The sequence below is a fragment of the Saccopteryx leptura genome, chromosome 9, assembly GCF_036850995.1.
Source record: "Saccopteryx leptura isolate mSacLep1 chromosome 9, mSacLep1_pri_phased_curated, whole genome shotgun sequence".
Classification (NCBI taxonomy): domain Eukaryota; kingdom Metazoa; phylum Chordata; class Mammalia; order Chiroptera; family Emballonuridae; genus Saccopteryx; species Saccopteryx leptura.
The window spans coordinates 8853232-8978427 of record NC_089511.1 but is presented as its reverse complement, the minus strand read 5'-3'; the positions used below and the strand labels follow the sequence as shown (position 1 = coordinate 8978427).

Genomic DNA, 125196 nt, shown 5'->3' with positions numbered 1-125196 from the left:
AATTGTTTTTCTCTTAAATTTCCCAGAGTTTTCCTAGGAGTTACAAAGCCACTGTTCAACACCAGCACCAGGATGACGACACTGACACAGCACGGCCGGTGCGTCCCAGCACTGCGAGGGTTGCTCACTCTGCTCCAGCCAGCCACCCCTCTTCTGTTCTCACGTCCCCACTTAACCTCTGACAGCCACTAATCTTTTCTCCACGCCTAGACTTGTTCATTTGGAGAGGGTTATACAAACGAATTCCTACTGTAGGTAGTTCTCGGTGGCTTGCTTACGTTCACTCTGCATCTTTTTCTGGACATTCACCCAGGTTGTTGACTGTATCAACAAAAAGAACAAGAATTTGTTCCTTTTTCTCCCCTGACGTGGACAGACCACAGTGTATCTCACCATTCACCCACGGATGCACGTCTGGGTTATTTTCATCCTTTTGTTATTATTATTATTATTATGACCAAAGTTGCTGTACGTACACATTATGACAAGCCTTTGCGTGAACATAAGCTTTCATTTCTCTGGGATTCATGCCCAGGGGTGCAACTGCTGGGTCACAGGGTGCTGCAGCTTTCTTTTCTAAGAAGCTCTCAAACTACTTCCCGCAGCAGCTGGACCATTTTACATTCACACCAGCAAGGTATGAGTGGTCTCGCTCCTCCACACCTTGCCAGCCAGAACTTAGTGCTGTCCCTACTTTTTTTTTTTAATTTTTTTTTAATTTATTCATTTTAGAGAGGAGAGGGAGAGACAGAGAGAGAGAGAGAGAGAAAGAAAGGAGAGACAGAGAGAGAGAAAGGGGGAGGAGCTGGAAGCATCAACTCCCATATGTGTCCTGACCAGGCAAGCCCAGGGTTTCGAACCGGCGACCTCAGCATTTCTAGGTCAACGCTTTATCCACTGCGCCACCACAGGTCAGGCTGCTGTCCCTATTTTTTATTCTAGCCTTTCTGATAGGTGCATAGTGCTAACTCATTGTGGCCTTTCTTTCTTTCTTTCTTTTTCTTTTTCCTCCTTCCCTCCCTCTCTTTCTTTCTTTCTTTCCTTCGAGTTTACTGGGGTGACACTGAGAGAGGGTCAAATGGAAGCACATTGTTGGAAAGTTCCTCTTATAAATGAAAACTACACTATTATTTGAAAGGAGATTATATGAAATGAGAGATGCATATCGGTAGCCCAGGAGCAACCACTAATCGCAAGTAAGTATGGCTAGCGAATGAGCCAAAAGGAAATCAAAATGGATAAAATAATAAAAAGTTGGTTAATCCAAAACAAGTCAGAAAAGGAGGAGAAAAGATGAAAGAAGAGATGCAACAAACAGCAAACAGAAAGCAAGACGGAGGACCCAAGCCCAGTCACATCAACAAAACTACAGGAACCGGAAGTGGACTCAACGCTCCAATTAAAAGGTGGAAATTGTCAGACACGCTACAGATGCAAGACCTACACAGACTGCAACATACTTATTGAAGGACTGAATAATGAAATATAAAGACACAGGCATGTTCAAGGAAAAAGGATGAAAAGATCAAGTGGGCAGGCACCAATCCTATGAAAGTTGGCGTGGTGAGAATGGCCATGTTAACAACAGGACAAGGAGTATTCCTGGAATTAAAAAGGAACCCTCATAAGGGTAAGAGGGTCAACTCAGCCAGAGGACCAAACAATAAAGAATGATCATGAACCGAATCTCAGAGCCTCAGACAGCCTGATAACTGATAAAGTCACCATCCTAGCTGGAGATTTCAACATCCCTCTTTCAATAACTAATAAAACGAGTACACAAAGAAATCAGTAGAGATCAAGGACACAGTGCTATCAATAACTAGATCTAGCTGATATTTATAGAACATCACATCCAGCGAATTGCAAAATACACGTTCTTTTTGAGTACACATGGGACTTGGACCATGCTGTACTGAAGGATGGACCATAAAAAAAGTCTTAAAACACTTCAAAGAATTGAAACTTTTAAAAATGACCACAGGAAGATTTTCTACCTTAACATAAAACCTGGGCCAAGACAGAAAAATTTCCTCATTGTTTTTCCTTGTCCAGAAGATGAGTTTTTCTAGTTCATTCTTTTCCTGAGTATAGTCCTTCAAATGTCTAATTTTTTTTTCTCCCCTGAGACCTTAGTTCCAAATCACCACTGCAGAGAAAAACACTGTCCTGCGTCTCTCATAACCACAACACACTAAGTCTCTCTGTTACAGAGACTGGCCGATGCCCACAGGTCAACCGCCACTGTCACGTCCTCACACAGTTGTGGTTTTCCGGTCCCCTTTCATTTTTTGGCCTTTAAGGATTTCCCTTCGTCGCTTAACGCACTCAGCTGTGCATTTCAAATATGCTGTGGCCCGCTGCTCAGCGTTCCGGGGGTTTTGTGGCCAGAGGGTTTCTCAGATCATCCAGTTTCCACGTTTCTAGAACCCAAAGCCTGTCATATAATTCTTAAGTTATTTTAGGGGGTTCAGGTTACCGTGGCTTGATCTAAAGTCCCCAAATTTAGAGCCAGACAGCTTTGGTTTTGCATTCCGGCCCTTGTACTCACCAGTTATGTAACTCTGAGCAAGGGAGGGGACCTCTCTGTACCGTAATTTCTAACTGGGTTTGAGGGATCATAATCTCGGGTTTTCAAGTGTGTTGTAAAGATAACCTCTATTCTAATACAAGGGGCCGGTCGGGGCGCATAAGGGAGTCTGTCTCTTTATCTCCCCTCCTCTCACTTAAAAAAAGATAAAGCAAAAAAAAAAAAAAAAAAAAAAAAAAAAAAAAAAAGATAAAGCAAATGTTCTTTAGGTTATTGCCCTATTTACCAAAGTTTTTGATGGTACAGTGGAAATATATCAAGAGCTGTTTGAGGGCCTTCCCCTCTAGGAAACCACGACATGGCCCTTATTTAACATGCTGCATAACAATTTCACACAAAAAAGTCAAAAGTTCATCCAAGTGAACAGAAAAGAAAAAAAAATGAGTATAAATCTGCCTGCTTTCCTGGAGAAGGGTTTCTCACCCATGTGCTTTTCTCCTCTGTAGTGATCACTGTCGGCAAGTGCATGGACCTCTGTGGTAAGGAGCTTCCCGGTTCCCTGCGTCAACGCCCCTCTCCTGGAACGCCCACCAGCGCTGGTCAAGCATCCTGCTTGTATGACAGTCCAGAGGGGGGCGTGCCTGCGTACGAGAACCAGGAGTGCGCGTTGCTGTGCCTCATGCAGAGAAGAGACCACATGCCTTCTAAGGGGGAGGCGGTCTCTTTAATTATCCACTGTGGGTTCCACGACCAGCGCTCACACTCAGCCTTCCGGAACTCTGACAGCAGCGGCAGAGAAGAAGGAACTCTATACATTACCTAACGTGTGCAACTCAGCCTGTAAGTGGTCAGGAAGTCATGACCCCTCAACAGAACACTTCTGATGGAAAGTTGCAGGGTTTACGGGTCTCAGGAGCTAGTATTTCTCATTTCAAGGAGTAACCTACTTTTTTTTCCAAATTATTATATAAAATCACAGTGCACTGAATTGCTTTTTTTCTCTTTGTCTCTTTTTGTGACAGGGACAGAGAGAGACAGAGAGAGAGAGAGAGACACAGATAGGAAGGGAGAAAGATGAGAAGCATTCATTCTTCGTTGCGGCTCCTTAGTTGTTCATTGATTGCTTTCTCATATGTGCCTTTACCAGGGGGCTACAGCAGAGCAAGTGACCCCTTGCTCAAGCCAGCGACCTTGGGCTCAAGCTGGTGAGCCTTGCTCAAACTAGATGAGCCCGCGCTTAAGCAGGCGACCTCAGGGTCTCGAACCTGGGTCCTCCGCATGCCAGTCCGATGCTCCATCCACTACGCCACTGCCTGGTCAGGCCTGAATTGCTTTAATGAAATGCAATTTCTTACTTTAGATCCAATGAGGAGAAGAGCCTCTTTGAAAGAAATCTTGGTTAAAAGGGCATAAAAGTAGAGGCATCACCTGCAGTAACACTGAGGGTTTGGCTTATGTTATCACGCACGCCCCCACCAGTCTGACGTCGACTTCTTTATAAATACAAAGTATTGCTGCTTTGGCTAAAACCTGAGTTTTTCATTAGAGCTAAGTCATGTCTGACATTTCCTAAAGCTTAAATGCAAACGGATATGATTAATCATGTTCATAAATATGCAAACAAATTCAAACCACGATATTAAAAAGGGATATTACCTTTGAGACAAAAATGGCAAAACCAGAATTTTTTAATTGCCAAGGTTTTATGTAGCAATTGTGTTTTTTCAATAACATAATAAAACAGGAACAGTACATCGGCAGGAGTGGATTTAAAGAGCATAAAATGTTATTTTTAAAATAGGATGGACAATGAAGTCACTTTCAAGAGCCTCATACTTCACAGAAAGTTTTTTAATTCTCAGTGCTACTTTTTCATGACTAATAGGATTAATATGTGGCTTTTCTATAACAAAAAATAATCATGGTACCTGAGTATTACATATGTTCAATTGCACGTGACGAATGCTACTGTAAACAAGTACTTCCCTAATCACTTAAGAAATTGTTTTCACCTCATTCGATGCTTCGTCTCAATAGCTTTAAGACATATAAAAAAAGCAAACAATTCTATATACCTGTGTCAAATTTTCAGTAAGCAAGTATCCAAATAGATGCTTACTTATTAAACACTGAGTGCTTAATAAGTAGAACTAGTTTGAAATCATGACTCTTTATTAAATACAAACTCCAGCACCTGTCTTGTGAGACTTTCAACTTCAAAAATAGCCTTAAAAAACTAGATTGGCCATTCTAGAATTACCATTCTCTTTAGAAACAGAGACAAAATTCAAAGACTAAATTCAGAATCTGGTCCAACTATTTTTGGACATTATATTAAAAAATTGGTTCTTTGTTCAAAATTTCAAATGCAAACAATATTGACAAGATACACACATGCATGACATCCAATAAAAAATGGCACTAGAAGGAAATTATGGATTAACTTAGAGGATAAAGGTCACTGTCAGATTCCTGCCCTGGGGGGTTAAATTGTGGGAATGCTAGGTTTCTGGATTTCTTAGCTTTTGGTGATACTTTGGAACCTCTTGTGTTTTCCTTGTAGATATTCCAGACAAGTTCTAAAATTTGAACAGACACATAACGAAATAAAACTCCCACTTGGATGGTAAAATATGTAAATTCTAATATTACATCAGTAGAACACATCCGATTCATTTACTGGGCAAGAGCGACATTCTGAGCTATCCAACCCAAATTAAACTAAATTCGGTGGTAAACAATTCATCTTCTCATTAGGCAATCAATGTTCCCTTCAATAAAGCAATTCCCACTTAGCCTTTGGCCATAGCTGTTGTCTGTAAAACAAAGTTCTAAATCGGCAGATCATGAAAGAGGGTATGATTTCCCTTAGCAGGCGGTTGAGAGAGTCTACACTAGGGTTACAACCTAAATCGAATAGGAGGTTTTAGAGTCTCATTTACCTAACGGAGCTCTCCTCTCCAATCTAACCAGTCCGTGAGCCAAGAAACGGACGCGGAAATGGGGAGAAATGAATCTGTAAGGTGAAAGGTACAAAATTTCTGCAACGTTCCTCAGACTCTTCATTCTTCTTTCCAGAATGGAAAGGGACTGGGGATAATAATAAAATAGTACTTCTGTTCCTTGACCAAGTTGGCTAATGCTCCCCAGGAAGTGAGAGCAATTCGTTTTCAATGGGATATGCAAATTAAACTGGAAAATCCATATCCAATCACCGGTAAACCAATCAGGACAGCACAATAGAACAGGAAAAAAAAGGACATTATTGGATCTACACATGTGAACAGAAGCATCTTAATAAAATCTATCATTTTTATAAAAAGGGCTTTCCATTTTTTACATCCTTATGACTCAATACATCATATTTACAACACTATCGATCAATGCCTCCTCAGTTTCAACTAAAAGCCACTCCGTGTTCCGTCCTGGGGGTACCTGCTCTCAGTCCTCTTTCTTGTCCGAGGGATTCTCATCACGCTCTTCGGGGCTGACTTTATTACTTGCGCCGGGCTGAGCGGCCTGCCCTTCCTCCGGCAGCGAAAACACATGGCACGTCTGGAGGTCTAGGTACGTTGTAAATATCTTCGCATACTCCGGGTGCTTCAGGGCAAAACGTTTAAATTCCTCTACAAGAGGGGATGAGACCAAAGCCAATGAATTGAGGCGAATCTCCTTTTGGCACTGATATGGATTAACATCTGACTTTAATAATATAATTATTGTGAAATCCTATTACCCAACCCTCCATAAATCTGTGCAACGACTTTGGAAGACAGTTTTGTCCACCCCCCCACCCCCCGGGGATCTAGTCAAGCTGAAGATAGGCATGTTCTGTGACCCACTGATTCTATCCCAAAGGGTAGAACGTAGAGAAATGCGGGCCTGTTGTGTCCTGGGAGGCATGCAGGAGAATGTCTGGGGCAGCATGATTCAGAACAGGTTAAAAAATTTAAAAAAAAAAGGAAACAGCTCACATTTGTCAACAGTGGAAATGGAGAAGTACATTTTGACTTATCTGTGGAACATCCTGTGACGTGGCAATAAGAATGAATGAACAGCTGTGTGGCCACAGTGACAGTGCGGATGAATCATACAGCCAACAATGTTGAGTAAGAAAAGCCGGGGACAAATGGACACCGACTGTAGCGTCTCCTCTGTACGCTCCAGAAAACTCGGGCAAAACCGCAATACAATATTTAGAGACGTGTCCTCTGGTGGCGCGATGTAAAGTGAAGCAGGGTGGAGACTCCCGGCTGAGTCAGGTCAGCGATACACTCTTCTAAGAGCAGAAGGGGGCTGCAGCCAGGAAGAGGCACCCTGGCTGTCTGGAGTCAGGTCAGCGATATACTCTTCTAAGAGCAGAAGGGGGCTGCAGCCAGGAAGAGGCACCCTGGCTGTCTGGAGTCAGGTCAGCGATACACTCTTCTAAGAGCAGAAGGGGGCTGCAGCCAGGAAGAGGCACCCTGGCTGTCTGGAGTCAGGTCAGCGATACACTCTTCTAAGAGCAGAAGGGGGCTGCAGCCAGGAAGAGGCACCCTGGCTGTCTGGAGTCAGGTCAGCGATACACTCTTCTAAGAGCAGAGGGGGCTGCAGCCAGGAAGAGGCACCCTGGCTGTCTGGAGTCAGGTCAGCGATACACTCTTCTAAGAGCAGAAGGGGGCTGCAGCCAGGAAGAGGCACCCTGGCTGTCTGGAGTCAGGTCAGCGATACACTCTTCTAAGAGCAGAAGGGGGCTGCAGCCAGGAAGAGGCACCCTGGCTGTCTGGAGTCAGGTCAGCGATACACTCTTCTAAGAGCAGAAGGGGCTGCAGCCAGGAAGAGGCACCCTGGCTGTCTGGAGTTTTGGGAAAGCTCGATTTCGTGACCTGGGCAGTGGTTATACAAGTGTTCACTTTACAAAACTGCATTATGCTCCATGTTCATGTTTTATTCAGTTTTTTGTATTTTTTTTAATAAAAATGTTTTAAAAATTCTATTACCCAGGATTTCTCATTACTGTCTTTTAAAACCATTTTATCCCTTCACTCTGGTATAGAACTATTACAGTCTAGGAAAGCTAAGCCCCGACGTATAACTCATAAAAAAACCAGAGTGTACAATACATAATAACCACATCACAAGCCCTCTGAGTAGCTGACCGCTTTTCATCTCAAGTGTCTCAGATTTAGGAACTGAGGCAGAGAGAGAGAAAGCTTGCCAAGTTAACCATCAGAGTTTGAACCGCAAGCCTCCCATAACCTGGAGTTGCTGAAATATGATGCCACCATCAGTTTTGAAATTTTTCTGTCCTCTTCTGTTTGGATGGAGAAAAGTTTATGGAGCTGATACAACAAAGGGAACCCGTTCTCTGAACCAGCTTGCCATGTGGATCTATCATAAAAGGATTTTAACCTATTGTCCTATTTCTGTCCATTGATTACTATTTTGTAAATCTTCTGATAACCGAGAGTCTACTTCCTAGCACATCTGATGACCTGACAGCTCTCGAAGATACAGTCTCAGTGTTGAAGAAGTCACCAGTCTGAGCCGGAATCATTCTTTGCGAGTGTAACATGATTTTACATCCCTAGACCACTTTGTTCCAAAGCAGGCAGGCTATGAATTGCTATTTCTCAAAATCCAAAATACAGGTTCGTCTGCGTGAGTCTGTTTCAGTGATGGAGACACAGAGGGCTCTGGTGACGTCTAAGACACACGAGCGTGACAGTTGATTTCCTAGAAACCAAGAGCTTTCACTTTAAGACTTATGTTCTGTTTGAAAGATCAAGGTCTCTGCCCTCTTCGAGGAGGTCAGTGGCATGAAAGAGTAACTCATTTCTAGAAGTTCTGTGAACCAACTAAGTGGAATTTGGGGATTAATGTGACCGATGGAAGATCAAGAATGAAAACAATTTAAACGATCACATTTAAACAACTTAAAAGATCACATGCATGATACATTTCAATACCTATTATTTCATAAGATAATATTTAAATGTCCCAAAATAATCCTGCAAGAAAGAAAATGTAGACTGGTATACTATTGGGAAAAGGGACGTAGTCTGTGTATTCTGGAAAGAAAAGATTGAACTCCCCCCAAAATGCAGATTTCCCTAAATTTTTTTTTTTAAATCAACAGACAAAATCATGACAACCTACAAATAATTTTTAGTTATTAGCTTCCATTGAAATAGTTATTCCAAATGGTTTTTCAAACTGTGGAGATCCAGAATAATAGTCTCACTTAGAAAGATGCTCAGAGGATGAGGACCCATGGGGTTTGTGACACACGTTTTATCTCATTCGATACTTTCCCATTTCCTTTCCTTTTTCCTTCCTTCCTGTCTTCCTTCCTTCCTGTCTTCCTTCCTTCCTACTTTCCTTTTTGCTTCCTCCTTCCTTCCTCCCTCCTCCTTTTTCTATCTTTTTTTTTTCTTAAATGAACTCAATAGAGTAAGTGCCCTAGGCACTTAATTCCCTAAAATAGAATAAAGGGTAGCCAAAAATGACAGTAATTAAAAACAGAGAGTAAGAGAAGTATATGATCTAATTTCCCCATCCTGTAAAAGTTAAGCTGAAACTCTTTGAACACCATAAGGAAAAAGACATTGAAGAGGACTCCTCTTCCAGCCTAAGGGGAAAGACTGAGGGCCATCAACCAACCTGCCGTCTGCGGCCACATCTGAGCGAAGGCTGGGCAGCAGTCGCCGGGTCTCTGGGCAGGGGCGGGGGGTGTTTCTCAGTGACTGTCCCGCGGGACATGTGGAAGGTCAGGCACTGTCTCTCGGCCCCACGGGACTCGACTCACTCTGACATGTGGTCTTGAGACACTGGGAGGAAGGTCAGTCACTGATGGATGAACCTGCCATTTGGCCATAAGGTCTTCCTCTCTGAAAGTCCCTCCCTCACAGTGGCCATCAATATGACAGGAGATAGCGAACGTGGACGCTTCCTCAAGCTGCTAACAAACAGCAAACATCCGTAACATCCATAGGCTGTTTAGCTGCTACTGTTATGTTGGCCCTCAGCCCACATCTCTCTGCTGTGGCTACAAGCTGCTCAGGGGAACTGGCTCAGTCCTGCGTGGCCACAGTGACCGCAGCAGGGAAAAGCCCCCCGAGGCCGGGCAGCCCTGAGACGGAAGAGGCGCTCAGGGGAACTGGCTCAGGCCTGCGTGGCCACAGTGACCGCAGCAGGGAAAAGCCCCCCAAGGCCGGGCAGCCCTGAGACGGAAGAGGCGCTCAGGGGAACTGGCTCAGGCCTGCGTGGCCACAGTGACCTCAGCAGGGAAAAGCCCCCCGAGGCCGGGCAGCCCTGAGACGGGAGAGGCGCTAAGGTGCGGAGGTCAAGGGTACGGGCTCTAAAGGCCGTGGTTTGTAAACCCTGGTTCTGATATCCTCTAGCTGGATGACCTTAGGTAACTATTTAATCCTCAGTAAAATGAGAGTAATAAAGAGTACTGATTACACAGGCTTGCGGTAAAGAATAGACAAGTTAATATACATAAAAGGTTTAGAAGAGTACTTAGCATTCGGTAACTCCTCAATAAATGGCTACTACCATTAAACCACTACAACTTTTATTACTGCCATCATCATCATTTTTATTAATTCTATTGTTAATATAATTAGTAGAGGGCAACCTGAGTCTTATATGAGAGTCAATCCAGCCCTGGCCAGTTGGCCCAGCAGTAGAGTGTTGGCCCAGTGTGTGGAAGTTCCGGGTTTGATTCCCGGTCAGGGCACACAGGAGAAGCGCCCATCTGCTTCTCCACCCCTCCCCCTCTCCCTTCTCTCTCTCTCTCTCTTTCTCTTTCTCTCTCTCCCTTTCCCTTTCCCTCCTGCAGCCAAGGCTCGATTGAAGAGAGTTAGCCCTGGGAGCTGAGCATGGCACTATGGCCTTGCTTCAGGCACTAAAATAGCTTGGTTGCTGAGCAGCAGAATGGTGACCTTAGATGGGCAGAGCATCGCCAGGTAGGGGTCAGGAGCCACAGTGCCTACTCACCATAGGACACAGAATCTCCCTGGGCTATTTCCTTGAAGAGACCAGAAACATCAAGGTCGGGCACCCCGAGGGAAGCCTGCAGAATGGTGGAAAACTCCTGCTCTGTTATGTAGCCGTCCTCATCAACATCAAAGAGCTGTAGGAAACAGAAAACCAAAGTGAGAAGTAGTTCTCTCAGAGCCATACTGCTATGGAAGAATCCTGGGAAATAAACACTTCCATAATTCAAACATTCATTGTGTCAGGGCCAAGGGATATGTTCATGAAGAAAGTGTGGTGTCGGCTGCCCTCACAACACTTCTAGATTAGAAAGAGATAGAGTTAAAGTTGGGGTTACCACAGTGAAGAGGACAAAAGGACACGGGAGTCTCGTGGAGGAGAAAAAAGTGCTTCCTACCCGGAGAGATCAGGGAAGGCTGGACTGAGGAGGGAACCTGTGAGTCAGGTCTGACAACCTACAGAGACGTTCCTGGGGTGTACAGGACGGGAAGGTGACTGCTTGGGGTTCAAGTCGGGAGACTGAAGGACAAGCAGGACTCAGACCATGATGGACGTCCAATGTCTCGCCCAGCCCCGCAGGGTCAGGATGGCTGGGAATGGGGCGTGGTCACATGTGAGCTGGCGGAGCTCTCTGCGGCAGAGTGGAGGAGGGCTGGGGAGCAGAAGGCGAGTAAAACTAGAGACCGGAAGACCAGGGAAGGCTGGGGTGGAGAGGCAGGAAGGGCACAGGAAGGGAAGAATTTATAAGGAAGCAAAGACAGGATGCATATCAATTAGAGGTCAGTAGCGATATGATGGAAGGATTTTTTTTTTTAAGTCAAGCAACAGAACAGAATAATTGATGGATAGTTAATACCTCATGTTCAAAATCCTCTCCTGGGCATTAAAAAATGTTAATGATGTAAGCACGTACCCTGTGTAGGCACTGAGCAAAATGCACCCAGATCACTTTATAGGTATTAAATCGTTTAACCCTTACAATCGTCTTAGGTGTGGTTGGTGGCCTTGTGAGCCCCCTTACAGATGAGAAAACCGAGGCACAAGGAAATCAGGTAACTTCCCCACGCTCACACCAATCGTAAGCAGTAGAGCTGCGATCCACATCCAGGCAGACAATACCTAGGGTTCCCGCTGTTAAGGTATCCACTTCTGACCAAATACATGATAAAAAACAGGGGAAAAAATCCAGACCTGAGGTAAGGTGCAATCATCATGAAATGAACAAGCAAATACAGAATCTGTTGCAATTGCCCATTGGGGTAGGAGAGAAAACAAGAATTCAAAGTTGTGGTTTGCTGCCTCCAGCGGAGAAGCACTGACTTCTAGTGAGTGCCCTTTCTGCCGCTCGGCCCCTACTGGGGGCTAAGGTCGTTGGAAAGTGAGAAACGAGTTTGCATCCGTTTCCCCACACTGTAGCTTGGGCCCCACCTGGGCCTGAGACCTCACCTCACACAGTCACACCAGGATCCAGTCCCCCTGCCCTCCTCCCCAGCTCTAAGCTTTCTTCAGAGCCCTTCCATCCTAAACAATTCTCACGCAACAGTCTAAGTCGCTGCCGCCTGGTGCTTTGACGGCTCTCCCTTCACATTAAGGTCCCCTCCTGCGTCCATACTGGGGACTTGTACTTCCTCTCCATCTGCCCTTTGTCACGCTTCCCCAGATCGCTCCCTTCATGAAAACACTCAATGTCCCTCAATTACTCATCACTCCCAACTGTCTCCCTGCTACAAAGTTCCAGATCTGACAAAATCCCGGGCTCTGGTAGAAAGTTTAACGTCCAAGTTCCCTCTGAGGGAGTGACATCTCCTGCATTGGAAAGAACACTGAGGAACGCTCATCAAGACGTCCTGTCTTTCCCAAGACATGGCCCCAGCCCATCTGCATCCACCCTGGGAGGGGCGTGGTGAATAACTAGGGTTGGACATGGCTCCTTCTCATGCCAGTGCCCAAGGCAGCGTGCTGAGACGTTCCTGGAGCCGCCCCCATCCTCACAACTGATTCCTCAGCCAGAGTCCACGGCTGCTGCTACTGCTGAAGAACCCTGAATATTCCACCTTGAAAGCTGACTGGGATGACAGAGTGAGGTCAAAGACGGGATGTTAACTGTGAAGTGCTGCCCATATAAAAGAATAAAAGGCCCTGGCCGGATAGCTCCGTTGGTTAGAGCATCAGCCCAGAGCGCTGAGGTTGCCGGTTCGAGCCCCAGTCAGGGCATATAGAGGAAGAGATTGATGTTCTTGTCTCTCTCTCTCCCTTCCTCTCTGGTTAAAATCAATAAAATAAATAAATAAGAAAGAAGAATGTGAATGGTCACACACACACACACACGCACATCAAACACACACATATTTATACATACACATACGTATATACATACCTACATATAAATATAGTATATGACAAAATATTCTCAAACATATCTGAGAAGGTTAAAAAATAACCAATATATAAGCCTGCCCCCTTGCCTTCCTGTAAAAAGAGCTAATTACAGCTTTAGGTCCTCCTTCCCTCACCCTGTCCCCAGACCAAGGTCCAGGCTAGAAAAAAATCTCCAGCCTTCTGTAAGGACAGTAATTACTGGGACCAAGGGCCACGTTTTCTGCCAGGCCTTTCATCGGCAAAGTCACGGTGCCCATTTGCCCGACGAAACTTGTAATTACACATACAATCCCAGAACAGGAACAGAAATATCTGGATCGGAATATGTTAGCTCCGGGCATAATTTTAGGTTGGATGATGAATACGTCTGTAAAAGCCAGAAGTTTTAAACTTGGAAGGCGTCCTGGATCTTGCCTTCTGACCATCTGCTAGGCATCAACCACGTCGGTTCCTTACGGGCCCCGCAGTGACCTCGGGCTAAGCCAGGCTGACAAGAGAAGTAAGCTCGGGACTCCTCGGGCGAGGACGGGAGACGTGAACATTCCCAAGGCTCTCCGGGACGTGAGAAAGGACTCTGGGAGGAACGGGCTTTCCAGATAATAGAGGGGGTAAAACCCGTGTGGGGACGCCAGGGGGACCGCCTTCTCAGAGGTAATCAGGGAGAAGTGAGAAGAGGCTATGGGAACAGAGAAGGTCCCGCCCCTGATTTCAAACAGAAGCAAGGAGACCCCGCCCCCACAGCTGAGTGATGGGATCAATATCCACAGCTTGGAGAGACGGTAGGGAAGCAGCGTTTCTGTTTGACTTGAGAGCAAACCACACAAGGTTAGGACTCTGAAGGAAGCCTCCTGGTTAAATAGTAATTAGATGAAGCACTCTGCAACTCAGAAGAACCAAAAACACACTTTGGGAACGTATTCTTCCCTCTCTTTTTTGCACATGTAAGTAATGCATGAAGGTGGGAGTCCTCGCAATTCAAACCTCCAACGAGTTCCGTCTTCTTCATCTGTCCCCTCTCGCCACCCCTTGCTACTGTGAACATATACGTGATACTACAGGAAAACAGAGAGGGTGGACACTGGGGTCATTTCTGATGGCGTTCGCTGGACGCCACCCCAACAATATACACTCCATCAGGAAAATACCTGGAAAGCAATCTTGGACTCACTGAGTGAGGCTGTGGGGAGAGACCTGAACTTCCCATGTGGTGGATTAGGAGGACCAGTGGCAGGCGATGTTTACTGGTAAACCTCACTTTGGGGCTTGGAAACAGGCAGGCAGAAAAGAGATAATTTTTTAAGCCGATTTGTGAAATCACCTGCCCTTCAATTTCAAGGCGGTGACCCGGGCGGCTTCCAAAGACCTTTTTCGCTCCAGCTGACACCTGTGTTTCCTTTCGTCTGAAGTAGCAATTGTCTTAATCACATTACCCTCGTGGGCCTGTCACAGCAGATCTATAAACTCATGTAACAGATCCACGGATTTTCAAATAAGACACTTAGAGTCAACACTTGTTTACGAGGCCGACCCGGATGCCTCCGGTGGGGCCGACAGTACCTTAAATGCCACCTGGATGATCTCCTCGGTGTTGGCAGGGTTGCACAGCACGGCCAGGCCGATCACGTACTCGCGGAAGTCGATGCTGCCATCGTGGTTCTGTGAAAGGGTAGGGAAGATCAGTGAGCAGGGCCACGAGCGGAACCGCTCCTGACCACAGCCCGCAAGGTGCAAGGCAGGCGTACCACGCAGCTCAACGTCGTCGTGAGCCCAGCCCACTTGGAATACATGTTTGCAAGGAGGCGGAACAGCAACCAGGTGGCCCACCCATTCCCAGTTCACGAGGAAGAAAGTGACAGCTCTGTTTAGTGGCAAATACAGACATTTCAGCACTGAACACGGTTCTTGAACTCCAACCTTGACGGGGGCCCCTCTGGGAAACAGGATCTAGTACTTTCGTCCTGGCAGGGAGGGCTGAAACGTTCCCTCCACTGCTGATGGTGGCCCTGCTGGGATGGCCAGCACCAACAGGTCGCTGAAGGGTCACTGAGCAGCTCTCGAGAAGACGGGAGGGAGAAGAGGAGGGAAAACTGAGGCAAGAACCACAGCGACGTTCCTCTGCCTTCCGTCTTCACCTGCAATGAGCCAGCAGCCAGGGAGCAAACCCCAGCAGCTGCGGTGGCCTTGGCGATGCCAGGGCCCGGAAGATCCCGCGGGTCTAAGCCCCTGGGAACGCAGCCTGACCAGTAGGACACTAGGAGCTGGGCACCCAGGTGACATTTCACGATGGCCGTGTAAGAGAAGGGGGTGGTGCAGGCATGGCCAACAGTTTTTGCCCCCGGGCCAGATTAGAAAGAAAACTTCTTTCACGGGCCGGACGAAATATTAAAATTAAAAAATGTTAAGTACAAAAATGATTTAAGTAAACAAAATTTTATTATGTAATTTGTTTATGAATAAATGTAAGTGAGTGAAAAAAATTAATATATTTTAATAACAATATATTTTAATAAAAATATAATTACATACCGTATAAATATCCAAACTATTGCAATCAATTGAAACAATATTTAATTAATAGAATGAGCTTGAAGGAGTTATATTGCAAATAAAACAATTATTTCATTTTACAAACAGCCTGGACACATTTTCAGTTATCAACTGCAGCTATTGTCTATGCTACAATGCCACTTGACTCAGCACACCTGACCACAAAAATAACGAATTGTTTGACCTTGGGTGCGCACTGGCAAACTCCGCCTAAACGAATGTGGGTTTCACATCGCCACTAAGCGTCAAATAGTTCATATCAAGTACAGACGAGTACAAAAGTTGTAAATCTTTATAACAAAATTTTTAAAAAAAATGAAGTATTGCGAATCCATTCAACTAATTATTGGAAGTTAACCCTAGATTAGTCACACGCGGAATTCTTTTCCGCATATCACTCTCTTCTTAAATATCTCGATTTCCAATAATCAAAGACACTTCCACTTCTGAGTAGCTGAGATTTTAAAGTAGCAGAGAATATTAAAAATTTAATCACGGGCCACATAAACTCATTACCATGGGCCAGATCCGGCCCGCGGGCCGTTTGTTGTCCGTGCCTGGGTTGGTGAGTCTAGCCCCGGCTGAACGAACGCAGCATCTCCTTACACATAAAAGACTTGCCCAGACAGGAAGTATGAGAGGAGGAAATGGACAGGAGGAAGAGAGAGCTGAAGGAAGGGGGGGGGGGGCGGGGAGGACAAGGTGAAGAGAGGTGAGCCAGAGAGGGAGAGGGGACGGAAGGAAGAGATAGGAGAGGGAACTACAAAGGAGGAAAGGCAGGAAGGAGAAAGAGAAAATGAGGCGGGGAGAGGAAGAGAGGGACGAAGAGGAGGAAGGAGAGGAGGAAAGAGGAGGAGGAAGGAGGACGCAAGAGAACGAAAAACAGCACTATGACTACAACCCCAGGTGTTGGGACCGTTTTGGCAACAAAGGCGTCAAGTTGATGGGTTTCCAGATAGACTGTGAACTAGCAGCAACAGAGCTGGGGTGGGACTTGATCGGTGAACAAATGTTTGGCGTCAAGAGGAGTATGATCTTCACATAAAACAGAATCGACTGTGTAGAAGCCAACAGGAAAAGTCTTTCTGAGGATGCTCTGCAGGCTCAAAGGAGTATCATTATTCAAATGCAATACATTCTTAGTTATCCAGAAGAGTCAGGGAAGAGGCATTCTGTTTACCTGAATAGTCCTTAAGAGTATATTTTTACCCACGTATGTACGTACGTAATTGTATTACTAATTTCCTAGGAATTAAACTGTTTTAATCCATTTAGTATTGCAAGCAAACACTTGAAATCAGTAACGTTAAGAGCATTTCAAGTTCAATAGGCACATCCAAAAATATTTTTAAGGCCTCACTATGAATTAGTATCTTGTGTGCAATGCTAATGATGAGATTTTGGACTGAGGTTGCTGTTTAAATCAACTTTTAAAAATATAAGCACTAGCCTGACCAGGCGGTGGCTCAATGGATAGTGCGTCAGACTGGGATGCGGAGGAACCAGGTTCGAGACCCCAAGGTCGCCAGGTTGAGCGCGGGCTCATCTGGTTTGAGCAAAGCTCACCAGCGTGGATCCAAAGTTGCTGGCCTGAGCAAGGGATTACTCGGTCAAGTGAAGGCCTGCGGTCAAGGCACATATGAGAAAGCAATCAATGAACAACTAAGGTGTCACAACAAAAAACTGATGATTGAGCTTCTCATCTCTCTCCATTCCTGTCTGTCTGTCCCTATCTGACTCTCTCTCTGTAAAAAAAAAAAAAAAAAAAGGATTAAAAAAATATATAAGCACTAGACCCGGGCTGGGTAGGTCATATGGTTTTAGATGTTGTCCCAATACACCAAGATTGTGAGTTCAATCCCCGGTCAGAACACATACAAGAATCAACCAAAGAATGCATAAATGGGTGGAACAACAAATCAATGTTTTTCTTGCTCTCTCTCTCTCTGTAAAATCAATTTAAAAATATGTGTACTGTTACTCAAAAAATATTTTAAAAGTGGCCTTTAAAATGATATACAAATGTTGACTATTTTTGCTGTTCTTGGAGACTGAGCACACAGTAATTTTCTCTGCTACAGGTTATAGAATTCAGTGGGTTATATCAAGCTAAAGGTGTTTTTCAAAATCATACGGGGTTTTTGGAAATTAAAAAATTGTAGAGGGTGCAATTTCATGTATTTTTAATCAATGAATATTATTTCCACCTTACTATATTGATTGCATCGCTTAATGTCAGAAATTTTGAAATAATGGGATGGTGTTACAAGAATCAAAACCTTCAACTTGGGCTACAGGTATTTCCCATGTCAAAATGGCGCAATTAAAAAAAAAAAAAGGTATCAGGTAAATACTTCCTCTTACATCGCAGATGTGCCTTTTAAGACATCAACTATTGGAATGCAATTACTCATTCTGCACCAGAGATTGGGTTTGTTGGAAAAACCCAGATTTAAATGGAATGCTCTAGCACTCCCCCTAGAGACTGGGGTTATCTGTACAAATTTTATTCAACATTTGTTTGTACAAAAATTTGTTTGTATCAATATACAAAATGTTCTGTTCTCCTGAGAAAGAAGAACGTTACGGTAACTTCAGGGTGCTTTGCCTGTGCGTGCAGAAAGAGGAAAACTGGAGAAATACTTCCTACCACTCGCACTGTGAGAGAGACTGTCTCAACTTTTATAAAACGTTTAAAATGAAGTGAGGGTGAGGGAAAGTGCGGCTACATTGTCCCTTCCACCACCATCACGTGGAAAGGTTAAAGTGTAACTTAATAATCTGAGACCTTAATAGACACATTGGCACCTGCCCCCTCTGCAGGCGATGCGGCTCCACCCATGCCTAACGCCTTGGTAAGCTCACTCTGAGACAGAGTCCCTGACACCAGCGTGTGGCTGCTGGCAGCCGCCTCCTGCTCACCCAGCCACACCTGGTCTGAGCAGCACACCAGACCAAGTGTCAATCACAAGTCTTTTGAGGAAAGTGGATGCGCCCCGGGTGCCTGTCTCAGAGCAGAAGGATATGCGTGTGGTTTCATAAATATTACACAACGGAGATGATGGTGAACCCAGAGGGCAAGCATCGCCCTCTCCTAATTTCACTGGGGATTTCTCCTGGGCAGCGGAGGGCTGTGAACGGGCCAGCTACCTCTTTCCCCCAGTTAGGACTTTCCTCTCCATGAGTCCAAAGAGGAAGGATACATTTATCTTCCAAGTCAGGGGGACGCTCCAAAGTATTGAATACTTGGGAGAGAGAGACAGGAATAGCACTGACAACCAGAGAAGCGGGGGGGGGGGGGGGGGGGGGGGGTTGGCAACTTGCGAAGGGGAAGCCAGCACCCGCAGAGGCGACCTCTCGGCCTGAGTCTCCGCGCACCGGATTCGGACTCTGCTGCCGCCCACCACCACTGGGTTCGGACTCCGCTGCCGCCCACCTGCCCACCACCACCGGGTTCGGACTCCGCTGCCGCCCACCTGCCCACCACCACCGGGTTCGGACTCCGCTGCCGCCCACCACCACCGGGTTCGGACTCCGCTGCCGCCCACCACCGCCGGCACCACAATGACAAAGCCGAACCAAGGGCCTGCGCGGGGAAGGCACGGCTACCCCCGCTTTGGGGTGCCAGTTTCCTGGCATGCCTCCTCCGGGTACTGGCAATCCTGACTCTCTTTCTGGGCCTCAGTTTTGCTGAGACATTTGACCAATACCGTGAGACAGTCTCACTTGAAAGTCTTGGTTGCTCGTTAGTAGAAATAGTCCTCTGGGTCCCACCTCTAGACAGTCCTCGTTCACCCACTTGGAGGGGGGCTCGGGGGTCCCTATTCCTCAGGAGCTGCCCCCGGGAGTCTAAGTCACAGCCAGGGCTGAGAAGCCCGCAGCAAAGGGCCAGCGACATTTATATCTCTTTCTGCACCTCTCTACATGGCCGTATGTACCATGGAACTGACTAGAACTTCTGTAAGTTTGTCTTCTTTTTTATTTCCCTCTCTTTCATCATTCCCTTTTTTCTTGTCTGGTTTTCAGAGAACAACAACAACAACAACATTCCTTGTTCCAGGGCAGGACGGAGCATGCCAGGAGCCGCTGAGCACTGGGCATGCCCGGTGCTGTGTGAAGTCCATGCCAGGCTGAGCGTTCGGAGCAGGAGGCGGCCAGAGACACTGCAGACTGCGGGTCCGCCCTTCCATCCCCCAGGGCCCTTGACCTTCTTGACAAACACATCGAAACAAAACAAAATCGCTACATGCTTTTTCTACGACTAAAGGATTCTAGAATTTTAGATAGTTGCTCTACCATTTAAAAAAAAATTACTACCTTTATAAAAAACTGCGTCATTCCACATTCCTGAACCTGTTTCTATTCGGTGAAACAGGTTTCCAGAGAAACACTTTCTTTTTAACATTATGGAAATCCCAGATGTAAAATTAAAAGGGAAAACAGATTTTTGAACTTCCCTCCTCCTCACCTTTTTAGAGGGAAAAACGTTATCTCCTGAGTGCATTCTCCACTGACCCCGATTTTTTCCAAATTTCATTCTTAACAGCAACACCTTTCCTGCTCCTTGGAATTCCTTCACCAAATGAGCACGACCTGTTCAAATCCACTGCAGCGGAGTCCCACCCTGTACCCCCATCTCATCCGTAAGCACCTAGACCCAGTATCCCAACAAGCTGATACACAAAGCACTCACAACATTTCTCATGGCAAAGCTGTTTTAATTAAGCAGTAAGAGACCGCACGGGTCCAGACGCCTGCAGGGTCCAGGAGGAGGTTGTCGGGAAATGACAGCTGTGGGACCCGGGGGTGGGGTGGGGGGGCACGGAAGCCACGCAGACAGCCTGGCTTGGCGTTCAGCAGCCCTGTCCTCCAGGGAGGGGTCCTGCCTTCTCGGGGTGTCCCCCTCAGGAATACATGGTCAGCTGCAGCCATTCCTGGATTGATACCTGGATCAGGCCATCTGCGTCTCTGTCCAGGGACTTGAAGGCACGGAACATGGCGTCCAGGCGCACCAGGCAGCTGATGAAGTTGTTAAAGTCCATAGCGCCGTCCTCGTCGGCGAAGCGGCGCACGATCATGTGGTACAGCTGCTCGTTCAGCTGGAAGCCGGCCGCCTGCACAGCCCCCCGCAGCTGCGCGCTGGTGAGAGCGCCGGAGCGGTCCCGGTCGTGCTGCTTGTACACACACTGCCACTTCTTCAGGTTGTTCCACAGGTACTTGAACTCCTCGAAGCCCAGCTTCCCGTTCGTGTCGTTGTCCATGACGGAGACGATGCTCCGGCAGGTGTCGAGGCTGAAGCCCTCGGTCTGCAGATCCTTGTGCTTAGAAAGAACTTTGTTGAGGATGTTCATGAGGTCAGTGGCGCCGATCTCCATGTTCGGCCCCGCCAGCTGTGCGAATTGATGCCGAAACCGCCTGACTTCCTCGCTTTCACTGGCCTCCACGTTGCTGAAATGCTGCCGGGTGGGAGGCGGTTCCGGGGTATACTGAGCAGCTGCGGCCTCACTGATAAAGTTCACAATTCCTCCAACGATCCCTCCGATGTTTCCTCCTCCTCCTCCTCCTCCTCCACCACCTCCTCTCCTCTGCCCACCTCCTCCAAGAAGGCCTCCAAGGGCCTCCCCAAGGCCTCGATCTGCTCCTTCTAAAAGAGCCTTTGCGAGAAACATGTTTTCAGTTCAACGAGCTGCCCAAGCCTTGGAGATGGATGGAGAGCGCTGGAGGGGAGTCTGCGGAGCTCCCAGGTGGAAGAACTGGCTTTTCTGTGCCTGCTCCCATCCCGCCACGCCCCACAGCCTGCGATGTCTCACCTCCCACTCCAGTTGCCTGAGCTCCATTAGGTCCTAGCACCTGCCACTTTCCTAAGGGGCCTCAATAAAATTTTGAGCTCCTCTAATAAATATTCCTGGTATAGTTAATAAATGTTCATATATTATATAGTATGTTGGACAACAGAGAAGCACTCATATGTGTAAGCGAATGTATTACACTACACATTTCTGCATGTCTCCGGTCTCAGCGCTCTCCCAGAATCATTTATTGAAAAGACTTTTCTTTACCCAAAGAAGGGTCTTGGAACCCTTGGCTGAACCCACTGGGTTTATTGCTGGGCACTCTGTTCTATTCCATTGGTTTATACGTCGGTCTCTGTGCCAGGACCACACTGTTTCAATTACTGTAGCTTTGTAGTAATTTTTGAGTTCAGGAAGTGTGAGACTTCCAACTTTGTTCTTCTTGCAAGATTGTTTTAGTTATTCAGAGTCTCTCAAAATTCTATATAAATTTTAGAAGGAAATTTTCTATTTCTGAAAAAGACTGAGGATTTTTATAGGGATTGTACTGAACTTGTATCAGATCATTTGGGCAGTACTGACATCTTAATAATATTGTCTTCTAACTCATGACACAGGATGGATTTCCATTTATTTGTGTCCTTAATTTTTTTCCGAAATGCTTTGCAGTTATCAGTATACAAGTTTCTCACTTCCTTGGTTAAGTTTATTCCCAAGTATTTTATTCTTTTTAGTGCTATTGTAAATTAAATTGCTTTCTTAATTTTCTTTTCAGATGGTTCCTTGTCAGTGTACAGAATCACAACTAAGTTTTGGTGTTGGTTTTGTATCCTGCAGTCTTTAGTTCTAAGAGTTGTGTGTGTGTGTGTGTGTGTGTATGCGCGTGTAATCTGCAGGTTTGGTTTTTGTCTTTTTTTTACATTTAAGATCATGCCATCTGTCAGCAGAGATAATTTTACTTCTTCCTTTCTAACTAACATGCTTTTTATTTATTTTCTTGCATAATTTCTTTGGCTGGGACTCTCCATACTCTATTAAATTGGAGTACTGAAACCAGGCATCCTTTTCATGTTCCTGACCTTAGAGAAAAGGTTTGCAGTCTTTCATCATTGAGTATGATATTGGCTGTGGGCTTTTCATTCATGACCTTTATTATGTTGAGATACTTTCCCTCTATTCATAGTTTGTTGAATGCTTTTATCCAAAAGGGTGTTGCGTGTTGCCAAATGCTTTTTCTGCATCAATTGAGATGATATGTTTTTTTCCCCTTCATTCTGTTAATCTGGTGTGTTACACTGATTCATTTTCGTACATTTAACCATCCTTGCATTCTAGGAATGAATCCCACATTGTCACGATGTAGAATCCTCTTACTGTGCTGTTAAATTCTGTTCACTAGTATTTTGTTCAAGATTTCTACTTCTATATCCATAAGAAATATTGGTCTATTGTTTCCTTTTTGTGTGACATCTTTTTCTAATTTTGGTATCAGGATAATGCTAGCCTCATAGAATGAGTTGGGAAGTATTCCATGCTCTTCAATTTTGGGGATGAGTGTGGGAAGGATTGCTGTTCATTTTTCTTTAAATGTTTGGTAGAATTCACTAGTGAGATCATCTGGTCCTGGGCTTTTCTTTGTTGGGAGGTATTTGTTTTAATTACTGATTCACTTCCTTCTAGTTATAGGCCCATTCAGATTGTCCATTTCTACATGATTCAGTCTTGGTAGGTGGCATGTTTCCAGAAATTTATCCATTTCGTCTAGGTAATCTAACTTGCTGACATACAGTTGCACATTGTACTACTCCCTTAGAATACTTCTTATTTCTATAAAATTGGTAGTACTGTCTTCTCTTTCATCTCTTTTAATGTTTCTGCCCCCCCCCAATTACATTTGTGAGATTTAGTTTCATATTTTTAATAAGTATCTTCGGAAGTCAGTCTATGCCAGGGGAGTCCCTGGTAACACCTCAAGAAATCCTACCTTTGAAACCAGGTAGTTGGGGTACAATCCTCCCCAGGTCTCTGACAGTTCTATGGTGAACTTAGGGAACAATGGCCAGAACGTAATAACTAAACCATCACAGCACTCAGCATTTGAAGCCTCAATTTAAAATCTGCAAAATGATGATAAGAGTATTTCCCCTGCCTATTTCATACTGATTTCATCTCCTTTATTATGCTTCAGGACTGGGGCTCGTGGTTTAGGATACAAAGATGAACCCATTAGGACTGCTTTGCTCAAGAATCAAGTACCCCCACCCCCACCCCCACCCCGAAAACAAGCTGTAATCACAATGTGAAGTCTATGGCCATGTTTCGACTGTTAATACTAAACTTTTAAATTTGTATATAATATTCTTTGGTATTTAGGTCTCATGCAAATTCCTCTGAAGACACAACAGTATTTGAGATGAGGAAAGAAAAACTCAGGAGAAGCTACTATTGCAAGGTCATACAGCTAATCATACATTATATTACACTATCCAATTATGCATACCCCAAAGGGGAGCAACAACTTCCGCTGAGGCAAAGGAAAGGGCAGTGTTTCCCTACAGAAGAGACCATGTGTAGGCACCGCTGCAGGCTGAGTCAGTTCTCCAAATAGACATGGGTATAAAGGGACAGGATAGTACAGAATTAGACTGGAAAGGGGTTTGAACGCCCATGTGACAGGGCAGCTCATAGGTTACTGTGGGAACCACTGACAGCTCAAGTGGGAAGTGAAAAAAAAAAAGACTATATAGGAAATGAGTTTGCAAACTGTACAATCCTAGAGTTGAATGGTGACCGTTCTATTATTAGGGAGGGAATAGCAGCTAACGAACATCGCTCTGCTTAGGACATGAAAGCAATGCCTCCATCTGCCACACCCAGCGGTTTGCGTAAAATGTCCCTACGACCGGCTTTATGGCCTAATGACTTCCATAACTGGTCTCATGGGCGCAATAAAATGGCCTCTGGGAACAACAAAGGGCCAAATGTCTTCCTTAACCACAAAGAAGCAACCATAAAAGGAGTGTCTCCCTTTCAGGGGACCACGTGGGGCCATCTGGCCTCACACAGATTTAAACCCATTCACACAAGCTTCTCTCAGAGGAAATTATCCAGGCTCTGTTTTCACAGTGTCGGAAATTAACATGACAGTAACCACTGCCATATAAAGCGTGCCTCCCCATGCCCGTCTGAGGTGTTTCCCACCAAGGTTTAAAACCAGTTCCTCTCATTTATTTTCTGTGAAGACAGAGGGCATTGGCTAACCATTTCTCATAAGCCATCGCAGAAGAAAAGACCATTATTACATTAACAAGCCTTTTCATCCCTGGATTCTTCACTCGCCTGAGGCTATTTATTATTAGAACATTCATAGCAACTTTGGTGGCTGTCTGGGGATCTCGATTCTCTAAATCTAGAGAAAGGGCACTAGGGGAAGAGGCCACATCTGACGGAAAACTTAAACTCTGTTGGAGGGGGAGGAGTTACCGAACTTAAAAAGTAAACAGTGACATGTGAATGCCATCAGCAACATTATTCGGATCACCCCAAAATGGAAACAACCTAAATGTCCACCCACTGGTGAATGCATAATCAAAATGTGATACATCCATATAGTGGAGCACTACTTGGCAATAAGAAAGAAGCAGTGACTTCCTTTACATAAAATGCTATGACATGGATCAACCTCAACACCATTATGCTGAGTGAAAGCCTCCAGACATGAGACCATGATTGTATGATTCCATTTGCATTAAATGTCTAAAAAAGGCAAATCGATAGACAGAAGGTCTCTATTTTAGAGACCTGGGCTAGAATAACACAGAAGGACAACTTTCTAGTCATTGCTGAGGATGAGGGGATACATAGGTGACAGAAATGAAAAATTAAAGGCATAGGCCCTGGCTGGTTGGCTCAGTGGTGGAGCATCAGCCCAGCATATGGATGTCCCAGGTTCGATTCCTGGCCAGGGCACACAGGAGAAGTGGCCATCTGCTTCATTACCCTTCTACCTCCCCCATCTCTCTCTCTGTTTTCTTCTCATTCTCTCTCTCCCCTATCCCATAGCTATGGCTCGACTGGTTTGAGTGAGTTGGCCCCAGGCACTGAGGATGGCTCTGAGGCCTCTACTTGGGTTGCTGGGCAATGGAGCAAAACCCCAGATGGGCAGAGCATTATTACCGCCTCGTGGGCTTGTGGGGTGGATCCTGGTTGGGGCACATGCGGGAGTCTGTCTCTCTGCCTCCCCTACTCTCACTTAACTAAAAAAAAAAGTTAAAGGCACAAACAACCATACTGGGGTGATGGCAATATTCTAAAACTGATTTACAGTGATGGCTGCACAACTTGGTACACTTACTAGAAAGAATCATCAAACTGTATGCTTAAAATGGGTAAATTATATGAGATATAAAACAATGCCTTGAGAAAATTATTTTTAAAAGGTCAGACTCTGGCCAGGTGGCTCAGTGGATAAAACGCCCACCCAGAGAGCCAGAGGTCGTGGTTTTGACCCCCCAGTCAGAGCACATACGAGAAGCAGTCAAGAGTACACAATTAGATGGGACAACTAAGAGAAACAATAAGTTGATGCTTTCCTCTCCCTCTCTCTTTCTCTTCCTCTGTCTTTCTCTCTCTCTTCTTCTCCAACTCCCTTCTCTCTCTAATCAATGGGGAAATGATGTTTTAAGTCAACAGGGCAGTTTGTAGTAAAAAGGACAGTTCACTAGGTAGGCGCTCTAGCCCTAGACCAGCAAGTAACTAGCTATGCAGTCTCGGGTATGTGACTTCCTCCTGGGGCTAGCAGCTTTCTGCAAAATGAGGAAGACAGTCAACTCGACATCACCATTCCTTTTAGCTCTAAAACTCTGTGGCTCTGGATTTTCATGTACCGGAAGCCATGACAACAGCACCAGTCTTACCCGGCCTTCAGTTTCCTTCTGGTGCCTGAGAGTTTCCACGCTATATACTAATGTAATTCCATCTTTCTTTATCTTGAGCCTGGGTGCACAGCATTGAAAGCATGATTACGTACCCTTATCTTACACTTGGACATATTGTCTGGCTTTCAAAAATATTCCTGACTGCAGCCTATCAAGTAGGCTGCTCCTCCGAACAGAACTCCAAGGTGGGGGGCACTGAACCAGGTCTGGAATAACACAGGACACGCAATGCCCACGTGGAGAGAAGCCTTTTTTTTCCCCTAACTGCAATGTGGTCTAGACCAGACCTTCCTGTTTATTGATGCCAACGTCATGTTGGATGAAATCCAAGAGCTTCCTGGAGTCCATCTAGATCATATCTAGTCCTCTTGCTTTACCATCTTGGGCTGTCCCTCTGTCACAAGAGGAAATGACATTGGTCTGCTATGATGTGCTCTTGACAAGATCCTGCATTTCCTTCCTTACGCTCTTGGAGGAGGCCAGTCATTGCTGACTCGCTCTCGTTAAAAAGCTAAGCTTTAATGGCTGACATCTCCTTTCTGTTTCCCTTAAGCATTTCCTAGGTATAGTCATTAAGAAGCCAGAAATAAAGCAGGTAAGCTTCACGTTTCTGTGGCTATCTCTAGTGTGACATCACCCGTTGAGAGAGAATACTGTGATGGCCTCAGTGGGGAGCTAAGTCCACCGGAGCATCGAAGAGGGAAACGCCCAGACATACGGGACCCCCAAACCTCAGCACAACCAGTACAACTGAATGAGAAAAGTTCATCTGTCCCACTCAGAAAACTATCGCCCCTTTCTGGTCATGATATCCTGTACGTCATAGAGCGGATCTCACAGAACACAGTCCCAACAAACTGACATCGGAATCAAGACGAGTTCTCACGGGAGCTATGAAATGTGACATGCCACCTCAAAGCTGAACTGGAAATGTAAACAGACAGAAGATGTCGCTGTTTGTTGCAATGGCTCATTTCTGCCCTGGCGGCCATAATGCAGCCACAGGCCATCCATAGATGGACAGGCATGCAGGTGTCCCAGTACAACGTTATTAATGAAACGGTGTCAGACTGGGTTTGGTCCATCGGCTGCAGATTGTGGACTCCCGTTAAGCTGATGAGAACAAAGTCTGCCGGTCAGGTTTACGGGACCGGATGGGCGGGCTCGGTCAGTGTTTATCATAACCATTATTAATTTGTAGGATAATCCACCTCTGATCAAAAAGGGGTCACTCTGAATCCTTATGCTTGACTAACCTGTCTCCATCTCGTTGCTATCTTTCTACAGTTCTAACCAGCGGAGTATCGTTCATCTCTGCAGACGAGGGAGGCTGACTTCTCATTCCTAGGCTATAGTCTGGTCTGAGCCAGACCACACAGTCAGACTCCCTTCCCGCCACTACCGGGATGCCCATCACAGACCACAGCTGAAGAACATTTAGATGGGTGCTTGTCCCATTCTGTGAAAAATTTGAAAACGGTCATGATTTTCCCCATTTCTGCCTTCTACCTGGCACTTGGTTCTCCCGGCTTTACCATCCCTGTGTTTGACTCTGAGACAGGAGAAGCGTGAGGACACTGACCCTTCGCCTGCCCAGCAGTCGTGGCTGTGGCGAACCTCTGTAGCTCTTTAACCACTGTTTCACATGATGTGGAAAGAACGTGTGTCTTTACCCCGAGTCCTTCCTGTCTGCCCTGTCCCGGTCTTCGTTCAGGTGTTAAATGACGATAACAAGCACCCTGGCTCGTCCCAGCCTGTCAGGGAAGGTGGGGTGCTGTCATATGCAGATTTTCTGCTCATGCTGGGAGTCAGGACAGGGCACTTCCAAGGCTTACATGACTGGAAATAAACAGAGAACGTTCTAAGTGGCAATAATGAACTTTGCTATTCAATTGGACAAGTTTGTTTTTTTTTCCCCTGTAAGTGTGAAACCATATGTCCTGCAAAGTCAAAAATATTTATTATCTGGATCTTTCACAGAAAAAGTCGGCTGGTCCCTGAAATAGAGCTTTGTCACCAGGGAGGATACATACTGCTATGGTGATATGCGTCCGATGGGACCCTAAGCTGGATGTATCATGAGGCGAAGTGTGGGAGAGATAGAGCCTGCATGTAAAGAGGTCAGAAAGAGGCAGACTGCAAGCTAGCAACGAAAATGACACGCGTACGGAACCACTCGAGGGCTCTGTCTCGCAGGTGGTAAGATACCGTCAGCAGGGCACCACGTGGCTTTCTCAATAACAGTGACAAAAGGGGACAAAATGAATGATGATGCTGTGATGGGCATTGCAAGGCACTGGCACAACTGTAAAAATGACCGTCTCAGAAGCTGAATTACGAATACAAAGCCTGTTTACGGAGACATTGCTTTAAACTACTGTCTCAGCCCCCAAACTCGAATCATCTGGACACGGAACTAATCCCGAATTATCCTCTGAGTCCAGAGAGTTCAGTCAACATTCATGAAAACAAAGAAGCTAAATTAAACCCAAGGATGAAAAAGGTCTTTTTTCTCAAAGAGGTGGGACCTCTCCAAAGGGAAGCATTCCCGAGGAGTGACAATACCATGCTCTGGACCACAAAAGTCACCTTTCTCTTGCAACTTACCTGCCATCAAATATCTGAGAAACTAAAAGAACAGGTCAGAATGTCAGAAAGAACTAAATAGACAGCTTATTTGTTTTAAGGGCAACAGCCCATTTGTTTTAAGGTCAAATTGAGACAAGTTATGATGATGTTTTTGACGACTAGCCAGAAATGTATGTGGGGGTAAAGATAAAAGGACTGTGGAGAGAGACTCAGGTCTGTCCTCTGTTCCTAGAACACCAACCACAAGGACATCAGACCTGGGGAAACTCCGAGCGAGGAAAAGAAGGGGACAAGCAGGATCAAGTGGGAAAGAGACACGGGAGGGGGTCATGGGAGCCGCGGCACAAATTTACAGCTGCCAGAAGAGCAACAGGAACACCCCGCCCTTTCTCTTTCCCGCCCTTCCTCCCTCCCCACCCCTCATTAAGCATTGAGTTTAGCAAGATAAGCCACTGGGAGAGAAACAAACTGAAGTTACTGGGCTTCCTTGTCTCTCCCATCCACCATTTCCAGGTGAAATCACTCACAGAGACGGAGAAAACAAGTCTAGCATTGGGCACGGGTATGCAGGTAGGGCGTGGTGGCCATTGCGTAATCGGCTGTCTCAAAACAAAGCGAATCTGCACAGGCACAAGCACGCAGGTGTGTTACAAACAAACAAGGAGAGAGAGAGAAGCAGACAGAGACAGACAGAGGAAAACAGAAAGGCACGAGGAAAGAAAGGATGGTCAAATGCATGAGTCATTCTCCGGACTGTTTTCTCTACCTTCTAGTATGTTAGAGATCACACAAGAAAAGCGCTATAAAGACCAGCTCGTGGTCTGTATCTAAAGCCAAGTCACACTATACAAAGAAGTGAAGAAAAGTCACAGCTGTGAATGTCAGCCAACTGATGCGGACCATGCAGAAATGTGACTGACCCCACTGGCTGCAAAGACTCCCCAGTCTCCAAACTCCTGGACCTGGCTGCATTCCCAAGTTCAGAGTGAGTCAATCTGGCTACCTACATGTTATTTCAGTCCCTGGTTTACACTCCCTTCCCCACGCCCAAATCTTCCTTACGTAATAGTGCCAGAAGGACACTGGCACTGTGGCAGTGCTACCAGCAATCCAGAGAGAGAACCGCTGTCACAGCAAGCCTGCCACGGCCAGTGAGGCCGGTTTGGCACCTGAAAGAGAGGGCTACCCCTGTAGCTAGCTATTTTCAATTCTGATAAAACATCCTGGTGAGCACAGAGTCTAAACTTCCCCTCGGTTCCTGCTTTCTGTCCCTCCCCACTTTCCCATCTCCTGTCCTTACGGTATATCCCTGCCATCCTCCTTCCTGTCGCCATTACAGAAGTCCATCGTTACAGAAACATTCTTTAAAATGACTTGCACCGTTTCTAGAGCGACAGTATTGAAATCTCTCAGAAAGACTAGTCACGGTATGAGTGAGAAGTCCCTAGATTCCCAACTTGCACCATTATAGTCAATAATTTTCTTTTCCTTCCCTCCTACACTGTCATTAGTTCCTAGCAGTACCCCGGTAGTACTATTATAAAGTACAATGAGGACAGGACATTTCATGGACCGGGAGAGACTATTTGTGTGATGCAAGCTTAGAAGAGAGGCCGGGCTCTTCCCGGAGAAGGAGGCCACTTAACCTCATGATATGACGGAACAGTCCAGCTATGAGATCACAGAGCAAGTGAACATTAGGATTCTCTGGGGAAAAGACAGAAAGCCCTGTCCTGATTTCTGTCATCAAACTGTAATTTTTTTGAAAAAAATATCTTTTTGCAGCAGTTACTAGAGAGCTGGGACTTCTGCTGCCAGACAAGATGGAATAAGCCCAGGGCAGCAGATCTCTCCTTCTGATTACAGCTAGAAACTCTGACCAAAATGCACAGAGCAGCCCACAGGCAGGAGGCTGGGTGAGCCCACAGGCAGGAGGCTGGGTGAGCCCACAGGCAGGAGGCTGGGTGAGGAAAGCAAAGCCCGAGGCGCTCCCAGGAAGGCAGGGAAGCCGTGGAGGACTGAGGATGGTAGGACCCCACCAGTGCATTGTGGGAAGAAAAGAACAACATTCTGTACACAACAAAAATATCCTTCAGGAGTGAATGCAAAATAAAGTCATTCTCAGATAAGGGCAAAGGGCATAAAAAGAGCTCATAATCCTTAGTATTTACGCAAATGAAATGAAAACCTACATTTGCACAGAAATTTCTGCACGAATACTTAGAGCAGTGTTATTCGTTACTGCCCAAATTGGAAAGAAACCAAATGCTGTTCAGCTGATAAATGGGTAACCAAGGAATACTGCTCAGCGATAAAAGGAAACAGATTACTGGTACTTGCAAAGACCTGGCTGACTCTCAAATGCACTGTGCTAAGTGAAAGAAACCCAGGATGCAGATTCTATTCTCAGGGGTTAAAGGTCAGGGAAGGCCTTGACTTACAAAAGCACAGCTACAAGGCAATTTTTTTTTTGCAACTTTTATGTATCTTAATGTGGCAGTGTTACATGCTTCTATGCATCTGTTAGAACTCGTACAACCTTAACCCAAAAAGTGAATTTTATATATTAAAAACAAAGAAAGAAAGAGAGAACTTGAAATCTCGATACACTTTTCCAAGGAAACTTTTTGACAATTCAGTTGTTTAAGTTCATGTACTTTCATATTCATAAGCAGAAAACTGGATCTCCACTGTTAGGGCAAGTGGCCAAAGCTTTAATTAAAACCTTGGTTATAAAATTTTATCTGAAAGTAAAATCGATTTGGTTTTCATACATTTTGGGGAAAGTCTGGAAACCTTCAGAATGGAACAGTACCACCCAAGTCATTGATGAGCGAGTTTTAACATAAATTTTTTAAAATTCTTGCCAGTTATATAAACCTTCCCAATTCTATATTTACAAACATGATTATATGGTCACAATATTTATTTCTGGCCTGGTGTTTAAAATAAATAGACATTATCAAAACTGTTACAACACACATACATCATCATCATCATCATTATTATTATTACTATTAATCTTGCAATTAATCCAGTCTCAGCCTTGCTTCTTCCAACACTGACCTGACCAGTTTTTCTTGCCTGACATACTGGTTTATGCTCAGCAGGGAGAATAAAAACGTTTGCAGGTTAGAGATGAAATTTTAACCTACCCGGTCGAAGAGGGCAAAAAGCTGTCTCAGCACACCAGAAACAGGCAACTTCAAATACTCCGCAAACTCTTCAATTCCAATTCTCCCTCCTTTTGAGGAACTCGCGATCGCTGCATATTCATCCAGATGCCTACGGACGCCGTCCCAATCTAACCTGCACAGAGTTACAAACGCAGGGTTAGCCCTCTCCAACCCACATGGCATTTTATTTTTTTTAATTTATTTTATATTTTATTTTATTTTTATTAAGTGAGAGGCGAGGAGGCAGAGACAGACTCCTGCATGCACCCCGACTGGGATCCACCTGGCAAGCCCCCTACCTCGCGATGTTCTGTCTGTCTGGGCTACTGCTCTGTTGCTCGGCAACTGAGCTATTCTAGCACCTGAGGTGAGGGTATGGAGCCATCTTCAGCAACTGGGGCCAACTTGCTCAATCCATTTGAGCCATGGCTATGGAGGAGGAGAGAGAAAGAGAGAGAGAGAGAGAGAGAGAGGGAGGGAGAAGAGGGGGAGAAGCAGATGGTCGCTTCTCCTGTGTGCTCTGACCTGGGAATCAAACCAGGGACTTCCACATGCTGGGCTGATGCACTACTGCTGAGCCAACCAGCCAGGGTCTCACAGGGCCTTTTTATAAGAATTGTTTTACTCACTTGTCTAAGGGAAACATTTTAAGCATACAGTTTGAAAAGGAGAATAAAACGTGCATTTTAAAGTACCATCAGAACATGTATCCAGGCTTCTAAACCTTTTTTTTTTTTTTTTTTTTGGTGACGGATAGACAGAGAGACAGACAGAGGAACAGATAGAGACAGACAGATAGGAAGGGAGAGAAGCCTCAATTCTTCGTTGCGGCACCTTGGTTGTTCATTGATTGCTTTCTCATATGTGCCTTAACTGGGGGTCTACAGCAGAGTGAGTGACCCCTTGCTCAAGCCAGCGACTTTGGGTTTATGTCTATGATCTCACGCTCAAGTCAGCGACCCCGCACTTAAGCTGGTGAGCCTGCGCTCAAGCCGCTGACCTCAGGGTTTCCTACCTAGGTCCTCTGTGTCCCAGTCCAACGCTCTATCCACTGTGCCACCGCCTGGTCAGGCCAGGCTTCTAAATTTTTTAAAGGATATTAATATCACTGTAATTTTTCAAATATCTGAGGGAAAGAAAGGTAGCTGAGAAGAGCAATGGGTCAAATAATAAATAACTAATTAGAAGAAAATAAACACATCTAAATCTAAGCATTATAAAGTCAACAGTACTAACTGAGTTGTTAAAAAAACACAATTTTTGCTTTCAAGGAGGTTTCAGGCTGATAAACTCACATTTCACAAAATGTTGGGATAGGGAGACTCATTAGACTAGACACACTTCTTCCAATATTAGTTATGAAATATCCGGGTGATAAACACTGAAAAACACACTGGTGTTTACAACATATTCTTTCCGTCTTTATTAAATATATTGAGGTGACACTGGTTAATCAGAGTATATAACTACCAAGTGTACTTTACTATAATACATCCTCTGCAGGTTGCATCATGTGTTTAGCACCCAAAGCTTAGTCTCTTTCCATCACCATATATTTGACCCATCTCGTCTCTTATCTCATAAATAGGTGACTTAACACATACTTCTTCTGAATCCAATTTCCATGACTATCTAAACTTTTCAAACTGTGAATATAATATCAGAACATTTTGTTATCCAAAAAAGATAGATAGTATTTGCTCTACCAGTTATCAGACTATGATTTTTTTAACTCTTGGGCTTTACTACAGGAACTGGCTCTGCTACTCTCCTCCTAAGGAGGATGCCGGGGTCTATTCAGTAAATAAATTTGGTGAATCCCAAGGAGGGATGAAAACAGAATGAACAGTAATAACAGAGGACTTGGGAGTTACCCCTTCCATACCAGATCATTTAAAAAGAATGTTCTGGCCCTGGCCAGTTGGCTTAGTGGTAGAGCTTCGGCCTGGCGTGCGGAAGTCCTGGGTTCGATTGCCGGCCAGGGCACACAGGAGAAGCGCCCATCTGCTTCTCCACCCCTCCCCCTCTACTTCCTCTCTGTCTCTCTCTTCCCCTCCCACAGCCAAGGCTCCATTGGAGCAAAAGTTGGCCTGGGCGCTGGGGATGGCTCCTTGGCCTCTGCCCCAGGCGCTAGAGTGGCTCTGGTCGTGGCAGAGCGATGCCCTGGATAGGCAGAGCATCGCTCCCTGGTGGGCGTGCCGGGTGGATCCCGGTCGGGTGCATACGGGAGTCTGTCTGCCTCCCGGTTTCCAGCTTCAGAAAAATACAAAAATAAAAATAAAAATAAAAAATAAATAAATAAAAAGAATGTTCTAAGTCATTCAAACTAGATCATAAAAGCACCAAGGAGTGTTTCTGCCTTTTTATAAAAAATTACATACCCAGAAGAAAAAAGTAGATCTTGGGTAAGTACAAACCTAAAATTTAGCGATGGTCAGAAGTGCTATTCTACAAGTCAATTCTTATTTCGAAAGAGGAGCTCTGACCACCACAGACCAGGACCACCTAACTCTGCTCTCCTTTTGGTATCAGGACGGACTAACCACCCAGCCATTTCTGAGTAGGGAGGCAGAGCTGTACTCATCCATGCTTACCATATCCTGGTCTTGGAAAGAACAAAGCTGGGTGAACTAAAGGAGAGGTAAACTCACAACCCGGGCTTCTCTAATGCACACCAGAGCTGAGCATTTGTGAAACCAGAGAATGTACACATACAGGAATTCAGATCTCTTTCAGACACCTTTATGAGAGTGTAGCCACTTTAAAACACACTCACTTCAATTTCCGGCTGATTTTGGTGAATTCCACCAGCCCAGCTTCCATGGGCAGGGTCAGCTGCCCCGCTGAGATCATCAGTCTGCAGTCTTCGTAGGTGTGATCTGTTACCGGGACCCCCAGAGCTCTGCAAGCATTCAAAGGTAAAGTGAAATTCAAGTGTTTGTGGGTTGTTGTTTTTTTAAGGTAATGACTTTTCATTGGCCCTGAACTGGCCAACAAACAGCAGTATGTGGGAAAGGATTGGCTTCTTTTTGCCAAAGAGACATATTTCTCTACTCGTTCAGACTTACTAAGGTTCGGGGAGGTAATCTTAGGTCTGTATGCTTCTGCCAGCTGGTCACTGTGCCTTTGTGTTTAAACTACAATAATAATAATAGCAATTAACTTCCACCTTATGGAAAGTGATGAAAAGTCTCAAGTTTAAGTCCTACCGGACTCTGTTACTTGCTGTGGACCTTCTGGGACTTAAGCTAAGCCTCACTTTTCTCATCTGTACATAGGGATTACTCTACTAATTCCACAGGTTTCTTGTGAGGAAATACACTAAATGCTGGGGGAAGACCCATAATAAAAAATATTTATTACACCATGTAAACAGATAGTTGGCATCTGTACAGATTACAAGTGAGCAGTCTGTCCAAACTGCTAGCCACCTGCAACTTTTCACCTTTTAAAACTGAAGACCACCTTTTTGCCACACAGCATGCATCTAAAACCACTGAAAGGAACTGATAATAAGCTCATATTTTCTTCTGAACCCGGATACCCTTCATCCTCAAAGGAGAGCATAACCTGCACCACCTTCTCCCTGCTCAGAGATCGAAGAACAGTGAACCAGATTTGGGAAAATATTTATATATATAAATAAGAACTTGAAAACTACCGAGCTTTAAGAAAGAAAGGGGTATGCAGCATATAAAATAATTTTCTGAAGATCCTTCTTTACTAAATTTTTATTAACAAAAATTCCGTAAACATTGCAACATGGTCTTCAACTGTATCTGATTTTGTTGAATCGTTGCTAAGAGCAGTACATGTTCAATGAATGCAATAAGGATTAAACATTTTTTTTTCTATCTAAAAACTAGGCTGTTTTTGGTTAATAAATATTTTGGTGTAAATATATATATATATATAAGAAAGAAAACTTTAAAACATTTCAGGAAATATAATAAGAACCAGTAGTGCAGACTAGTTAAGAGCTTGGGTTCTGGAAAAGGGAAATGTGAGTGTGAGTCCCGCCCGGGACCCTCACTACCTGCTGTGGTCTTGGGCACATCGTGAACCCTCTGAGCCCGTCTCCTCACCCGCTGCTCAGAGTCGCTGGGAAGGCAACGTGAGGCAGCACGTATAGACGGCGCATGTCGATGGCGTGTGTAGACCTGTGAACACTGTAAGAGCCGTGCCACCACTGCCCTCCAGGGACCTCGCTCTTTGTCATTTTCAAATGTCTTTACCGTGTAGTTTCCTACTCAACTCTCCACAATCAACACCACGAGAAAGACAGGGCAAGGGTTACAGTCCCCACTCGACACACAAGCAAAGACACCTTGGGGGTGCTGGTCCAAGACCGGGCAGCTGAGTGAAATCCTTTTACCTTTGTCCCTGGCCCTGTGACCTCCACGCCTCCAAATCCAGGAAGAAGGTGGCCTCAAACAAACCCTCCTCTGCCTTCAGGCATATTTTGGGAAATCAAAGTATTTGCTATAAATTCTCGCAGTGCCTAATACTTATCTTTGTGCCTAACTTTTGGACAAAAGCTGGTATAAAAACATAAGGGAGGAAACAATTTAAAACAAACTGTAGATGGCCTAGAAACCAGATAAAACAAGCACACCAAGAACACAGAGCAACAAAACTGTTTTTGCTAACTATTCTTTTTCTGAAAATCAAGTTATTCTGCTGTGGGACAGTACTAGGAATATATATGTATATAGATATGTAAATACCCATTCTTATTTATGCATATATATTATTATGATATGTGTACATATATACATGAATATATGTGTATATGCTTTCTATAAAGCCAAACGCCACTACGGAGCTAAATTCAGAGTTCCCCTTAAATTTTTCCTAAGAGAATAAATACTACTGGCCTATTATAATAGTTCCAAACCCACCACATACGGGGCTGGGCTGTGGGAGGTGGTACCCAGGAGAGAGGGTGCACACCTGGGGGGCTCAGGCGTGACCTGGGTGGCGGGACAGCATCACACACTCTCAGAATAGTGGCCCGATCAAACTCCCTTAAGTGCAGGAAAAATCCTCCTTGTGTTTAGCAGTTTCTAAATCTGAAATGTATAATCATCCCTTAGTGGGGTGACTTCTTCTCTTTTCTTTGCATCTATGGTATTTCCTGGCAAACGTTTTCCTTTCTAGTGCCTCTGATGCCGCTGTGGCATCTACAGGGAGGCTGAGGGGACAGAAGGTGGGCGGGGCTGCAGCAGGAACTGCTCAGACCATCACAAAGCTTGTCTGACAGTGTTGGCGGGCGTGGGGAAATCCACCGGGTGGAAGGCTCGGGCGGTGGAAGGCTCGGGCGGTGGAAGGCTCGGGCGGTGGAAGGCTCGGGCGGTGGAAGGCTCGGGCGGGCGGTGGAAGGCTCGGGCGGGCGGTGGAAGGCTCGGGTGGTGGAAGGCTCGGGCTGGTCTCGTCTGGTTCCTGAACCCTTGCCCGTCTTCTGGCCAAGACGCAATTCCATTAGTTTGGAGCTGCAGCTGTTTAGAGTATTTATTGACTGTCTTACTGGCCACATTCTTGGGTGCATTATTATACTTACCAAAATAAACTCGGAAATGAGGATCTTAGGAACAAAACACCCAAATCCTTAAAACTATGTTAAATGTCACTTACTAATCATGTTCAAACTATCTACTGATTCTAATCTCCTCGGGACACTTACTCTGCCATCAAACTCCGGACTCTCCCAGCGAAAAGGACGGGATCTCTTTTCTCTTCATCACTCGGTACTTGAACAGGCATGAACTGAAAGATAAACACACCCCTTGATAACCGTGGGCAGGACTCAGGCAAATGCTAAAGGCATTAATTTGTAAGTTACCTATCATTCTAGAAACCCTGCCCTTCTAGCGCCTCAGTAACATGACATAGTGGAGGGAAGACAGAGCTCAGACCCGGGAGACCAGTGTCCCAGCCCTGGGTCGTCCTGGGTGTTTGCTGGGTCGTCCTTTCCCTTTCCTGGTCTGATCCCTGGACTCTCCCAGGAGGCCTCTGATCACCTTCTGCTCCGGCAGAGGGGAGGAGCCAATGAGCCCGGGGGCTGGAAGTGGGGAAGTGGGGAAGCTGTCCCTACTCAGAGCATCTAGTCAGAGCCGCACTACCACACCCTCCCCTTTGTGTGAAAATCTTACCACGATGATGATTTTATCTCTTATGTTTATCTTCTCCACCCATTCCTCTATCAGCCACGTTTTAATCATCTCATCAAACTTTATGTTTTGTCATGTCATCTGCTTTTTTTTTGTTTAAACCCTCAGTATTGGCTTTCTAGCATTTTCTTAACACTATAGTTTGCTTTATTCTCATTTAAATTTTTTTTTTTTTTTTACAGGGACAGAGAGAGAGAGAGAGAGAGAGAGAGTCAGAGGGATAGATAGGGAGAGACAGACAGGAATGGAGAGAGATGAGAAGCATCAATCATCAGTTTTTCATTGTGACACCTTAGTTGCTCCTTGATTGCTTTCTCATGTGCCTTGACCGCGGGCCTTCAGCAGAGTGAGTAACCCCTTGCTCGAGCCAGCAACCTTGGGTCCAAGCTGGTGAGCTTTTTGCTCAAACCAGATGAACCCACGCTCAAGCTGGCGACCTCGGGGTCTGGAACCTCTGCATCCCAGTCCAACGCTCCATCCACTGCGCCACCACCTGGTCAGGCTATCCTCATTTAAATTTGACAATTTTCTCCTTTTTTTTTTTTTTTTTTTTGTATTTTTCTGAAGCTGGAAACGGGGAGAGACAGTCAGACAGACTCCCGCATGCGCCCGACCGGGATCCACCCGGCACACCCACCAGAGGCAATGCTCTGCTCACCAGGGGCGATGCTCTGCCCCTCCGGGGCATCGCTCTGTAGCGACCAGAGCCACTCTAGCGCCCGGGGCAGAGGCCAAGGAGGCATCCCCAGCTCCCGGGCCATCTTTGCTCCAATGGAGCCTCGGCTGCGGGAGGGGAAGAGAGAGACAGAGAGGAAGGAGAGGGGGAGGGGTGGAGAAGCAGATGGGCATCTCTCCTGTGTGCCCCGGCCGGGAATCGAACCCGGGACTTCTGCACGCCAGGCCGACGCTCTACCACTGAGCCAACTGGCCAGGGCCAAATTTGACAATTTTCTCTAGGTGATATTCTGTGATGCCTCATTTGCGCCATCCTTGGTTTTGTTAATAGTTTTCTAACATCGACAAGGTTTTGGTGCCATATTTAAGCCATGCCATGTTTTTTCTTTTCTTTTCTTTTCTTTTGGAGCACCTACTATATACCAGGTAAGATCAATGACATCCTATTTACTTTCTCAAGAAGAAAGATATTTTTATAGGCTAGATCAACACAGCATGTGTGTGCTAAGTATCACTACCCTGATGGCCCCCAATGACAGACAGGGCTAAAAAGCATCATTAACTTATTTAAAGTCCTACAGGTCACATGACCAGGACTCCATCCAAGGTCTGCTAGATTCTAAAACTCTTGTTCTCCCCCCCCCCCCCCCCGAACCACCGTTCCTAGCGCAAGAGAGTGAGAGATAGGAAAGGACTAACGTGGCCAGGAGTGGTCAAGGAAAAGAAAACAGCCAAAGAGGCTTTGCACAGAGCTAATGGCTGACCTTGGCTTTTTAAGGATAAACACGATTTTGCCAGCAGCTACTGTTTTCTTAAATGATACCCATGAACCAGGTACGGTGCTAAATGCTTTACATGCATTACAGCATTTCATTGGCCTTCCCAAAATTTTTCATAAGGAATTGGGTTTCACAAGGATCACATGACTGACCCAAGACTCCATAGCTCACTTCTATTCAACAAAAACCGCTCAGGCACCTGCTAAGCAGCAGACCCTGCACTAAGCCCTAAAACCATGACAGTGACGTCCCTCCAAGAACTTTCCATGTTCCGGGGTAGATATTTATGGCAATAAGCTAAATCCATCCATTAAGCAACTACTGTGTGCTGAGGACTTTCTCTTAGGGTCTTAACAATTCCTTGAGGCTTGTTCTACCATTTCCATTGGATAAAGGAATGTGCTCGAAGGGGTTAAACAATACAGCTAAAGCCACACATAGGTGCTGGGCCACAGTTTGAAAGAAAATAGAAAGATTTGTAGAAATAACACCTCTTTCAGGACTCACCTGGGCCCACTTTCAAATCTTGTTAGTGTCATGTTAAAAAGCCAAGGGGCAACAGTGACTCAGAGATGAAGTCTGAGTAAGGGAGCGACATGAGCAGGTCCCAGTTTGGGGGCAGTACCTTTGGTGGTGGGGAGAGGGTAAGAGCAAAGAGGAAGAGGCTGCGAGCAGCAAAACCCGGCAATTAACCCACAAGAGACGGTGAGACCACGAACAGAGGGGGGAGCAGGGGGTGGCGTGGGCGCACGTGGAATTTCAAAGAGAGAACGCTGGGAATGATAAGACCATCTGCTCTATGCCATTGTACTTTTCACATTTATTTTGTCAACATCCTCCCCAAGGGGACAGGGCGTGCTGCAGAAACAACACCTGCTGCCTGGGCTGGGCTGCCGGATCCTGGGAAAGTTACTCCACCCGATGGGCCTGCGTCCCCTCTCCTGGCGTCCCCTCTCCTGGCCAGTGTAGAGAGTGACTAGAGGGCTTGAGACCCTTCCCAACGGGAATTCTGCGTCTAGCTTTCTGATCAGTATCCGGCAACTCTTTCAGATGGAAAAATAAACTGAGCCACCAGAGGTCCCCACATCACTTTCTATCCAGAGCGTCAACCTCTGCAAGTAACTATTCAAATTTCCTCCATCCTATTCCAGTAAAATCTTAGATTTGCTCAGTATGAAATCCAAGGAAGAAAACAGTATGTTAAAACTAATGTTCATAAAATCCCTACCAGAATAGTATAATAAAGTTTTAAATCGCCCTATAATTCTTTATTAAAAAAAAAAAGGCCAAACGATCATTTATACATAATACACGTGATTTGTAGCACAGACAGACACCCCCAAAAAATATGTTGCGGGTCTACTGTTAATTATTACAATGAATGAGGGGTTTGGGTCTTTGAATACAGACAGTATTTTCCATAAGATGATTTTTAATAACACTCAGATTGGCATGCCATTTTATTCTTGAGGGTAAAAACATCCACTGAGTTAAAAATAATTAAAAGTCCAGATGTGACGCTCAGGGCCCAGGCCTCCAGAGCAGTCGATGGGAATTCTAATAAGACAGTAGCCTCCCCTTGGGTGAGACCTAGCCCTCTAGCACATTTCCATTTTATGCAAAGCCTTACATTGCTTCCGCTTGCAGCATTGGGGAAGGAAGACCCTCCACAAAGAGGGAGCTTGACGGCCATTATCAAACCCTGTCCTCTAGGAGGCGTCTAAATACCCCAGGAACGGCAGGACCCCCGTTTTCCTTTCGACCCTCACTCTCCCATCATCCCCAGGGGCCACACTGCTGGCCCCTTGATTTCACAGCCCCTCACCTGGTCACTGACATCCTGCTCCATTCTAGCACAGCCAGGGAGACAAACACACAACCCCCGCCTCTCCTCTGACATCTGCAGCCAGACCTTTTCTGTGTTACTGACGCGTTTCTTCTCCTCTAACCTGGTCCTGCCCAGATGACAAGAACCTGATGGTTGTCCTTCCTTCTCTGCCCTTCCTGCGACATCTGTCTGCCTCTCGACACTGGTCTTAGGGAGTCCAACACTTTCTCCTGGCCTTTCTGTCACCTAGACTCTCACTGTAGCCACACCCGTGGTGCCTGTCACCAACGCTCGCTCACCTCTCCTGTCCCCACCGTCTCACCCCTGTAGAGACCACTGAGGGATGTTAAAGGAAACCTTGATGGGTTGAGGCCACTACAAACTCTTGTTAACGCCCACAGTGTCCTCACAGCTGCTTAAAAGCCACATCAGTTTCCCGGGGGGAGGGGGGTGTGCACACTGCCTCAAAATATAATTTAATAGCTTTCTGTCTGTTCTCTTTGGGCCGAAGGTCTTCCTTCATCTCGGCAGCTGTGCTGAGATACGTTTCCCAAGTCCTGAGTCTGTTTCCTCAGCGTCTCAGTGAAGGGCGAGGATCGAGTGATGGAGCCGGGACTGCGTCTCACTGCTGCCTGCCTGGCTGCTTCTCCTCCGGCCCCTCCCCATCTGCCACCATCATGTTTACCTGTGTCAACACAGGCCTCGCTTCTCAGCTTGCAGGTCCCCTTCCACCTCCACGGAGATGACGGTCAAGAAGGTCGGGACATGCCACCCTCAAACTATGCTACCTGCGTGTGTGGCTATTTTGAGCTGAAGTCACTTGCAAAGTAGCAAATAGGGAGAGGCTTTCTCTGAGCCTCATCTGTCTCCAGGCAGATTGTCCGAAAGGAGCTCAATTGTCCTAATCCCTTCTTGCACAGATTCATCCGACAGGGAGACTGACTCATATCCGAGGGGAGGAGACCAGAGGTTGCCATCCCACTCGGACCCACTGGATCGCCCCTCTTACACCTCTTATCTGCTCTTCTAAGGGCCCAGCTGTCTCTCCTAAAAGTCACTAACTCTCCCTGAAGTGGTCTACATTCTCCCTGCCCTACGTTTAGCAAGAAGGTATATGACCTCTCAAAAATCCCACCCATCTTTTTTTTTAAGTATTCAGTTTTTACTCCCTGTGATGCCCTTGTGCACATATTAAAAATTAATAAATTTGTATTCCTTTTCCCCTCTTGGTCTACCTGTTGCCAGTTGACTCCCTAGACCCAGTGCCAGAGCCCGGGTGGGGAGAGGGAAGCCTCCCCACCCTCACAACAGCTCTCCGGAACTGCAAGTCCCTTTCCGCGCACCTGGGGCTGACTCCACCCCCTCCGTAAGTACTTGCAGTCCTCCTGGGGCCTCGGCCCTGCTGGCTCCGCCCCTTCTCCTCCCAGGGGAGGAGGAGGCTGACGAGGGATGTGCTTCCCACACCAACACCCCTTGTCTGCACCTTTTAGTCCCAGCGCCTCCTACTTCCTCCTGGGCCTCAGACTGCACACGAGATAAAGTCAAATTCCTCAGTGTAAAGCCAGTATCCACCGCCACCATCACAGCCGCCTGGCCAGTGCAGGTTTGCATTTGATTCGAACAGACAGTAGTGAAATAACAGAGCCAAGAACTGGTGGGCCATTAGCTTTAATCCCAGCTTGCACCTGGCGGGCAAGAAATACACACAGTGGGAAAACACTTCCCTTTCCATTCAGGGCTCCCAAAGCCACTGACTTATCTGAGTTTCCTAGAATCAAAGGTCTGTACCTCACCAGCCTTATTCACCTCTGTTCCCCATCTCCTCTCTGCACTAACTCTGCACAAACTGGCTTCTCCTTTAGCACTCCACCATCTTGGCTGCCTCTCCTCTCCTCCACGTGGCCTTTCTCTGATCTCTCCTCTAATGCTAATGTCAGGAACCGAGAGAGAGCAAGCTCCCGGTCTGCCCCATTTTATAGCGTAGAAATCAAAACCTTTAATTCAATCAATATACAAACAAGGAAGTCTCTGATACAAAGTCACTTAGGGTGGGAAAGGCTTAGTCTTAAAACTAAGCCTTAGGGTATAAAGACCCTGCCTGCTTACAGCCTGTCCCCCACATCCAATGCAAACTATAAGCGAGCAAACCTATATATCATATTTACAAACTTATTTGACCAACACTCAGCCTGTTACTCAAGGGCCCCTGTCCTCCGGAGCCAGTCCTTTCTACGACTCCTCGGTGCCAGCAGAACTGGTTTGTTCCTTGTGTCCTGACCACACAGGCACCTTCCTTTCTCCTAAATCTGTGAGGACTTGGAGAGATTGATGAGTGACTGGCACTGCCCCACTGTCTTTGTCTCAGTAAGAGGAGACCGTAACAGGTCAGCCTAACAAATGCACAGTGCTAGTTCTTCCACCATTCTACTTTGAAATTTTCTAAGAGAAAATGCAAAACAAGGAAGGTACTTATGCACAGCACTTGCAGCTTCCTCTTTGAAAGAACAGAAAAATCTACATGATAAGGGAAATAAAAGTGAATGCTTACAGAACCAAGTCATATGACAGTACTTAAGTCATCTTATTAAATCCCAATGACCCTGTAAAATATGTGTGACCTCCACCCCCCAACCCCCCCAGTACACAGGCTTAGAGAGAGTTAAGTAACTGGCCTCAGGCACCTTCTGCTGGGTCGTAGCTAACACTCTTTTTATAACTCATTTCTATACTACTACTCACCAACTCCAGAATTCTACCAAGGTCCAGGAGAAATGAGCCTTGCTAGAACAGGTACCTCTGTGATGTCTCTGTGTGCGATTGTGCAATGGAGTTTCTCTATAAGGCCCACTTCTGATTCCAGATTAGGAATCATTTTAGTGTATTCAGATATTTAAATAAACTACTTAAGTGTAGTTGACCCTTCCATAAGTAATGAGCTCTTCCCTGATTAATATTAAAGAAGAAGTTCTAAAAGCCTATATTAAAAACACCATGTAGGCCCTGGCCGGTTGGCTCAGTGGTAGAGCGTTGGCCTGGCGTGCAGGAGTCCTGGGTTTGATTCCTGGCCAAGGCACACGGTAGAAGCGCCCATCTGCTTCTCCACCCCTCCCCCTCTCCTTCCTCTCTGTCTCTCTCTTCCCCTCCCACAGCCAAGGCTCCATTGGAGCAAATTTGGCCTGGGCGCTGAGGATGGCTCTGTGGCCTCTGACTCAGGCGCTAGAATGGCTCTGGTTGCAACAGAGCGACGCCCCAGATGTGCAGAGCATCGCCCCCTGGTGGGCATGCCGGGTGGATCCAGGTTGGGCGTATGCGGGAGTCTGTCTGACTGCCTCCCTGTTTCCAACTTCAGAAAAATACAAAAAGAAACAAACAAAACAAACAAACAAAAACACTATGTAGGGTTTCCATCAATTTTGAAGGAATGGGAGAGAGAGGAGGTGTCTCAGAACAACCCAGACAACTGAAGCTGGTGTACTGAAAGAGCTCGCCCTTCTAACCAAGCTGCGTGTGGGGCGGTGCAGACTGGCACCTCCGAGCCAGGGCCCGACCTCGACGGGCCCGACCAGGGGGTGGACAGGCTTAGTGTCCAGAGGGCAGCTGGGGTCCAGTTTTCAGTTACATCCAAACAGTGGAGAATAAAAATAGTCAAAAGTCATAAAGTCGTTAGGCGGCCCTAACGACTGTGCCAGGTGAGAGGTGGCACCCTAATCTAAAATACATATAATTAAAATAAGAGTACTACATCTGAAGTCCACAAATCCCATCTTCGTGCCCTGCAGTACCATTCAAGTATGTCAACTCCCTACCAAGCCAGGTGTCTGTAACTGGTGGAAAGCCCTTTGGCTTGTGAAGTTATTGAAACAAAGGATACATTCTTATCTTTGCTAGAAAATATTATCCAAACACGTCTGAGATCTGGCTAGGGAATGCAAATACTATAACTGGGAGATAGGGTGAGAGAGAGAAGGAAGGAGGGAGAGGAGATAAGGGAGGGAGGGGGAAGGGAGAGAGAAAGAGAGAAATAGAAAAAGAAAGAGAGAAAGAAAAAGAAAGGAAGGAAGAAAAGAAGGAAGAAAGGAAGAAAGGGTGCCGGCAGGCAGCCGGTCACAACACAGAAAGGAAATGTGGTAACAGTGGTCAGGACATGAAAGAGAAATCTGCATCCCTCTGTTGTGACACAGTCTGATCACTGACACATGTGCTCTACAAAAGAGTACAACTTTATGTGCATTTCCACCTCTGTTGCTAGATCTTGCAGTGGCGGGAGACGGGGTGAATTTAGAGGAAACTCAGAAGTACGGGTACATATCTGACCCTCTCTTCTCAGGCTCCCTGTAAGTATCAGTAAAGCCAACTAGATTTTGAATTCAGGGGTCCGTTCCATTACCATTCCTGGAGACTAAGAACAGCTCTGGAAACAACTCTGAGTCTTGGAAATGTGGTCCGTACTTTCAGAGTGATCTAATTCCTCCTGCACTCCCCAGCTGCCGCTGCCGCTCAAGCCAAGACTCGCGTGAATGACACGAGCCGCCTGCCACACAGGATTGCGGGCTCTGTGCCCCTCCCACGACCCAAGCACAGCTCTTAGCCCTCCCAGAGCCTACCATACTCTTTAGGGTCCTGTGAGGCTCTCAGCTTCTGGGGTTCCCTTTGGTCGGGCTGTGAAGGCATAACATTAAACTTGGCAGAGGTCAGCAGTGAAAGGAATGAACACCTAGTAACAGGTGATGCAAATCTGGCCAGCCGGACCGGTTCCATGTCAGAGGTTACCAGAAGCTAGACATGTTTACTGATATAACTCTAAGGGCCAGACCTGATCACGTGGGTTTCGATATACACCTGGGGGGCATTCTCTTCCAGCCTTTGCACATCCGGTCTCTGCAAGACGAGGAATTCAAAAGAAAAGGCAAGGCCGAATCTCCAGCTCCCCGGCCACGTCTGGAATGACTTACCTCGACTTCCACCTTCGTGAAGGGCTGGCACCAGGTGAGCACACAGAGCTGAACGCTGATGAGGAAAAAGAGAAGGTCCCCTTCATATGGTAAGACAAGGGTCATCTTACTGTGACTCAGCAACCCCTTTGTCTATACACAGCACCCTCAGTCACCCTTCACACATACATCTTTGGGGCTTAGAGACGCCACGTGGCAGCTAAACACTCCTTGGGCTCAGACAACTATTCTTGATGTTCCAAAGCTCAGTCTCCCATGTAATCCCACGGATGTATGTGTGAGTCACAGCCACAGCTCAGCCGGCTAACCCCCAAGTGTGACGTCCCCAGGATGACTTGGGACTCCCAGGCCCGTGTCCCTCGACAAACTACCCATGGCCACATTGTAAGGTACATTCACGGGTTCATGGGCTAACTCGCCAGTAGAACATTGCATTACTAAACTCTTTTCTGATATTAAAAAGAACAAAAACAAAATCAGTTGGCCTTTTTGAAAAGCAGAAACTTGATCATAATTGTCTCAGTTACTAAGAAGTGTCCCCACTGTGAGGAAATATCCTGCAAAGTCTCAAATTTCCCTGTAAAGCCAGACACAGGCTCTCACAAAGGTGGTCATGATCAACCCTCTCTAAGACCATTTTTGAAATAGTTTTTCCAATGTGAAGCTTTCTCGTATATATTTAGACTCTCTGAATAAGATTTCTATGGGATTTTAATTTCGCCTCATTTGGGCAGTTGACCCAGATATCTGGCAGAATGGATTAGATAACATGTTTATGAAAATACTAATTTTTTTTTTTTTTACTATTAGGAAACTAAAATATAATTTACCTTTAAAAAATCACTTGAAGGGACTTAAGACAAAGATTTTAGAAATGTAAACAAGGAATGTAGTTAAAGAGGAGATTCAGAACATAGATGTACAAATTCCATAATTAATTATAAATTGTTCATATAAGTATTAGTTCTCAAACTTTGCCTCGGCAAGGGAAAAAAAAAACTTTCACTATCAACCCCAGGCAAACAAAGTCAATTTCATATTTCCTGCCATAAAGTAAATTATTCTCTAATTATTTAAATTGTTCAAATGATTGTGCTTTGGAAGTTAGTGATATGAATAGGTCATACTATTCTGAAAGTTTTGAATGGTAAAAAAAAAAAAAGGTAAACAAAGCCAGACCTAAGATCTCAGTACACCTGTGTTGCCCACGGGACACACAAACCAAAGGGCACTTCTTTGCCTGACACAGAACAGCTTTGCCATAGCTGCCTCTTCTCTGAGTTCATTTCCCAGATTTATTAGTCCTGGGGTAAAATTTCTGGCTCGGATCTGAGTCCAGGGTAGCACTCGGAGCAAGGGCCACTGAGGAAACGGATTCAGCAGTGACGGACACACTGCTCCCTCTACTGTGTGGCGGATCAGAAGACTGGGGGGGGGGGGGCAAGAGCCCCACGGGAAGTGCGATGTGGCGTCCGATCAGAACAACGTTGTACCTTTTCAAGAATTTGTGGTGGTTTCTGAGTCCTAAGAAATCTTCACCTCCAACAATACATTTTTCTCTTCTTTTCTGAATCCTCTCCTCTTTCCTTTTCCCCCTATCACACACTTCCCAGGTTAGAAGGCTAGATTAAGTACAGTCCTCTGTGTCTAACTCTATCCCCCTTCCAGAAAAGCTTTCTCTTATTTGACCTTCATATCTACCTGGACAAAAAAAAAATGTCATGTTGACTGAACGGTGAAGCCAAAGTCATTATCTCCTTAAGGAATTTCAATCTGAGAAGACCCCAAGGATGACATGCCTTAAGAAATATAAATACACTATGCACCCAAATTTTAAGTACTTTTTTTTTCTAAAATGCTCTCATACTACTTGTTTCTCCTAATTTCCCCTTGTATAAAGTGTTGCAAACCAGCCATTCAAAACCAGCAGTGCCATGAAAAATGCATTCTAGCCAAATGAACAAATTGATTTCCTGAAGAGTTAACGGTAACATAATGTCTAGATATCCCTTACGATGTATGTGCTTCTTCTTGGGGGTCGTTCACTTAACCTCGAGGATGGAGGCATCAGAGCCACACAAGCATGTCACGTGTTAATCAGCATTAGCAGATGCAACGAGTTCATCAGTTACCTATTCTGACTTGAATTTATTATTTAAAAGCCATTCATACACATGACATGGAGAAAGGAAGCATAAAAGAAATGTGACTTTCAGAAGTTGTTCAGATTGTCTGAAAGGTTAGTCTAAGGGAGCCCACAGCATACTCAAGGGCAAATGATTTCCTTTAAATGTTCCCAAGGGCTTGTCACCTGTCCATCAACAATGCTACCTGAATTCTATACATAACAGTATCAAAACAGGCATCGCTGAGAAAGCCCTTCGGCCAAGGCCTCACATCCAGATGTTTTATGTGGCTCTTCACCGAAACATAAACAGGCCGCTGAACAGAAGGTCAGACAATGTGCTCTGTTCTATTTACGGACCTATTTCATTGCAGCTTGCTTCATAGTGAAACTGCATTCCTCTCCTCTCCAGAGGGATTTTTAGAAACTGCTGAGCCCTGTGCTTTTAAGAGCCCAGGACGGAACTGAAAGCTTGGTTAGTTGCTTTCTCAACCCTCATTTCAGGCCACATGACGGGACTGCTCTGGACTGCTTAAACCAATATACCTATGAAAATGAAACTACAAAATTAAAGCTAGGCATGATGCAGACTAGGTCACTGGCATGTTTCTTAAGAGCGGGTACACACACATTTAAGACCCCCTAGAACATGACATGGCTAGAATTCTGCCCATGGGAGACACTGCGGGTTGATGGGAAAGATAGTTATTATGCTCTCTATAGAGACTTATCAGATACAAGATTTAAGGATCTGACTGGAAATCTTTACTTACACAAAAACAAGTCTTTTTTTTCCAAACCTTTTTCTTCACTAGAATAAAATGTACATAAATAACAGATAGGAGCAACTTACAATGTATAGCCTTGCCACGTCCAAGTCACCGTATCCTACAATAACAAGAGGATGGAAACTGTTAGTTCAGAGAGTTCCAAATGAAACAGAAACCTGGTTTTAATACTGGTGTTCATGTGCTTTCCGAATTAAAAGCAGTACGTTGAAAAACGAAACAGGTGTACTATTACTGTTACACTACAGTGGCCACTCTGCGTCCTTGACTTGCACGCCTGCAGAGCAAAGGTGCGCTCCCTACGTCACCGCCTATTTATGGCGCTACGTTGCTCTGGATTGTTTTAAAAAAACCTACTGTGCATGCTTAGCTATTTTTCTCTGAATATGAATGTATCTGGATAATGAGTTTGCTTACAAAACCCAAAATATGTCAGTTTTCCAAAAAAAGAGAAAGAGTAATCTGGGAGAAAGATTTAACGTAACGCCAAGGGAAGGAATTTGAATAAATGACAAATGCAAACTCCCCGCCAGAAATACAAGGAGGAAAATTTGGAGAGATTTTAATTTTAAGTACAGACGTCCAAGGTTGAGACACCAGCCACTGAATGGAAAGTTGACGTGATCAAGAGCTCTGAATCTTAAATAATTATATCTTGCCTTTTGTGCAAATTCCCAGGTAAATCAAGTCCTTCTCAGAACCAAAACATCCTCCACTAATCTGTGTTTAGGGAAACAGTGACACAGTCAATGTTCAGAAGACAGTCACGTCCCTCGCTGGAGCAGAGGACACTATTTCCTGAGACCACTCGGGACTTGCGAGAGGATTTTAGGTCCTTCTCACGTATTGTCTTTCACTACTTGCCAAGAGCCACACAGCTAGTAAGTACTGAGCCAGTAATGAAACACCAGGCCTGTCCCACTTCATCCTGCCTCTTCCCCCCTCGTCCGTCAGCAAGGACAGTGAATCCGGAAAAGTTTCCTTAGAGGCTTCATGAACATTACAAACGCATGCAAGTTCTCCAACGACACTCTGAATCTGAGATGCCATCATATCATCGTAGTGACAATACAACAGATGGTCAAGAAGTGTCCTTCTGTAGTTTAGTGATGGCCAAAACAGAATGCAATACTGGCATCAACAAGTAATGGGCCGTTCCTGCCAACATTTAAAAACGGAATGTGGCAAAGGGGAGGAGTCTCGCCATCGGCTTCCGCCGTTTATCTGGTCAGACCTGGATTCAAACATCAGAACGGGCGGCAGGGAGTCTGTGCTGTTGGGAAGGTGTGAAGGTCTCCCCGTAGTGACACAGGACGCTTACCAGCTTGTTCGGGTACCTGAGGAGCACGGGCTGCACGGGGACCCCGGGGATGAAGGCTCCTGTAACCACGACAAAATTTTATAACGTGTTAAAAAAAAATTTGTAACGTGTTGTTCCTATGAGTACAAGTCTTACAACAGAAACAAATGACACACATATGCTGAAATGTTTAAGAGTACACATAAATAAATATTTGCTCAATGTCAGTAAACCCCTAGTGTTTACCAAAATGAGAGATTATGACAACTCAGAATTATGGAAGCAAAATATCAAACAGTGTGCCCGTCACTTAAAACACAATTTCTTTACATCTCCATTTGTTTTCATTTTCCAAATACTGATTATTCAACAGAATTTTTTTTTAAGCAACAACCAAAATAGTAAGACAAAGAGAAAATCAGAAAAATCTAGACCAAACCAAATGCTTGAATCAGCGAGAACTACTACCGTTGCCAGAAGTGAGTTCTACCTCTGGCTGGGAGCGTCCTGGCAGTCCGTACAGAAACATTTTAAAGTGTTACCAGTCACTATAAAATCACATCTAAAATTACACATGACTGTGAAACTCATGACCATAATATTAAAAAATGAAGGGAACCACATAAAGCATTATAACAGCTGTCAGAGGGGAGGGGTCTGGGGGGCTGGGTGAAAAAGGTGAAGGAATTAAGCAAAAACAACCCAAAAAAACAATTCATGAACAGAGAGCAGGTGCAGATTACATGAGGGACGCGTGGGGGGGGGGGAGGTAGAAGAGGGAACGGGGATAAGTGTGATGGGAGGAGACCTGACCTGGGGTGATGAACACACAATACCACATACAGATGACGTGTTATAGAATTGGACAAGGAAACCTATATAATTGTATTAACCAATATGCCACCCCAATAAATTCAATAGATTACTTTAAAAGTAATACCAATTACTGTAAAATTACATATACAGTTGCACATTACTATGAAACTCGTGACTTGATAATATTAAAAAATGAAGTGACCCTTAGAAGACATTATAATGATCAATGAAATAGGTTTTCTACTTGATGACACACAGGACCCCAGAGGAACAGAAAAATCTGCTAGTGGTTCTGCACAAACTCACACATGCACACAAACACACACACACACATACACACACACACACACACGCACACACTCCAAGGAAGAAGGGGTTATTATACCACAAGGAAAGGAAAGAAGTGAGCTTTGTGGCTTCATAACATTAATGTTTTATCAGAAAAGAAGAAGTGCTCAGAGCAAACCCACAAGTTACTTTGTGTATTACTATCAAATCATTCGACAACTCTCCCATACTGCTTTGTCACAATACATAATTTAATTTATCTCACCTGGTTTAAAAGTAATCAAACAGGAGCGATTAGTACAAGTACCTTCTGGGAAAACTAGTATCTTGGGAGAAAAGGAATAGATTTAATATTTCAGTCTAATGAATAGATTAGCTCATTATTCACTTGCTTATCACTTCACAGATAGCTGCCGATTCTTATCAATCAAAGACGAAATCAAAGGCTGCCCTTGATTCTAATGGGAGCCAGCATCAGATGATTGGGACTTGTTTTTCCTCTACAAGAAGTGGAGTCTGACCGTTAAAATACTCAGAAAATAGATGAAGGCTTTGAGTCAAGCACACACTTAGCAAATGCTTCTTGAAGATCCTTAGGCTCTGAATAGATGGAGAAGATGGAGACCCGAGTCATGGCCAAGTGTACACTGAGGCCATCACATCCTTTCTGCCGCTGCACACCCTTGCCCAAGTCGTCTCCAACTTCTCCGTTTCAGCTCGCCCGTTAAATGGGACCACTCTCGACAACGTGCATGAGGGAACAGGAGAAGCGGGCTGCTTACGATATGCTTTATGCTTCCGTGAAGTAGTTGACGTGAGAAACACAAGTTAATTTCTTTTTGAGGAAGTGCTTTCAGCTTTTAACGCACTCCCATACGTTTTCCACGTGGAAGACGTGCATCATGGTCAGTTTCCCATTCTCCGAATAAAATAGCTGCTTGATTTTCTGAAGCAGTTATGACATAACAACACGTCAGTTGCCAACTACATAAAACAAAATAGAACACCCGTGCTTCTCCAGAAGTTCCTGATGTGCTTTTTATCATAATTAGAGAGAGAAACATCTTTAGGCTAAATTGCTACCATAAGAAGTTATTTGTAAAACTGTAATTATGAATAGGTGCCATTCCATCCTCCCATTAAAAAAAAAAAATCTGATTCCTATGACAGTGGGATCCAATGTCAACTATGATTTATTCAGTGGACATTCTACAGTTACACTATTAACCATGAATCATCCAGTCTCAGAGCTGGAAGGGGCACTGAATGGCACCTAGCATTTCCAATGCTCGAATTCTTTCTACAATACCCATCCCCACCCACCCACCCTTGAAGTGGTGGTTTAGACAATCCCAGAAAAGGGTTTCAAGTTGGACAATGCTACCTACCTCTGGACGGAAAGTTCCTTGGAATGAGCAAAATGAGCTGAAATCGACCTGCGTGTTAACTCTCACCTCCCCGTCCTAGCTATGTTTCTTGGATCCAAAGGGAAAAATGGAACCCTTAGGATTTCAAATACCATCTCTCCCCAGTCATTTTTTAAACCATTCCTCACATGCCTCAGTTTCTACAGCCTCCGGGTTGGTCATACGCCCCTGGGTGCTGTAACACCCGTAAGTCACCATGGACGGCAAGATCTCTGCAGGACCACCAGCTCTGCCGGGGTCGCTTGCTTTCCCCTGGGCGAAGGTAGAGGAATACTCATCAGTATCACCCAGGCGGCGTTCTTTATCCAGTAAATGTTGCCTCTCCCTCCCCTTCCAAAGGCATTCACTCCAGGGGCTGGAGGTGGTCAGAGGGTCAAGTCTGAAAAGTTTCTACAGGTGTCCTGATACGCCCCCATGAGCTGAAAAGCACCATCTAAATAGACTCCAGATAAGAAAGAGTCAAGATCTTCACTACATTTTAACAAACCCGTCATACTGCTAAGGACCCCTGAGTATTACTATCTCACCTTTTAAAAGGTGAATAAATTTAGAGGTAGGAAGTATTTTTTATAACACAAGGTAAAAACCAGTTCTAAGAGTTTGGAGAATAAAAAATAGAAAATAGAAAAGAAAGATACACTTAATCCCAAGGAGTATCTCACGGGGAAAGGGACTTCTTAAGGCTCACTCATTGATTCTGCTCCTCGTACGCGGAAGACACCAGCGTGGGTGTCCCCACGAGACTGCTCTCTGTGGATCCAAATGAACACGTTTGCAAAAATACAGTTACAGCAACAAGGACTGCATTTTACCTGGGGCCACTCCCCTCCCGAGGTTGCTCGCCTGATTATTTCATTGATTGTGTTTTTGCGGGAATCCGGGTCTATGCGGGATACCAACACTGGCTGCAGAGCCCGTAACAGTCCTTTAAAACAAACAGACAAAAGCATTCACAACCAAACCATTTCTTTTTTTGGCTAAAGTAGTAACACTGAGTAAATTATTAAACAAATTTTATGAGAGCAAATAAAAAAGAACAACTTTGAAAAAGACAAACCTTTAATTCAAAGTGTATGAGAACTCCAGTTTCAAAAGGAGAGATGGATATTTATACCTGCAAATAGTTCACTGATTTCACAGAAGTTAGCAGCAGGAATATGAAAAGCTAGTACAATTTGCTCCCTAAAGGTCTTTTTCCTCAACTGACATTAAGCCTTTCAAATGTACTACAAGATTATATAATTTTATTTTAGGGACACCCCGAAAATTGAGTATGTGAATTCATAGAACCCAGGAGTCAAAAAGCAATTATTATTATTCACTGTATTAAAATTTTCAGCACAGCAGTCTCCTAAATGCATAACTTCCTAGCACGTGCTAAATAAACCTCAATTTACCAAAACTCTATTGCCCACAAATTTTTCAGGCAAATGCCTTACTACACAAAGCAGGGAGTTTCAGCGGAAAAGAGGGTCTTTCTTAGCTGAAGGACACAGCTGCAAGAACTACTATTGTTTCTGCCTAGTACCAAGGCAACACCAGACAACGTTCACACTCTCTCCTCATCATCTGATGCTTGCAAGGACCTTGGGACAATAGGGAGCAGTTACTTGGAGACCACGACCCTAGGGAGAGAGCCAAGCATCTGCTGGGGAAAACATTTCACTAGCTTTACTATTTTTTATGGCAGGAAGCACTTATTGTTCCACATCGTAATTTTCAAAGAGTTAACGCACTGGTCCCTCATGGAGATTTGGGGGAAATGAAGAAAACAGAGTTAGGAGACAAAAAACGTGTTCATCAGCTTCATACCCTGCAGAGACATTCATGAAATAGCATGCAACGGGTGTTTTCACAAATTCTTTTGCTTGAATTCTTTCTCAAAAAAAAGAAGCTTGTTAGGTATTTGAAAAACTGGTCTTTTATACAGAGAAACAGAAAAAGCTGACAGTACAGTGATAAAAATAAAATTTTAAAAGAATCACATAAATAGAAAAGTGTTTTTTCCCCAGAAAGTCATTCTTTCAACATAGTACCTCATTAAAAGAAAACGTGTTCGAAATAGGTCATTATTGTAAAGTTCTTAAAAGTCTACCAATAAACTCAATAGGATTTTTTAATTTGAAGGCATGACCATGACACTATTTTATCTATGTTACCTTATGAATACTTACTGCCAATCAGAGGGACATGCACATTCTCATTTCGAGACACCATCGAAGGCAGCCCAGCCACGACACAGGCGATCCCATCAAAGAATGATGAGTGAGGAGCAACAACAAAAATGGGTGCTTCCACGGGACTCGCGATCTTTCCTTTCACCGTAACTATAAACCCCATCGTGAAGAACAAGGCACGACCCAGAAACTTCAAAACTGGTTGGGAAACGTCCCTTTGAACAGACATATAGAAAAGACAGAATTGGCTTTCTCGCTGGCGTCTGCACTAAAGCACAAGGTGAATACCCAAACATATCAGAGCACTTCACTTTAAAATCTAATCTCAGAAGAATAGCTGACACTTCATGGAGCGCTTTCTGCCAGGCACTATTCTAAATACAGTATATTAATTTCTTGAATCCTCAGCCCAATTTTATGAAGTAGGTATTATTTATTATTATCCCCGTTTCACAGATGTGAAAACTGAGGCACAGAGAAGTAGTTTTCCCAAGAATGCATGGCTAGTATGTGGCTTCGCTCTTCAGTGACTCTAATGTGGAAAGAATGAATTTTCAACACACATCCCTCTGAGAAACTGAAATTAGGACAGCCCTTCCAAGTGACCTCCTCGGAAATCTACATTTGTGTCACAAAGATGCTGCTGTCTCCCCAAATACTTTTAGAATTCTCTGCTAAAACTCTTCTCAGAGTTATTTTAGGAATTATTTTTAAAAGTCAGCCTTCAAAGACATCATCAAGGATCTTAAGAAAATTCACCACCTCACGTCCTTGAACCAGAGGTGTGCATAAACAATTCCAGAAATCTAATGCCTTACTTTTTTCAAAAAGAAATCTGTCATTAAAGATTAATATTGAATAGATTCATTACACTGTGCCAGGAACTGTGCCGGACACACGAGACAGGTCAGGTCCAGACTCTGTCCTTGATGAGCTCAGATGAGTGGGGGAAACATAAAACACTCCTAGAAATCTCAGTATGCAAATAAGCACACAGCCTTTCATGAAAATGAAACACTATGTAGTATCTCACCTCCCATAAGACAGCTAATGAGAGCTTTTAAACAAATGGGCTTCGCATCTAATTTTCTCAACAATCTTGTAACATTATAGCGAGGAACTATTAAGCCACGAGCTACTGAGAAAGCCGTCTGACTCCTATTTCACAGTAGGAAGTGAGGCCCAGAAAGCCCAAGGATTTTCCCAGGGGCACAGAGAAGTGACTGCAGCCCTCCTTGCACTTTCGTTTTGAGTTAAGCTCTCTATTTACCATAAGGATAGAAAGCTCACCCTCTCACGGCTTCCTACGCCTCCTATTTCTGATTTAGAGAGAGGTAGCTTCTAACAATTACATTCCCAAGTATCCCACATTCCTCATTGTCAAATGCTTCTACTTAAAATGTTTTTTGGATTTTTTTTTTAAAGAGCTGAATGTCTCCGGCTGCCTACCTAATAACTCCAGTGTTCCCTGTTTGAGAGGAGGTGGAGACACTGGTCTAACTGGCAAAAATAGGATTTCCTTTTCCAACATTTATTTTGTTTTCTGGATTTTTAGACTATTCCTTCCATCATCACGGGTTTCCATAAACCAGTAACAATAGCAACCATGGAAATAATTGAAAGGAATCAGTGCGTGATGCCTTGAGTTATAAAACACAGGAGTGTGATTTGTAAGGACTGAAGTGGCATTATTTCTCCCCGGGGCATTGCCAGACACTGATTCAGTTCCAGCTCAAACCAGCCTGTGTTTCATGCTGATGTCTGTTCACCGGAACTTGAATTGAACAGCACAATGCGTATGTCTTTACAAGTTCCTAAAACAGTGTTTCTCAAAATATTTGGAGGATATAGTCTCATTTGAGGTTCAGATGAAAGAAATAGTCGCTTGTGTACAAAAAAATTGTGCACAATTTCAGAGAGTTTAACAGGGCCCTAAAACCCATCGGCAGGTTTCTGTGAAATCCCAGGCGAAGAGCCTCCACTCTCAGAACAGACGTAGAGTAACAAGGGGTTCCGCCCAATGGGAACAACTTTTACTAGAAACTGTAATTCATCATCTTGTCTCTTCTCTAATATCATGCTATATAATTACAGAATGCTTGAAAACCAGTTCCAGTGGGTCTCCATGTTGTTTAATAAAGTTAGGCTATACTGACTAATAATTAAATTGTTGTTCATAATAAGCACTAAGGCAATGAATAAATAGACTATAATCAGTCTACTTAGTTACATCACTTAATAAAGTGTGTAGTTACTACAGAGGGACAAAAGCAAATGTGAAAACTAAGGAAGAGCAGACAAAAAAACAAAACAGGTGTTTTTCAATGGCAGTGGTTTCAGGTACACTCACTGGGTCCTGAGAACCAGGGACTAACACCTCCTGGCAACTAATTCAGAAAACGAAACAATCTGAATATTAGGAAGTTACAACTTCAACAGATTATCTGTTCTTGGGCAGTAGTTTCTATTGACCATAAATGAAAAAGTTTCATCTGAGAAACAAACATAAATATTTATAATTAAAATTGAGTAGGTAACAGAAAAAGAACTATCAATCGCTAACTAAACTATGATCACTCTTCCTTATCTTGATTCACCTAATATTTAGACATAACTATTTCTTACCTCCTCCAACCAGTTACTGGGTGGGTCTGCTTTTCAGGACAACATGCTGTTGAAATTGCAGCAAATGGCCATGCCAGCAATAAAATCAATCCAAGTAACAAAGCACGAATTGGAAGCAGGAATATTCCAAGAAAGAAAATCTGAAAGTCAAAGTAGATCAAAAATAGTAATAGTAATTATAAGTGGCTGTATCCTTTTAAAACGTCACTGGCAACGCAGGACAATTTCAGCCACCTGGCCCACATCTGGTGTTGATAGTCTTTTTAAAATATCAATTTTACTGCAGTGCAATTTACATGAAAAACGTACCTATTTTAAGTGTATAGATGGAGTTTTTAAAGTGTATATTGCTATGCAACCACTACAGTCAAGATATAGAACAGTCCTGTCACTCAAAGGAAGGTCCCTTGTGCCTATTTGCAGTCAATACACCCTCCCAATCCTTGGCAACCCCTGAGACTTCCTTCCAACAGTTTTGGCTGTTCTGGGTTGCCATATCAATGAAATCACACAGTGGGTGCTCTCATGTCTGGCTTCTTCCACTTCATATTTTTTGAGGTTCAACTATGTTGTCAGATGTATTAGTAGCAAAGCTTTAAAATTGCAGAGTATGATTCCATTGTATGAATATGTTACATTTCATTTATCCATTCATCTGCTCATGGACAGTTGGTCTATTATAAGTTTTTAGCTATTATTTTTAATTTTCTTAATTTTTTTTAAGAGAGAGAGAGACATTGATTTGTTGCCCCAGTTATTTATGCATTCATTGGTTGATTCTTGTATGTGCCCTGACTGGGGATCGAACCCACAACCTTGCTATATCAAAATGACACTCTAACCAACTGAATTACCTGGCCAGGGTGATACTAGCTATTATGAATATAGCTCCTATGAACAGCAACAGCCATGTTTCTGTGTGAACATATGTTTTCATTTCATTGGGAGTAAAACTGTTGGGTCACGGTATGCTTAACTTTGTCAGAAACTGCCAAACTGTTTTCCAAAGTGGTTTACCATTTACTTCTCCACCAACAAAGTATGAAAGTTCCTGTTGCTCCACATCCTCACCGGTATTGGGTGTTGTCAGTCTTTGCAGCCATTCAAGTGGGTGAAATGCTACTGCATTGAGGTTTTAATTCACACTTCTTTGACAAACAGTGATAATGAGCACATTTTTCAGGTGTTTGTTGATCATTATTTTAACTTCTTATTTTAAGTGTCTGTTCAACTCTTTGGCCCTTTTTATTGGGTTGTTAGTCTTATTCATATCAATTTGTAGGAGTTCTTTATATGTTCTATATAAAAGTCCTTTGTCAATATATGTATTAAAAATATTTTTGCTTCTTCTATGGCTTGCCTTTCCATTTTTTTTTTTTTTTTTGTATATTTCTGAAGCTGGAAACAGGGAGAGACAGTCAGACAGACTCCCACATGCGCACGATCGGGATCCACCCCGCACGCCCACCAGGGGCGACGCTCTGCCCACCAGGGGGCGATGCTCTGCCCCTCCGGGGCGTCGCTCTGCCACGACCAGAGCCACTCTAGCGCCTGGGGGAGAGGCCAAGGAGCCATCCCCAGTGCCCAGGCCATCTTTGCTCCAATGGAGCCTTGGCTGCGGGAGGGGAAGAGAGAGACAGAGAGGAAGGAGGGGGTGGGGGTGGAGAAGCAAATGGGCGCTTCTCCTATGTGCCCTGGCCGGGAATCGAACCCGGGTCCCCCGCACGCCAGGCCGACGCTCTACCGCTGAGCCAACTGGCCAGGGCCGCCTTTCCAATTTCTTAATAGGACCTTTTGATAAGAAGAACTGCACTTCTGATGAAAATTAATTAAAAATTTTTTATTTTTATTTCTTTTCTGTGTCCTTTCTAAGGAATCTTGACCTACCTCACATTCATGAAGATATTTTCTATTTCCTTCTTCTCCTTGAAGCGGAATGGTTTTAGCTTTTGTTTCAGCCCATGTCCATCTAAAATGGCTTTTCTGTGTGTGGCGTGCGGGAGGGATCAAGGTTCATTTCTATCCATAGATTTATCTTGTTGTTCCAACACCATTTGTTGAAAAGACTTGACAGTCCCCAATGAATTTTCTTGGCAACTTTGCCAAAAATTAATCGAACCTGTAAGTGTGGGCTCTCGATTCTGTTCCATCAATCTACCTATTTATCTATCCTTGGTCCATTTCCCACTCTCTTGAATGCTGTCCCTTTGTAGTAAGTCTCAAAATCAGGTAGTGTGTGTCTCCAACATTTTCTTCTTCCAATTGTCTGTGGGCTAATCTAGATCCTTTGCATTTCCACATAAATTTCAGAATCCATTTGTCCGTTTCCATACAAACAAAAAATCCTATTTATTGGCATAGATAGGTGCCCTTTATAAGATTGAGATAGGTCCCTTTTATTCCTATTTTACTGAAAATTCTTTTGAACATCAGTGGATACTGAATTCTGTCAAATGATTTAACAAAATTTCTGCATCTACTGAAATAATCATAATGCTTTTCATGTTTTGCTAATATGATGAATTACATTGAAATATAAATTTTTACATGTTAAACCAACCTTTCGTTCCTTGGAATAAAGCAAACTCAGGAGGATATATTACCTTTTCCACATACGTATTTGACCTGCTTATATTTTATCAAGGGTTCTTGTATCTGTGATCATGAAGGAAACTGGTCAATAATTTCCCTTTCTTATAACATCTTTTTCAGACTTTGAAACAATGTTAGCTACCTGTTTTTATATATCCTGTCTTTATATGCATTTATCACAAAGTATTTACTAGCTTTTTTTATGATTTCTTCTTTGAACGACTGATTATTTAAAAATGTGTAATTTTTTATTTTATTATTATTTTTTTTTTTGTATTTTTCTGAAGCTGGAAACGGGGAGAGACAGACAGACTCCCGCATGCGCCCGACCGGGATCCACCCGGCACGCCCATCAGGGGCGATGCTCTGCCCACCAGGGGGCGATGCTCTGCCCCTCCGGGGCGTCGCTCTGCCGCGACCAGAGCCACTCTAGAGCCTGGGGCAGAGGCCAAGGAGCCATCCCCAGCGCCCAGGCCATCTTTGCTCCAATGGAGCCTTGGCTGCGGGAGGGGAAGAGAGAGACAGAGAGAAAGGAGGGAGTGGGGGTGGAGAAGCAAATGGGTGCTTCTCCTATGTGCCCTGGCCGGGAATCGAACCCGGGTCCCCCACACGCCAGGCCAACGCTCTACCGCTGAGCCAACTGGCCAGGGCTTAAAAATGTGTAATTTAATCTCCACACATTTGTGAATTCCTCAAATTTTCTTGTCATTGATTTCTGATTTCAACCCATTGTGGTTAGAGAACAATATATTATTGTGATCCTTTTATATTTACTGAGGCTTGTTTTATGGTCTATTATAATTATCTATATTGGACAATTCCATAGGCACTTAAGAAGGACAGAAGAATGTGTTTTCTGCTGTTGTTGGGTGGAGTGTGTCATTTATACACATGGGAGGTAGAGATGATTATAAGTTCTTCAGGTTGTCTGTTTCCTTGATGACACACTGTTTCACTGTTCTACCATTCTTGAAAAGTGGGAAATTGGACATTTCTTAACTGCTATTGAATTGTTCATTTTTCCCTTCAATCTACCCGTTTTGCTTTCTGTTGTTAGGTGCATATATGGTTATGATTGCTGTATCTTCTTAATGAATCAACCCTTTTGTCATAATATGTCCTCTTTTACCTCTAGTTTTCTGTCTTATAGTGTATTTTATGTAATATTAACATAGCCTCCCCCCCCCCCCCCCCCAGTTCTCTATTAATCACTGTCTTTTTCATTCTCTTTCAACCTATTTGAGTCATGGAATCAAAAGTATGTCTTTTAAACAGCATATAGTTACAAACTTTTTCTTGTAAGCTTTCTGGTTAGCTTATGTTTCCTCCAATCATTGCCTTAGGGAGCTGTGCTATTAAGCAATCGTCTCTGGTGGTTTTTGACAAACACCCCCAGAGAAAAGACTGCAGTGAGTTGGTTTCAAGGCAGGTCAAATAAAGACAGCCTGGCAAATAACCAATAATCTCAAATGTAAGAAAGGACCCTGAAAATGAAGTTGGAACAAGGTTACAGAATATTGATATAAGATTTTCTAACATTCAAAATGAGCCATCAACATGAATTTTAATTGAGTAAATTGTCAAATATTGGGCAACTTTTTTTTTGTACCACTTCCAGGTTTGCAACAAATAATTGTACTGGTACTGTACTTAACAGTATAGCAATTTTGAATAACTGCAAATTAGGAGGATTCTCCCTCATATTTTCATCTGGTAATATGTCATCCCAGCAGGGAGACATTCCTTCAATATTCTCTCAGGGTTATCCTCTTCTCTGGATTATCTTTATTGCACTTATTAAATATGAAATTATATGTTTTCATACTTGTTTAATTTTTTTTTCAGTGAAATATAAGCTTTAGCGAGGTAGGGTCCTTATTGCTCCTGTTCACTGATGTATCTCCAGAGAACTGCATTGTGCTTGGCACATAGTAGGCATTCAACAAATATTTTTATACAGTAAATGACCTCACACTTACTACTAAACACTCATTTCCGATACTCTACTGATGAAATGAAAGCTTCTTTCCATGCCACTGAGGAGCAGATCCTCAAACAGTCAAACAGGGAAGGAGAGGAGCAAAGCTAAGCTCTGTCTGAGATGCAAAAGTGGTAACAGTCCTTCGGCAAGGCTAGTCTGAATTAACCATATAAGTCATACTTAAACAAAAGTATGTCCATCTTTTAAACTGGATAATATAGCCAACATCATTCTTCAATTTTATCTATTCAGATTTTCCCTTTCTGGGTCATTCAAGTCATTGAAACCTATTTTGTATCTCTGATCTATATGGATTTTTAACTAAAAAAAAAAAAATACCCAGACTATATTCAATTCTATTCAACACAAATAGTGAATATTAAGTACTACATTAAAAATGTAGACAACAAATAGCATAAGATAACTATCAATTTTTTAAGAGAGAGAGAGAGAGAGAGAGAGAGAGAAAGGGCGAGAGAGGGGGAGGAGAGAGATGAGACATCAACATGTAGCTGCTTTGCTTCAGTTGTTCACTGATTGCTTCTTGTACATGCTTTTAGCAGGGGGCTCAAGCCAAGCCAGTGACTCCTTGCTCAAGCCAGCAACCTTGGACTTCAAGCCAGCGACCTTGGGATCAAGCCAGTGACCTTGGGCTTCAAGCCAGTGATCTGGGAATCATGTCAATGATCTCACACTCAAGCTGGCAAGCCGTGCTCAAGCTAACATGCCCATGATCTAGCCAGTGATCCTGGGTTTTCGAACCTGAGCCCTCAGCTTCCCGGCTGAGGCTCAATCCACTGCACCACCACTAGTCAGGCTAGATAACTATCAATATTAAGATCAGCAAACAACTCCAGCTTCTTTCACACATTACCTTACTTAATTTTAATACTCCTTTGATGTATTATTATCCCAATGTAATAAATGAGAAAAGTGAAGTTCAGAGCAGTTAAGCGACTTGGCCAAAGTCATATGCCTAATAGATGGCAGGGCCTGAGATATTTTCGACTAAAACTAGTGGTCTTTACATTGCAGTATATAGCTCTTGTAGAGTTATTTGGAAGTGTTCACTAAACAGTAAGAGGCCATTCTATTAAAAGAAAAAAAGAATAATTTACTTTAGAAGCAAAATAAATGCTTATAATGTGCCACTTCGATCCTCTTTCAAAAATAGGAAGCCAAATAGATAGATAAACTTCCACTGAAGTATGTCTGATTTAACTAAAATTAATCTTGAATGACAGTCACTATACTCGAAAGTGTTTAAAGTTTTAAGATACAAAGGGAACATCCATCCATTTACAGACATGAAGATCAAAGTTTTAAACATTTCATTTCTTTACAAAGAGGCGTTACTACATCATCTTCCTCCTCCTCCCTCACACCCTTCTTCAACCAGACACTCACCTGTCATCACTCTAACCACCACCCATGTTGCTTAGCCTGGCAGCCAACCTGCCTCCGTGGTAGAGGACAATGGTCTCAGTGCATACCAGTTAGCTGTGCAAAAATTACACTATTTGAAACCCAAAGTAAAGACACTGGTTCTTAACCTGTGGTGGCGTAGTGGATAAAGCGTCGACCTGGAACACTGAGGTTGCCGGTTCAAAACCTTGCACTTGCCTGGTCAAGGCACATATGGGAGTTGATGATTCCTGCTCTTCCCCACTTTCTCTCTCTCTCTCTCTCTCTCTCTCACTCTCTCTCCTCTCTAAAATGAATTTTAAAAAAGACATTGGTGATGTGGAGAAGAAAACATCAACCCCCCCCCCCCAACAGACCACACAGGACAAATGTACACATAGCCTATCTTGTTCTTTGATCAAGAACTTCAGCAAAGAGGAAGTCCAAAGAGTGTGCGCAACTGTTAATGGTAAAAGCAATGCTTTACAAGAAAAAGGAAAGGAAACTTCCCTTTTGTATGTAGCCATTTTTAATAGTGGACAAACGTCTGTGCTACCTCTCATCCTTGAATCGAAAAGTGGTAGGGTGAAGACTTTAGTCAAGACCAAATTCTCTTAAACACCTGCAGGTCGGAACCGGCATTATCCCTCATTCTTGATTGCAACTTCCTACCCTGATGCCCTGCTCAGCTAGATCATCCCCAGCTAGATCGCTCAGCTAGACTGGACTCTGCCTTCACATTCACTCTTCCCATCCCCTTCTTCCCTAACGCAAATGATAGATAGATAGATAGATAGATAGATAGATAGATAGATAGATAGATAGACAGACAGATAGATAAAATAAAAATAAAAGTAAAAAAAGACTTCCTCAAACCCACTCTTAGGTGGAAATCCGCCTCCCCCTACGTTCTCATCAACTCAAATTGAAGTTCTCATAGATCCATTCCCCCTTCTCAGCATGGAATGTTTCCTCTGCCTCCTCCTGGTTAGGACCTTGGTCTCAGACTCACACGTTCTCTGCACCTTCTCTTCTCACCCCCGCCCTCTCCGGACCATCCTTCGTGTGCCCTCCATCCTCGGACCCTCCCCTCTACCCCTGGCAGACTCGTGGCCCCTGCACAAGCCCTGCCTCTCAGATCTACACCTCTTTCTTCCCCAGATCTTTGCCTCCCAGATCCACGCCTCCCTCGTCACACCTACGGCACCCTCGGATCATCGCGCCTCCCAGATCCCCGCCGCTCCCCGGGACCTGCCTCCTCCCCCTGACCCGCGCCCCTCACCTGGATGCGCCTCGCCGCGCCCAACCGCGTCTGCTGCACGAACGGGTTGGGCACGGGCGGCGGGAAGAAGGACGCCTGGCGGGGCACCATCGGCGGCCGAAGCCCCGCGCTCCCGACGCCCGCGTCCGCGTCCGGCACCGTGGCCGCCACGGCCGCCGCCTCGGAGCAACGGCTCATGGCGCGCGGGGCCTCGGTCCCGGCAGAGGGGACTCGCGCGCAACGAAAGGCGAGATCGAGTCGGTGCCGCACGGGAGTCCCGGCCCGAAGTGCGCAGGCGCCGGAGTTACTTGAGGCTCTCCGGTCGCGCCCCGCCCTCTGGCTCGGAACGCTCCCAGGCACCGGCCCCGCCCCCTGAGCGCTAACCGCACCTTCTTAGGTATCTGGTTCACGCTCTCGGGTGATAGAGCTCTGCCCCCTCGGAAGCGTGTGCTTCTCTTTAAAAGCAACGCACCCCGGAGTGAGACAGTCTGGGCCGGGTCCCCGGCTTAGGGGTCAGGCAGACCTGGACTTCCAATCGCTCTCACCGGTTCTGTGATGTTGGCCAAATCACTATTTCCACGACCCTGTTGCTCCCTTCTGTAAAATGGGGATCCACAGAACTTAAATGGAACCTGAATCCAGCAGTCGGAGGGGGTAACTCTGGGCTTGTGCTATCGCGTTACTATATCCAGGGTGGGTTTTAGGTACGTATCTGATTTATGGTGCACATTTTGCTTTTGTTTAAACCTGTCTGCAACTGGGTGCTTGCTGAGCAGTTAGAACTGAAAGCCTTTTGGCTATGAAAAGAAATTGATACCAGTAATGGAATCTGTCCCACTGAAAACATGCTGACAGTGGGCAATACTGAGCTACTATTAGAAGGTAAAAACAACTACTGCCCTCCATACTGTGTGAGGAACCTGGTCCCAAAAAGGGAAATGACTTGGCCTGTGGTCCATTTCACTCTGAGGAAGTTCAAGGGCCTCTCTCAACCTAAATGGGTGGTCCAGGGGAGAGAAAGCTTTACCCAGAATCTGAGACCACCCTCAGTGGCTGAAAGCCAGATAAAGACGGTCAATAACTTATTCTTGCTGATCAACTGCTCACAACCTGAGTCTGGCCCCTGGGACAGCAGCTTCTGCAAACGTACCCCAGAATCTTTCAACCCTACCAGATAGACATGTGGCTGATGCTTAGGCTCTCTGAGCTTCTATTCTCACCTAGAAATGGAAAAAGATCAATTTCTACCCCATAGGATTGTAGCAACAATTGGAAATAATGCATGGTCCCGTTCAGGAAATGGCACCTTGTAGGCGAGATGTAGAGCCGCTGAATTTTCTCTGACAGAGAACCTTAGTAACAGCACACTACAGCCGTGACACAAGCTTCCCCAGCCTCATCAGGGGTCTTCATGCAGGCGCTGGAAGACCCCTGTGGCTCTCTAGCTGGATACCTGTGCAGAAAGCTGTCTCTCCAGGACCCTCAAGGACCTGAGCCAGTGGACAGGCCACAGCAGGAGAAAAGATTGCTCCAGGCCCACCGATGTCACTTCCAGAGTCCCATCCAGCCTTTATCCTCTTCTCCACCTGCCCCACCATGACCGTCTTGGAGCAATAGACTATCAGAGCCAGAGGGAGCCTCTGAAACACTCTCAGGCCTTAAATTGTTATTTTGCAGCAGCTGTGGAATTTCTATGAAGAGGATTTGGGGCTGGCATTCTGGTGAGAAGGGGGAGTAAGGAGCTTACCCATGCAGGGAAGCTGTGCTTAGAAAGCAAGCCAACATTTCTCCCCTTGCTGGGTTTGCTTAGGGTGGCTTTTCAGGAAGGAGGATGGGTAATAACTGCTGATGAAAGTTCTGGGCTCAGGGCTCAAGCTCTACCTCTAGGCTATCTCTGGCCTCGACTTGTGTTGCAAACTAATAGCTTTGGTACCCGGGGCAAATCACATTTCTCTGGGCCTCAGTTTCCTCAACAGTGGCTAATTACAACCATCCCCTTTCTCGGTGGTTGTAAAGGTTCCCTAAAAGGATGCACGCCCAGCACCTGGCACATTGTTAATGAAGAAACGGAGACTCGGAGAGGAAGGGAACCTTGCACAAGATCCTGAAATTACTGTCACAGACTCACTCACTGCCCCTTCAGGTCTCTTTCCACGGGACACAGGGACTCCAGCTCACACGCTCTAAGGATCTCTTGCCGTTTATTTTGGCTGCTCTGTCCTGGCCAGCAAATGTCACCTGTGCCCTCCAGGGAGCAGAGGTCCACACTGTGTAAGTTTCCTCTGCTGTCTGCGGCTGGGGCCCCTCTCTAGGCGCTGGAAAAACAGAGGCCAACACTGTCACTCAGTTGGTGTCTTTATTCATACCTGTTGACATTTCCCATGGGGAATTGTTGAAGGGCGAGGAAGGGAGGGCTGAGTGGGGAGCCACGGCTTGGTCTTCCTCCAGCCAGTGGAGGAAGCGACAGGGTACGTTTGTACTAAACAGAGTGAACAAGGGAACCATCACTAGGTGGGTGGGCTGAGATGCATCATGTAGTGACTTCAGACGGCCTGAGTCCTTGTCAGGAAATGCAGTTCCAAAGTGGGGGGGGGGGGGGGGGGAGAAAAGAAACAATCGAGAGAAAAAACCAAAGTGCGTACAAAGCAAACCACTAATGTAGGGAAGGTTCTAAGGCAGCCAGCAGTGAGAAGCCAGGTGTCTGGGTGGCCTCCTGGCCGTGCCGTGGGGCCTCCAGTGCCCTCTCGAGACAGTGTCTGTTGGCTCCGAGGGTGCTGCAAGCCACAGAAGGTTGTGGAGGGAGAAGAGCCCGAAGCGTGGCAGCACCAGGGCGGCCCATGGCCGGGCCGCAATGAGGATATCAAAGCATCTCTTTGGGGTGGCTCCGGAGAGCCGGTGGGGATGGAGGGGCAAGGGGTGCCTGGGAGGGGTAGAGTCAGCACCTTTCCTTGAGCACGGGGCACAGCCACTCTCCGGAACCTTAAATTACCAGGTGGCGGTGAGAAGGCTGCTTGACCAACCACAGGGCCGGAGGCTGGCAGCCCCCCACCCCCGGGTCCGTCCCTGGGGCTCGGGGCCGGGCGTGCGCACAGCGATGGAGACTCGGGCCTGTGGGAGCGGCGGCCGGCTCAGCAGCCCAGCCAGTCGGATTTGATGCTTCCAAACTTCACGTTCTTCAGGCTCTGGTTCTCCAGCTTCAGGTAATACATGCCCTTGAAGAAGTAGCTGTGACCTGGAGTGAGGAAGAAGAGAGGCTGTGTCACTCTCAGACATTCCGGCATGCAGAAGGTTCTGGGGACCTCTGAAAGCCTGCCCACTGCAGGGAAGAAGCTTCTAAACCCCAGAGAGGACCCCCCTCTGAGGCCGGAGACAGGAGAGCCTCTGAGGAAGTAGGCTCTGGAGTCCCTGTTTTCTTCATCTCTATGAGGGGGGTAAAGATACCATCCCCTTAGGGCTTGTGGTGAGGCTGGAGTTCGACAATACATGCGATTCTTAATATAAATAATAGAGAAAATAATAATAGGACTCTGCTGAGCACAGTCACCAAACTCAGCGCTTTCCTTATACCAGAGGCGGCAGACCAGGAAGCTGCTCCTCCTACCCGCCCACCCACGGGTTTAATTTGGCATCATACAAGTGTTTTGTTTTCTTTTCTTTTGAATTCTGAGTAAGTTGCCACCGTGTAAACATCTGGACGTCTCACAAGAAAATACAGACTTTTTTTGTTGTTGATTTTGCTTCCTTTTTAAAAAAAGAGTTAAGACTATCCAGCAACCTCGGACCCCGTTCTTGCAGGACAGCAATCTTCAGAAGCGGAGAAGCACCTGTCCCTGGAAATGAGCCATCCGCGCTGGTTCGCCACAGACCCTGCCACTCCCGACTGTCTGCCTTGCCTAGTTCACTCGTTTGTGCTACTGGCCTGGCCCCTCTGGGCTTCGGAATTCGGGACTGCTGACACACTGTCGTTTACTTTCTTTAAAATCCTGGCACACCGTAGGTGCTCAATAGTTGTTTATTCCTGAAGATCTCATTCAGCAAGGGACCGGGACAAAGTGAGTCCCATGGGGAGCTCTGCCACATTGGCAAGAAGGCATGACAAAGTTTGTCCTATCTCAAATGGAGCTGTCCTTCTGCTAATGAGAGGCGGTGACGAGGCCTCCTGTGGAACCCAGAAGGGCCTGGATCAAGCCCTCGAATGAATTCAGGGCACGGAGCCCATGTTCCCGGGTCCCCGCAGGCCTCCCGCCCACCCCCTCCCTGGCTCCAGGCCCTGCAGCTGTGAGGGGCCTTTCTGGGCCTTACTGCCTGGAGCCTGCTGAGTGAGCAGAGGTCAGGGGTCTGGACGCCTTCCCAGCAGCAGGCTGAAGGGGCTGGTTTGTTCTCCCCAGCATCACAAGCCTCCCTGCACAATGAGGGAATGTGTGTCGTGCAGGACCCAGGCCCTGCCTGCATGGGGGCGGGGAGTCCTAGGAAGCGGCCAGCGGCCTGGGCAGCTCACCACCACCCTGCAGGTCCACCACGGCGTCCAGGTTATCAGGGACAGCGTTCCAGGCGTCTTCGATGAGCTTGGGGAAGCCGGGGTCCATTTTCTTCTTCACCTCATTGTATCTGCAGAGAACCGGACACGGTGAACTACTGGGGGCCCCCTACAGGCCAGCCCTCCCTGGACCTGGGTGGGAGGGCCCAGCTGACGGCTCCTGGGTGGGCCCAAGACTAGCCCTCCAGGGAGGTCACCAGCTGGGAGGAAAGATGCGTGTTATCAGAACTGGGTCTGAATCCAAGCTCCACCCCTCACGAATTCTGTGACCATCGCAGCCCCGTAAGAACCACCTCGTGATGACTGCTAACGTGTAAGCAGGGTGCTAACCACTTTCCGTTTACTTTCCCGGTCAATCCTTACGACAATCCTATGACACAGTTCTTACCGTAATAGCTGTTCCACAGACCAGCGGCTTAGAAAAGGCACCCGCTTCTAACTGGCAGTCCAACCCAGGCCCCTCTGACTCTAGGGGTGAACATTATTCTCTGAGCCCCAGTTCTACCGGCGGGAAGAGGGGGTTATCTTAAATTTAATGCATTAATTAATGTATCCATGCAATAGAGTGACACATGCAGAGTGCCTGTCTTTATCTGGCCCTTGGCAGATTATTTGGGAAATATTAAGAGTTCCTTTACAAACTGATCCCCACCGCAACATGACCAGCACGGGACTAGGAGTCCAGGAACGGGTCCCACCCCCGCGGCTCGGACGAACTGCGTCTTTTTCACCTGTCAGGTGGAGAGGACAGGGAACATCCCGGGAGAGGACCTCTGCTGGGACAGCGAGGTTACAATGCAAGGTAGGACGTGAGTCCCAGCCCTGTTAGTCACAGGGTGCACCTCCTGTCACCTCAGTTGTTCTGGGCCTTGCCTTTAATCGGAGTAAATACCTTGAGGGTTTGGTTGCTATATCCTTCTTCCTGGCTAGCAACTCCTCTGCCTTTTTTCATTTTTGGAGAACTATTCAAACGCTGGGGTCATTTTGATTCCTTCACTTCTCTGCCTATGCTCAACCTATTCGCTCAACCTATTCGTTACTCTATAAATATTTAATGAGATCCCACTAGCTGCCTGTGGATAATGCAGTAAACAAGAGAGCATCTTGCCTTTGTGGTGCAAATTTTCTAGGCAGATCCCTGAAGGGATGGTGACAGCCACACATTCCTCTAAGGTGCCTCATAGCTAGTGAGTCTTCCCTCCCCCCTCCAACCAGCCTAACCACTGAACTACCTGCTCCACTGATGCCAACAACAGCTTCCCCACCGAGCTCCCTTCTGCAGGGGTCCTTCCTCCTCTCTGCCCAGCACTCTGAGAACTGCCAGAAAAGCCTTCCTTAATCTCACCCCCATCATAAAACTTCTTGCAAAACCTAAGAAGCTTCCTCACGACCTGGGGTGCCAAAGCCAAAGCTCAACGTCCCAGCGCTCCACCTGTGTCACCGCACCTCCATTCTCCAAAGTGATGATGGCTCAGAGCTAGGTGTCCTTGAACTTGCCCCTCACAGCTTTCTCACTCTCCCCACAGAGGTCAAGGTGGGCAGGAATCAACCCCATTTTACAGATGAAGAAACTGAGGCTCAGAGAAGTGACCCAATTTGCTTCCATGTTCTCTTCCTCCAGGAAGAACACAACATCATGGCATCAAAAGATGTTCTGAAGGGGGCCCACACCTCTTCACTTTCTTCTCTGTCCCCAAAGTCTCCTCCAAAGTGTCCCTGCTCACTGGTACAATGAAAGGAACCTTATGAAAGGTTCTCTGTGACACTCCGTACTTCCCCTCTGTGGCAGGACAGCAGGTGGCTGCGTTCAGCAGGTATTAGGTACATCGACATCTATGGCCTAGCTTTTCCATGGGTGTATCCTCGAGGCACACCAGCCTCAGTTTCCACACCTGGAAAATGGGGCGAATAATAGTACCTACCGCAAATGAGAACTATGGGTGAAATGCCCAGCCTCCGCCTGGCATGCAGTAGAGGGCCCATCGTAAGAACTAGTCTTTTATTCAAAGGCGTGTAGGACTCTTGCCGTCCTGTGAGCTCTACAAAGTGGGAGTGACTCTTCCGTGCCCGCTGCCTGCCAGCACCTAGCTAAGTGGCTGGCACATAGGAGATATTGAATAGATAGTTGAGGGCTCGGTGGAAGCTTCCAGAAGCAGAACCTGAGCACTCCCTGGCACGAAGGAGAGATACCCAGGCTGGAAGCAGCTACTCGCCCTCTGTCCCTCTGGGGCTCGCTCTCCTTCTCCAGTAAGGGGGTCTCTGGGGCCCCCACAGACTCTGCTCCAGGACCACCTCTCCTGGGAAAGAGAACTGTGTCTTCCAGAAACCCTGCCCGGAGCCTGAGACGCCCTTGAGCTCTGCCCCTTTTAAGGACCTTGACTTTGGAGGGTGGGCTTATCGCGGAAAAGGACCGGGAGGCAGACAACCACTGGAAACCTAGCAAAGTGCACTCACAGCCCAAGTGACAGCAGGCGTGTGCCGACGAGCATGCACACTCATGTTCACACATGGACACATCGGTTCCTCCGTGTTTACAGACACACGGTGCGTGGGAGAATGATCAGGAAAGCCCTTCCAACACCATGGTTCAAAGACACGAGGGTTCCATGATCCGAAGATCCACGTTTACGACTCCATGCCCCTCCCTGCCCTCATTCCACATTGGGAGGTTCAGAGCGGCCACCATGCCACGCTACCATTCACAGGACATGTGTGTGCCGGGGAGTGTTCAGAGCCCGTGGGCGGAAAGCCGCTCCGCTCCGTGGTTTTCTGGCTGACTGCGTTCTTTTTTGGAAGCCTGAGATATCAATCAGCTTCAGTTGCTAAGTGTCTTCGTAATAGGTCTGGAATTCCACCCTGACAGGGCAGCCCGGGACAGAAACAGCTGGGGGCGGGGTGGTGGGAGGGGAAAGTGGGAGAAGGCAGGATCGTTTCAGCGATGACAGACCCCGGGCCCGCGGCCACAGAGGAACGTGGGCGGCTGAAGACAGCCAGCCACCCCCGCGCCAACCACCTCTTCCCAGTGACCGAGTGTCCCTTAGGGTCCAATGGAGAAGCATGGGGTTAGAGGACAGGAAAGACAGGCATGACCCTGGCTCTCTGGCCAACAATGCACCTTGGACCACAGTTTCCTTATCTGGGAAATCGGAAAAGTTTTAACCAAACTGAAAGTGCTTCTCACTGACCGTGTTCTAGATATAGGGCCCCTGACCCTTAGCCCTGACCGTGGCCGCTCAGGATTAGATAACCTGCAGCAGAGGGCTACGGGCTTCCACGCTGGCCCCTGCCGGCCAGCGCCCACAGCCCCTGGGCCCGGGGCAGCCAGGCCAGAGCGTGAACAACACCACGTCTTCTGGGAGCCAGAATCCCGGGGTCCGAATCCAAAAATGCCACTACCTGGCTGTGTGACTTTCAGCTACATACTTAACCTCTCTGAACCCAAGTGTCCTCATCCACAAAAGGGGAATAATACTCATAAGACCCATCTCGTAAAGCCCTTGGAATAGGGTCTGCACATAATGTCAGCAGGAGAAGAGCTATGATCTTTATTTTTTTTACCCTCTTCTCCAGTGAGTCACCCCACATTGTGGAGCTCCAGACCAGACCAGACCAGACCAGACGGGGGCCCAATCAAGACTTCCGAGAAGGGGAAGGAGATCCTAACCAGAATTGTAGCAATAGTGTGCACAGGGGTGGGTCATCCTTTGATGACTTCTCCAAGGGGCCGCAGCCCTGGCAGGGTAGAGAGACCAGAGAGGGGGCACCCATGGCCCACCAGCCAGGCAGCACGGAGCCGCAGGGTGACCTCTCTGTCCACGCAGCGGCTCTGCGGCCCTCCTTACCTCCAGAACTTGTTTCCCGCGAAGATGTACGTCTTCTTGTTCTTGCTCCAGTTAAAGGCGGCATCCACGCGTTCGACGTCGGGGGGCAGCCCCAGGCTGGTCAGCGGCTTGGGATAGCCTGGCTCCAGGGTGCTGGCCGAATAAACCCAGTATTCATTCCCTGGGATGGAAGCAAAGAGTGTGCTGGTGACTGTTGCCAAAATGCCCCCCGCCAGCCTGTTCCTCCCATCGTGTGTCTGCCAGGGACCCCGCTGTGGCCATTCTCCCCAGGGACCCAGTCCCTGCTCCTCGGGACTCAGAGGCCAGATCAGGGTTCACGGAGATGGTTTTCCAGTCGGTTATAGAAGGTGCCTGGCCAAGGAGGTGAGTGGGGGAGGGGTCCAGCCCTCACTCCACTCACCAAGCCATTCCCACGAGTGCCAGGCCCACCAGGAAGAGGCACCTTCTACTAAGTTGCACAAAGGTGACCTGGAAACCAGCAGCACTGCCCTGGCCACAGCCCACACTCACTCTGGGACGAAGGAGGTGGGAGCTGGCTGGTGGAACATGCAGCCAGTGCCGCTCGCTCAGACCAGGGCAGGGACCCTGACGGTCCTCCCTCTCCCATCACAGCACATAACAGCTGGTTTTCTGTCCCCCCCCACCCTCCTCTGGTTAAGGAGCTCTACGAGGGGCAGGAGGTGGATTCCTGGCCCAAGGCAGGTGCTCAAATCGATGTTGGCTAAGCAGGGCTCCCCAAACGTCAGCCACGTGACCCTTTCCTGATAATTTTTACCACTTACAGAAACTCTGTATACAATTATTTACTTAATATTTTGCTTTCAAGGAATTCACTTTGAAATCTGTAGGAATTAAGTTTACTTTAAAAAGTAAAAATGAAAGCAAGTGGTATTTTCTTTTTAATTTTAACTAAAACGCTTGCTTGCCAAAGGCTTCACCTGACATTAGACACCAGCACTAAACTGCAATTTTCCTTCTAGAGAAGAAATCGGAAGGACTGAAGAAGAATGAGAGGCAGGGAATCGTTCCCTCTGTGGGCCAGGGCTATTTGATGCTGGTGACTGAGTTCATCTCCCCGGTGAGTCCCACGCTTTCAGAAATGATGGTTGGAAGCACGGGTTCCCGAGGCAGAGGGAGCACCCACGGGTGCACAGGACCCGTGGTGCAGAGCCCGCGGAGCCGAGGGCCCGGCAGGATCTTCCCACACACCTGCAAAGAACACAGCCTTCTCCTCCTGCGGGGCCTCGTACACGGCATCGATCTTTTCCGGAAGCTCAGGCCAGAAGGTGGCCACCAGCAGGGGCCCCATGGGCTTCTCCCCCGGTGTCACGGTGCGCCATATGAACCTGCAGAGAGGAAGGGGACACAAGGAGACCACACCTTCAGACACTCTGCAGCTGTCCACACGTGTCTCCCCAACCCCATTCAGAAACATCCCAGCAATCGCGCCTGGAGAATGGGACGCAAGATCAAAGGAAGGTTGAAGACAGACCAGAGTGGGCAGAGCCCCCGCTGCCGGATGCCAGGGCTAGAAGCAACCTCTTTGCTCTACCTTTTGCTCCCTCCTCCAGGAAGCCTTCCTTAACTACCTCTGTCCACACTGTATTCCCCTTCCTCTGAGCCTCTCAAGAATTAACATTGAGTACCTGGAATATACTGGAATAGTAGTTTGATTGTTGTTTTTGTTTTAATATCTTAGCTCTCCTACTAGATTAGAAGCCAACTGAGGTAAGAGCTAATGGTACTTAAAAATATTTCCTGAATTGTAATGCAACAGATTTTCACACATTGGCAAGAGTAAGAGTATCATTTATTGAGGGCCTACTTCGTGCCAGCACTTCAATTTGCCTTATAAACTGTACTCCTCACAATAGTATAATATGCATTCTTGGTGGTCCACCCAGCATTTACTATTGATTCATATTCCCTATCTTCCTTCTTCACGGAGCCCCCAAATTTATGGTCCATCCTTCCCCACAGGTGGACCCAACCTCCATGCTGATCAATTTCAGCTGGTGGTTAACTGCTGGTCCACAGCTCAGTACTGGTCCACCAGAAATTTCATGCTGGTCCACAAAGAAGTTAACCATCCTGATGATTGTATGAAGATTATAAAGTCTATAATCACTGGTTTAAGCCACTGGTTCTTAAAATGTGATGATCTCTAGGCCACTACCTGGGAACTCATTAGAAATGTGAATTATTGGGCCCCACCCAAGACCTATGTCTCAGACTCGCTGGGCGTGGGCTCCGGCAATCTGTTCCTAATACTGTCTGCCCGCCTCCAGGGGGGGGGGGAGCAGGACAGTCCGATGGGTCTCAGCCCTTGGTCAGCTGAGTGGAGGCCTTTACCGCATGAAGGCTACCTCCTCCCTCTACCTGGTGGTTACTTGCTCCCTGTACTGAGGACAGTCTGGCCATTGGAGGTCAAGGCCATTCCAGGAGAAGGCCTGTGGAAACTTGGACTGTTGTCTCCAGTTCTGGCCTGTTACCATGTGACTTCCCAGTACCACCCCCTAGAGGAGGTGCTGGGCGCGGCCACGTGATTTGTTTCAGTTGATGGGATGTTCTCAGACTTGATGTGAGTGGAGGCTTTCGCCGTGCTTGTGCAGTTTGATTGGGCGAGAAGCCACTAATCCCAGGAGAACGAGCGACAGCAGAGCATGCCGACCCCAAACTGCAGCTGGAAGCCAGCACATCCAGCCGACCCACAGACTAGGAGAAAGCAGAAGTGTCTGCCGTGCTAAGCCCCTGAGATCTGGAGGTCGTTTGACACACACCAAAAACTATACAGGCCACTCTATGAAGCATGCGGTGGGGTCCCTCTGAGAGGGGTGGGCACGGGAATAACGGGGCAGAGCGCAGACAAGAAGCGAGCTCCAGCACTCACCGGTCCTTGAAGAAGAAGATCTCCCCACGGATCTGAGAGACGCCGTCAAAGATGATGTCCTGCGTGCAGATCTCAGGAGTGACGGGTCCCAGCGTCGGGGTCGGGCCAGTGCCCGTGTCAATGTCACTGTCCGGAGAGGGCCCTGGGGGAAGACACCAGACCTCAGACTCTCCCCAGCTCCGGGGTTCTCCCCAACAGGCTGAGTCCCCAGCGCTGGCCACCCAACCTGCTAGTGATCAGAAGCGACACTATTCGGGCCTGAGCCTCAGCCCGGGCAGGGGAGGCAGACGGGGCCTGGGCGTAGGTAGAGGGGAGTGGAGAACCCAGAATCCCCCGGGCCTGAGCCTCAGCCCGGGCAGGGGAGGCAGACGGGGCCTGGGCGTAGGTGGAGGGGAGTGGAGAGAACCCAGAATCCCCCAGGCCTGAGCCTCAGCCCGGGCAGGGGAGGCAGACGGGGCCTGGGCGTAGGCAGAGGGGAGTGGAGAACCCAGAATCCCCCGGGCCTGAGCCTCAGCCCGGGCAGGGGAGGCAGACAGGGCCTGGGCGTAGGCAGAGGGGAGTGGAGAGAACCCAGAATCCCCCGGCCCTTCGCACTTCAGGATGCTCTTCTCAATGTCACCTGAATCAGTCCCCACCCATCCAGGGAGGTAGGCATCAACACCCCCATTCCACAGGTGCGGAGAGTGAGTCCAGAGAGGTCGAGACCGCTCCGTCTCTTACAGCTGGTGAGAACCCGGTGCCTCTCACTCCACCACACACAGGTTCTCTCCAAGTTCACTGTCCCCTCAGCTTCTTGGCTCAAGCTCCACTTTCACTACTGGGGCGTGGTCCAGGCGCCACCAGAACCATTATATATACATCTACAGTCCTAAAAACTGGACTGTTAAAACTCTAGCCTCATTGCAAACACTAATAGTCATTGGTCTCAGGTCCTAGTTGTATTGTTCCTTTTACACATGAAAGTGAAAGAATCATTATGGAAACTAGAAACCTGCACCCTGGATCATGAGGTCATCATGCATGTGGGGAGCCTCTACCCCACATTTAGCTAATTCTCCTGGATTCTAAACCTAACTCGGTTGCTGCCACCTGGTGACCTTGGGCCAGGAAGGTTAGCTTTCTCGCCTCTCAGTTTCCTTGCCACATGATGGAGAGCCCTCTTCTGCCCCGTCTGTGCTGGACAGCCAAGAGGGGCGTGAGCCTGACCAGGCGGTGGCGCAGTGGATAGAGCGTTGGACTGGGATGCGGAGGACCCAGGTTCGAGACCCCGAGGTCGCCAGCTTGAGCGTGGGCTCATCTGGCTTGAGCAAAAAGCTCACCAGCTTGGACCCAAGGTCGCTGGCTCAAGCAAGGGGTTACTCGGTCTGCTGAAGGCCCGTGGTCAAGGCACATATGAGAAAGCAATCAATGAACAACTAAGGTGTCGCAACAAAAAACTAATGATTGATGCTTCTCATCTCTCTTTGTTCCTGTCTGTCTCTCCCTGTCTATCCCTCTCTCTGACTCTCTCTCTGTCTCTGTAAAAAAACGTGAATACTGATGTTTATTTGAAAAGGAAAGGGACTGTCCTAGGGTCCCTTTGGAGTATCCTGAGGAGGTCAACATGTGTGGCTCCTGCCCTTGTCCCCTGCAATCTTGGGGAGATGGGACCTTGCTGGTCTACCCCCCGGACCTCCGCCCAGGCTGCACGGCCTCCCAGAGCCCCACTTCCCGCCCCCAGCCCCCAGCCGGGGCTCACCGTACAGGTCCTGGATGCCCTTAACGTCGTCCTGGGACAGGCGGAAGTTCTTGGTGTAGGTGTAAATAGGGGCCATCAGGGCTCCGGGGTCCTGCGAGTGCTCCAGCCCCATCGCGTGGCCGAACTCGTGGGCTGCCACCAGGAACAGGCTGTACCCTGGGGGGACGGCAGGGAAAGAGATGGGCGAGGAGTCAGACCCTGGCCTCAGGCACGGAGACGTCCGAGGACACCCCACGATGGGACAGAGGCCCCGGGAGAGGCGCGGGCTGGTGCTCCCTTCTCCTGGGAGTTCTGGGATTGACAAACTATGCCTGTGTCTCTCATGCAGGGCCAGCCAGAGCCCCCTGGTCTCTTCCAGGGCAGGCTGCACGTGTGCTTTAAAGAAAAAAAACGAGGCATCTACAAATCCTCTACTTAAAAGTCCCGTTTGTTAAAACGTTGTGCTTCCTGGCTTTTTGTGTTTCTCTATAGAGACGGGGCAGGGGGGGGGGGGGGACACACATAAACCTGCTCCACAGAGCCTCCAATCAGGTAAGAGAGTGGGGACAGGCTGGCCGCGAGGGTCCACCATTCCCGCCCCTGCCCCAGGGACAGCAGCAAAAGCCATCCCCACCTAAAGTGGCTGCCCAGGCTCAGCCACAGATAAAGGGCCAGCCCTATGTCACACTTGTTGTGGGCTGAAGTGCATCCTCCCAGAAAGATATGGTCAAGTCCTAACCCCAAGTACTGGTGACGGTGACCCTATCTGGAAACAAGGTCTTTGCAGGTAAATTAAAATGTGAAGTCATACAGGAGTAGGGTGGCCCCTTAATCCAATATGAGCAGTGTCCTTATAAGAAAAGACACAGAGACAGAATAGAGGAAAGGCCACGTCACGACAGGGCAGGAGTGGGGGGGGGGGGGGCAAGAGGAAACGTGGCCCAGCCGACGCCCGGACTGTAGACTTCGAATGTCTAGAAGCAGAAGAGAGTGCATTTCCTTTCCTTTTTTTTTTTTTTTTAAGTGGGAGGCAGGGAGACAGAGAGACAGACTCCTGCATGTGCTTTGACTGGGATCCACCCAGCAAGCCTCCTAGAGGGTGATGTTCTGCCCATCTGAGGCCGCTGCTCCATTGCTTGACAACCGAGCTATTTCAGCACCTGAGGCAGAGGCCATGGAGCCATTCTCAGGAGAGCACATGTCTGTTGTGGAAAGCCCCCTGGTTTGGGGTACTCCACTAGGAAACAAACATACAGCCCTGTGCACCACGCCAGCCTAGAGCCCTCACCCATTCTGGCAGATGGCGAATCCCACCTTTATGTAAAAGCTGGAACGGATCAGGTAGAATCAGGGTATGTCCTAGCACAGCATTTGGGGGTGATGAGAAAAACCCCTTTGGACAGCCTCTGTCAGTTGGCCTTCTCTGAGTCCCATCGCATTGTGAGTCAACAGGTAGAATACAGCAACGTAAAGAGAGGATGGCCTACTGCTGGCCGGCCCTGGGCCCGCCCTATCACCTGGCCACCTTGGGCCACCAGCGAGTCCAATGACCCTAAGCCATACGGATTAAAGTGGACAGGAGCACCCTGCTCACTGCACTGACCACACAGTAAGGTCCTGGCCTGTCTCCTGGTCGCTCTCCCACCCCAGGCTGTGAGTCTGGGAGGGCAGAGAGCTGCTCCCCCACCCCCGGACGTGTCCTAAGCACCCCCATTCACAACTTGGCAAAGGATGGTGGTACTACCAGGCATGGGGGGGCCGCTGGGGGGCATTCTGTGCTACATGGAGGAGGAGTGGGAGCAAGAATGAGCCCCTGCTGTTTCCCCTGTTCTCTGCCCACCCAGCGCCTTGGAGACAGCCGTCCGCTGGAGTGGGAATGCCTGGTGGGGGAATGCAAGCCCAGCACTGAGACAATTTTGGGTAGCCTCAGTGGAAGCAGCTATGGAGGTGGGCGGGGTCGGCCTGGATGGGCGTGGCCTAAGCAGGGACCGGCGTCCACCAAGAACGGGCAGCGTTTCTACTGTGGGCGGGTCTAGAGTGGGCAGGGTCCCCACCGTGGATGGGCCGAGTTTCAGGCAGGTAAGTGGAAGGCACTGTCGGGGCCTGAGGTGGTGGGGACTCAAGAGGGTTCTGGCCCAGGTGTGTCGGGGGGTGCCCGGTGTCCCTGCCCAACGGCGGGGCCTTGTACCTTGGTCGGGGCAGAAGCCCCACTCGCGGTCCTCGTCGAAGCTGGACGTGGTGGAACACCACATCTTCCCGTCGCTGCGGCCCTCGCTGGTGCACCGCTCGTGCTTTTTGCCCAGGAAGGTGAAGGGGAAGACGCAGGGGGCTCCTTTCGAGTTCCCGCCGACGGTGGACATGGCTGCGGAGTTAGGGACATGGGTCAGGGGCTGCGAGGAGACCGCGCCCACCACCAGGAGGGACAATGACATGACGGAGAGAGTGACCAACCAGTGACTGAGCTCGCTGGATCAGGTGCTGGATCCGCATCTCATGCCCCGCCCCGCCCACAAGGACCCCGTGCGGTCGGACCCCGTGTTTTACCCCGTTTCGCGGGCGGGGACACCGCAGCTCAGACAGATGAAGGAACTTGTCTGAGCAGATACTGCTCGGAAGGGTCCGGGCTTCCAACCCAGAGCTTTAACTGGGCTCCGTGGGTAGGACAGAGGGACCAGACGCAGAGGAGGCTGGGCAGAGAGGGAGGTGCCCACACGCTCCCCCAGCCCGCCAGCTCCACCACAGAGGGTCCTATGGAAGGCCTGTGGGTCCTCCTCCAGAGGCAGGTGCTCAGTGAGTGCCTGGCGGAGGCTGGGAGGGAGCACGGGAGGGGGGAAGGAGGGAGGAGGAGGGAGGAGGGAAAACGAGGTTTCTTACAGAAAATGAGGGTTCTGACAGACAAAGACAGGGAAGAGAGACCGCAAGATGGGACAGAGGAAAAGGAAAACAGCTGTGCGGGAGGCGGACAGAGTGTGGGTCATTCAGAGCGGGTCCTGGGGGCCTGGCGGCACCAATTCGGCTGAACTGGCTGTCGGTCCCCAACATCTGTTCTGATTTCGGTGCCCCTGCAGCCTGGCGGCCAAGTGTTCTGCCCTGCACCCCGTCCCGGGGAGCGGAGGGCAGGCTCCTGAGGGTTTTCTAGAGCGGGCAGGGGGAGGCGGCGACACGCACCCGTCTCGGGGCAGAAGCCGTACTTCTTGTCGCGGTCGTAATCCTCCGTGGTGCTGCACCAGCGGTAGCCGTCGCTGCGGCCCTCGGTGGTGCAGCTGTCGTAGGACGTGCCCTGGAAGCGGAACGGGAACTTGCAGGGCTGTCCGTCGGCGTTGCCACCCAGGGTGAACAGGGCTAGGGGTGGGGAGAGAGAGGGTACGAATGTGAGAGAGACCCCCCCCCCCTCAAATCAGCACACTGGAAAATCAGCCAGGCACCTGCATGAGCAGAGCTGGCTGGCCACCAGCCTTCCCTTCCGGTTCACACCAGTGAGGTTACAGCATTACTGAAATATTTAAAGTCACTGGTACTGGTTGGTAAATTACTGCTTCTTTAAGCTCCTGGTCAGCCCCATTCTTCCCTGGGACCTGATGATCCTTCCCCCAATAAACTGGTGAACTCATGGCACACAACAGGCTCTCCCAGGAACCCTACCCCAGCCCCAAGGTCACTGTACACCCTGCCTCGTCGATGCCCACACCGTGCAGGGTGCTAAATAGATCATCCATGGTCAGCAGGAACACGAGAGTCTCAGTGTGACAGACAGGGAAACTGAGGTCCTGAGCAAGCTGGTCTCAATGGCTCATGGCCACATAAATGAAAGAACTGAGTGAGAGACGTAACTGAGAGCTACAGAACACACCAATCTCAGTCTCTCTTGCTCCCTTATACACACACACACACGAGAGAGAGAGAGAGAGAGAGAGAGAGAGAGAGAGAGAGAGAGAGAAAGCTTTGCCTTTCAACCCCAGGCGTTTTGCTGGCTCTGCTATGGCTGCTGCAGGAGACAGAGAAAGGCGAGGAGACTAGAGGGGGGACAGGCATCTTCAGGGACCTTTTATTAAGACCCCAGCCTCCCGCTCAGACCTCCCCAAGGAGAGGCTACAACTGGAGAATTTGGAAAGAGAAGGGGATTCCGGATCTGGGCGTATCTGTCCTGGGTTCTTCTCCTGCTCCCTGCTCCCTTTGCCCTCACCCAACCCAAAGCTACAAAATGGTGTCTCTGCAATTGCCAACTAGCAAAACCACAAGCACGTAACAAGGACCATCTGTGCGCCATGGCGCCAGAGGTGACCTCACCAGCCCCCGTTAACTCCACCACGACCAGAATGGAGCCTGACTCCCCAGCCCCCCAATGGCAGGACTCAGGTCCCTTACCCACTGATCCCCTCTCCCCAATCAAGGGACCTTCTCCTGCAACGCCAGAGACGATGGGGCAAAGGGAAGAGGCATCACTAAGCCCAGAAGACTTGGTGGCCTCCAAGTGGGGAAAGGCCAAGAGTTATTAACCGCCACACCTCTGACTTCCCGTCAGCTGCATGTCTACCACCCAGAAAGCGCTATCTCCCTTCAGATCCTGCCCCCTCCCCAGCAAAGATGAAGAGGAACAGACACTGACTCAGCGGTCAGGAGGGGCTGAGTAACCAGAACCTCTGCCCCAAGACCCAGCCACGTGCGCGGTGCGCGTACTTGCATCGGCTAAACACCAAGTAAGGGGCGACCGTCCAATGCAGGGAAAAACCCTCCCCAAACTTATGAATTGCAGCTGTTTTCACTTCTACCATCAAAGCATTCTCTTCCAAGCACAAGGGTTGATACATGGGAGGGTTAACGTCACTTGAATCCCTACTGGGAAATGCAGGATACATAAAATATGTCTATTTAAAGTTTCTGGTGTATTAATGGCTTGAACTCTTACTTAATACAAAGTGTCGTGTAAGCTTTGGTACTAAAAGCATAAACAGAAACACAATTAACTTGTGATTTGTTTCTTTTCCTCTGTCAAGAGGGCTGGTGGTCAGTGCTCAACTGCACCTAACATTACAGCCAGAAAGACAAAGGTATAGAGAGACCCAGGGCTCTCTGGGGTGTGGGAGAAAGAGGTATTTAGGAAAAGCATTTGGATTTTCTCCCGGTTTTCTGGCAGAACCTCCAGCATCACCAGATAGGATGACTTAACTGAGTACGAGGTCAGGCACACTGTTCTTTCCTGATTTCTGATTATGCAGTGTGTCAAGAGTATTTATTAAAAGATTGACCGTGTATGTCAATACCCTCACCCCTTAAAAAACTGTCCCTCTCAGGGGTCTCAAACTCGCGGCCCGCGGGCTGCATGCGGCCCGCCGAACAATTTTGTGGGGCCCGCAGACTGTTTTCAACTGCAGTGAGAAAAGTGTTGCGTAACAGTTGCCTTTTGTAGACCTAGTGCGGCCCGCCGAACGGCTGTGATCTTGCTCTGCGGCCCACATGCTGAGTTGGGTTTGAGACCCCTGCTTCTAGATGGCTTCAAAATATCTGAGAATTTTGTTTTCAGCACTGACACACACACACACACACACACACACACACACACACACACAAGCATAGCTGGCATCAGAACGAGGCGTAATGGCTGAAATTCCAGGAGTCGGTGTCCCTAAGCCAGGCTGAATACCAGCCCTGGAGTCTGAGTCTCACCCCCCCATCCCACTGTTAGACTTCTGATCTGGCCCCAAGCTTCTCCTCATGCCCTGAGCCACCCCCTCCCCCAGCCTGGCCAGAGGGTACGAAGTGGTTCTAGAAAGAACCACTGGGCATAGTAATAGTTCTAAGTTCATTCTGAGAATAGGTAAGGAAAAATAATTAGCACCTCAAACCTGTAATTTCACCAATATTATTGCTAGTAGCGAGACTTAAAACAGAATTGACTTACTGAAAGCATTAGGTAAATAATTATGCAGGTGGGGTTGGAAGGAAGTCGGGAGGATGCTGGTTGACCAGCAGTACAAGGCCTGGAGAGTGTAGATGACCGGAGACAGCAGGGAGCCTGGGACGCCTAGGGGCCGGATTGGACTCACCTTCGTGGGGGCAGAAGCCGTATTTGCCATCCTTGTCAAAGTTGTAGGTCGTGGAACACCAGAGGAAGCCATCGCTGCGGCCCGTGTCAGTACAGCTGGTGTACTCCTTGCCGTTGAACATGAAGGGGAACTTGCAGTACTCCCCGTCCGCATTCCCGTACTTCACACGGACCACTGAGGGGTGACACGGGGTGAAGTGAACCTCTCCAGGCTCTTCTTTAGAAACCAGAAGTCTATGTGGCTCCCCTCCCCTCCCACCTCTCTCTCTCCCATCAAAGCAGTTGGAAGTGCCCAAAGTTGCTGGGGAAAGCGGAGTCCTTGTTGCTAGGTTACAGGGAAACATGCAGAGGATGCCTGGGCATCTGCATGGTCACTTTCTTACCTTGCCCTTCTCCCAGGGTCCACAGCTCATCGTCGTCAAAGTGGGAGTCTCCCCCAACACCAGGACCCGGGGCGAAGGCATGAGCTAGGAGCCCATCCTTGCCATCAAAGGGGTATCCGTCTCCATGCTCTGAAACACACTGAGTCTCAGCTGCTTGCTGGCCCAGCTGGGCCGATACCCAGCCGCATCCCCTCCGCAGCTAGGGCCCTTCTACCCAGCTGGCCTCTGTCCCCTTCCCTGTCTTGTTGGGATTATCAAGACTGGGACACACCAAGTCAGTGAAGAGCTGGCGATTTGATCATTAGCATCTTAAGGTCCACACTACTGCCTCAAGTCTATTACCAACACTCACAATAACCCCATGCTTACTTGGCTGCCCAGGTTCATGCCACCCACCCACGTGTCTCCATTCTTTCCTGTGTGTGCCATGTACCCACAATGTCTACTCCACCCACCTTTATGTCTCTGCAATGGCCAGTGTGCACACCACCAACCCACATGGCGTCACTGACCCTGGGTTCTTTTCCACTTACTCTGCTGTCTACACTGCTCCATTCTTTCTGACCCATCCCGGTTTCGAGAGCTCCACAGTGTCTACCAATGTTATGCCACAGAACTGTCTGCAATGACGGACACATTCTTTGTGCTATCCAATGCAACAACAACTAGCCCCATATGGCTACTGACCACTTGAAATGTGGCTAGTGTGACCGAGAAGCTGAATTTCAATTTTATTTAATTGCAACTAATTTAAATGTAAACAGCCCCATGTCTCTAGGTGCTACTATGTTGGACAGTGCAGGAAGACCATTTGCTTCCAGGTCCACACTGCCTCCGGGGTACACCCTGTCCACGCCACCTGCCCTCTCACCCACGTGGCTCTTCAGTGTCTGCTCCCACCTGTGCCACGTCAGCGTCCACACCGCCTACTCTCTCCTTGCTCAGCTGCCCTCAGGACCCCGTGCCTCTCTAATGGCCAGATCGCCCCTTACCCACCCACCCCGTCTCTACACCGACGCCCTGCTGGTCCCAATCCTGCCTACCCCAGCGGCCGAAGTTGATCATGATGTCGGCCTCTCCATCATGCAGACGAGAAAACCGTAGAGGGGTCACTTTACTCCAGACTTGGAAGGCACGAGCGAAGGCATCGTCCACCGTCTCAGGGTCGAGATCAGGGGTGTAGCCAATGATCCTGAAGGTGGGAGAAATGGATGCGAGTGTGTGTGTGCACGCACAAAGGAACGAGTATCCACCTGCACATGAGTGTGTATGCACGTGTGCAAGAACAGTGCATGTTCACAGCGGCTCAAGTGTGTCTAGTGTGTGCATAGCATGAGTTGAGCGTGCATGAGTGCACATGTGAGTTGTACGCATATGCAGGTATACACGTGTGCTTGCTGAGCGCAGCTCACTGGAAGAACAGCCCTCCCAGAATGCCTTGAGGTCCCGTGCAGTCTGAGACCAGCCAGCACCTTCAGGTCTTGTCCCTGGACTCTCATCCCTCACTGTGGCTGGGGGGACACACAGGAGCATAAACAGTGCCAATGGGCCTGACCTGTGGTGGCGCAGTGGATAAAGCGTCGACCTGGAAATGCTGAGGTTGCCGGTTCGAAACCCTGGGCTTGCCTGGTCAAGGCACATATGGGAGTTGATGCTTCCAGCTCCTCCCCCCTCCTCTCTCTCTCCCTCTCTGTCTCTCTCTCTCTCTCTCTCTCTCTCCTCTCTAAAAATGAATAAATAAAATAAAAAAATTAAAAAACTAAAAAAAAAACAAAAAACAGTGCCAATGGGACGGACGCTAGGCAGAGATCGTCCCCTTGAAATCCAGCAGGAGCCACACAGAACAGAGCTCTTAGCCCCACCAACAACCAGTTATAACCACTCTATAATGTAATATAAACCCAATCAGCATCGAGCCAAGTTCCCTCCACCTGCCCCAGTGACCCTGTCTAATAATAACAGCGACTAATAGTAACTGTTACTACACGCTAGACACTGTGAAAGCTCTTTATTCACGGGCTATAGCTTAGTTTGTAGTCAGCCTGTGTAGAAGATTTAAGTTTTAAGCCCATTTTGTATTTTGGAAAGCCTAGGCTCAGGGTATTGAAAAATAAGTAGCCTGATGCCTCACAGCTAGTAAGTGTGAGATTCAAGTCCAGGTTGGTCTGACTCCAGTTTCTAAGAACTTTGTACGCAAACTCCTTAAGATGCTAAACCCTCATAAAATACCTCCCGGGCCCCAGGAGTGGGGAGAGGCCCATGGAGACTCCGAGTCGCAGTGCCGAAAGGCTCTGCTGTCCCCACCCTGCCTCTGCACCTGTATGTGATCTGGTTCTTGTCCCACTTGGGCTTGCGGGGGAAGAAGTTGTAGTTGGCCACGTCGGGGTTGCCGCAGCGCGGCTTCCGCATGGTCATGATGGTGCGCTTGTCGAGGACCCCCGTCTCGGGGAGCCCGAAGAACGTCTGCATCTTCTTCAGCGTGTCCTTCAGCACAAACAGGTTGCACTTCTCCTTGGGGCAGCCGTAATAGGTGTTCAGGTATTGCTGGAAGAAGTGGACACCAGAGGTGAGCAGTCACATTAGGATGGCATCGTCCTGACCATAGCACGCTGCAGTACCTAACCCCAGCCTAGTCCCATAGCTCAGACAGGACATAATCCTGGGACCCAAGGGCACTGGGTGAAGTCTTGAGTTGCGAAACCAACTTTGACACCCACTAGCTGAGTGGCATGATAGCGTAGAGATCACAGCTACCCTGCCCTGGGTGCTAACTATAGCCCGGGCACTGAGGTTGGCATGAAACCCTAATGCTTACGGTAACTCTATAATGTAGTTATAATGACTATCCCCGCAGTACAGAGAAAGAAACTAAAGCACAGCGATGTTATAGAACTTGCCAAAGATTGCACAGCTCACAAATGGCAGAGCTGGCTTGGGACCCATGCAATCTGGCTCGTCATGCCCAGAACTGATCCTCCCTCTAATCAACAGTATCATCAAGATGCCAGCCAGCTCCAGACCTGTGAGAAAGAACAGTCGCCCCCTAAAAATGTCAGATCCCTCAACCCATTTATCCAGATGGGACAGAGGCTTAGAAGCTGGAAAAATAGTGAGCGGAGGGTGTCACATCCTGGGAAGGGGTTCCCAAGGTGACTAGCCAACACGGGAGTCCTGTTTGGGGCAGGCTGGGGACCAGGCTAAAGGAGAATAGGGAATTTCCGGGGCAGGCTGTGGAGGCTAAAGCAATAAGGGTGCAGATTTTTTGTAGACTATAAAGAATATGTTGAGGGGTCCCCCAGCTCGAGGCGTCGACAGGGTGAGGAATGATGCCCCTCCGCTGTGGCTCCCAGCCGGCTTGTACCACGCTTGTGACCAGGGAGCCCCTCCAGTCAGGCAGCGCGCTCTTAAGAACAACATCTGAGCCGCAGCTCGGAGTTCCGCCAGGAGGGAGGGCTTGCTGGCGACTCTCCCACCCACGGGGCTCCTCCGCCCCCGCCCCACGCGCCCGGCCTTCTGCGCCTGCCCCTCTCTCCGACCCCGCCAGCCACCTCTCTCCTGTCCTCGTATCCCTTTGCAGAAGTTCGAAGAAACTTTCCGAAATTCAATCCCTTGACCCTTCCGGCCACTTTGTCCACTTGGCTAGGTAAAACAGATGCTCTCTTGGCTTGCCTCCTGCCCCAAATATTTGCCCAAAGGTCCCCTCCAGCGGTTTGTTCGAGGCCCTTTACCAGATGTGTGCCAAAAGTTCCCAGAAGTTTGCCAAGCCCCATTTGGCCCGGAGTTCCCAAACGAATGAATGCAAGAGTTTACTCAAATTGTGTGCCACAGGAGAGCCCCGTTCCAAAGTGTGGCAGGAGTTTAAAAAGATGCTCTACCGTTTGCAAAAAGGACCCTTTTAGGCCTTTTGCCAAAGGAATACCAAGAAGCTTGCCAAAGGCCTTGTTAGCCAACCCCCAGATGTGTCCAAAAGTTGTTTACAAAGCCGCCCCCTTGCCAAATCCTTCAGATACTAGACAATGTCCCTGTTATTTACAAGAAGCCCTTTCCAGCTGTTGCCAAAGAACCCCCTTACCCTCCCCTGCGTGTTTCTCGCCCCCCCCCCCCCCCCCCCCCGTGTCCGGAAAGTTTCCAAATTGTTTATCAAAGGCTTTCTCCACGCACTAAAGCACCCCTCGGTTTCCAAAACAGATCCCACCTCCAGCTGGCCAAAGACTCCCTGCTAAGCTGTTTACTGAAGCCTCACCCAAACGTTGTTTGCCCAACCCCCGGGATAGGGAGGAGATGCGGTGGGGAGACCCCTTCCCCCAACCTCTGGCTACGAAGTTTGTTTAAACCTGGTTCTTTGAGGGGCGCGGAGCAACTCACCACAGCCACCTCTTTGTCCGATTTGGGGGCGACATCACCAGGGAACTTGATGATGGGCGATGGCGCGGCGGCGGCGCGGCCCAGCAGGCAGCCCAGGACGCAGAGCGCCCGCAAGGGGCCAGCGAGCGCGCCCCGGACCACCAGCGCCTCGGTCATTGCGCCCCGGGCCCCGCGCGTCGCCACGGGGGTCGCTGGCTCCGTGCGTGTGGCCGCGTCGCCGCCTGGCTGGCGATTGCTCCGCCGCACAGCCTTGCTCTCCAAAGAGCCACTCGAATCGGTGGCTTTGGCTTTGCCCAGCTCACCGGCGCATGGTCCGGCCCCGCTCCCCAGCCCGCGCCGCCGCCGATGCCGGTGCTGGCCAGTCCTGGAGTCCCTTTGTATGTTTAAAGCCCCAGATGCGCAGCCTCCAGCCACCGCCGGAGGAAGTCTGGATGCAACGGAAACAAGGGAGGGCAGCCGCCAGATGTGGCCGGCTGGGCGGGGAGGGCTCTGGCAGTGCAGGGAGGTGGTGGTGGGGGGGATTGGGGCGGTGCACTCAGGCCCGCCCCTCTCCGCCCTACTTGCCCCCCTCCTCTTTTCTCCCTTTTTCCTTTCTTCGCCTCTTTCCCCCGCCTCCTGCTGCTCCAGGCCTCTGCGCGCACCGTCGGTGCGCGACCTCTCTACCCCTACCCCCCAATCCGGGCGCAAAGCCTAAGGACCCCCTGCGGGGAAACATCTGGCGCGACCTCAGTAGACTCAAGATGTCCTCGCGTTGGAGAGCAGCGGTTCCTGGAGGGACGCCCAGGGGCAGGACTGCCTGCACTCCCGGGGACGTGGGTTAGAGATAGGGAAGAAGGGTCAGAAACAGAACACTAGCTGCATTACAGATTCTTGGAGAAAGAGATTGTAGTTTGGTTATTTTTTTAGTGCAGTGACTTTTTTTCTTTATTTTTTTTTTATTAGTTGGATTTATTGGGATGATGTTTAAGGTCGAAATAGAGATCAGAATGGAAAGAAAGAGAGAGAGAGAAGGAGATAGATAAAGTGAAGGGTCCTTCCTTCCTTCCTTCCTCCATCCCTTCTTTCTTTCCTTCCTTCCTTTTCTCTTTCCCTCCTTTCTTTTTTCCTCTGCTGTGCCTCAGGCTAATGCTAGGCGCTGTATATGCACTTGGGAACAGAAGAGTCCTGAGCAGTGTCCCCGAGGATTGTCCCTTTGCTCTCAGAAAAGAGAATTAATTAAGTGTTGAGCTGTGATGGGGATGGGGAGCTCCAGCTGGCTGTGGGAACATCTAACCTCAGCCTCTGAACTAGTGTGGATGGGCAGGGAAGGCTTCCTGGAGGAGGTGACTTCTGAGCTGAAACCTGAGTAGTAGCTACAAGACAAAGGCGTGTTGGGAGGAAGTGAGGGGGGAGGGGGGGAGGAATGTTTCAGGCACAGACTAGGGCAACATACACAAAGGTCCAGAAACAAAAGACAGCAAGATGCATGGGGCAGGAAGTTCTCTCTATCAGAGAAAGATATGGGCAGGGTGATGAGATAGGCCTGGGGGTTAACAGGGACCAATGTGAGGAGCAAAGTGATAAGCTGAAAGGGTCAGCAATAATCTGCCTGTGAGGCCCCGGGGTCATGGTGATGAGTCTGGTCTTTATCTTAAGAACAGAAAAAGCCTAGCAGCTTGGGTCTCCGTGGGTTTAAGACAAGTCCAGGCTTGCCTGGCAGGCACGCTCTGCTGGCCCGCCAGAAGTCCGTCAGAAAGGAGCCCCTTGGGAGGGACTTTGTCCTGCAGGAGGGAGCTGGGCCCATCAGCCCGATCCAGGGTGTTTGGGGAGGGGTGAGTCCGAGGTCAGCGGGGAGGGGGTTCGCCTCTTGGCTGGGCCGCATTTGGCTTGAGTCCATGGCCTGTGGAGAGTCAAGAGAGCCAAGTCAGAGAGGCCAGAACTGGGAGTGAATATGGAAAATATTGTCTCACTAAAGCAGGGCTTGCAAACTCGTGGCCTGTGGGCTGAATCCAGCCTGAACAGCATTTTGAAACTTGGGAAACTTTATGTAAAACTCTGACTTTCTGGTATTCTTTCAGAAATTGCCAAAGTTCTGGCAATCCTGGATGCCAGTTTCCATGTGGCAACAATCAGATGAAGCTAAATAGCTGCTGCCTCCTTTAGATGAGGCAAGTGCTTTGGTTTGCCACAGTCCCCACCATTCTCTATTGCCTTGCACGTGACTCGCTCAACTCAGTCTTGCTCATTTACATCACTTGCTCCTGTATGTGTGTGTGTGTGGGGGGGGGGCACATACCAAAACTGACAAGTTCAGGGGAGGCCTGCATGGCAGCCTTACAAAACTCAGAGGTGGAAAGCGAACACAGGATGGTCTGAACCTAAGAATTCCTAACTAAAAGTGGGTCATGGTGGGTAGTGACGCCCTAGGCCTGCGCCTTCCTTGACAAAGGTCAATCATTATTTTAAGTGAACTTATTGTCTTTTTGCATCAAGGATGATAAACATGTGAAAGTCAGAGTAATCTCCTTTTCCAGACCTGTTAGGGCACCCCTGACTGCACCAGAGCACGAGACCACAGCAGCCCTCGTGGTTCCCCTGCTCCCCGAATACCACCTCTACCTGCTGCACATGCTAACTACTGACTGTCCCACAGCCGCCAGTGGGAACACAGCGTGTGTCTCTCCGTCCTCCTCTGGGTTCAGTCTCAGGGGTCTCCCCCTTTGCTGTCGCCCGCCAGTGGACTGCACGTGCCCCTCCCTATGTCTGCTCCTCGGAGTCTGGTGTTTGACAGGAGCTGCAAACGGACATTCTCTGGAGCCTTTTCTCAATCCACGGAGATTTGCTTTGAGGTAATTATCGTCAGTTTGGCTCACATAAACTCTTACAAGTCCTTAGACTGGATGTTCTTCCCTTAATATTTACTTGATGTAGTCGGCAGGAATCCAAAGAAGACCCCCGCCAGGACCACCCTGTGGACTGGGACGTGGCGCTAGGTCCCAGCAGAGCCTATGGTGCCCCGCCCACTCCCCAACTTGCACCAGGTGAATGTGGGTTTTTCTCTGGATTCCGGACCTCCCTGTTTTAGGGTAGGAGGCCCTGACTTGTTGGAACTGTCCTTAAAAAAATAAAAAAATCTTTGAGATGGCTCTCAAAGTTAAGGGTGGAGATAACTCAGGGGAGAGGCAGAACCTGGGTGGCTCGTTTTTAATTCTGGCTGTTCAATTGGAACCACTCCGTGATACTCCTGCAGATGACAGTTCGTAGGGGGTCTGTACACGCAAGGACTTACAGAAACAGGAAGGCTTAACTAGAAGTGATAACTTAAGATGCCCCCACATGGAGTGCTTTCAACACTTCTTTTTCCCTTTTGCATGCACCGTAGTAGGGAAAAAGGCCAGCTCTAAAGTCAAACTGGATGAATGGGATGCTTATCTCAATTGGCAAATAGAAGAGAGAGGCAAACAGCACAGAGAGACTTCCTTCTCTCCAGAAAGTTAATAAGTACGTTTTAGAGATTGGCTCTGAACTAAGGAAGATCTCCAGTGACTCGATGCCAACCGTCCAGTTTTCCCACTGCCCGGCTGTACCTTTTACTTCCTCGTCCGGACTCCCTCCGCCCAACCCCCAGCCTTGGTCCTGTCCCTCATCCACCTCAGCTCCCTCCTGACCTAGGGGACAGTCAGAATGGAAATCCAGACCAGGTTAGACTAGGGAAACAACAACAGAACCCCCAGAAAGTCTGGCAGCCCCCTTTGGAGAAAAGCCCCTCCGAGGCAGAGCGGAATCAGCAGTTGTAAACATTCCTTTACTGGAAGAGAATTAAGGAATCTAATGATGTCCTTGACCCACCCCTGATGGGTTTGCAAAGGAATTGAACTGTTAGAAATAGGACCCTGGCTATTTTGACCTTTCCCGATTGATACGTCTGCTGGTTTCTGAGAAGAGAGCAACAGAGTGGGTAAAGGAGGTCTGCAGGGAGCTGCCTGTAGGGGGCTTTTTAAAACAAAGACAGACAGGCCAGGAGAAATGCAGGGAATTAGCCTGCTGGCTGTACCAAGCCATCCATACCTGAGGATCGTCCCTGGAAAATGGCTCAGACCAAGATATCAATGTAGAGTAAAGCCTGGCAAGCCAAAACTTGATCTTTTTAAAAAACATTTTGATAAAAACGTTCAATCAATCCTCAGGTCTGTCTCCAGACAGTTGTAAGGATCATCAGATTGGCCTTTGACGAAATTCAGCATTCTTGGAAGGACTAGACAAAGCGCTTATAACTCTGGGCAAACGACATAAAACCAAACAGGCCGACCACGTGTGCCAATCAATGAACTGGCAATCTGGGCTAATCAACCACAACTATTCCAAAGAGAGAAACAGAAACAGACAAAGGTGCCCCAACCAGGAACTTCCAGCTCCGGCAATGAAGCCAATTAGAGACCTCCCCAAACTCCTCTTAGACCAGGGAGAGAGGAGTCTGTTCTTCTTGTAACAAGTCAGGTCTCCATAAAAGGACTGGGGAAAGCTGAAATGAGATTAAGGAAAAGGAAGGAAACAGAGGAGCAAGCCCGACCTGGCTCAGAGGACAGAGGACGGCGAGAGGGCGTGTCCCCTTCTCCTCCCTGATTCTTGAGGAGACATTCAAGTGACCGTCCAAGGGGAGATTGCTAAGTGAATAAGGTCCTTGAAGATATGTGGGCAACGTGATCTGTTCTTGACGCTGCCCAGCCGAATCGCCTCCTCCCTGGACATCACGCTTCCGAACACATGATAGGTAGGGATAGCTAATCATTAGCTAATATCTAATCAACCAGTGTCTGCTTTTCGATCAGAACCTTTTTCCTTCCAACTAAGGAATGTTCCGAGGCAACAAATATTTTTGTTAGTCAGACCGCTTCAGTTTCACCTGGCAAGGCAAGACTTTTCTTGAAACCAGTGATGTCCCCATGTCCTTTTGCCAGAAGGGTGACATGTGTTTAGAATTAACTGAGTCAGGTACTGAACCGGTGGGGGGAAAATCATCGTTTTAAAGGCAACGCCAAAAGAGGCAGCTAATCCTGAGATTGAACGTTTGTCACGGGACGTGCCAGTGTGACTCTGGGCCTTTCCCAGTACAGATATTGCCAAGGCTAAGTCAGCCACTCCTATTAAAATCACTGTTGACAATACCTTGCCTCCACCTAATATTTACCAACATCCTTTAAGACCTGATGTAGTAGCTGGAATTAAGCCCATTAGTCAAGACTACTTTAAAGGGGAGCTTCTAATTCCATGCACGTGGCCCTGTCATTCTCCCATCTGTCCAGCGAAGAAACCCAGTGGGAAAGGATGGGGGCTTGTCCAGGATCTCAGAGCTGTAAATAAAACAGTCATTCCCAGGCGTCTCGTGGTTCCAAATCCACATACCCCATTATCAGCTGTCCCTGTGGACTGGGATATTTTCCAGTGATAAGTGTAGGTAGTGTCTTCTTCAGCGTTCCTGCACACAACAACCACCACCACAAAAGAAGACAGTAGTAAATACTTTGTTGCTCTGACCTGGGAAGATTGGGAATTTACTTGGACAGCAGTGCCCCAGGGATATCTAAAGGATTCCTCTGATTTCTTTCAGCTCCTAGAGGTCGATTTGAATGATGTTGGATTGCCCAGAGATTCCACTCAACTCAGATACAGGAATGGTTTACTTTTATGCTCTAGGACAGTGGTCCCCAACCCTCGGGCCACGGCGGTCCGTGGGCCATTTGGTACCGGTCCGCAGACAGAATAAATAACTTACATTATTTCCGTTTTATTTATATTTAAGTCTGAACGATGTTTTATTTTTTAAAAATGACCAGATTCTCTCTGTTACATCCGTATAAGACAGGGGTCCCCAAACTACAGCCCACGGGCCGCATGTGGCCCCCTGAGGCCATTTATCCGGCCCCCGCCACACTTCCGGAAGGGGCACCTCTTTCATTGGTGGTCAGTGAGAGGAGCATAGTTCCCATTGAAATACTGGTCAGTTTGTTGATTTAAATTTATTTGTTCTTTATTTCAAATAATGTATTTGTTCCCATTTTGTTTTTTTACTTTAAAATAAGATATGTGCAGTGTGCATAGGGATTTGTTCATAGTTTTTTCATAGTCCGGACTTTCAATGGTCTGAGGGACAGTGAACTGTCCCCTTGTGTAAAAAGTTTGGGGACCCTTGGTCTAAGACTCACTCTTGACGCTTGTCTCGGTCACGTGATACATTTATCCGTCCCACCCTAAAGGCCAGTCCATGAAAATATTTTCTGACATTAAACCGGTCCGTGGCCCAAAAAAGGTTGGGGACCACTGCTCTAGGACATGTTATACCTCCAGGGAGACACAACTGACCGATTACAACAGCTAGCCATGAAGGGACACAGGGTCTCAGAGGACAAGCTTGGACCTTTGAGAACTTCTGTTTCCCCTAGCAAAATACCTTACTTATCTCACAGCTCAAGGGGGGCGACCAATTCACCCTGACGCCTCTGGAAGGATCATATCCTCTCCTCTTCCGAAAACAAACTAAAATAGCTTAGAGGGTCCCTGGGTCTGACTGCATACTGTCACAATTGAGTTCCAACATTTTCATTACTGGCCCAGCCTCAATATGTCTTCTTATAATCGGGATCAACCAGATCCAATTCAGTGGAACCCAGAAGAGAAACAAGCAGAAGAGGCTCCAGAGGCAGAATTACCGAAAGCTCCCCCTCGGGCCACCGGGGCACGTTACTGAAAAACTACCTTCTTTTTCTTTACATGAAGGTAAAAGAAATACGTTAGGAATTTTTACTCAAAAACAGGGAGATCGTAACAGATCTACAGGACATGATAGTCAGTAGTCAGACTGGGTAGCGAAGGGCTCCCTCCCTGCAGGTCAGCCGTGCTATCCAACACGCAGAAGCGATGGACCCAGCATCGAGGGCTCTCCTTCCCTGGCGTTCCTCATTCTGTTGATTTTCCACTGAACTCTCATCACACTCAACACTTCCATCACCCGACTGGCTTCTCATGAAGCCCTCCTGTTTTCTGCGCCTATTGTTCCCTTAACACGACGTGACAGTCTTCACCCAGCAACCTGGCTGCTTTCTCTGCAGGATGAAGGCAGCCATGATTCCGTCTTGCTTTCTGGCCGCCTTCTGGTTCCGGGGAATGGTTTATGGGAAACTCCCTTCGGTAACGCTCACTTAGTTTGGTCTGCAGAGAGATGGGGCTTGTCTGAAAGGTGAACAGGGAGGCGGCCGGAGTCGGACAGGCAAGAACTTCCGTGGTGGACACAACTGAAAGGTCTGTGTTACCTGGATGAGCTAAGATCTGCCCAGCAGGCTGAATGAATTGCTCTAACATGTGCTTGTCAATCGGCCAAAGATCGTCCAGCCAGTATTGACACTGGCCGCGGCTGTGTCTGGGTGTGTAGCTCTGGGACTGCCAAGTGTTGCAAAAACAGCGAGGCCCCTTAACTTTCCCTCCCGGGGGGGGGGGGGGCAGCCCACACAGAGAACGGGGAGGAAGTTGCAAAGTTACTAGATGCCCTCCAGCAACTGCAACAATTAATTATCAGAATTTCAGGACATAGGGAAGCTGCCACCGAGGCAGCGAGAGGAAACCATTTAGCCGATGCTGGGCTGGACAGGCGGTATTAGTAAACCACCAGATCACCCGGACTCAAGAGTCATTCCTGGCTTTCTACGGAATCAGTAACAGACCCTCTTTACAGTTCCGACAGACAGCCACGGAAGAAGAAGAGGAGACCATGCCATCCAAAAGGGAGACCCTCTGGCCCAGATAAACGGGTATGGTTTGGACCCAATCAGAAACCAATCTTACCGAGAGGGGCTCTGTGACTTATATACTTCAACACGCAGGCGAGCCCGGGCTTTTGGGTCCTGAAAAGACGATTGCACGGAGGGAACAGTGCACCTGGACACCTTCTGCGGTGGCATCTGGTAACGGGCAGAGCAGGTGCGGCCGCTGCTCCCCACACTGCCCTGGGAGAGCATCCCGCAGATTCCAGGGACAGTCCCTACTCTGTTCAGGTCCGTCTGAGGGACGGTCATTGGAGTGTATCCAAATGTCTCCGTCTCAAAGATACAGATAAGAGTTCATTGTGATCTCTGTATGTTTCCTCACTGGGTTGAGGCTTTCCCTTGCAGGAGAGCAGCTCTAACAGCAGATACATTTTTACTGGAAAAAGATTCCAGCTGGGAAGTTCCCTCCAAGGGACACAGTGACTGAGGGACTTGTGTCACTGGGCAAATGATACAATCTGTTTGTGACATTTGGCTCATTCCACAGTGTTTTCTGTGGGCTTATCACCTCGGTCCTCTGGGTTGGTGGATTGTACTCACAGTACAATGAAAACTCAACTAGATAAATTTTCAAAAGCCTTTAATCTCTCTTGTCCAAAAGCTCTCCTTATAGTGCTCCTCAGCCTGAGATCTTCTTCCTTTGGTAAATATTGCCTTTCTCCTTAGGAAATAGTCACTTAAGTAAGGACTCACCAACTTCATTGGATGGGGCCTTATCAGGTATGACAAACTGATCCATGTGTAGCTAAACTGAAAGGCATTAACTTGAGGGTGCACATTTCTCATGTAAGAGACAAAAAAAGATGCTGAACTGCAAATGGACATCTGCCCATCTCTGCCACCCGCCCCTGCCTATAGCAGGGGTGACTGACGCCCGCCCCTGCCTATAGCAGGGGAGACTGACGCCCGCCCCTGCCTATAGCAGGGGTGACTGACGCCCGCCCCTGCCTATAGCAGGGGAGACTGACGCCCGCCCCTGCTTATAGCAGGGGTGACTGACGCCCGCCCCTGCCTATAGCAGGGGTGAGAAGCCGCTGACCTCAGAGATAGCAGCTAGCCTATCCTGTATACCTACAATTTGATGTTGAACTTAAAAACAAACAAACAAAAAAAACTCATAAAATTTTGTTTTATTGTCTTTACCTGTCTGCGAAGAATATCAACCATAATAATCATTATACTTGTTCTTTGAGCTTTTCCCAGACCTTGTTCTTATATAGTCCAACTGTTAATGATTGAGGAAGGTACATAAGGTAACTTTTTTAGTATTATTGATAATATTCTTTTTCTGGTCTCTCTTTTGCAATTTAGAAGGAAGGGAAGGGGTGTGTGTATATCTGAGAGAAGTTAAAAGGAAGAAGTTTGTCCTAATAAGTTGCTATTTCTGAAGAGACAGAGTAAGGACAGAGGATGCTGTAGATGAGTGGGGAGGGAATAGTGACAAGGGACTCTTACGTGTAAACGCCAGAGCCCGGTTATGGGAAACGCGCTTACCCCCCAGCCCACAAGGACTGCTAACTGTGTTAATCGAGGTGGAAGCAGAACCGAGGCCCTGTGTCACTGCGGCGGGGGCACAGGAAGTCTCCTTATGAAACTCACTGTTCTCGGGGCCTCTGGAAACAGAGGGGCGGAAGTTACGATTCACACCATGGTGTGCTCACAGCCCTGGCCCCGATGAAACCTTAAAGCTACAGTCTCCAGTTGCACAACTCGCAGGAGCCGGATTCATAATGAATGACACCTGAGTGCTTCCGCTGGGAAGTAGGCGAACAACGTGAAATTTAAAAATAAATAAATAAATAAATAAATAAATAATAACGCCAGTAAGTGGGAACCCAGCCCATGGTCAGCGGTGAAACCTGAAGAGGTGTATAATGCAGCCTCAAACTGTGCCTGTTGTACTGGATACAAAATACAAAGTACAAACAAGAGACCGGCAGGCCAGGGGGGCCTGGCTGGCAGGTTAGAAACGGGCCGGAGTGCGGTGTTCTTAGCGCGAGAACGCAGACCCCGCTGCCTCTCATTGCCGTGCCTTTCCCCATGTGAGAGAAACTGGCCTTGACCTCCAGACAAGGTCACGCCCCCCACCCCCGCCCCCGCCCCAATGGCCCGTCGTTCAGCGAGACAGACACTGACACTCTGACTTCCCAGCAATGAGCCTCCTCTCCTGGCACCGGGACCACCCTGTCCCACCCAGAGCTGGGCCCTCCCCGCGTCCTTTGGATTGGTTTACGACAGAAAGGGGAAACTGTGAGTGACGGTGGGGGTGGGGCCCTGGTCTAAACCCGACAAGCTCAGGGGAGGCCACACCGGCTCAGAGGCCCAAGTTACCACGTAGGATGATCCAGACCTACGATTTTCTAACTAAAAGCGGAGTCATGGGGGTAGTCACATCCTAGGCCTGTAGCTTCCTAGACAAAGGTCACTCTTAGCCTCTGGTGAGCCCGTTGTCCTGTTGCATCTAAGATAACCTAGGGTTGAAATGTCAGAGTCATCTTTGCCAGACCCTTTAGGGCCCTGCCGCAGCCGCCGCCCACAGCCACCCGAGGCCGCATTGCTGTCTTGTTCTCTGCGAGCCGTCTCCACGCGCTGCCCACGGTCACCGTTAACCGTCCTGTGCCCACCAATGCAGGATGCAGAAGGACCTGTCTCTCCGCTGTACTTTTTACCCAGCCCCAGAGATTCCCTGCTTTGCTTTCTCCCGCCCCCCTCACCGCCCCCAGTGGACTGCGTGTAACCCTGCTCTCATCTCCTCCTCAGATTCTTGGGCACAGAATACACTGCAGACTGCCGTTCTCCGGAGCACGTTCTCAACCTGTGGAGATTTTGCTTCCCGGCGATTGTCATTAGTTTGGCTCAAATAATCTCTTCTTGGACTCTTTCTTAGGTTGGATGTTCTTTTCTTGACACCCCATTTGAAATGTAACGTTTTCCCCTAAGTCTTGGGATGCCATTGGGGCCTAAACCATCAATTAGGGAATTGAGCAACATTTGAAGAGTTGATTAATTAATTCCGGGACTTTGGCTGGAGGTGTCTGAGATGCAGACCACACTCTCAGCTGTAGCTGAAGTTGGTGCGCTGCCAGGGATGGAGGTGACCTTAAGGACAGAGACTTCCTGAGCGGAAGCAACACCAAAGAGAAGAGAACTGGTGACTCTGAGCTCCTGGATCCAGCTATGCCTGCAGCCAGACAGCTATGTACTTTTATTTATTCATTTTTCTTTGAGAGAGAAAGAGAAGCATCAAGTAGTTTTTTCACTTTAGTTGTGCATTCATTGCTTCTTGTATGTGACTTGACCAAGCTGAGCCTAGTGACCTCTTGCTCAAGCCAGTGACCTTTGGGCTCAAGCTGATGACCTTTGATGATCCCACACTCAAGCCAGAGACTCCACACTCAAGCTGGTGACCTCGGGCTTTTGAACCGGCTGCCTCAATGCTCCGGGTCAACACTTTATCCACTGCATCACCACTGGTCAGGCTTGAGCCATTTACTTCTTGAGCTAATACCTCCTTTCCTTCTAACTCTATGTTATATGTATTTTTCTTTTTTTTCCCAATGTTTCAATGATCTTTGACACACAATATTATATTAGTTTCAGGTGTATAACATAGCGGTTAGACGTTTATGTAATTTTTTTTCTCTATTTTTTTTTTTTTTAAGAAATGGACAACTGTACTTATTTATTTATTTATTTATTTGTATTTTTCTGAAGCTGGAAACGGGGAGAGACAGTCAGACAGACTCCCGCATGCGCCCGACCGGAATCCACCCAGCACGCCCCTGGCCCACCAGGGGCAACGCTCTGCCCACCAGGGGGCAATGCTCTGCCCCTCCGGGGCGTCGCTCTGTCACGACCAGAGCTACTCTAGCGCCTGGGGCAGAGGCCAAGGAGCCATCCCCAGCGCCCGGGCCATCTTTGCTCCAATAGAGCCTTGGCTGTGGGAGGGGAAGAGAGAGACAGAGAGGAAGGGGGGGAGGTGGAGAAGCAAATGGGCACTTCTCCTATGTGCCCTGGCCGGGAATCGAACCCGGATCCCCCGCACGCCAGGCCGATGCTCTACCGCTGAGCCAACCGGCCAGGGCGACGTTTATGTAATTTACACAGTGATCTCTCAATGAGTCTAGTACCCACCTGATACCATACACAGTTGTTACAATGTCATTGGCTATATTCCCTGTGCTTGGCTTTACATCCTTATGACTATTTTTATAACTGAAAATTTGTATTTCTTAATTTGTTCCATCATTTTAAAGAAAAGTTTTGTTTTGCCTAAGGCTCTCTGCATTCAGTTTCTGTTACTTGCAGCTGGAGGGTCCTGGCCCATCCTGTGAGAGGCGCAGCTGAGAAACCAGGAGCAGTCAGATTCGCTGTCCGGGGTCATGGTCCTCCCACGTTTTCTGTCTGCCTCTTGGTCCCGGGGACATCTGAGAAGCATCCTGGGGGCAGGTGAGTGTGCCAGCATGCACGGCCCTGGAGGGGCGGAAGTGAGACCTTCTCTGGGGCCAGGACTCACAGCATCCTCTGGGTTTCTTGCTGGCACCCCAACCCCAGGCGCAGGCTTGTGGGTTCCGGACTCAGACGCTCAGCAGGTCTGGCTACTCTCTGAGACCCTCTCCCTGACGCCAACCCCCTCATAGACTGGACACACTTCCTCTCCCTGGCCGGCGACCCTGCGGGAGCTGCCGTGACCTCTCCGTAGCGGTCAGGAGGGAGCAGATGGCCCCGCTGGAGCAGAACTCGAGGGAGCTTATGACAAACGGATTAACTCCAAAGCATGTGGGTCAAGTGCAGGGGGAGGCGACCTGTGGTGTCAGGAGCCCCAGAACGGGGACCCCCTCCTCCTGGGCCAGGAGCACAGAGCGGGGACCCCCTCCTCCTGGGCTGGGAGCCCCAGAGCGGAGACCCCCTCCTCCTGGGCCGGGAGCCCCAGAGCGGGGACCCCCTCCTCCTGGGCCGGGAGCCCCAGAGCAGGGGACCACCTCCACCTGGGCCGGGAGCCCCAGAGCGGGGACCCCCTCCATCTGGGCCGGGAGCTCAGAGCGGGGCCACCTCCACCTGAACCAGGCACCCAGAGTGGGGGCCCCCTCCTCCTGGGCCGGGAGCCCCAGAGTGGGGACCACCTCCTCCTGGGCCGGGAGCCCAGAGTGGGGACCATCGCCTGCCCAGAGGGTTGACAGGGCAGGGCTGTGCGGGAACCAGGAAGAGGGACTTGCTCGGAGCAGGTGTCTTAAACAGAGCAGCCAGCTCAGGAGACGCCCCGGGGGCTGGGGGCGGGGTGTCCAGGGATAAATGACCCGATCTTGTTTCCTTCCCTCCCCCTGACCTACGTGGGGCTCCCCCAGACCAGAGCCGGGGCTGGAGTGGGGCAATGCCCTCTGAGGGAGGGAGGAGGAAGGCGGAGCACCGTGGTGCCCACTGAAGCAGGTGGTGTGGTTAGCACCCCCATTTTATAGCAGAGGAAACTGAGGCACAGAGAGCAGGACTTGCTCAGGGTCATGTACCCATCATCATCGTCGTCATCATCATCATCATCAGCAGCAGGATACCCCTCTGAGCTCTCTGGCACTAGAGCCCTTGTACCCAAACACCACACTACAGGGCCACCATGGAGAAATGGGGAAACTGAGGCACAGAGAAACTGATTACCTCTAGGAAAGAAAACCAGCAACCTCCAAGAGCTCACTTTGAACTAGGAGGTGTGGCAGACACCTTCACCCCGTCCGCCCAATGAGCATGTGACTAGGCTTTGGACGTGAGGGAAGTGAGCCCCGAGAAGTTAAGCAGCTTGACCAAGGACACACAGCATGGGGCTGCAACGTGCTTCCCACAGCAGTGGCTACCTTCTCAGCTGTGGGGTGCTCTGTCAGCCAGCCCCCCAATACCGCTGTCTTTCACTCCTGCCCAACCAAACATCACCTGGCCCCACGGACACCCTCAGCTCCAAATGTCCCCCCTTCTGGCCGATGCATGACGCTACCCTTCTTATAAGTCGGCTCAGAATTAACCCCCGGGGAGCCCTCCTTGATTCAGAGCCCTTGCACGGCAACCACGTGCAAGTACAGACCAGGACCTATTGACTGTGACTCCCGGTGGCTCCGCCTCACGGAGGTCACTCCCTGTATTTGTGCAAGAATCATAATAACCATCCCTCAGGGCTGGGGTGAGAATCTGTTAGTGTTTGTTCAACCCAGCACAGTGCCTGGCACGCGCGTCCTAGGTGCTTTATAATGAATCGATCACTATCTTTATAATTAACGGGGTTCCCCACAGGGCACAACGGCAGGTCTGTGTGCGTGTGTGTGCCCACACTTGTCTGTTCAAGTGATCAGGTCTTTGCTGAGCACCTACTGAGTACAAAGCCTTTACACTGGGACAGGTGTCAAGACCACCGGCAGGTGAGGTTCTGATGGGGACAGGGGTTTGCATGTCCACCACCCCGACATAGAACTAGGCTTCCCCTGGCCTCAGCGCTCTTCCTGGGGGCTAGAACCCACCTCGGCATTCTGTAAGGCGGGATTATCCTGGTCCCCAGTCCTCAACAAGCGCGTGGCTTCCTCTGCAGACAGTTTGCGCCATCTGGTGGCCACTCTTGGGAAGCAGCCTTAGGGCTCAGAGGCGCCTGGGTCCGATCATTTTTATGGGCTTATGGCTCCATCTAGCGGCATACATGCGCTATCACAGCCAACCAGTTTCAACCTCAGAAATCACCTGAGGAGGTTTTCCACCTTCCCGGACACTCTTTGAGCTGCTGAATCGGAACGCGGATTTTAGCCAAGATTCCCAGGTGATTCTTAGCTCTGGGAAAGTTTAAGTTTCACCAGCATGACCTTAAAGGGACCTCTTTTAAAGCATCTGCACCTGCTCCCCACCTGTTCGGTAAGAAAATCATCATCCACTTTCCACCTGGGGTTCTCACTTCTAATTTAAAGGTGAGGAGGCTGAGACCCGTGACTACACAGCGAGCCAGCAGGGACCTTGTCTCCTGGGTCAGCCAATCGGAGCTGAGGACATGGAAGTCTCTAGTAATCATAACTGACATTTGTTGACGTGCATTATAACACCGTCAAGACCTGTCCCCAGCACTTTGTATACGTGAGTCCTTCTGTCCTACAGACAAGCCCTGTGAGGGTGTACTACTGTTTGGATGATTATCCCCTTATACATGAGGAAACTGAGGCACGGAGAGTGTTGATGATCTGCTGCGAGTCCACCGGTGCCCCCGATTAGGTGGGCTTTGGCTTCTGCCCCCTCGATGACATCTCGGTCCCCAATCTGGGCATCCGTGGCTATGCCTCTTTCTCTGTCTCTTTTCCTATTGGTTTAATTACCTGGTAAATGTTTCTTCGGCTTGTGCTGGGCACTGAAGACACTGAACAGATCAGCTGCTGCCCTTGCTCCCCTGAGGCGTGTGTGTGGGGTGAGGGGAGGGGACGAGTGGGGAGAGACAGGCCGTAAAAGAAACAGGACTAAAGAAAGGTGAAGAAGAGGCCACCAGGGGGCCAGACCCAGCCGGCTGGCCGAGCGAGGGAGCTGGATTGCGTCCTGAGGACCAGGGGACCCCGGTGCATTCTCTTGGCACAACCCTTCTGAGATTCAGTGACTGCGTGTAGGTTGCTTCCTACCTGTAGGGATGAACTTGAGCCCACCAGCTCCCATCCAGAATGGCTCCCTTCCCCACCCAGGCCAGGCCCCGACCCTAAAACTAGCCAGGGACTGCCCTCCGCAGACGTCCAGGCAAAGAACAGGAAGCCAGTGGCTTTGAGCTTGACAGGCCAGTCCCCCTGAGGTCTCTGCGTGGCTGAGATGAATGCCTCTAAGACCTGACCCCACCACACGCTCCCAGGAGAGCAGGAGAGATGGAAGGAGAAACGGACAATCGGAACACCTTGCATATTGTGGGACCAGGAGGGGGTCTGGGAGCCCGAGGTTTAACCCGGGCCTTGAAGTGCCTCCTGCCCTTGAATACCGAAGCATCAGGAACCAATCACACTATCAAACAGCCAGCTGGTGACCCCAATCCTTCCGCGGCAGCTACAAGCTCCGGGTATTGATTTTCCGAGAATCTACTCAATCCCCTTTGCTGTGAGCGCCGCCCAGCTTCCCCCACCAAGGTCCCCGTGCACCCTGCCCGCCGCCGAGCCATTGGTGGTCCTTTACAACAAGAAAATTGGCACCACTTGACTTAGCCCACTGCCCCTGCCCCCAGCCATAGCCCCCAGGCCACAAACTCCAGGTAAAGGCTGGAGTCTCCTGGAAGCCCCGTTGTGTGTCCCCATCGGTCCCCAACTCTGGAACGTCCTCCGTGTTCTGTGCTCACTCTCATCCAGTTCAGCTGGTCCTGGCCGCCCACCTCCGCCACCGGCACGGAGGGTGGTCAGCACGGTGGGCACGGCCCCCTCCTTCACTGGGTGCAGGCTCACTAGAATAGCGGCCTCCATCCCGAACTCCAGAGAGCGGTGCCCGGTGGGAAGGCAGACCGGCCGGCTGCGGGGTGGACCTCAGGAGTTCCCCAAGTACACCTTCCCCCTTCCCTTCCCCCCGCCGTGGAGACTGCTGCAACGAGGCCCCTCGCCCCGCTTCATGTCCCCGAGGACATGCCGGCTGCCCTTTCTCCAGTGAACCTGGGAGTCCCTCATGGGCAAGACCCAGGGGGACGGGTGAGAACGGGGGGCCTGAGCCCCAGTCCTGATTCCACCGCTCGTGGACTCAGTGACCTTGGGCAACTTGCTTGCCAATCTGCCTGAGCCTCAGTTTCCCCGCCTGTAAAATAAATTCATGACACACCGCGCTCAGGGGGCCGCCCCGGGAGGTGACACTGAGACCACACAGAGGACAGACTTAGTCCGGTGCCGGGAACACCGCCGGGGCTCAGCGAGTCTCCCCACCTCCATTTCCCAGCGACAGTGATATTTCTGTTCCTTGATCCATGTCAACTTCTTAATCACTTTGCAAGGGTGGTGGGGGTGGTAGGGGGGGCCCCAACCATGCCCGCAAAGTACTTGAAATTATTACCACTCAGGGATCAGAAGACAAAGATTAGTTGCTGGTCTCTGTCTCACAAACAAATTAATGGAATGGCAGCTTTGGGTGCAAAACACGGTTCTTGTTGAAAGGATTAGATATATTAAATCCAGCTAGAATATGCTGTGATCGTGAGTGTTTCTTCTTCTTCTTCTTCTTTTTTTTTTTTTTTAAAGCAAAGCTGCAATAATCATACATTTACAACGGATAAATTGGGTCCTTTAATTCCTCGGCAATAAGCCTTTGAAATATAATCTGTCATTTCAGACTCAGAGAACACGGCTTGTCATAATTACAATTCTCCAGTACATATTACTACTTATAATTAAATTCACTTTTAAGAAATCCAAAGCATCGTTTTTGTGGATTATCTGTTCGTACAATGTCATAATGGTAAAAAAAAAATAAAAAAAAAATGAATGCATAATCGGTTGAATAAATGTGGTTGGTTCTTATACCAAAACACACACTCTGTTACTGACCAAAAACTGGGAGGGGGGCAGATGAGATGAACTAAATATATCTGATTTCCCAGCAACAGGCTTTAACAAAGCCAGCAAACCTGAGCATGCCTCCCCTCTCCCCTCTCCGAGAAAGGGCAGCCAGCCCCCCCCAGGAAGAATTTTCGAAATACTTGAGGTAAAAATTTAAAAAAAAACTCAAAAAATGTTCAATTATGGCCGCATCATTTGCTGAAGAAGAGGCAGACCCATCCATCTGGAAAGGCCTGTGGCTGGGTAAGTAGAAGACAGACCCGAAAAGGCTCCAACTCAGTGGGTACGAGGGGGAGACACGTAGAGACCCCCAACCTGAGACACAGGCGGTCCACACGCAGGTGGAGAAAACGGGCCCCTTGAACTCAGAGATACGGGCCCAGAGAGCGCGGGCATTCCCGGCCGCCCCTGCCATCCGGAGCCTCGGCAATAAAGAACAGCCTGGCAGTGACGTTGCAGTTTTGCGGCTGTAAACCGGCTAACGCTTCCTTACTGAACGGAAGGCAGAGGCCCCAGGAACGCCTGTGTCCCCACGACGTGCTTCGAGACACGTGACCGCTTCCTCAAAGAGGGGGAATTTCGAGAAGGACAGGGGATGTCCCTCCATCAGCAGAAAATGTTCTCCCCCAATTCATTCTTCCGCTTGAGGCCCAGGAGTTCCCCTGCTGACGTGACACCTCTTCCCGAAAGGACAACCTGAACGAGAGCCCGCTCTTTAGCGTGAGATAAAGGGCGGTCAGTGAGCGCGAGTAGGCGGTCTGGGTGACTGACCTGTTGCGGAAGTGGCCTCCAGGGGCCAAAGGTAGGGAAAAGGTTATGAGGACGTGTGTGCGTGTGTGTGTGCGTGTGTGTGCGCGCGCGGGTGTGTGTGCATGTGTGTGTGTGTGTCTGTGTGTCTGTGTGTGTGTAGACAGCGATCAGTTAACCCGCCAGGGCTGCATCTGCTATGAAGTGTCCCTGCTAGGCACTGGGTGGGGCTCTAGTGGGAGAAGTCAAGGTCTGACCCTCGTAAGGTCCCCGTGGCATCAGGTAGGGGATGATTTAGGGCTAGCGTCCTCCCAGGGTCCTCTCATCAGCAACAAGGAAGACCACCATAGAGCAGGGCCTGTCTTGCACACGTTATAAAGAGACTCCAGCATCCCCACCACCTCCCACGCAGAAGGACAGGTGGGAGGGTTGGGGACACAGGCGGAAGTCCCTCTCTGAGCAGGAGCTCTTCCGACGGCCGCTGGGGTAGCCACTTCTCCCTGAGGGGACGACGGATGCCACTGTCCTGTGTTCTGTGTTCTCCTTTGTCTAACGTGAAGCTCAGCCGTTTCAGCAATTAGGGAGGCTTCGCGTGTGGTTGCAGTCCAGGCAGGGCCCCAGGGGAGGTGCGGGCCGGCTCAGACGGGCCAGCCTGTGGACACCAGCTCAGCAAACCCAGGTGAGGTCAGCACAAAGGTCAGCGTGGGCTGGGGGCCTAAACTGAGGTTAAGAACCAGAACAGAAATGTCACTGCAATGACCTAACGTCTCTTAAAAGACCCTCCAGCTTGTGGGATGGGAACAGAGAGGCCTTAAGAAGGGAAGGCATTAGCCTAAGGCTACATGCAACCCATAGAAGCCAAGATAGGGCTGAAGAGCTTAATTTTAATCCCTGGTTTGTGCTTAAAACACACACACACAGTATTATTTAAAAACTATAACTGGCTGCCTCTGTCATTAAAGTTAAGATAGAACCGCATAGCACTAGAGCTCAGATTGGTTTTGGGGTTAGACTCATTCTTGTTTTTATCACATTACCTTGTGTCTGGAAGCATTAAAAAGTATTCAGTGAAATGGACGGATGGATGGATGGGTGGATGGATGGATGGATGGATGGATATTTGGATGGGTGGATGGATGGATGGATGGACAGATGGGTAGGTGGATGGATGGATGGATGGATGGATGGATGGATGGATATTTGGATGGATGGATGGATGGATGGATGGATGGATGGATGGACGGATGGGTAGGTGGATGGATGGATGGATGGACGGATGGGTAGATGGATGGATGCATGCATGCATGGATAGATAGACAAATGAATGAATGCATGTTGAAATTAAGGAAGAGACCAGCCTGAGACCCAGTAGTCCCCTCCCAGGACCTTCCTACATGGTTAAGGTTGGTCATAGATTTGACCCCTCCCCCTCCCCACCACCTTGCTTCTCCCCCACCCTCAGCTATGTTATCTGTGTAGCCTCACGGATCTGCATTTTCAACTCCTGAGTTAAAAAAAAGCAAAACTACCTTCCCGTGTTGCTCTCATTTCCCTCAATTCACCCAGGCTGGTGTCTGCTCTAACTTTCTAACTTCCGCCTACTGCTCCACCCGAGCCCTCACTCTGCAGTCCTGGGCTGTGCAGTCAGGTGATGCTAACGCACGCCTTCTGGCTCGGGCAGCTCAGGGTGCAGAGAAGCCTCCAGCAGGCAGCTCAGGGTGCAGAGAAGCCTCCAGCAGGCAGCTCAGGATGCAGAGAAGCCTCCAGCAGACGCCTTCTAGCTCGGGCAGCTCAGGGTGCAGAGAAGCCTCCAGCAGACGCCTTCTAGCTCGGGCAGCTCAGGGTGCAGAGAAGCCTCCAGCAGACGCCTTCTAGCTCGGGCAGCTCAGGGTGCAGAGAAGCCTCCAGCAGACAGCTCAGGGTGCAGAGAAGCCTCCAGCAGGCGCCTTCTAGCTCGGGCAGCTCAGGGTGCAGAGAAGCCTCCAGCAGACGCCTTCTAGCTCGGGCAGCTCAGGGTGCAGAGAAGCCTCCAGCAGGCAGCTCAGGGTGCAGAGAAGCCTCCAGCAGACGCCTTCTAGCTCGGGCAGCTCAGGGTGCAGAGAAGCCTCCAGCAGACGCCTTCTAGCTCGGGCAGCTCAGGGTGCAGAGAAGCCTCCAGCAGACGCCTTCTAGCTCGGGCAGCTCAGGGTGCAGAGAAGCCTCCAGCAGGGGTCTGCAGCCCACCCGCTCCAGGCTCCCACAGGGCTGGAAAAGGCTCTGGCCAAGGGCTCTCCCACGGCAGAGAAGAGGCGGGTCGGGTGCCTGCGATGCGTGGAGTGGACACGAGGGCAGGCGCGGAGGGAGGAGCCGCCAGCCGCCGGAGGTGGAGAGGGAATGGCTTGTGAAAACGTCCCCGACACACCTTCATAATGCCCTGGCGTCCAAATTAAGACGGAGCTCTGCTCTGAAGCTGAAATCCCTTTCATAGGCCGCCCTCGCAGAAAGCTGGGGAGGAACGGAAGCCCGGGGTTCCTGGGTTTCGTGGCTCTCAGCGCCTCTGTTTCCAGCACGTTAAGACGGTTTCCGAGTTTCTGCGGGCCGAGTGCAGCCATCTCACACTATAACTCGGCTCAGGGGACTTTGCTCCATGAAGATTCAGAGGCACACAGGCTTCCCCTGTGGGAGGAGGTCCCAAGGCCTCCGCAGCCTCGGGGCAGGACCCAGGAGTGGAAATCGTCGCTGTACAAGGACGTGCTCCACGGCTGCAGAATCACAGCCTCACAGCGCGTGGCGGAGGCTGCCCTGGACGGGGGCCGAGCCCACGCGTGCGGGGAGTTGTGCTTCCACGAGAACCTCCGTAAGGCTCACGGCACAGGGTTTTGTCTACAGAGCTGTGCACTTTCATATCTCTCGTTCCGGTATTCCCATTCTCTTTTTCCCTCTTGGTGTCTGAAACCTGAACACCCTCGGCGGCTCCTGACGTGAAGTATTCCCGCCACGCTGGGATCCACAACCTCAGTTTAACGTAGCTCTCCGGTGATGTCGGCATCCAACCCTTGTTCTTTGTGAACTCCTTTTATCTGTATCCCCTACGCTTTGTGCAAGATGGCTCCCACCAGCCAGGGGAGAGATAGTATCAGTCTGAAATAATCATGCAGCCTCCAAACAATAAAATAAATGATAGATGCCGAAGTTGAAACGGTTGCCAAGGTTTGGAAATTTCAAATAAGTGAAGGAAAGAAGGTTTACGTACTAAATGTCTCTGGAATAACTGCGTAGTGACCTGGAAAAAAATATAAAGTTGGATCCTGTAATACCGGTGGCCGAGGCCAGGCAGGTCCACGTTGGATTCGGGCAGATGGTAGAAAAACTGCGGAGCCGGACAGGATTGGGCCGTTCCGTTTAATAGAATCTCACAACGGCGGAGAAGCACACAGGCAGGGGAAACCACTTCTCTGGCACCCAAGCAGCAAGAATGGCCCCTCACAGTGGCGGGCAGGCAGGCCGTGCATCTGCAGTCACCCGTCTCTCCCAAGCGCAAGCACCCACAGCCTTATCCTGGCCATCAGGCAGAGTGCCTGCAGGTGGTAACCCCACGAGCAAGCCTAACACAGCTGCCCCACAGATCCCTACCTCACAACTCATAGCAAAATAAATTTTGGATGAATTACATTCAGTAAAACACAGAAGAATTGGAAGAAGGTATGAGGAAAGTTTAAAGCCATGAAAGAAGACATTAATTAATTTGCCTACAAAGAAATATTTTTAAGTCTGCTTTAAAAAAAAAACATTAAAAAGCAATCTAAACATAAAAATATTTTCAATTTATATCATACAAAGTTGGATTTTCTGAATATGTAAAGAGTTCCTATAAATCCATAAGAACGTCAACCAACTAAGCAGATAAATGTTCTAAGACTATGAACAGGCAAGTCAAGAAAATGAAATATTGTTTTTCATTGATCAGAGTGGCGAATGTCACAAAGTTTGCTGATACATTGTCTCGGGGAAGTCTGGGAGAAGTAAGTAGTCTCGTTGATCCGTGCTTCACTTTCTCTGGATGGGCCCCTGACACAGTCAAGTCATTGTCTTGACGGAGAGAAACCGAGTGTCTGGGCGGTGAATGTGAGACAGAGACTCCTCATACATAAATTTCTTTTCATCGTGGGCACTGAATTCCTGACTTTGAAGATCTGGGTCTTGACCTCCATCTACATTCACAGACTGCTAGCGTGATGCTTGAACTTACTTTTCCATTAATAGTCACCAGTATAGGCTTTGGCTCAGTAACAAACACTTTGGAACAAGTTACACTTTAGTTAGCAAGTGCTGTGCTCCCTTCTCCTCTCTCCTCTGCCAGCCAAACCCCTGGCAGCCTCGGGCGGAAGAGTCGTCACGCAGTGGGAACTCAGCACATGGAGAATGAATGGATGCACAGGACTCGACCTGGATGTGGACCGGGAAGCACTGCTTTCTGCCCAGGTTTTCAAGGCTATGTCCCGAACACCCCGTCCTCCCAGTTTCAAAGAGAGGAGAATTGTGCAGACTCAACGGCAGGCCACCTGGGCCAGCGGGGCCATGGTTAGGTCCAGCTGAACTGCAGTGGACACGTAGTAACTCCTCCGAGTCCCTGTCTCCTGGTCAATAAAATGGAGATAATAACAAAACCCGCCCAGGGGATTGGTCAACACTAATTGAGTTGAAGAGCAGTCCTGTGAACATGGGGAAGAGAAACCTCTTGGTCACAACTGAGAAAAATGAGGGTGTAGTCAGGAAAAATGGTCGGTGTGGTGGCCCCAGGTTGGGTGACTGAAGGGGAGCAGAGAATAGAAGTATTGGAGGTCAGTAGGGAATTTGATATCGAGGGTAATGTGACACAAGGCCTAAGGATTTGTGGCCCAGCGAGCTGTTGATAACGTTCATGTGAAGTGAACTCCAGGTGTGAGCTGTTGGGCTCTCTGAGTGTTTGTGATGTGCGAGGCTCTTCGGTCCGTCATTTCTGTTGTATCTCTCTGTCTCTCTGAATTTGTGACAGCGTGTGTATGGATGTGCATGTGTGATATGCATACACGTGTGTATTCTGTAGGAAAAACGTCTGAACTAGGGCTCAGGTTCTATGCTAATTCCACCATTCAGCGCCTGCAGAATCTTAGATAAATGTTTCTTTGGGGGGGAAGCGGCTCTGTTTTCTTATTTGTAAATGGAGATGATTTTCTCTCCTGATGACTCTCTGAGAATTGTTTTAATTTTTTTTAGTTTGTTTTTCAAGAATTAAATGAGGTGACGGACGAGAAAGCAATCTGCACATTGGAAAGAGCTGCGCACATTCACAATCATTAGGATTGCCACGCCTTTTGCTGAATCCAGGCTTTGGTTCCTGCTGAAAATGCCAACTCTGGCCCTTCTGCTTGGCCCTCTATACGTCTCTGCTCCCAGGCGTTGGTACCTTGGGGTCAGTGAATGGCTTTGGCCAAGGAGAGGGTGGGCAGGGATAAATAATAGTAGCAGAAGTAATAACAATAATAATAATGGTGACATGTATTCAGTGCTGACTCTGTGCTAATCTCAGGAATAAATCTATTGACGGGGGAAGGGGGCTCTGACCCTCATTACTGTGTGCACGTGTGTGTGCGTGTGTGTGTGTTCATGCTTATCAGAGTGTTGGCTCTCCTCACCCCCTCCCCTTCCAGCACTCTCTGTCACAACAGTTCTTGGTGAGGGTTATTCTGTCCCTTTCAGATGAGGAGACAGGGGGCCCAACATACTCTGTGTCTTGGCCAAACCACACCCTTAGGAAGTGCCAGGGCCGGACTTGGAGCTTCTCTTGACCACCGTCTGTGGGTCAATCCGCAGAGGTGACCAGAGCACGGGACCCCTGGTCCGGCCCAGTTTTGAAAGGAGGAGGGGGGAAAGGAGCAGGAAGAGAGCAGGGTGCCAGGAATGCAAACAGGGGAGTAAGTGGAGGGTGTGGAAGTGGGGTTTCTGAGTATTGGGCTCAATCCTCTTGTCTCCTCCACGGGGAAATGGGGAAGGCGACAGGTTCAAGGACACACAGCCCATCTGGAACAGAGAGAGGGGTCATCACCGTGGTGCTAGGGACCTGAATCTGGAACCTTAACTCTGGGCTTTACCATTTAACAAGCACCCCTCTTGCTGTAGACCTCACTAACTCGGCCGGTGCCGGAGAGGAGGGGTCTGCATTCTCTCAGGGTTCCTCCAGACAGAACAAGCCCAGGGGAAGTGAAGACTGGGCACCCCCCTCTGCTGTGTCACCACCCTGGAGCCCGGAGGAGTGTTACAATGTAGCTGAAGAGGCACCTGAGAGACAGAAGCCCAGAGAAAGGAGAGGGAATTGGGGTGAGAGGAAAAATGAAAGAGGGAAGACTTAAAATGCCCCGTGCAATGGAGAGTGCTGCCCCCCACACCCACCCAGCACAAACATCCGGGAGACCGCTCAACTTCTCTGTGAAGCGGGGAGCTCTGTGTGAGCACGGATGCATGTGGCTTTCCTGGGACGGATCGATGATGAAATGATCAGAAACCAAGCTGAAAACCAGGCTGCCTGCCGACCCCCCACCCCAACCTCCCCAGTGGCCTCTGCCTGTGACGTGCCAGCTTCATCTCAGAAGCTTTAGTTTAAATGTCCAACACAGCTTATTAATGAGAGTAATAAGCTGTTGTTTATATATGTCATAATGGGGAATATGACTGTTTAATATAAGTCTGACATTTAAATTCCACTTAGTTGGGAGATGTGGAGGATATCCAGGCCTAACTCTTTCCCCTGGAGTGCAAACTCCCTGGGTCTGCATTCTGAACCATTGAAGTTTTCAAAGTAATCAGGTTTGTTTTTTTTTTCTTTCCAGAGGAACCAAATTGTGAAGACATCTGTTCTGTTATTAATTTCACATAAATCTTAAGCTCCTCAAGGCCAGAAATGAGGCTTCATTCACGTCGAATTAATGAAACATGATGGTAAGTCCCTCGCATGGAAATGCTGTCACACAGTTCTGAGCTGCTTATAAGCACAGAGTAATCTCAGAGGCTGCCGGGGGACCAACACGTGAGATCCGCCCTCCCCTCCGCTCCCCACCCCCGCCGCCCGCTCGAAAACAATATCTGAAATATCACAACACTAACTATATCCCGCCAGATTAATAGCAGATGAACATTTCTGGGAAATGAATCAGACTTTCTCAGGAAAGGATGTAGGCAGCCTGGGGAAGAGCAGATTGCAAAATGTAAGCGCTCCCTCGGACGGAGTTTAATAACCCGAGGGTACGACGCTACCCCCACCCCCGCCCCGGAAGGAGGGCGTCCGAGGATGTTGCACGAGGATGTCTTTTGGGGAGACTTTGTTCAAATCTGCTTGGTGTGGGGTGGAGATGAGAAATCTTGACTGGCCCAAGCAGGCTACAATGTGTGTGTGTGTGTGTGTGTGTGTGTGTGTGTGTGTGTGGTGAGTTTGTACGAGAGTGTGTGTATGAATATGGGCGAGTTTGACTGTGAGACTGTGTGTGATTAGTGTGTGTGTGTGTGTATGTGTGCACATGCATTTGGTGTATAGGTGTGTGAGTGCGTAGATAGTATGTGCCCACACGAGTGTGTATGTGTGTGTATGAGTGCCCGGGAGAGAGCGTGTGTGCAGGAGTGTGTACATAGACACGCACAGAGAAGGAGGCCTCTCAGGACAGATGTGACCTATCAGTGGAGAGGGAACTCAGTGGCCGCTCAGCACAGCCCAGTCCTGTGCCTGTCTGAGCTGTTCTTGAAAGAACTTGCTTCTGGGGTTTTGAGTGTGTGGGGCATGAATTTTTTTTTTTTTTTAATAACTGGAATTGCCAAGCAGAAGGCTTGTCTGCAGGGAGCTGTGGAGGGGGGAGATGCTGAGATTTCTTAATCAAACTTCCAAGTGTTATTTTTGGTCTTCCGCTGAGCTGGGACCCCAAAAAGAATCTGCATATGATATTTACATCTCAAACCTTCAGAGCCTCATTAGCTTTGATATTTATTTATTTATTTGCAAAAAAAAGGAATTTAAATCAAACAGAGAGGCACAAAAGCAAAAACCTTTGAATGCCGCGCAAAAATTAATTAAGACCGGCATCCGACCGGGAGCGGGAAAGACAATATGAAGCAGAGAAAAGACAGGGAAACTAATTAGACCCTGATGGGAAAAGCCTACCTCGTTTAGTGATCATCCATCAGTAATTAATAAATCACAACTATCGATATTGGAAGGAAAGGCCAGGATTTTAACTCACTCGTTCTTTTTTTTTTTCTTTAGAAATTTTCTTATTTCTTTAGACTCTGATCTTCCAAATTAAACCCATCAAATTATTCAAGGTTATATTGATTATGTTTTGGAGAAATCGGTTTAGTCTGTAGCTCTCACCAACCATCCCCAGAATAACGCTGAGATGGACTGAATTAACCCAGAGCCAATAAGACACATCCAAATGCATGCAAGGGACATTGAGCATCTGTGGTTAACATTAGCGCAGGTGGTGGAACCGATTTGTACAGGTGAACAGATACGGTCCTGGCTGCATTTTTGTCCTGGAACATTTTGTGACTTTGTTTTACCATCCAAGCTTTGTAGATCTGTGAAAAACACGTCCAGCCACCCAGCTGAAGAATCCCTGACCTGCCACATAAAAAAGACGTAGCTTTGTGTAGCGCACGATGGTATCAGGGGGTCTGCTTCCTTATCGGCGTTCTTTTGAATGGGACGATCAGGTAGTATTCGTGCATTTGGCTCTTGTCCATTGTGCAACAGCACAAACGTCCCACTGTCACAGTGGGACAACTGAATGCATAGCCAGCCTGTCACAAAGTGTGAATGTTGGCCGCCTGTGTCTTTGGCAAATTCTAGGTGTCCTTTCGGTTCTTTTAGACTCTCCTTTCTACCCCCACAACTGGCCCGGTGTTTAAATCTCAGGATGGCCCGGGGTGTCTTTAGCTTGAAGAGAGTGGCCTTTGAGAAATACCTAGATAAGCCTTATTTCAATTTTACACAATGGCTAAAATGCTAAGGGTGATTTTTTAAAGATTTCTTTAAGCCGGTATCATTAGTGATTCTAACACACACATATATGCACATATATGTGTATGCCTGTATCTGTGTAGACAGGGCAGAAATTTACTATGTCCTAAGAAAACCATGGCTCTTCCTTATAAATAGTATATGGATTCACTTGTTCATTCATCCACTTACTGTGTATGTACAGTGGTCATCTGCTACACAGTTCCTCTACATCATTTCATTTAACCCTTACAACAACGTTTGAGGTGGGTATTCCTAACAGGAGTGGTAATCAATTTATTTATCTATGAATAAGCCACAATACCTGCCAATCAGAAAGGGCACCGAGCCCAGCGCTGGATGCTCTAGTTTGTGACAAGCATTTGTTATAAAAGGAAGACCACATGGGGTTTGGGGGGACATAGAGGAAGAGTCAGGATGGCTGGCAAGATGGAGGGGGCTATGGGGGCTGTGTCCCAGACTGGCCTAGGGTGTCCATTGTGCTGACTGTAGTGATGTCTCTGAGCTGACCCCCGTGTCCCAGACTGGTCTAGGGTGTCCATTGTGCTGACTGTAGTGATGTCTCTGAGCTGACCCCTGTGTCCCAGACTGGTCTAGGGTGTCCATTGTACTGACTGTAGTGATGTCTCTGAGCTGACCCCTGTGTCCCAGACTGGCCTAGGGTGTCCATTGTGCTGACTGTAGTGATGTCTCTGAGCTGACCCCTGTGTCCCAGACTGGCCTAGGGTGTCCATTGTGCTGACTGTAGTGATGTCTCTGAGCTGACCCCCGTGTCCCAGACTGGTCTAGGGTGTCCATTGTGATGACTGTAGTGATGTCTCTGAGCTGACCCCCGTGTCCCAGACTGGCCTAGGGTGTCCATTGTGCTGACTGTAGCGATGTCTCTGAGCTGACCCCGTGTCCCAGACTGGTCTTGGGTGTCCATTGTGCTGACTGTAGCGATGTCTCTGAGCTGAACCCTGTGTCCCAGACTGGTCTAGGGTGTCCATTGTGCTGAATGTAGCGATGTCTCTGAGCTGACCCCTGTGTCCCAGACTGGCCTAGGGTGTCCATTGTGCTGACTGTAGCGATGTCTCTGAGCTGACCCCTGTGTCCCAGACTGGCCTAGGGTGTCCATTGTGCTGACTGTAGCGATGTCTCTGAGCTGACCCCGTGTCCCTGACTGGTCTAGGGTGTCCATTGTGCTGACTGTGGCGATGTCTCTGAGCTGACCCCTGTGTCCCAGACTGGTCTTGGGTGTCCATTGTGCTGACTGTGGCGATGTCTCTGAGCTGACCCCTGTGTCCCAGACTGGCCTAGGGTGTCCATTGTGCTGACTGTAGTGATGTCTCTGAGCTGACCCCTGTGTCCCAGACTGGTCTAGGGTGTCCATTGTGCTGACTGTAGTGATGTCTCTGAGCTGACCCCGTGTCCCAGACTGGTCTTGGGTGTCCATTGTGCTGACTGTGGCGATGTCTCTGAGCTGACCCCAGTGTCCCAGACTGGCCTAGGGTGTCCATTGTGCTGACTGTAGCGATGTCTCTGAGCTGACCCTGTGTCCCAGACTGGTCTAGGGTGTCCATTGTGCTGACTGTAGTGATGTCTCTGAGCTGACCCCTGTGTCCCAGACTGGTCTAGGGTGTCCATTGTGCTGACTGTGGCGATGTCTCTGAGCTGACCCCTGTGTCCCAGACTGGTCTTGGGTGTCCATTGTGCTGACTGTAGTGATGTCTCTGAGCTGACCCCCGTGTCCCAGACTGGCCTCGGTGTCTTATAAAGGTCTTGAGAAGAGCTTGCAGAACCCACTCTGAGTGGGGATAGAGTTTCCAGAATTAATGAGTAAAAATACAGGACACTCAGATCTGAGTTTCAGGTAAACAACGATAATGGTTTTTGCATATTTTTGGCATATGGCGTGGGACATACTTACACTAAAAAAAAAAAATCATTTTTTATCTGAAATTCATATTTAACTGGAAATCTTGCATTTTATCTGGCGACTCTAACTAGGGGGGCGTGAAGAGGTCACAGGGACACCAACACATTCCAATCTGCAGAAACACTTTCTTTCACAGGAAGGAGCTCCCATCCCCAAAGCCCACGGGTCTCAGTGGCAGGAAGTATACTTCCAACCCGGCCACTGTCCTTTCCTGGTGCTCACGTCATACAAACGCCAGGGCAGAGGTCGTCTACGTCAGAGCCCTGCCTCCTCCTGTCCTCCCTGTACACACGAAGGCAGTACCTGCCACATGGTGATTTGGCTCTGAAGTCAGGGAATGTGGTCCACATGGTACATGCTCATCTCTGAAGCCCATGGAAGCTCTTCCCTTCCAGAAGGCCCCGGGGTGAGCCTGCTGTACATCTCATGGCTTTTCACCTGCAATGATAACTTCTGTAGCACCCACACCCCCGCTCACATGGTATTTATTAGGACACACTGCTTTAGAAAAAGAAAAACAAAACACATTGTATCTTAATGAAAGGTTGGTGATCCACAGCCTGTTTGCAGAGGAGAAACCTGAACGTAGGGTCTCCTCCGTCCCTGAGAACACCAGGGTCCACACGTGTGGAGGTGCTCCCGTATTGCAGGCCATGCCCCCCCCCATCCGAGGGCTCCACTGTACACCACGTCAAAATGAGTCACCGGGAACTGTTTGCAGAGCAAAAAGGGGCCTGTCTTCCCTTTTCTGGGGCCAGGAGGAAGCTGGGAGAAGCCGGCCTTTGTCCCACCTATTAGCCAAGATGGAAAGAAGCTGCTGGCGATTGGCAACACCCTTTTCAGGAGTGGGGCTCCTTAACTCGGGGTCCATGGAGCAGACGGTCCCTAAAAGATCCATGGTGGAGAATTCAGAATGTCTGTGAGCTTGGATGGGAAAATTGTATATATGTGTATATGTACAGGCATATACATACATATTTTGGGGGGAGACTAATTTCTAAACAAAATTTAGCATTTCTTTTAATTCTGAGTGTAGGCAACAAACCAGAAGTGTATCAGTACTACGTATGTATGACTTTTGTGCCCTTGTCATCAAATAGAATCACAGATATTTAATATCACGTGATGGTTGCCATCAGAATATCTTAAAATATTTGACTCATTGCTCTCTTGAAAGTATAACTCTTAGATCCACCTCTGTGTCTTGTTATTTCAAGGTTAACAAAAACCCCAAGAATGACTATCCCTTTTAAAATTATTTGGGTAACTGTCACTTAATAGAAATTGTTTTCCTTGTAATCCTAGCCTTCTTATTATATGCCTATAAAAATATTATTCTGCAATAAACGTTGAAGAGAGTGTGCTAAGTGACATAAAAACCCACCACAAAAGGACAAACACTGTATGATTCCAATTCTAGAAGGGTCTAAAAATGAAATCGACACGAGATGGATTAACAAGAGAACACGCGCTGAATTTAATTACATACGTATGTATGGGAACCCACACCCACGAGCGGTTCAGAGACAGAAAGAAAAATGAGGTATGCAGGACATCCTGAGCGAGGGGTGACGTAAGGAGCCTCGGGGCTTCAGAGCGGAGGAGGGTCATTCGCAGGATGATAAGAAGAGCAGATGTTCAGTAATTAGAAGTGTTCCTTGCCTATAGATGGGTCATAAAAAGTTATTTCTGGTGATAACTCTTATTTGGGTAAGGCCCCACATTTAAGTTCTTTAAGGGAGAGATCAAGTTTCTCATGAGCCCACAGGGTCTCTCTATTGCCTTCAGCTCAAAATAATTCATTCACCAAAATAGTACCTTTTGGAGGGGGGGGATGTTCTGATCCCCTTTGAGACATACGAGCATCAAATAAAGACTTTCCTGATGTCCTTAGGAGGGTCCCGAGGGAGTTAAAGAGAACATAATGTATGTACCACGCGAGTCGATGTTATTTAACGTCTTGTCTGAGCATCACCTAGGTCATTTTCGGTATCATATGATCTCTCTTAGTCTCCAAACACTGTTGTCTCCGCTCATCCTCACCACCACGCTACGCTTTTAGTACTAGTCCTGGTTAGTTCTTGTACCAGTTAGTATCGCCCCCATTGGATGGGTCCAGAGAGGCTGCTCCACTCGCCTGAGGAGCCACCGCCAGTGGGGGCAGGCACCCTGTTCTCTTTGACCCCGGAGCGGGAGCTGCCATCCTCCGGACTGCCTGAGCACCCACCGTGGTGTTCTGCTCTGTGGCCACATCTGCTCAGGACAAGGACATGTTGCAGCATCCCGTGAATCCCCATGAACTTCTGAGGCCAGATGTCCATCCGCGCAGAAACTCCCCAGGATGAACGCCCACGGTGAGACGGAATCCGGGCCCGCCCCCCGACAGCACGCTACGCTACGGCGCCGTGCACGCAGCCAGCCACCCTGCACCGGGTCAGACTGAGCCTGCGGAGACAACACTGAGGCAGGGGAGGAGGACGGGACAGGAGGGGAGGAAAGGAATACAGGGGACGGAGAGGAGGGGAGGAGCCTTCAGGGATGCCTCTGGAAAGCCAGGATTAGAAAACTGACCTCACAGGATGGATTGGGAAGATTGGAGTGCATAGTGGATACCTCATAATCCGTCTCTTCCCATCTTCTCCCCTTTCTGCTCTCTCATACACACTTACACATATGTGTGTATTATTTAAAGTGAAAACAGGCAGTTTGTGGCCGAGGTCTGCACTGATATGAAAATAAATGGGACGCATGGGGTGAGAAAGGCAGAGGCAGACAGAGTGCGGGAACTTCCCGGCGAGCTCCGCAGAAGTTGGAGTATGGGGCACACTTGACATGTCCCCAGAAGTCCCTCCCAGACGGCAGGCTGTGATTCTTCCATCAGAACCTCACGCCTCTGAAGTAGGCTTGGCCTTCTCCTCTGCAGGTTCTCTGAGAAATGCAGCAGCTGACGCAGAAAGCAAAAATGCGGGGCTCGGGGACCCCAGGCAAGGGGAGACCCTGGAACATGGACAGGCCCCACCAGGTAGAGACATGCCTGTCCCTCACACACGGCCGAGGGCTCCTGGGGCTTCACATGTGCCTAGGAAGGGGGAGGGAAGTCCTGCCGGAGCCCCAGATGAAAGACTGCCAAGGAGACAGACAGTTCCCGGGGCGCATGACTGTGCGTCAGTTTCCTCCAGCCTGGCTTTTTATCATCTGTGGGCGGAAAGGCGAGGCTGACGGGCAGGCCAGATTACACCCCAGACCGGCCGGCTTCTCATGGCTGGCAAACCACTTCCTCGGGCGCCCTTGAACTCAGCACATCTGGCGACCTGGTGGGCTCTTTTCTTCAGGACCAGGGAACACACAAACACAGCAGCTCGTGGGTGCACAGGCTGTATAAATCCCCCGGACCTGAGCAAAGACCGGGCGGCGGAGCAGCCTGGAGGAGGTCCCTCCCCCCACCCCCGCACCCCCCTACTGTCCAGCTGTGCCCTGGGGACCTGAGTGAGCTTGTGCCTCCAGGGCCCCAAACTGTGAAATATTGGCGCAGGGACAAGTCTAGCTGATGTCCAAGACTCTTCTTGTTCTTAAAATAAATTAATATTAATAATAATAGCAAGAAGAAGAATGATGATATAGACATTGATCTCACATAAAAATAGATATTCAGGACATGCTCAGAAAAATATTGTGACTATTATAGGATACTGAAGCCGTGTCTCTGTAGGGCCAAATACCTCAATATTTTTTTTCTTCATTTTTCTGAAGCTGGAAACGGGGAGAGACAGTCAGACAGACTCCCGCATGCGCCCGACCGGGATCCACCCGGCACGCCCACCAGGGGGCGGTGCTCTGCCCACCAGGGGGCGATAATCTGCCCATCCTGGGGGTCGCCATGTTGCGACCAGAGCCACTCTAGCGCCTGAGGCAGAGGCCACAGAGCCATCCCCAGCGCCCGGGCCATTTTTGCTCCAATGGAGCCTTGGCTGCGGGAGGGGAAGAGAGAGACAGAGAGGAAAGCGCGGCAGAGGGGTGGAGAAGCAAATGGGCGCTTCTCCTGTGTGCCCTGGCCGGGAATTGAACCCAGGTCCTCCGCACGCTAGGCCGACGCTCTACCCGACGCTCTACCGCTGAGCCAACCGGCCAGGGCCCAAATACCTCGATATTAAGAAAAATATCCAACATACTGAGAGCATCAGTTATCAGCCAAAGAGATGGCGGTGTGCAGACTTGAAGGCCATATGTGTGTGTGTGTGTGTGTGTGTGTGTGTATGTATATATTATATATATGCTCCAAATGGATGATTTAAACACGAACCTGCATATCAGAGCTCAGATACAGCTAACTTTCTTTCTTTTGCACTGTATGTTTTTTTCTTTTTTTGTTTGTTTGTTTTTAATTAAGCCAACCTTTTAATAACAGAAGGTTTCCCATGAAAATTCCAGTATCTGGTGTTTCTAGAAAAATCAGCAGAGTTGGCGACAGTCAGCTGGAGCTGATCAGAGGGCACCTGCCTGTCGTGGCCGTGATCTGACCAGCCTGGTCCCTCCTCGGAGGCATTATGACATCATTCTCTCGTCACCTGCTGGGCCTGGGTGTTTTAGTTAGAGACTTTGCTTTATAAGAAAATGTCTGGATATTCAAGGCAGAAAGGGGGGTGTTCTCTTGGAGGAGTTACTGCCCCTGGTGACTGATAGAGACACAGCTGTGTGTGAGCCGGCTGTGCCCTAAAGCAGTCAGCCTACCTGCCTCAGCCCCCTGCCATCTTGCCCACGACCGGCCCCTCCCCGGGATGTGTGGCTGTCTGAGCCCCGCCCCTCAGCGGGCAGCGTCAGCGTCAGCGTCAGCGGAGGGCTGGGGTCCATATGCTTCCCAGAAGCGCCTCCACCTCCCATGTGACCTGGGTTTCCTGCTCAACCTCCTGCAGCACCTACTGCCAACTGGTGGCTTTTCATTTCTTCCGCCCCAGGCCTTTTTCCAACGTGTGAGATTGCTTTCTCTTTCTTCCTGTGGGTGGGTCCCCGTGGAGAAAGCGCTGTGCGGATTGAGGCTTTTGCAAAAACGGCCTTCTGGGTTGAGGCTTTTGCAAGAATGGCTTTTCAGAAAGGCGTTCCCCTCCCAGACTTTCCAGACCTTCCAGACCCTGCCTGCCTCATCTCCTGAATTCTCTAGCTCATATATATCCTTAGCTTGCTGGGCCCCAGACGGGACAGAAGGGGGACAGTGGGGTGGGGGCGGGGAGGAGAACCAGAGCAGGTTTCCAGAGGAGGCAGTGCTTGAATCTGGCCATGGGTCTACAGCTAAATACATCAGGGAAGTCACACGGGGAAGGCAGGAGAGCCTAGGGAAGGCCACCAAGGTAGGAGAGGGCCAGGCAGGTCCTGAGGAGCGTCTGCTGGGGGCCATCTATGGCACCTGTTAGCCTCTGCTATAGGGCCTTCTACCAAGGACAGTGAAGAAGAACTAGTAGGTGGGGCCCAGAGTGCCAAGGGCCGTGGAGGCCGCGCTAGGCTTTGTCCCGGGATCAGGAGGAGCCACTAAGGTTTAAAGGCAGAGGACCTGCAGTGTCAGATCTGGGTTTTGGAAACTGCAGTGGATCGGCTGGCAGATAGACAGGAGGAGCAGACAGAAGACAACAGCAAGAGTCCACGCAGGAGACAAGTGGCTGAACTGCATGGTGGAGGCGTGACTGTGGGTGGTGGGCGAGGACACCCACGACTTGAGGGACACATCTCTGGCGTGCATGTGGAGGATGAGGAAGATGAAGAGTTGGAGTGACACCAAAATAAAACGCCTGACCTGGGTTCCCGGACCTTGGTGACGCCAGTAAGACAAAGGAGGGGGAGCAGCACAGGGAAAACTCCAGGGTCTGCTTTCACAGGTGGAGAAGTACTTGTTATGCAAGAGAGAGATGCATTTTGGGATTTGCACACTCTACAAACTATTATGGGTGTGCATGCATGCATTTTGAACTCAAGAGATTCATGCTGTGTTGGCACGCAGAGCACTTTGGTATCAAGGCAAAGTCACTTTTCCTCTGCCCTGGCTACCGGGCAGAGCCACATTCAGCCTGCCCGGCCTGACATGACATCTCTTCCAGGCAGACCTACTGACTTTTTCTCCTGTGCCCCCGAGTTTATTTCACGGCCGCTGTTATCCTGTGGCCCCAGAGTTCACTGTTCTTGTCTCTGTTTCAGTGATAAACATATTGATTTAATCTTTAAATCCAACATCTGGCACAGTGTTTAATATATAGAAATTGTCACTAAAAGTTGAAGAACAAATAAATACTATTTTTATACTGTTTTTTGCAGCTTTAAACTCAAGGCACAGAGAAACCCAAGGGCTTGTCCCAGATCACACAATGATCTTAGACCAGGTCCCAAGGGACTTTTTTCCCCCAGCTTTGCCTTTCCTGGGAGACTTCTGACTTTTCTGTATGTTTTACAGAACACATGTTACCTCACAGAGCCTTTGTAAGTTAGAGCCCATGTGAAAATTGGGAGACTTCACAAATGATTCTGAATTTCTTGTGTCTCTTGATACATCAGAAGATCTAAAAACGGGACTATTTTGGACAATTTTCCCAATTTTCCACAATCTCCACCTTTCCCCTAGAGAGGAGGGGAGATAGACAGATAGACTGCTGTATGCTCCCTGACCGGGGTCCACCTGGCAACCCTTGTCTGGGGCCGGCGCTCGAACCAATTGAGCCACTGGCTGCAGGAGGGGAAGAGGGAGAGAAGGGGAGAGAAACAGATGGTCGCTTCTCACATATGCCCTGACTGGGAATCAAACCTGGGACGTTCATGCGTTGGGCCAACCCTCTATCCACTGAGCCGTCAGCCAGGGCAGATGGTCAGTGTTTCTGAAAGACCTTGGACAGTTTTGCCCAAACCAAAGGCATCTGGGTCTTTCTACTTCCCTTCTGAGCTGCTATATTATTTACAGTAATTCATGTTTACTTATATACATTTGTCTGAAAACAGAACTTTAAAAAAGCAGTTTGGTAAGGGAAAAAGTACTATCACGAGCCATACATAGGTGATTGTACAAATAAGTACAAAAGGAAAGAGCTCATGTTATTAACTGTAGCTGCACGCCATTGTGGGTGGAGGGCTGGGAGCCTGTGTTCTCCCCGGTCGTTATTATGACATGAGGTTTATGGGGGAGGTTGTTAAAGGCCCTGGCCTTTCTCTGAGAGAGAACCAGAAAGCTTGAAAGAGAGTTCAAAAGCGATGCCATGCTCCCTGTATGCACTGGTATGATTGAATGCTATATTCATTTTTATCACCCCAAACCATCTGTGTG

The 125196-nt window shown here is 48.5% G+C and overlaps 3 protein-coding genes and 1 long non-coding RNA gene across 4 annotated transcripts in view; all 4 read right to left on the bottom strand.

The window, feature by feature from the left end:
• Nucleotides 1-4373: 4373 nt before the first annotated feature.
• On the bottom strand, nt 4374-65404 carry LPCAT2 (lysophosphatidylcholine acyltransferase 2). The gene is made up of 14 exons (XM_066349130.1): nt 65143-65404; nt 57884-58023; nt 55256-55473; nt 53894-54006; nt 51920-51980; nt 50572-50630; nt 49316-49350; nt 46338-46392; nt 37617-37699; nt 34710-34835; nt 31913-32066; nt 14450-14548; nt 10514-10649; nt 4374-6156 (listed from the first exon to the last, which is right to left on the bottom strand). Exons 1-14 carry the CDS (start codon nt 65317-65319, stop codon nt 5972-5974), a joined length of 1641 nt encoding a protein of 546 aa, XP_066205227.1. The 5' UTR covers nt 65320-65404; the 3' UTR covers nt 4374-5971.
• On the bottom strand, nt 20215-21108 carry CAPNS2 (calpain small subunit 2). Its single transcript, XM_066349139.1, has one exon. The coding sequence runs from the start codon at nt 21106-21108 to the stop codon at nt 20344-20346; it is 765 nt and encodes a 254-aa protein (XP_066205236.1). The 3' UTR covers nt 20215-20343.
• A 2059-nt stretch (nt 65405-67463) lies between the features above and the next one.
• Nucleotides 67464-89351, bottom strand: MMP2 (matrix metallopeptidase 2). Its single transcript, XM_066348803.1, has 13 exons — nt 88899-89351; nt 86851-87077; nt 85577-85725; nt 84534-84662; nt 84152-84325; nt 81276-81449; nt 80296-80469; nt 78129-78284; nt 76391-76532; nt 74710-74846; nt 73501-73660; nt 69620-69729; nt 67464-68353 (listed from the first exon to the last, which is right to left on the bottom strand). Exons 1-13 carry the CDS (start codon nt 89052-89054, stop codon nt 68250-68252), a joined length of 1992 nt encoding a protein of 663 aa, XP_066204900.1. The 5' UTR covers nt 89055-89351; the 3' UTR covers nt 67464-68249.
• Nucleotides 89352-119378: 30027 nt separating this feature from the next.
• LOC136380992 (uncharacterized) overlaps nt 119379-125196 on the bottom strand; it is a 10693-nt gene continuing 4875 nt past the window's right edge. Inside the window, exon 3 of the long non-coding RNA XR_010747003.1 lies at nt 119379-119564. This is a non-coding gene — a long non-coding RNA (uncharacterized lncRNA). The remainder of the gene's footprint in view (nt 119565-125196) is intronic.

What these genes read in the sequence shown, in the direction of transcription:
- CAPNS2 (XM_066349139.1), bottom strand. Translation starts at nt 21,108, where the DNA reads ATGTTTCTCGCAAAGGCTCTTTTAGAAGGAGCAGATCGAGGCCTTGGG.
- LPCAT2 (XM_066349130.1), bottom strand. Translation starts at nt 65,319, where the DNA reads ATGAGCCGTTGCTCCGAGGCGGCGGCCGTGGCGGCCACGGTGCCGGAC. An exon ending in TTTGATTACTTTTAAACCAG is followed by an intron (nt 50,631 to 51,919) that starts GTGAGATAAATT and finishes TCGTGGTTACAG; the next exon opens with GAGCCTTCATCCCCGGGGTC. An exon ending in GGGAGATTCTGTGTCCTATG is followed by an intron (nt 6,157 to 10,513) that starts GTGAGTAGGCAC and finishes CCCCTCTTGTAG; the next exon opens with AGGAATTTAAACGTTTTGCC.
- MMP2 (XM_066348803.1), bottom strand. Translation starts at nt 89,054, where the DNA reads ATGACCGAGGCGCTGGTGGTCCGGGGCGCGCTCGCTGGCCCCTTGCGG. An exon ending in GACCCTGGGAGAAGGGCAAG is followed by an intron (nt 84,326 to 84,533) that starts GTAAGAAAGTGA and finishes GTCACCCCTCAG; the next exon opens with TGGTCCGTGTGAAGTACGGG. An exon ending in GGGCATCCAGGACCTGTACG is followed by an intron (nt 76,533 to 78,128) that starts GTGAGCCCCGGC and finishes GTCTTCCCCCAG; the next exon opens with GGCCCTCTCCGGACAGTGAC.